The following is a 144179-nucleotide window of genomic DNA, read 5'->3' on the forward strand; positions in this document are numbered from 1 at the left end:
ACAAACACAACACACACACCTGCATACACCAGCTTCATCCTCAAAAAAGTCAGAATAATGCTCTGTTGATTAAGGGAGAATGCAATCAAATACATGCAACACCTGAAGAAATAAATTCAGAGTTTCTAATGTATTATTTTTTTGTTGTATAGGAAAGAAAAGTAACCTTGATCTGTGAATGCTAAAGTTTATTTCTGCATTTGGTTCTTCTGCAGTTAGATCTGCAGCAAACTAAATCCATGGCAAGCCTTTGCAGCTGAAAGAAATCAAGGATGCCCTTGATAGTATGAAGATGGAGAAAGTCAGGGGAGACATCAGGTAACAAACTTTTCTGCCGACAACGTTCAGTGGCTGGTTTCTTAATTGGATGCTTTTTCTTGCTAGGCCCCAGGCCCGAAGAAGAGGGGCCATCTACTTGGACATACATCCCCTTGCCCCTAGCTGGGACACATGAGGTCTTCTTCTTCTTCTTCTTCTTTGGTGATCAATCTTAGCAGAGTAAGATTGTCTTCCATGAACACGGTTTTAACAATGAGTCCGTAAGTGACTGTGGAGGCCCCTGGGTCAAGGAGATGTAACTTTACAATCTTTAGAAGGCATCTGAAAGCAGACTTGTATAGCTTTTTATATGTGTTGGAAGCCTTTCAGAGTGTAGAAACTTGTCCAGGGTGGGACATGGTTGCACCACATAAAAGATTTCCCTCTTGCAAGAATGCTTAAAGCTCATGTGTACAGCGCACATATGTGTGGATTTCTTGAGACACGTGTAACAGTTAACAAATTTTGAGCTGAACTGTGAGTGTGAGGGAATGGAAGAGCTAGTTTAATGGCACTTATTTATCTCCTAGAACAGGCATAGGCAAACTCAGCACTCCAGATTTTTTGGAACTACAACTCCCATCATCCCTGACCACTGGTCCTGTTAGCTAGGGATGATGGGAGTTGTAGTCCCAAAACATCTGGAGGGCTGAGTTTGCCTATGCCTGTCCTAGAACCACCAGATTTCTCCCAGCACCCCAATCCCACCCACACATAGGCCACCAACCCCAATCGGACAACATGAGAACCTGGGCCCATCAGGTCACCTGCAGAAAAAAGGCATGAAGGCATTTATTTTTTATTTTTTGGAACTGACCCTTCTCCTCCAAGAAATGACCGGGTTAAACTTTTTTGGAGTCTCCCAATGGTGAGAGTCAAAGTGCAAAGTTGTGAACAGTGGACAAACAGCAGTTCCCTTCAGGGAGAAGATGCAGATTACAGAACTCATAAGTATAATAGGAAACAGCTTTCTTTAATGATGGAAGATATCACTGTCTCTTTTGTCAGAAAGTGATTTCTAAAACTGGTTCTCTAGCATAAAAACAAGTCGTTGCACAGCATTCTGAAAAATCACCATGAATGGGGTTGAAGTGGAGAATCATCATATATTGTATCCACACTGTCTGGGACTTTGGGATATCAAGACCATTCGGGTGATGATAAATCTTCCCGTTTCCCTCTCTGTAGTAATCTGATCAATCCATGTGTGAAACACACCTGAGGGATAATGTAACCCTGGAATTCTGTACAGCACATTGTGTACTGTGGTAAGCTCTCAAAGCTCTCTTCTTCATATCGTTGAACCTCATGGACAACAGCACTGGTATAGGGCATCCTCACCTGATCTTCCATGCCAGGGACATGGTTGGCACCTCCCACCTCATCGATCTACTGTTGAACTTTTGTTGTAATAAAAAACAACATTGAGAGCTCTACTTCCAGATTTCTGAAACCACTACACATCTGACACAGTGAAAACCTTCAACATTCTCCAACTGGAAAGAAAAGTAAAACTCTTACTGACAGGAGCCCATCTTTTAACATTTCAATTTTGGCTTTTTAGTTTAGGAAAATATTTAACTGGAGGGCATCCTTGTGGATGTTTTAAAAACTTTGTGTGGCATGTACAACAGAGTCGAAACGTTATACACTCCCCTCACACAATACATTTTTATTGATTGATTGAATTTATATTCCCACTCTTCTTTGCCATGTATATGGTAGGATGCTCATATCTCTGTTATTTCCAAACCTAGTAAAGACCAAGCCAGCTGGGCAAATTATAAGCTAATTCTGTAATTAATGTAGATACCAAGGCACTAACAATAATTCTTGCCTGTAATTAATAGTAATTCAGCCTGCAATATTAACTTTAGAACACCAAAATCAGTTGGACTCCCCCCCCCCCAGACTGCGTTAAACAATAAAAGAGGCAATTTATTTTTGGTACACTGAAAAATGGATTTCTTCCTAAAGATATCTTCTGTAAAACAAAAACAAAATATATTGACATAGTATTTCATTTATTTAGGATCCTTATTATATTTCAAAATTACTGTCACAGCCTTAATTCATAATTCAGGTAATTTACTGTTTTGCAGTATCTGCTTCACACACACTTGTAAAGGTATTATCACTTGACATTCCATTCATTTTTGGAGCCTTATTTTACTTCTGTTCGTTTGCTGTGAATAATTGGCATTGAATAATTGGCAATGTGTGGCATTGAAAAGTGAGGATAGCAACATATTATCACCCATGCAACCTGCTAGCAACTACTAGCTGGGATGATGGGAGCTGATGTCCAACAATATCTGGATTAGCCTGTTCAATTTCTGCCTGGTCCAGGGGTGCTAACTATCTCAAACTTCCAAAAGGAAATTTTGGAGGGAAACACCAAATTACTGAAGAAAGCATATAACATTTTGTTATCTGGAGAGACTTTAGTTAAGATGGTAAAATTGACACAAATAAAATGGGTTCAGGATGTTGGGCATAATATACAGTTGGAGGAATGGGAAAATTATGGAAAACAAATTTAAAGTTTACAGATTGTATATTATTAAGAGAAAATTATTTGAAAATGATATATAGATGGTATATCACAACAGGAAAAAAATGCAAAAATGTATAAAACGGGATCTAAGATATGTTGGAGATGTAAAGAGAAAGATGGTCCTTTCTTTCATGTATGGTGGGAATGCAAGAAGGTTAAAGAATGATATATAATGAATTGAAAAAAATGTTGAAAAAACCCTATGTTAAAGAACTACAATCTTTCCTGCTCGGAATTTTAGATCATGATATAAGAGAGGGAAATTGGAGATTGTTTATGTATGCAACAACAGCAGCAAGAATTTTATTAGCACAAGTATGGAAAACAGAGAAAATGCCAACAAAGGAAGAATGGCAAGCCAAACTTGTGGACTTTGCAGTACTGGCTAAGCTGACAGAGAGGATACATGAGAGAGACAACATCGATTTCAAAAAGGAGTGGGAACCATTTATAAACTGTATAAAAAGACAGTATAAAGATTAGGACCCATTGGCAGGTTTTGACTAAACTTTCACAACTATATAAGAGGTAAAATCAGCAGGGTATAGAATTTGTTTAATAAATCAATACAGAAATACGGGGAAAGCCAAAGAGAGGGGAGGGGAGAAATATGGATATATAAATCGTTCAATTAAGATTTGTGGAAAATTTGTTTTTATAATTTGAAAATTCAATAAGAATTGTTTTTTTTAAAAAAAAGAAAATGAAAATGAAATCCACTCTCATCTCTATTAGTATTTAGGGCTGGGCAATATATTCATATAGCGTCCAAAACCAGTTTGAAGTCCATATTGTGCTGTCAGTTTCATAATTTTTGACCTGGCAATATATTGTGAATCATGGTGTGTGTGTGCACGTATGCATGCCATGCAAAATCACAATGTGGGGAAAACCATGAAGCCAGCCAATGCCTCTACATAGCTCCATCCTTATTTCAGACATTGTGATATATCGGTATATTGCAATATTTAGCTGGTGATATTTCGCAATGTTGATAACCAGATATTGCCTAGCCCTATTTGTAGTTAAACTAAAATCAAGAAGCCATGTATACTTGAGAGAATAGAGATCCCCCCAATTTAATCAGTAGAAGAGAGTGAATGTTTATAACAGTATACAGTAGTACCTCAGGTTACAAACGTTTGCCCCAGGATGAGAACAGAAATTGTGCAGTGGCGGCACAGAAGCAGCAGGAGGCCCCATTAGCAAAAGTGCTCCTCACGTTAAAAACGGTTTCGGGTTTAGGGCAGACCCCCGGAATGAATTAAATTTGTAACCCGAAGTACTACTGTATGAGGAAAGCTTTTTAAAACACACACACACTGCAATAGTTGATGATGTGGAACATTTTATTAAGTGCCAATGAGCCCATGAACAGTTGACTGGACATTAGGGATTGAAAAGTCAAAGCTATTCTCATTTGCCATGCTAAGAAAACTTTTAATACCTGATATCTAGGGCTATTACTGAGAGGTGTTGAATGAGTGAAGGAAGGCACCTCGCAGTACTCCTGTTCTACCTACTACAAATATTCTGGGAGCCACTGACCACATTCTTTCTGCTTATCTTTTGTTGCAAGATCACACTGAACGTCTGATGGCTTTCATTAAAGGAGAGACATTTTTAGCATTGAACTCCATAAACAAAGAGGCTAAATCCATATCTTTTGCAGCTCCAACCAGCTGGAAGGTGAAGTTCTGAAGCAGAGTACTGAAGAACAGGAAGAGCTCCATCTTCGCCAAGGCTTCCCCAATGCATGCCCGCTTCCCTGGCAAAGAAAAAGAAGGCAGAGCTAACCAGTTACCCAAAGATCTACACAGTGCGCAGGAAACCTAGGACTCAGCTCCATTAGTCAAAAAAACAACGTTTTGAATGCATTATAAACATGCAATACCAGATGACGACAGAGAGCAAAAAAAAATTTATACAATAAAATAATTTGTTATAACGATTTAATTTCTGACTTATTTTTAGCTTTATTTTTCCTGTGTGCAGATCCACTCCTAGTGAATTCATGTGATGTTGGTTTGGGGACTGGAAATACTGTTAGGTATCATTCATCAAGAAACAAGAAAAGTAGGAAGATAACTTTAAGGACGTTTTCTATGCGTTCTGGTCAAACATTCCATGCAGCTTCTATACTGAGGCCTCCGTATTGAGTTTTGGTTTTTGAACGTTTTAGAACTCGAATGGTCTTCCAGAATGGATTAAATTCGAAAAACAAGGTATCACTGTACTACTATTACTATTACTACTACTAATAATAATAATATAATGATTGGCCTGACGTATGGATGGGTGAGACATGAGATTCAGTTCACATTTAAAGCTCAGTCTATCAAATGCACCCTTTCTGAAACCATATGAGAACGGAAACACAACCAATCTTCAAAATTTTCACTTGTACAAATGTTCTGATGCAGTTCCCCAACCACAGAATGGGAGGAATTCAACTTCATGCTTTTCCAAACATTCCAGTTTATTTACCCTTTTCTAGCTCCACACTGCATGCACAGTGACTCCTGACCCAGATGTACTTTAATTTTATCCAAACAATATCATATGTTTTTGTGCCATCCCCTACTCACAGAAAATACCAGGGAGGGAAATATAGTTACAAGACTGGCACATCCAACCAGGGAATGACTTTATAGGTCTCTCATTTTACTTCAAATCACAGTGCCTTTGTGAGAAGAAGCCTATTAGAAGCTGGACGGAGGGCACTGCCTCCGTGTAAAAAGTGGTGCATGCCATCAGCTTACAACAGGGTGCCATGTAATCCTTCACGGAAATTGCAAAACATGGGGTAAAGGACCCCTGACAGTTAAGTCCAGTCATGGACGACTCTGGGGTTGCAGTGCTCATCTTCCTTTGCAGGCCGAGGGAGCCGGCATTTGCCTGCATACAGTCTTTCCGGATCATGTGGCCAACATGACAAAGCTGCTTCTGGTGAAACCAGATGTGATGGCCTGGGATTCGGATTCTGATGCTGATCCTTAGGAATCCCAGACTGCACAGGATCCCCTGCCTCCATAACCAGCTGAGCCGGGGCTGGGGCATGAGCCTGAAGGGTCCTCACCTGTGCTGGATCCTCAGGTGCAGGCACCAGCTGACTCTGCTCTGGCTCCTGAAGTGATGGAGGACCCATTGCCTGCAGGTGCTCCACTCTCAGCCCCGTCAGAGGAAGCTGAGGTTGCCTCTGGGTCCGGTAACCCTCCAGCCTCTCCTGAGCTGCAGAGGCTCAGGGCAGAGAGGCGGAGGGAACTAAGTTCCTGCAGGAGGAGTGCTCGCCTCCAGGCCAGGAGAGGCGAGTCACCAGAGGATCGGGGCCGCCCTATGCCTCAGGGCAGATAAAAGCCGGCCAGCCCAGTCCCAAGTTGTGGGGGCAACATTATTGGTAGCCAGTTCCTGCCTGAACCCTGTCCTGCTTTCCTGCCGGAGCTCCTGACCCGCCCTGACTCCCTGCTTGCAAGCCTGTTCCTGACTTCACCCGACTCCCTGCCCTGCTTCAGCTTTGATGGACTGCCTCCATATTGCACCTTCGACCTGGGACTGGAATCGGACCTCGCCTCTCGGTTGACCCATGGGACCAGCACACCAGAGCAGCGCACGTAAACACTGTTTACCTTCCTGCCACAGCGGTACCTATCTATCTACTTGAACTGGTGTGCTTTTGAAATGTTAGGTTGGCAGGAGCTGGGACCGAGCAATGGGAGCTCACCCCGTTGCGGGGATTCAAACCTTCTGATCAGCAAGCCCAAGAGGCTCAGTGGCTTAGACCACAGCGCAGCCATATCTCTTTCCTTACTCTGTCTCTTGAAAGAAAGTGGAAATGGCATTGTTTGCACATAAGTAACCATAGGCTCATATAGTTACCTGCTGAAAAGGCTATTAAGGCATCTTTCTTCTTGAACTGGCCTTTCTCATCCAAGAAATGTCCAGGATTGAACTGTTCTGGAGTCTCCCACTGGAGAGGGTCACGGTGCACAGATGTGAACAATGGAGTAACAGCAGTGCCCTTCAGGGATAAAAGATGGCAGATTTACATTATAGGTCTCAATTCATGACTATCTAGGAAATAGCCACACTATGATAAAATGATAAAATGGGGAAGCTAACTTAGAAGAATGGGCTTCCACTAGGGATGAGCGGATTTCCTCTGGTCTGCTCCTGTATTACTCCATAAGTACACACTTAGTGTATCAACTAAAATACACATTTATGTACCCATTTTAAATCTAAACCACCTTTCTGTGTGCTTCTGTGTGCATTTCCCCTCTAAAACATTGATTTTAGTACACATTTCTCCACAAGATACATTTTGTATGCATAGGTCTGTGAAAGACTAATTCTGTTGGTTCATTTTAAAATGTGAACCGAACAAACAAAATTCTCCTCTATCACTAGTTCCTTCAGCTCATTTGCTTAGGCCAACAAAATCACTACTGATCTCCACTACTGATCTCATCCCTGCCTCCATGAGGGCAGTCCAAGGCCATTTATATGATCAGTTCCTGAAACTGCTCCATTTCTTCTCCACAATTATCATGACAAAATGCTGGGCCATCATACCTTAGGGAAGGTGAACCCCCTGAATTTTGTATCACAAGACGTTGTATGGGGAGCGGCCTCATTACTTAATAGTGGGTATCGTAGAATCTCATGGATAACTGCATTGGTGAAAGGCATCCTCACACGATCTTCCATGCTAGGGGCACGGGTGGCACTCATCACCTCATCAATTTCCTGTTGGACTTTTGCTGTAATGAAAAAGAGATATTTCCTGGATTCAGATTCTGCTTCTCATCTGACAGAGTGAAAACCTTGGGCACTCTCCAACATCATGAAAACTCATGCCAACACAAATTCTCCTCTTGAGTGATTTCCACTCATTCCTCTGTGCCAGAGCCTTACCACCTTGTTGATCTCCTGCTGGACTTTTCCTGTAACAAATATCATTTGGAAAATGTGCTTCCAGAATCCTGAGGTCCCTCCTCTTCTGGCAGTGTTCCTACCCCTGGACATAAGTGCCATTTGAAGACACCATGGAGCCCTCAAAACCCTTTTTATTTTTTAACAATGAGGGGAGGTTCAGGCTGATGCAGAATGCTAATGGAAACCTCCTAGGTCCATGGGATGTCTTTTCATGTGTGATTACTAGTGGAGCCTATCATAGTCCCATCCGCTTTAAACTTCTCTGGGATATCTGAATACCTTGAATATGTGGCAACTTAGCCATCAGCATGAGGCCAGAGATCAAGAAAATGCTTGTGGTTCCTGTCCCAGCCAAAAAAAGGCCAAACGCTGTCATGACAAGGTTTTCAGTTCTGAAGGTGTCACTCGCAGACTTTTGTTCCTATGAGGCAGAGGGAAAGGGGGGGGGGGAGAGAGAGAAAAAAATTCACTATAAAGAAAGATGGCAAAATGGAGACACCTTAGCCTGTTTGAATGAGCATCATGGGTGAAATCCTGCACTCACCCCAAGAGGTGTTTAATCCAATCACATGTATTTAAAATAGAATTACTTTTGAAATATAAAGAAAAGCACTTGCATATCATTGCATTACAAACGTTGTGTTGTTTGATTACTGGGATGTTAGAGCTAACCAAGATTATATATATATCTGAAAATATATGGGATCAGAAATTATAGGAGTGATGGCAGTAAAAGAAAGAGTAACTGGTTATGTATTTTTGTTTGGGCAAAGTAGCTGTCCATGTTACTCATATAGGCTGTAAAGTGAGTGAACCAATTTTATTTTTATTGTAAGCACTTGCATTGTTTTGTACAACATTAAGCATAGACTTTAACACTGGGCACAGGATACCTCAGCCTAATGAAGAATGATAATAATTAAAAATGTCTTGCAAGGAGTGGCCAAGAGAAGTTGCTAGGGGAGGAGGCAAAGACAGAGGGGCACTCTGGTTGGCCTGGTATCCCTTCCCCACATGGACTAGGACATAACTGGGCACTCATACCGGTGCAAATAATTTTTTTGACCCACGTACCTTCTCAGACTTGATAAGAAAGCAGTCAATAAAGTCACGGATGTTCTGAGGATCCAGCGTCTGCCTGTGTAGCTTCACATTCTCACGGATGAAATCACACAACTCATCAGTATCAGAAAAAATCTTTTGGTGTCTTCCAGGAAAGCAGTCCAATATTTTGGGGGCAGCAGAGTACAGCTGAAATGAAGATGACACATACAGCCTTAAATATTGTGAATCCATCTTTTTATACTATGCCACAAAGATTCTGGCTGAAAAGTGATAAAGCAGTTGTTGTTTTTAATCACTTATTTTGGAAATCCAGCAGAAACTGTTGAGTTTCTGGTCCATTTTACCTCATTCCTAAGGGCTAGGGATGATGGGGCTTCCCTTGAAAATGACTCAGAAATGTCAACTGGTCCAAAATCCAGATTACTGGTTCGGGTTCTGTTTAAGTCTCACATAACCTCTGTTATAAAGCAGCTGCACATGTGGCCAGTTTGGCTCTGGGCCTAGTTCAAGGTGTTAATATTAGTTTTTAAAGCCCTAAATGACTCAGGCTCCAACTACCTGAAAGACAGCTTCCTTTCCTGCAGACTTCCTCAGGTGCTAAGAGTGGCAAAGGGGACCCTATTAGTTGTTGCACTGCCCTCAGAGGCTCATGGTCCAGAAAAAGGTATTGTCTGTGGCAACCCTTCAGTTGTGAAACTTCCTCTGCCTGGCATCTTCATTATACAGGTTTTGAGGAATGCTGAAGACATGCCTTTTCACTCTGGCTTTTGATTCCTGAGGTGTATATAAGTTGTTTTCAACTGTTTTTAACTTTGTGTTTCAGTTGTTGTAACCTGCCCTGGGACATTAGGGTGAAGGGCAGAACAACAAGAACAACGATATCCTGGGTAGCTTGTTTTAACTGATGATCTAGGCGTGGCTCCCCACGCTTAGCAACTCCTCCCACCAGGATACCTCTATAGATGTACAAATGTGCCTCAGTCTGTTCCAACACTCATTTTCACTTTCAACTGGAATTTCCCATTCTCCTGCAATTGGTGCATTTTGCACAAGTCTTTCTTCTATTTTGTCATCCGCTAATGTGGAAATGTCTGCCATTTTAAATGCATATCATATTGCACAATAGACAAACCTATCCCAGTAATCAACAATTATTTAAAATTAACAAAAAACGAAAGAAGTAAAGCTCCTGTTGGGACAGAAATTTATGTGGTTCCCTTTACTGATTGTGAAGTTTTATGAGGGCAGTAAATTTCAGGGGAGCAGTTTGCGATTCATAGCAAATGGCTCTTTCTTCAGTAGCTTGGGTACCATTTTCTTACATTAGGAAAAACCTGTATGCTGCATTGTTCTGGGGTGTTGTGGCGATGGAAACTGTAGGGTGTAGCCCCTGTTGGTGACTGCCATTTTTTGTGGTGGCAGCTATTTCTCTCTTGCAATGTTCCACAGTTATATTGTATCCAGAGGGAAATGGTAGTCAGGCAACTAAAGGGGGTGGGGAAGCAATGGCAAAGTAAAAGGGGGGCAGGAAAGGAAAGGGAGATCTGCTGCTATTAGTAAACAGCCCAGGTAAGTCTTCCAACTTTTCTGCTGCCTGCCCTGCTCAAGGGTCCAGTTTCTCCCCTGAAATCACTGGAACTTTGTGGTTGTGTCAATTTCTATCTCAACCCTGTCGAAGACATTTTCAGAACATTATTTTCATCTGATAGTTAGGCAGGCACACATTTGTGAACCCTTTGTGCCATTGTTCATGCTACAACAAGCTAGGTTTTGTTTTTCCTTTTCATGGTAGAGAGGAAAATGTTTGCAACACAGAAAGAACAACCTACCATTCCCAAGATAGCCTGAAATAAGTCAACTTGGTTCTCTATAATGCGTTGGTGCTTTAGGAAGGTCTTGTCTGCGTAGTCAAAGCGAGTCCCAAAGATGACTGATGAGATCACATTGGAAACAGCGGATGTGATTCTAGTTGTCGGATCAAAGCTCTGTCCTGTAGGAGGAACCGAAGACAGTCAGCAAGGCCTGATCAAAGTGGAGCCCACCATCTTCAGACCCCAATACAAAATTAACTCTAAAAACTGTTTAAACAGCTTGAGCCTGGTAGATTGCATTTCCATCAGTCCCAAGAACCAATAAAGAAATTAAAAGTAGTAGTAAAATGCTGTAATCAAGAGGGCTGTGCACAGCTCTACACCTGACACCGACCTGATGTGAGGCCTGAATCTGGGTCCACAAATTGGCTCTGACCCAATATTCAGGGCAACCTGGGCAGCACTCAAATTGTATCCAGTCCTAAGTCAATTCAGGGGGCTGTGCTAATTTTTATTTTTATTTTTAAACTCTAATTAAACATAATTTTTGGGAGGTGAGAGGCAGAAAAAAGAGGCACTGGGTTTCTTCTCTCCCCCCACCCACCCCCCGCCACCTACCCCATCCATAGTCCAAATAATGAATCCCGCCCCCTCATTTCTCTGTCATAACATTCCACTTAATTAACTCATTTGATGCCAATTCTGCTAGTATTGCCTGCAGCAGAGTTTCAGTTGGCTCACAAGGCCATGTTCACTAAATAAAAATAAAAATAAACGCAAGGAATGGAAATGTGTTGATGATTACATAGTACAAAGATGCTCCAACCAGAATCTATTGATGAGCATAGACTGAGCTCACAAAGTCAAGAATTATGATGTTGAAGATGGAATTTTGAATAAGTTAGTAAGTATAAACACATTAGTATTACAGTGGTACCTCAGGTTACATACGCTTCAGGTTACAGACGCTTCAGGTTACAGACTCCGCTAACCCAGAAATAGTGCTTCAGGTTAAGAACTTTGCTTCAGGATGAGAAGAGAAATTGTGCTCTGGTGGTGCAGCGGCAGCAGGAGGCCCCATTAGCTAAAGTGGTGCTTCAGGTTAAGAACAGTTTCAGGTTAAGTACGGACCTCCAGAACAAATTAAGTACTTAACCCGAGGTACCACTGTATTTGTAAATAGAATCAAAGAAGCCATGCATGGGGGGGAGGGGAGTCACAAGTGTTTATGGGGAAAGGGAAAGGTGTAACAATAGTTGATGGATATACAACTACAATGTTAAAGGCGAAGAATACGTGACGAGTTTTATTTATAGTATTTGAATATTCAAAGTTATGTGTCTTACCAATATCATTTGAATATGTAATGTATGTAAATAAATAATTAAATAAATAAATAAATATAAACCCAACAATTTTCACTGAAACAATTTGCACACAGTATAATCTTCAGTGTGCACACCTAAGAAGTGTAGGTAGACTGTCATAGGCATTACTGGATTAGTGGAAAATATTAAGCTGGAAGTTCAACACATGAGTTGGGGTTCACATGAGCGTGCAGAGAGCTGAAAGGACAAATGGGAAAAGCTTGCCTCTCTGCAGCCACTGAGCCCGACAGCCACATATTCTAACTATGTCAAAAGCTTACATACTATAGGTGCCCATTCCAATATACCGGTACAATTGAATAAATGCCCTCTCCTTGCCCTGGGATAGTGCTTTCTCGGTTTTATTTTTTAATGAGCTAGATGACCTTTTGTGACTGCCAGTGCCTCCACCAGGCAAACAGCTTCCTCCTGTACCCTTTCAGACATTGATCTCTTCCCCATTCCAAAGTCTCTCAGTGTCATAAGTGTGAATCTGCGCAGCTCTCTCCATTGCATGTCACTAGAGTTGTCTATCCCTGGAAAAAAAGAGGTGAAGGTCATTCCGTCAGTTCTTGACCCAACAGGAACCAGCAGGAAGTTTCTACATGAAAAGGTGGTTCTGGTGCTTTCCACTTTAAAATTATATCCCCATTTGTAGTTACAGTTCAGCAACCAGTTGTTCCCATTCTCTCAATTATCCTGATAAGGTAGGCCACAACAGCCCAGTCCCAGGTAAGATCCTCCCCCTATTGTGTGGACAGGTGGTCCCTCTCCCTACCTAGCCTGATCACCTTGGCAATGCCTCCCCAGGTGGGATTGGGCAACTGGCTGAGTTAGGTGGAGACCTCCAGGTATCCCACCTGGGGAAGATGAAGCCAAGCCTGTGGTAATGGTGCCACATAGGGTAGAGGGGGCTGTGCACGACCACGCAAAGGGCGCCCCCCATTTAATGTGGGGAGCGGTCATTATCTCAATTATCTTGATAAGGTAGGCCACAACAGCCAAGTCCCATGTTGGCTGCTGTTGGGGTGGGAAAGTGAAATCATGTCACCCATGTTCAGAATGGCATGCTTTGGCCCAGGAGAGACGTAGCAACATATACAGTTGCTATTTTCAGTTTGCAGACTCAATAAATGGGTGATGTTTTGAGTGGCAAGTTTATATTTATGAGTGTTTATGGGTGGGACAGTTTCCCTTGGGGGGCAGGAAAGCAGCTTCTTTGGGGGGAATTGATTTTCAAAAATGGTTCTTTGGAGAAGCGGGCCACAGCAAACAATAATGCCTTGCTTGATAGTGTTTGTCTTTCTTTCTTTCCTAGACATGATGCTTATTATCATGGTTATACAAATAGCAGCTACAGAGAAGTCTGAGCAAAACTGGGACCATGGAGGTTAGACTCTCTCTACATGCCACCATGGTAACAAAAATCACCTCTCTGAGGCTTCTAATTGCCTCTTAAAAGCTCTCATTGGTGCACATGGGGAACAAATTGCCCTGAAATGCATATACAGCTTTAGAAAGACACTTTTTGATGGCAAGTAGAGAGAGTCAAGCTTCTCCTTCCCATTGTCTATGGCCCCAAGATTTGCTGGCTATTTATGAACAAAATGTTAATGGTACTCACACAACTAGCTTGGCCTGAATTGGGGACTGCATTACAAATCAAAGTAGAGCTGAGCTATACATAAAAAATAAGAAGAAATAGCCTACCATGGCCTTTGGTCATTCGTTCACTGATGGGGCTACTAACACGCCCACCAAACTCTTCAGCATGATCCATCAGAGCATCTTTTACCACATCAAATCCACAAAGCACGACCATAGGTTTGGGTCCCATCCAGACAGTGAAGATAGGGCCATATTTCTCAACCAGCTGAAGACACAAAGACAGTGTTATTTAATGAGGCAGTGAAACTTCCACTGGAGTAATTATCTTAAGGAACAGTTGCAATATCTCTTAGGGCACCTGCAGCTTGTTTTGTGCGGGGTTTTGCAGGCATATGCTGCAACATGTCATTGATGCAGTAACAGTGCATTAGTGGCAGAATTCAGCTTTATTAGTTGTTCTGCAATACATCTCAGTATTATTACATTATTGCCATCTGGAAGGATACATTTATTTATTTCATAAAATTTACATCTATGCATTGTATATACTGGAGTGCAACAAAAGACACATACACCTGAACATTTGGGCTATTACTAGCTACAGTATTTCAACAGGAAGCTATGGCACGTGCACTGACTGGAACAAAACAGTGTGTCCACCTCAGGACTTTTGCAAGTTCAAACAGTATTCGAAATGGGATTGTGCATAACTACTCCAATGTCACCATGAGTACAGTACAAATAATCATGAATGCGCAATAAAAAGGACATTTGGATGGCTCCTGGGAGAATGGGCTGCTAGAACGCTGTTCTTCCTGAATGAGGAGGAACCACATTTAGAACTGCCTCCATAAAAGAAAGAGAGTCTTGTGAAAACTTATATTCAGCCCCACCAACTTCATCAGGTGTTTGATTCACTTTAACAGGTATGGCACTGCAATAGGTATCACACCATACATTTCAGTATGATCAACCACTGCTTCATATCTCTAAAGCATAACCATATAATTATGTCCAGGCCAATCAATGAATACAGAGCCATGCTTCTTGACATGCTGCCTGGTTCTGCTTCAGCTTGTTATTTATCACATGTGGGGACAACTGCCCTAAGTGATCTTCTAAAAATTATTTAGGTTACAGTGCAATACTGTTATGGAAGTATATTAGAATTTACTCCCATGTGACCTACCAACCACAATCAGGGTTTTAAAGTATGCACAGAGTCTCCATGAGTAGTGGAGAGCTTTTCACATGTTATAGGTATCATGCAGTGGAAGGGACAGGGCTTGGCAATGTGCCTACAATACCTTTGACCTGATGTGTTTACATATATACCCGAATGCAGCTAGCTTGCAACTTAATGGTTTCAGAATTCCATCTTGGAAACCACCCTGTGATCCTCAGATGATGAGCAGTATAGAAATTTAATAAATAAATAAATAAATAAATAAATAAATAAATAAATAAATAAATAAATAAATAAATATCTAATGTATATTGCTGCTGCTGTGCTTTTTCTAAATGAATATTGCTATTTATTGTGAGTCCTTCAGTTAGGGTGCCTCCAGACTGTCATTATTTTGCAAAAAGGATTCAAGCACATACCATAATTTTGGGTCTGTGCAGATAACATAATCCTAGTGCAATAAATCCACTTTAAAAAACGGGACTTTTTGCTGTTTTGAAAGTGATGGGGAAATACATTGAAAAGCATGGGATGAATAAATGACTATAAGCAACCTGCAAGCTAACCAGGATGAATGAAGAATGAATGAATGCTCATTATCATAGTACCACCCTGAAAGCAAATCAGAACAATTGTTCAATAAAGATATAACTTCTTTTTAAGTTTTGTGCAAGCAAATCAGAATGAATGATGAATGCTGAATAAACCAATGGTCTGGAGGGATCTTAAGTTGATTCAGGGAAGCTCTAAAAAGCATGCAAAATAGACACATGCCAACAGTAAAAGAAAAAAAACAAACCCTAGTAAAATCAAGTAATAAAAAATGCAAATAAAAATAAGGAAAGAGAAGGGAAACAGAAATCTGTGCCTTTATTATAAGGAAGAATGGAAAAGTATATAAGCAAAAGAGGGAACAATTAACCTTCTGTCCTTCCTCTGCTTCATTCCAGACAATGGTTGTTTATGCCATGCCACAGGGACAAGGGAACAAAGGAAAACCGCAACAAGAAATGGATTTACCTTTGAATAGTTTTTGCTCAGAGGCAGGACATCTTTCTGCAGCAGGTTCCCCAGGAAGAACCAGGGAGTGGGGCCTGGAGGTAGCTGACTTTTCTTCTTGTACATTTTTGAGGATGAAAAAATGAAGATGAAGAGAACCGAGAGAAGGAGCAGAGCTCCTGTTACAGCCACTTCCATCTTCCTCTGAGGCTCTTCTTTTGGTCAAATATATCCAGGAAACTACTTAAGAAAAACAAGGTGAAAACACAACTGCTTATTAGAACCCCAGCCAAACCCCAACTCCAACCTTCTCCAAATAATCTTAGTTCCTTTATTTCCAGTATGTGTTCCATTAGGAAAGGTGGTTTAATCATCCACATAAGCTCTAGACCTGGGCTGAAAATAGGTTAATTTCTATGCTCTTCAACATCAAGGTTGCGTACAGATATGTAACAGGTAACATGTAACAGATATGAAAGCTTATTTCCTTTAACACAACCATTAAACACAGTCGTACCTTGGAAGTCAAATGGAATCCGTTCCTGAAGTCCGTTCAACTTCCAAAATGTTTGAAAACCAAAATGTGGCTTCTAATTGGCTGCAGGCAGCTCCTGCAGCCAGTCATAAGCCATAGAAGCTGCGGAAGCCCCGTCAGACATTCAGCTTCCAAAAATAGTTCACAAACTAGAACACTCTCTTCCAGGTTTACGGCATTCAGGAGCCAAAATGTTCGAGAACTAAGCTATTCAAAAACCGAGGTCTGACTGTAATATATACTTTTAAACCATAATATCCACATTCAAACACAACCACCCGCCCAGCACCAACAACCTCACCCTTTTATCCATCCATGGGCATCCTAATACCAGTAAGGATGATAGGCCAGACCCCTCTGTGAGTAGATTCCTAGTCAGATCTGAGCTGGCATCTCCCGATTTCAACCAGCATCTAGAAGGAATTGCTCTACTTCGCAGCAAATAAATTCTGGAAATGCCACCAAGTTTTGACTGAAATCAAGTGAGCCACCCACCCACCCTGAAATGAAATATATAACTCTCCACTGCCTTATCTACCTTTGTCAAATGTAGTGCAGCAAATCATACGAAGACTGAATAAATTGGGAGAGCTTTCATGGCCAATGAACAAGCCGACCTGAAAGTCACATTGAGCTTGCCAGTCTGGATGAACAGGAAGTGTGTTACAACACAGATAGTGAAGCAATCACCCTTGTGAAAAGAAGCATTAGTTTAGATTGCATGGTACAAATAACCTATGTGCAATCGATATCTGCTATTGAAAACATTGTCAATATTTGGTGCGTTCATCTTTCATTTTTAGTCACGTTCAGTCACAAGTTTCTTACCTGATGCATCTTCCAGTTTGGACATAGGATATGGATGAAGGAAACAGGATATTTTTGTAGTAAGTTAATATATTTGAGAAATACTTATTGTCATGCCTGCCTCTAGAACATTTTCATATCAATTAAAAATTAGGGCTAAGCTTTCTTTGTGGAAAAACTCCTGAGTAATCTTATTGTGTGTTATGTTGCTATCTCAACAAAACATGTAACCAAACTTAGCAAAACGCTATGGTCCAACACACAGCCCAAGGGTCACATGTAGCCCTCGAGGTCCTTTTTGGTGGACTTTGGCAACATTTGATGCCTCCTCCCCCAGCGCTCAAATTCCTTCCCAAAGCCGGGCAAGCAAGGCGCAGGGTTTTAGGAAGGAGACATGAAGGCCGGCTCTGACAGGGTCCCAGAGTCCTCCTGTCTCCATCACAAAGCCTAGTTAGTGCTTTTCCAGCTTTGAGAAGGAAGTGAGGAGGCTCTAGAATGCTGCCAGAGCCTCACGCCTTGTCCTTCCCAAAGCCTAGCACCACGCTTAGGCAGCATGGCAGCATGAAGTTTGGTGGGGGTTGTCAAATTTTGGGCTCACTCACTCCTGCTGTGCAGCATGGCAATGAGTGACCCATAGGTGCTGTGTTGAAGTACTCTAGCAGCCCACTTGCAATCAAAATTTGGACCACCCTGAAATAGAACAACATCATCCATGAACAACAGATGGGTAGGGGAAGGACTTTTATCTTGCTGAGAAATTTAAATCAAATTGAAATTTAATCCAAGCCAGAGGAAGCAGAAGAAAGTTCAACTTTCCTCTCCTTCAAGGGGTCTTCCCCTCAAAGGTATTCAAATTCAGCTGCAGAAAACTTTTTATTGGCATCTATAGCATTAAGTAACAGGTAGAAATGTGCTCTGTTAGTTCTTCCATGCCTGTGGTGAGAAAACCTTTCAAGTAATTCAAACTTCATTAGGCGCATCTTTTCCTGCATTGTTTCGACGAATGGAGTGGGGGAGACAAGAAGCATATTTTGAGCAAAAAGCCCAAAAGGCGACTTCCTTCTCTCCACATTCTTCTGCTGCTACCCCACCCCTGACCCCAAGAAAGTAAACATGCTGATCTGGGCATCTTCTATATAATTATCTCTCACATTCTTGGTAGCTAAGCACAAGTCCCTGTGGCAACCCAGTTGTGTAAGAATAATCAGTCAAGAGAATAGACATATTCCTTTTGAGGGTGGGCGATAGCATTAAAAGTAATTTTTAAAGGCAGGAAGTAAAGACAGAAAGTACGGCATTTTACTTTTAAAAAAATGAATTGGAACAGTTGTGTGGCATGACAACATGACCCAGAAACAAAAGCACAATTCTAAAAAGCCTATGATGACAAGAAAATATATCAAGATAGACAGTCCTTACAGATCCTCCAAGTTTCCCTATTTTCCAGGGAGAGTCCTTAGGATGTCCCTATTTTCATCAGAGAAAAGTTGGGGGGTGTCAGGAAACTGCCATCGGAGCCAAGGGTGGCGGTGAGGCTCCAAAACGATGCTGGAGAGGGAACCAGCAAGGAGATAGAGGAAGCCTCCGCTGGGGAAGGAAATAGACGTGACGCCAGGGAGAAAGGGGAGTCTGAGGGAACTTCGGAGAGAAGGCTCCAGGACTCTTCCAGTGAAGCCAGCGGGGAGAGCTCTCCTCTGGGGACACCCACTCTGCGCAGAAAGGTTTCGCGCAGAGAAGGCAGGCGGCGATTGGGTGTGAAAGAACTTCTATGTTGGAAGAAATTCAGGAAACGCCCACTGACGGATTCTGCCAGTGATTGAGACAGTCACGGTGTACTGACTGTCCAGCCTGGGGAAAGTTTTAACCAAACTACTCAGATTGGAGCAGTTTGCACCTTACGCACAAGCAACCCCATACCCCATTACAGGGGGTATGGAGTTATGCAGCCCCTGGGTCATGGAGATGTGACTTTACAATCTTTAGAAGGCATCTGAAAGCAGACTTGTATAGTTTTATTATGTTTTTATATGTGTTGGAAGCCTCTCAGAGTGTAGATACTTGTCCAGGATGGGATACGGTTGCTCCACATAAAAGATTTCCTTCTTGCAAGAATGCTTAAAGCTCATGTGTAGATATGTGTGGATTTCTTGAGACACATGTAACAATTAACAAATTTTGAGCTGAAGTACGAGTGTGAGGGACTGGAAGAGCTAGTTTAATGGCACTTATTTATCTCCTAGAACAGGCATAGGCAAACTCGGCCCTCCATATTTTTTGGAACTACAACTCCCTTCATCCCTCACCACTGGTCCTCTTAACTAGGGATGATGGGAGTTGTAGTCCCAAAACACTGGAAGGCCACGTTTGCCTATGCCTGTCCTAGAACCACCAGATTTTTCCCAGCGCCCCAATCCCAACCACACATAGGCCACCAACCCCAACCTGGGCCACCAACCCCTACCTGGGCCCATCAGGTCACCTGCAGAAAAAGGCATGAAGGCATTTATTTTTTATTTTTTATTTTTGGAATTGACCCTTCTCCTCCAAGAAATGACCAGGTTAAACTTTTTTGGAGTCTCCCAATGGTGAGAGTCAAAGTGCAAAGTTGTGAGCAGTGGACAGCAGCTCCCTTCAGGGAGAAGATGAAGATTACAGTACACATAAATATAATAGGAAACAGCTTTCTTTCATGAAGAAAGAAATCACTGTCTCTTTTGTCAGAAAGTGATTTCTAAAACTGGTTCTCTAGCATAAAAACAAGTCATTGCACAGCATTCTGAAAAATCACCATGAATGGGGTTGAAGTGGAGAATCACCATATATTGTATCCACACTGTCTGGGACTTTGGGAGATCAAGGCCATTCACGTGATGATAAATCTTCCAATTTCCCTCTCTGTAGTAATCTGATAAATCCATGTGTGAAACACACCTGGGGGATAATGTAACCCTGGAATTCTGTACAGCAAATTGTGTCCTGTGGTAAGCTCTCAAGGCTCTCTTCTTCATATTGTTGAACCTCATGGACAACAGCATTGGTATAGGGCATCCTCACCCTATCTTCCATGCCAGGGACATGGTTGGCACCTCCCACCTCATCGATCTACTGTTGAACTTTTGTTGTAATAAAAAACAACATTGAGAGCTCTTTTTCCAGATTTCTGTTGTTTTTTTTTAAATGATATTTATTAAGTTTCACAAAATATAACAAACTTCAAAACAACAAATAACAAACATCAGAAATACAAACAATATCAAAAAACATAAAAAACAAAAACATACAAAAGATTCAACATAATAATAGCAAAAACATTAAAAGAAAACTCTGGTTCATTCTAATAGTCTTCAAAACCTTATTTTCCTTACTTCCTCCCGCCTCCCTTCTTGTATTCCACTTTAAAAGTTTTTTCAGCAAGCTCGTTCAAATTCGTTTTATCCTTTATCTTTCCCTTTATACTCTTCCTTATCCTACTCACTGGAACCCCATCATTTCATTTACACTGCCCTTAGCACTCATAGATTTTATAATGATTTTGTAGATAAACTTTGAACTTCTTCCAGTCTTCTTCCACCAACTCTTCTCCTTGATCTCGGATTCTGCCGGTCATTTCTGCCAATTCCATATAGTCTATTACTTGTGTCTGCCATTCTTCCAGGGTGGGTAGATCTTGTGTCTTCCAGTGTTTTGCGATGAGTATCCTTGCTGCTGCAGTAGCATACATAAAAAAGGTTCTATCCTTCTTTAACACCAATTGGCCGACCATGCCCAGGAGAAAGGCCTCTGGTTTCTTTAGGAAAGTATATTTAAATACCTTTTTCATTTCGTTATAAATCATCTCCCAGAAAGCCTTGATCCTTGGGCACGTCCACCAAAGGTGAAAGAATGTACCTTCAACCTCTTTACATTTCCAACATTTATTATCGGGCAAATGATAGATTTTTGCAAGCTTGACTGGGGTCATGTACCACCTATACATCATTTTCATAATATTCTCTCTTAAGGCATTACATGCCGTAAATTTCAAACCGGTGGTCCACAACCGTTCCCAGTCAGCGAACATAATATTATGACCAATATCTTGTGCCCATTTTATCATAGCAGATTTGACCGTTTCTTCCTCGGTATTCCATTTCAGCAGCAAGTTATACATTCTCGACAATACCTTAACCCTGGGTTCTAGTAATTCTGTTTCCAACTTCGATTTTTCCACCTGGAAGCCATTTTTCCTGTCCAAATTATAGGCCTCTCTTATTTGAAAGTAATGTAACCAGTCACGCACCTTGTCTTTAAGTTTCTCATAACTCTGCAATTTCCATTTATCTCCCTCCTGCTCCAAAATTTCGCAATATTTTGGCCATTTAGATTCCATATTAAGTTTTTTTAAGGCCTTAGCCTCCATTGGAGAGAGCCACCTTGGGGTTTTATTCTCCAAAAGATCTTTATATCTGACCCAAACATTAAACAGCGCTTTCCTGACAATATGGTTTTTGAACGACCTTTGTACTTTATCCTTGCCATACCACAAATATGCATGCCATCCAAAAGCATTATCGTACCCTTCCAAATCAAGAATGTCTGTGTTCTCAAGAAGTAGCCATTCCTTCAGCCAGCAAAAAGCTGCCGCCTCATAATATAGTTTAAAGTCCGGCAGGGCAAACCCCCCTCTCTCCTTCACATCAGTAAGAATTTTGTATTTAATTCTGGGCTTTTTGCCCTGCCAGACAAATCTAGAAATTTCTTTTTGCCACTTCTTGAAACAATCCATCTTGTCAATTATCTGTAACGATTGGAACAGAAACAATAGTCTTGGCAATACATTCATTTTAATAACTGCTATTCTACCCAGTAAGGATAATTTTAAATTTGTCCCTATTTCAAGATCTTTTTTCACTTCAGACCAACATTTTTCATAGTTATCCTTAAATAAATTAACATTCTTTGAAGTCATGTTCACCCCTAGGTATTTTGTTTTTTTCACCACCGTTAAACCTGTTTCTCTCTGAAACCTATCCTTCTCCATTTGTGTTAAGTTCTTCTCTAAAACCATAGTTTTTGATTTATTGAGTTTAAACCCTGCTACTTGACCAAACTCTTGTATTAATTCCAAAGCTCTTCTAGTACTAGGGATTGGCTCCTGTAATGTCAAAACTAGGTCATCTGCATAGGCTTTTAATTTATAATGTTTCACTCCGACCTGTATACCCTGAATCTGTTGGTCCCTTCTAATCATGTTCAGCAATATCTCCAGGACTGAAATAAAAAGTAGAGGGGAAATTGGGCAGCCTTGTCGTGTCCCTTTCTCTATCTTAACTTCTTCTGTAACCACATTATTCACAATTAACTTTGCCTTTTGTTCAGAATAAATCGCCCCTATACCGTTTCCAAACCTTTCTCCCACCCCCATCCCTTGCAAATTTTTCTTCATAAAACTCCAAGAGATATTATCAAAGGCTTTCTCAGCATCAATAAATATCAATACTGCTTTCGTATTGATATTAACTTGTAATTTTTCCAAAATATCAATTAAATTCCTTGTGTTATTTGACATATGTCTACCTGGAAGAAAGCCTGCTTGGTCTTTATGTATAATTCCTGCCAAAACTTTTTTCAGTCTTTTAGCTAAAATATCTGCAAAAATTTTATAATCCACATTAAGTAGGGAAATGGGGCGGTAGTTCTTAAGCTGTGTCTTTTCCGCTTCATTTTTCGGTATAAGAGTGATGTAAGCATCTTTCCACGACTCCGGCACTCTTTTCCCCTCCATAATTTCATTGCAAACCTCCATTAGTGGTTGAATTAAATAGTCTTTCATCACTTTATAATATTTGGAGGAAAGCCCGTCTGGGCCTGGAGACTTGCCGAGTTGCAAATTCTTTATGGCACCTTCAACCTCCTGTTCAGAAATTTTTCCATTCAATATTAGTTTGTTCTCTTGCGAAATATTTTGTAATCCATTTGTCTCTAAAAATTCGTCAATCTTGGTCTCATTCTGTGGCCCTTGTGCATACAGTTGTTTAAAGTATCTCTGGAAACAATCTTTAATCTCCTGTGGGTTTTGTACATTCCTTCCATTTACTTCAAGATTAGTCACAATGTTTAATTTTTGTCTTTTCTTCAGCTGCCATGCTAGCAGCTTTCCACACTTATTAGCTGATTCAAAGGTTCTTTGTCTCATTTGTTTAATCTTCCATTCTATGTCCTGATTAACCAGTTTCAAATATTGTGCCTGATATAATTTGATTTCTCGCAGGATCTCCTGTGACTTTGGTTTCGTCCTTAGCCTCTTCTCTCCATCTCCAATTTTCTCCAAAATCTTTCCTTTTCTTTCTTCTTGAAGTCTCCTCTTTAAAGTGTTTTGTTGAATCAAAAAACCTCTCATAACCTCCTTACTCGCGTCCCAGATTATTCTTTTTTCTACAGTTGTCTTCAGGTTTATTTCAAAATAATCTTTCATAGTTTTTTGGGCCTTCTTAATAATTTCACAGTCTCTGAATAAGGTGTCATTCATTCTCCATCTAAAGGAACCAATCGGTGTTAATTTCATGTCCATTTTCACAGGGTTATGGTCGGAGCAAGCTTTTGGGCAGATTTCCACTTTCCGTATCTTAGGTGCCATCCCTCTTGTAATCCAGATTTGGTCAATTCTTGTCCATGTCATATTGGCTTCAGAGAAGAAGGTCCCCTCTCTGCCTAGGGGATTTTTAGTTCTCCAAATATCAATCAAGTCCATATTGTCTGTCAATTCAAAGAAAGTCTTTGGTAGCCTTCCATCTTTTGTAACAACCTGTCTTTCAGATTTATCCATATTTGTTGACACAACTCCGTTCATATCTCCCATCAAAACAATGTTTTGGTCCATGTAATCAAGCAACGTCTCATGCAGTTTTTTATAAAAGTCTGATTTTCCCTCATTAGGTGCGTAGACTCCAATTATTAAAACTTTTTCTCCATGTATTTGTATTTCAATTGCAATAAATCGTCCCTGTTCATCTTTAAACAGAAATTTTGGTGCCAATTTCTCTTTTGCGTATATCACTACTCCTCTTTTTTTGACTTTATCCGATGAGATAAATTCTTGGCCTAGTCTCTTATTTATCAATAATTTCCTGTGGAGTCTGGTTATATGTGTTTCTTGTAGACAAATCAAATCCAATTGTTCCTTTTTTAATATATGAAAAATTCTCTTCCTCTTACTAGGGGAATTTAGGCCCCGGATATTCCAAGTTAGCATCTGCAGAGACATGTTGTAGTTATTATGACGTTCCTCCGACTGCTCCTAAAAGTTGTTCTTCCTCTGATGGTTGTGTCTCTTTCTCAAGTCGATCCAACCCCAGGGGGTGCCTGTCCAAGTCAGGTGGTCCCAATCCTAGTGCCTCCAGATCTTTTGTTCTTGCCTCCTTTCGTAGTTCTTCACCAAAATCTTTCAGGAAACTCACTTTATCTTCCTTTGATCTTATCTTAATTTTCTTTCCTTTGAATGTGAACGAGAGGCCTTGCGGAAATTCCCACCTGAACAAAATATTGTTCTTTCTTAGTAGCACGACCAAATCACTGTAGTTGGTTCTAAGATCTAATAGGTATTTTGGGATATCTTTAAAAATTTCAATTCTCTCACTTCCAATCTCAAGTGCTTTCTGGTAATGTAAGCGCAATATTTTGTCTCTTTCTTCTTTTGATCTTAACGAAATCAAGCAGTCCCTCGCCTTGTTCTTCCTTCTGACCCTTCCCAGTCGGAAGGCACTCACTATCTTAATTTCTTCAGGGTTCAAACCCCAGAAAGTCTCAAACTCCAGTGTGAGGAACTCTATCAATTCTCCTTCCTCTGTTTCCGGGACTGCTCTTATTCTCAAGTTGGCCTGCTTTTCCTTAAGTTCAATCAAAGAGAATTGTGCCTTGTAGTCATCCAATCTTCTATTAATTGGCGGTATTTTTTCCTCTACCGCCAAGATCCTCTCTTTCGCTTCCTCTGCTGTCTGTTTTGTCTCCTTAGATTCCTGCAGTAGCCTATCAATTGCCTGGGTATTGGAGTTCACTTTCTGCCCCACATCATTCACCTTTTGTCCAAGGTCTTTAATAGTTGAAGTGTTTAAGTCTATCTTGGTTGACAAATTTTGTAGAGCTGAGAGGATCTTATCCAATGTTGCAGAATCTGATCCTACTGGTCCTGCTCCTTTGGCTTCTTCTCTCTCTGTAACTTGTGGGACAGAAAGGCCTGTTAAAGATGGTCTTCTGTGATGTTGTTGTTGCTGTGTCAACAATTGCTGCTGTTGTCTGGTTTTATATTTTATAACTTTCTCTTGCGCCTTCTCCTGAGCCTTATCTTGTGGTTTGTCTTGATCCATTCCTACGGCTCAAGAAGTCAAGGTCACTTACACAGTTCCCACAGCTCCCAGGATTGTTCTCAACAATAATAAAAAGGCAGCTGCAATGGAAAATTCCCAGCTATAACACAAGTTGCCTCTGGGGGAGCAGAGTAGCAAAATGTCCCATGAATGACGACTATAGAACAATGTCTTAGTAGATATAATAGTGTTACTCAGAAAGCAACAGTTACAAGCTCAGATAGTCCCAAAATGTTACCAATCTTTTGCAGAGGTCTACTGTAATAGTTACAATGTCTATAAAACGGTGCATTCAAAGTGACCTTTCAATTACTTAAGGCAGACCGAAGTCAAGGATTAAGTGGTAGATTCAATCCCCCCCTTTCCTTTTTTTTGGGGGGGGTTCTTCTGTCAGGCAGTGAGATTTAGCTCTTTATAAGATTTCAAATTCTGTGGTTCCCAGCTCCGATGTCCCTTGCTTTAAGCTGTCTACAAGTCGGCAAAGCAGGCTTCCTTTTTCCAGATTTCTGAAACCACTACACATCTGACACAGTGAAAACCTTCAACATTCTCCAGCCGGAAGGAAAAATAAAACTCTTACTGACAGGAGCCCATCTTTTAACACTTTGATTTTGGTTTTTTAGTTTAGGAAAATATTTAACTGGAAGGCACCCTTATGGGAGTTTTAAAAACTTTGTGTGGCATGTAGAACAGAGTGGAAACTTTATGCACTCCCCTCATAAAGTTTTTTTATTGATTGATTGAATTTATATTCCCACTCTTCTTTGCCATGTATATGGTAGGATGCTCATATCTCTGTTATTTCCAAACCTGGTAAAGACCAAGCCAGCTGGGCAAATTATAAGCTAATTCTGTAATTAATGTAGATGCCAAGGTACTAACAATATTTCTTGCCTGTAATAGTAATTCAGTCTGCAATATTAACATTAGAACACCAAAATCAGTTGGACTTCCCCCCCCCCAAGGCTGCTTTAAGCAATAAAAGAATCAACACAGCTGCATTTTCTTTTCTCTTCATGCTAAAAAAAGTATCTGAAATATATATATATTTCTGAAGGCAATTTATTTTTGGTACACTGAAAAATTGATTTCTTCACGAATTTATGGATTGGATTAGAATTTAATTTCAATCTTTAAAATTTCTTAATCCCCCCAAAGAAATGGATATTATTGCATGTTTTTGCTGCATGTAGAAATGTAATAATAATAATAATAATAATAATAATAATAATAATAATAATAATAAACTACTGCTTTATTTTTTAGTTTTTCAGGCAAAACTAGATTTATTATTTTCCTAAAGATACCTTCTGTAAAACAAAAACAAAATATATTGACATACTATTTCATTTAGTTAGGATCCTTATTATATTTCAAAATTACTGTCATAGCCTTAATTCAGGATTATTTACTGTTTTTAGAGTCGCGTGGACTGCAAGAAGATCAAACCTATCCATTCTTAAGGAAATCAGCCCTGAGTGCTCACTGGAAGGACAGATCATGAAGCTGAGGCTCCAATACTTTGGCCACCTCATGAGAAGAGAAGACTCCCTGGAAAAGACCCTGATGTTGGGAGAGATTGAGGGCACAAGGAGAAGGGGACGACAGAGGACGAGATGGTTGGACAGTGTTCTCGAAGCTACCAGCATGAGTTTGACCAAACTGCGGGAGGCAGTGGAAGACAGGAGTGCCTGGCGTGCTCTGGTCCATGGGGTCACAAAGAGTCGGACACGACTAAACAACAAACTGTTTTGCAGTATCTGCTTCACACACTCTTGTAAAGGTATTATCACTTGACATTCCATTCATTTTTGCAGCCTTGTTTTACTTCTGTTCTGTTTACTGTGAATAATTCGCATTGAATAATGGGCAATGTGTGGCATTGAAAAGTGAGGATAGCAACACATTATCACCCATGCAACCTGCTAGCAACTACTAGCTGGGATGATGGGAGCTGATGTCTGAGAATATCTGGATTAGCCTGTTCAATTTCTGCCTTGTCCAGGGGTGCTAACTTTAATAAAATATGGGGGGGTAAGTCCTGCCCTGCATAATTGATCACAAGATGCGGCATATGCACCCCATTTGAATGGTAATATCTATCAACTTGGAGGGCAGCCTCCTCAAATATTTTACTGGGGGGCGGCTCCTATTGTAGCACCCTGCTTGTGGTTAACGCTTAGCTGGAATGAAATATTCAACGCAGCAATAGAGAAATTAAAATAATAATTTATTTGTCAGACAAATAAATGAGAGGCACAGTGGTATATGGTTATCAAGCTCTGGCCTGGCCTCTTGCCATTCTGGCCAGCACTTATATTTCTTTAATCCAGCCCCCTTGCTCCTCCTGTGGCTGCCTCTGTCCAATCAGCCTGGTTGAAATTCCTATTGGCTGTTTGCTAGAACCAATCACAAAAGATACACCCATTTCCTTCTGCCCTTTTATGGGAAACAAAAAGCTATATATTCTTCTATCTATAAATGACAAATAAGTAGTAATATATCTTACATGTGTCTCAACAAGGAACCTTAATTACCAGCTCACCTCGCCCTATTGCCCTCCAAAACAGATGGTTAATCTTAAATGTTTATCTTAAACAGATGTCAAGGATCATCAATGAAAGATCTCCTTCCTTTGGAGGTCTCTTAACAAAAGCTTGACAACCATATGTATGCTCTAATGATGTTTCCTGCTTGGCAGGGGGGGCTGGGCTGGTGGCTGATGGCCCCTGTGATCTCTTCCAACTATATGAAATAAGAATCCATCATTTCTTAACTTCTAATTCCTTTGCATAATTACATTTAAGCCAATATATTTAATACATAACATAAATAACCTTTTAAAAGGAAAAGAAATCTTAAAAGGATCTCAGTTTAAGAAAGAAACAACTTTAGAAAAAGACTTCCCAAAATACTCTCTTCCTTTCTGCCAGCTAGATGCTTTTCCATTGCTCTTGACCTTTGAACCTTAGGAAAATATGGCTCAAGTTTAATGGGAGGCACATGGTTTTATTTTACTATTTACCCACTCTTAATTATGTTTATCTCTGCTTTTTTTATCTTCTGTAATATGTAGGGTCAGTGTCCTCGCTCTCAGCCTGTAATTCCCTTTTTGACTTTGAGAATTGTTTTCTGCTATAAATCAGGGGGGCCCCTTGTCTAGGAGGAAAAACATTGCCAAGGTTCTTAGGCAGCTGCTCTTCTGCCTGGCATGAAACATTTGAAGATCTTTAAGCTCATTTTAAGATACAGGCCCTGATCAAAATATAAGCTTGATAAAAATGCAGGCTTATGATTAGATGCCTCACTATGGCCTGTTCCACCTAAGCTTGGAATATTTGGTTTTCCTCAGTACTGTTGGATTCAAATCTCTCAGTGTTTCCATTCTACCGGTATGCCCCACGGAGAGCCTCAAGGTCCATAAATAGCAACACCCTAGTGGTCCCGGGCCCTAAGGAAGTTAGATTGGCTTCAACCAGAGCCAGGGCCTTTTCAACTCTGGCTCCAGCCTGGTGGAACGCTCTGCCTCATGAGACCAGGGCCCTGCAGGATCTGATTTCTTTCCACAGGGCCTGTAAGACAGAGTTGTTCCGTCTGGCCTTTGGCTTGGAGCCAATTTGATTCCCTCCCTCTCTCTCTCTCTCTCTCTCTCTCTTTTTTTTCCTTCTCCTCCTGCGATGAGGCTACATTTTAATATTTTAATGTTCCATTATTTTAATGTTGTATTTTATTTTTGTTTTTAAGTTGTAATCATTCTTCTTGTTTTTATTATTGTTTGTAAGCTGCAGTGGCGTAGCGTGGGGGGTGCAGGGGGGGCCAGCCGCACCGGGCGCAACATCTGGGGGTTAGGGTTAGGGGGCGCAAATCCATGGGTTAGGGGGCGCAAATTACTTGCCTTGCCCCGGGTGCTGACAACCCACGCTACGCCACTGGTAAGCCGCTCTGAGCCCGGCCTTGGCTGGGGAGGGCGGGGTATAAATAAAAAATTATTATTATTATTATTATTATTACTTACTACAAATAGTTTTGGAGGCACTGACTTGATTCCTTCTGCTTAGTTTACCTCACTGGATCACTTAGAACGTCTAATGGCTTGCATTTGTAAGCATGCACTCTTCATTTTGTACTGCATATGAAAAGATGTTACGTCCATTTCTTTGAAATCTCCCACCAGCTGGAAGGTGAAGTTCTGGAGCAAAACAGCGAAGAACAGGAACAGTTCCATCCGAGCCAGGGCTTCTCCTGGGCATGCCCGTTTTCCTGGCAGAGAGAAAGAAGGCAGAGCCAATCAATAACCAAAGACCAAGATAGTGCACAGCAAATGCTAGAGTTTAAGAGTTTTTTTAAAAAAACAAAAAACCAAAGCAAGCATAACAAGAGCAGCAATAGGGCCAATTCTCAGTTGGTGTCTACAGCTCTCTGCTTGCACACTGTTATGTACATGAAAGGTCAAGGTGGTTCAGCAAGTAGGTGGTTCAGCAAGACTCGTGGGTGGCATTTCATTGTAGACATGTTATGTAGCATCAAAGTACAGCAGGATTTGGAAGACCTGCTTGATGCTAATCTGGAATAGGCATGTTTTAAAAGCTAATTAAGCCAGACCAACATTCTTTTTCAGTTAACAGCCTGGAGGTAATGAGTCATTGGGATGTGGGTGGCGCTGTGGGTTAAACCACAGAGCCTAGGACTTGCCTATCAAAAGGTCGGCATTTCGAATCCCCGCGATGGGGTGAGCTCCCGTTGCTCGGTCCCTGCTCCTGCCAACCTAGCAGTTCGAAAGCACAAAGTACAAGTAGATAAATAGGTACCTCTCTGGCGGGAAGGTAAACGGCGTTTCCATGTGCTGCTCCGGTTCACCAGAAGCAGCTTAGTCATGCTGGCCACATGACCCGGAAGCTGTACGCAGGCTCCCTCGGCCAATAAAGCAAGATGAGAGCTACAATCCCAGAGTCGGCCATGACTGGACCTAATGGTCAGGGGTCCCTTTACCTTTTAATGAGTCATTAGGGCAACAGAAGATCCAAGGAACTCAGTGTAAGACAGCAAATGTGTGGGACCTCTTCATACAGATAAAGCCAAGAACTTAGACAACATGTGACCTATTTCTTGGGTCTGTGTGTGTGAAATTGCTCTCATTTGAAAAGCAGAACCAAATCAGTTTTATGCAAATCTGTGTGAATTTGTGTGTAGAAACCCTTGCTCAATGGCTCCACAAATGCATATTAGCTCCAAAGCAAATATTAGGTTAACAGGAGAAATATCCTTGCCCTTCATTCCATCACTCCAATTCCAGCATTTATTTATCTCCTAGAACAGCAAACTTTTTCACTCTCCCTCAGACCTTGTGGGGAGCAGGACTATATCTGGGGGGGGGGGGTGAACGAATTCCTATGCCTCACAAATAACCCAGAGATGCATTTTAAATAAAAGGACACATTCTACTCATGTAAAAAATGCTGATTCCTGGACCATCTGTGGGCCAGATTTAGAAGGTGATTGGGCCAGATCGGGCCCCCAGGCCTTAGTTTGCCTACCCATGTCCTAAAACCATCAGTTTTCTCCCAGCGTCCCACTCCTACCCACACACCGGCCACCAGCCCCAACCCCACAACATGCAAATCAAGTCACCTGCAGAAAAAGGCATGAAGGCATTTCTTTTCCGGAACTGACCCTTCTCATCCAAGAAATGTCCAGGGTTAAACTTTTCTGGAGTCTCCCACTGGAGTGGGTCATAGTGCACAGTTGTGAGCATTGGAACCACAGTGGTGGACTTCAGGGAGAAGATAGACATTGCATTATTTGTTTTGGTTTCACAGTCATATAAGAAAGGACATTCTTTTCAGAAAGACAGTGATTGCTGAAGCAGTCTGTCTCACATAATTGCACAGCATTCTGAAAAATCACCAGAAATGGAGTAGGTGGGTGGAACTTACTATGACTTATCTCCACACTGCCTGGAACTATGGCAGATCAAGGCCCTTCATGTGATGCTAAATCCCTCCCTTTTCCTCCCCATAGTAAACTGATCATTTCATGTGTGAATCATACCTGTGGGATGATGTAGCCCCGGAACTCTGTACGACACGTCGTTGCACGTGGGAAGCCCTCAAGGCTCCCTTTTTCAAATCGTTGAGTCTCATGGATAATGGCATTTGTGAAGGGCATCCTCACCCAATCGTCCATGCCAGGGATGCGGTTGGCACCTACCACCTCATCAATCTCCTGTTGAACTTTCGCTGCAATTGAAAGCATTCAGAAGATGTACTTCCGGAACTCTGGAGCTGCTTTTCATCTGACACAGTGATATTTTCTCAAGCAATTTCTCTTCCAAAATGCAGGGAGCATCATCTGAATATTTGTGAATTATTCATATGATTTATGCTGTACTATATTTGTGATTTTCTACTATGTTCTATCATGCCATTATTATTAATTGTTTGTAAGTCACTTTGGGATTCATCTGAGTGGAAAGCTGCATGAAAATATAAAAAATTGTATGTCAAATCATCTTTCTCTTCTTAGAAACTAAGGCTAAAGTTAACCCCCATTCAAACCTCCTTGTCTGACATCTTTAGAGGTGTAGAAATACTTTTTTGTTCTGCAATGATCTTTATGAGTAAGTCTTACTGCCTCTGAACAGCTTTGCTGTTTTTTTATCATACAACTTCCAATTCTTCATTGATATATTCTTTACTTGTTTTTTACCATAACACTATTACTATATTAGTGAAATAGTGCATATTTTGCTGTTTCGTTGCATTTACTACAAGTGACCTTTGAAAGATTTTGTGTTGGATAGCAGAGCAAATCTGATCTTTTGGCCATTTAAGTACCTTGAATGTGTGGAAATTTGGCCATCACCAGGAGGCTGAAGACTAAGGCAGTGCTTGAGTTTGATGCCCCAGCAATAAAGAGTCCAAACACGCACTGGACAAGCTCTTCGGTGCTGTAGATATTCTCAGGATTGGTTTGCTTCTGTAAACAAGGCAGAAGGGGAAGGAGGGTGGAGAAATTGAAACATCTCATCCTATTTCACACAATAACCTTGGTGGTCTGGTCTGTCATGGCCTTGTCTTCTCAAGGCTATAAATGGAACGAACTTCAAACACAAGATGTACATTGTTTATTGCAATATAAAGATATTGTTGAATATAAAGACATCATTGAGAACCAGTGGGGGGGGGGGAGAAGAATTTCAGGCCACAATCTCATGTATGATTTCATTTTGGTCAACTGCGTTTCTGCTGCCGGGGTTGATGTCTAAATAAACTGGAGGAAAGATGTTTCCATCTGAGATTACTTTGGAGATGGACTTCAGCAGCCACCAAAGCCAAGACAGGGACAATGGTTCAGAATGAGGGAGTGCAACAACAATGAGGGACAGTTTCAAATTTACTACAAATGAGGGGCATCTCAGAAATGTAGGGGGGGAAAGTTGTGGATCTCCCTACCTTCTCTGACCTGATAAGGAAGCAATCAATATAGTCACGGAGATTCTGAGGATCCAGTGTCCTCCTGTGGGACTCCACCCTCTCACGAATGAAGGCCTTCATTTTTTCACAGTCTGCTAATATCTTCCTGTGCTGTCCAGGTAGGTAAGCCATTATTCCTGGGACCAAATTATAAATCTGGAACAGAAGCAATGGGGAAATGAGGAAATGAGATAAACTGCAATCATAAATGAGATAAATGAGAAATGAGATAAACTGTATTTGCCTCTCTCTCATTCAGAGGTTATTAAATTAATGTGGCTTTTGGAACTTCTCTGCTACTGCTGCTGTTGCTGCTTCTACTGCTACTACTACTAGTAGTAGTCATGTCCAACAAGCACATACAGAGACTTTTCAAGTTTCAGCTTCCTGCTGTGAGAGCTCTGCCACTCTTGTATCCAGAAATGAGACATCAGGTCACTTATCTCACTCCAATGGAAAAATAGGAGCCTTCTCTGATACTTTTGTCAGAGTGCAACATTTTTGCTTAAGGTTACAGCATTCAAACATGGCATTTTATATAAACTTACAACTTTAACAAAAATGTGATGATATTTTTGGCATTATTTGCATAAAAACATGCCACTGGGGTGAAGAACTGATTTGGATTGCAGTTTGTTATGTGGGAGAAAGACCTGTAACAGATCACACTGAGATGAACTGAACCACATTTTACATCCCTACTGGTCAATAGGAGTATAGCATCTAGATAGGAGTATAGCATCTAGATCAAGGGAAGTAATAGTGCCACTGTATTCTGCTCTGGTCAGACCTCACCTGGAGTACTGTGTCCAGTTCTGGGCACCACAGTTCAAGAAGGACACTGACAAACTGGAACGTGTCCAGAGGAGGGCAACCAAAATGATCAAAGGCCTGGAAACGATGCCTTATGAGGAACGGCTAAGGGAGCTGGGCATGTTTAGCCTGGAGAAGAGGAGGTTAAGGGGTGATATGATAGCCATGTTCAAATATATAAAAGGATGTCACATAGAGGAGGGAGAAAGGTTGTTTTCTGCTGCTCCAGAGAAGCGGACACGGAGCAATGGTTCCAAACTACAAGAAAAAAGATTCCACCTAAACATTAGGAAGAACTTCCTGACAGTAAGAGCTGTTTGACAGTGGAATTTGCTGCCAAGGAGTGTGGTGGGGTCTCCTTCTTTGGAGGTCTTTAAGCAGAGGCTTGACAACCATATGTCAGGAGTGCTCTGATGGTGTTTCCTGCTTGGCAGGGGGTTGGACTCGATGACCATTGTGGTCTCTTCCAACTCTATGATTCTATGATTCTATGGTCACATAAGTAAATTTGAGGAAGTATTCCTGTTTGAGTGCAGAAATAGTTATCAGCAGAAACACAGAGGTGGAAGAAAGACCCACAGGTTCAGCATGCAGAAGGAATGACATGCCTGCATTGATAAAGTACGGGTGTAACCCATGAAGTCCTGCACAATACGCAGGTTCTCCAGCAACACCGGATCTTTGTAGTCAAACCGATTCCCAAAGACAACTGAAGAGAGGACATTTGAAACAGCACATGTGAAGCTTCTTCTTGGGTCAAAGGCCTGCCCTGCAAGAAAAACAAGACATGGTGAGTGGGGCTTGGCAAGTTGGTAATAGTAGTAGTAGTAGTAGTAGTAGTAATAATACTAATAATAATAATAATAATAATAATAATAATATACCTCTTTCATCTGACTGGGTTGTCCCAGCCACTCTGGGGCGCTTTTTTTTGCCTTTATGGCAATACTGATATATTTTCCTTTTGATATCTCCCTGGAATTTAAGGGACTCGGGTGGCGCTGTGGTCTAAACCACAGAGCCTAGGGCTTGCTGATCAGAAGATTGGTGGTTTGAATCCCAGCAATGGGGTGAGCTCCCGTTGCTCGGTGTGACATTAACATATGAGAGTGCTGGAGGTGAAATAGTTAAACAGGTTACCTAATCAGAACCCAGGGGGGTAGAGTCAGAGGGACTATAAAATCAGCTCTGGGAGGGGCGAAGGGGGAGTTTGATGGGAGTTGGGTGGTTGGTTGGAGTGGGAGTGAATTGGGATAGAGTCAGACTTCCGGGTTAGCGCGATCTGGTTAATGGCGGATTCCCTCCGAGCTCCGGAGGGAATCGGCTCCGCTGGAGAAGGGTTCTACCGCGACGGCGACGCAGGGACCCTCAGAAACCGCAGGCGCGGAAGCCTGCGGACTTGGTGACTCGGGGGCACCTAAAGCGCCCACCCGACCCACGAAGAGCCTTTTTAAAGGCTGCGGAGAGGGTACGGGGAGCGGCGTGGTGCTGTGAGTGGACCGCTACTGCAGTGGAGCGAAGCCGCGAGCCATGGCCGGAGACCGCTGACTTTCTTCCCTGAAATTCGGACTTTAATTAATCCGTGAGTAGAATGGAATTTGGACTTTAAAATTTCTATCCTTGAATTCGGTACGATCGGGGGATGTGCTAAAGGGAAGTCCGCACCCCCCTGCTTACAGAAGATTTAAAGCAAGGATCGGAGAACTAAGGTGGAGAGTTTTTTCTTTTTGGTGTTTTTTAAAAGATAATATTTTTATGAATTTGACACAAGAAGATTTGTGCTGGAGAGTAAGACTGGAATTTTAGAAGTTTTTGTTTAAACCCCCCCAGACCCGGGAGTGTCCTGTATGTGAGCTGGAGAAAAAGGAACAAGGAGTTTGACAGCTGTCAAAGAGCTGTCAAACGGGCAGTGAAAGTTAAAAATCTTATTATTTAACACCTTTCTGGACTAAATTTGTTATATATGAATTAAAATGGTTGGGAACAAAGCAGTGAAATAACAAAGTAACGGACTGTTGGGAAAAGACTATTAAGTAACCAGAATCCCCCTAGGGGAAACATTGAAACACTACAATGGCTGCAGATGGAAAATTACAGGCAGAAATAGAAAGAATGTTTTTTCTTGTGGGAAAGTTGCAGGAGCAGACTACGGCTATGAGTAAACAACTTATAACCTTGAACTCTAAAATAATTGACTCTGCTGAATGCACAATGGACTTGACCGGGAAAAAATCTGCAGCTGAATTAGAAGAGATAACTTTGGAACAGGAGGAGAGGGAACAAGGGCCAGTACAGATGGAGAGTACCAACCACAAGCCTACATTGTCAAAACACAAAGAAGAAGACCTTTGGATTACAAACTTGCGAGAGATGCGAAAGAGGAGGGAGGAAGCCCCTGGAACACTTGGAATATTTGAATTTAAAAGAAATAAGAAATATGATTGGGGCTTCCTCTTTGAGCATGGATTGGCTGACCTTTCGCAGCAGCTGGTGTCAAGTACTTTGGATGGAAGAAAATCTGATGAAACTGAGCTAGAACTCCTTTGAGACCCGAGGACCAACAAAGAGGGCTACCAACAAAATCGGCAGAGAGAGACTGACAGAGATTTAAAGGCCTCAGATGTGAGGAATCCAGGCTAAAGACTGTTTTTGTGGACATGGGGACATTGGGAAGGGACAGAAACCAGGGCGGGGGGGGGGGAAAGAATTTTTAAAAATATGTTTATGACCTTTGTGTTTGATTATTCTGACCTATTTTTAAGATAAAAGGGAAATTCGTGGAAGGAATTCGAGTCGACCTTAGAAAAGGATTTAATGTTTATAAGGAAACTGGATAAGTAAAATTTGGCCAAGTAATAAGAATTAAGTATTTCTTTAAAAATATATATATATAATAATAATATGTAAAGGATGAGAGATATGAACTTGCTGAGCTAATTTAATTGAATTAGGATGTATGAAGGGGTGGGTGGGGGGAGGTCAAGAACTGGGGTTAGGAAAGTAAGGATGCGAAATTTTATATGTGTTGTCTTTGTCCGTGTGTGTGTGTCTGTGTTTATAAAATGTGAAAACCCAATAAAAATCTTATTAAAAAAAAATGAATTGGGATAGAGTCTGTGGGTAGGTTGAGTTAGTGTAGCGAAAAAAGCTGAGTCAGGAACAGTTAAGAGCTAGGAAGACAGGTAAAAATCTGAGAGCTGGTTTAGTGAGTGAGAGCAGGTAGTGGAAGTTATAGGTCTGGACAGGCACCCCATGATTGTAATTGACTGAGACCGTTTATGAAACCACACACTTGTTAAACTGCAATAAATAAACAGAAGTTTATGTTCCAATTTAACCCTGACTGGACTCAGTATTTTACCAGGTAGGGCCTGGGTGGTGGCAGCGAGAAATAAAGTGGTGGCACAGGGATCAATAGATGGTGAAACATCCGGGGACCCTTTGTGATCGCCACACTCGGTCCCTGTTCCTGCCAACCTAGCAGTTCGAAAGCATGTCAAAGTGCAAGTAGATAAATAGGTACTGCTCCAGCGGGAAGGTAAACGGCGTTTCCATGCGCTGCTCTGGTTCGCCAGAAGTAGCTTAGTCATGCTGGCCACGTGACCTGGAACCTGTACGCTGGGTCCCTTGGCCAATAAAGCGAGATGAGCGCCGCAACCCCAGAGTCGGTCACGACTGGACCTAACGGCCAGGGGTCCCTTTACCTTTACCTAAATTCCTTGTACATGACACCTTCTGATATTTATTATATTTAGTAATACAGAAGTACAGTTTAAGTGTGAGGATCATAGAATCATAGAAATGGGAAGCTGAGGGTCACCTAGCCCAACACCCTGCACTGCAGGAATCCCACTCACAGCTGTCCCTGCTTGGGCTCGAACCACCAACCTATGTGCATATATGTGAAATCTAATGTTTAAGTATTAAATGTTTTGTGATTTATTCTAATATGGTAAAGGAGTAAAGTTTATTTTAAAAAAGAGATAGATAGGTAAATAGATAAATATTTGATATGGCATTGTGGAAATGGAAGTCTTCTGGCCTGGTAATAAATTGGGTTTCCCCATCTCACTTCTGATTCCCTCCCTTTGCAATAGCAAGATCTTTTGTTTTGCTTTTATTATAAAGGGAGAAAACAGTAGGGTGAGAAAGATTGGTTGCAAACCATTTTGGGTACTGGTCTAGTTAGAAATCTGGATCAACACACAATGGTTGCATTTTGCAAGTGAGTGGTTTGCATTTCATATACGTAACTCCCAATTCAAGTGCTTATGCCCTGCATCAGCATGACAGATTCCACAAGGGCAGGGGGACAATGGGAGGAGAGAGAAAGAACTACCGTATTTTTCACCCCATAGGACGCACCGGCCCATAGGACGCACCAAGTTTTTTGGGGGGGAAATAAAGAAAAAAAAATTATTTCCCCCCCCCCAGGCGCTTGTGGGGCCGGCAGCGGGGAGAAGCGCTCTTCTCCTCGCCACCCGCCTACAGACCAGGTCCGGGGACAGCAGGAAGATGTGCTGCGCCTCCCCGCTGTCCCCGGAGCTTGCAGGGCAGGCAGCAGGGAGAAGCGCTCTTCTCCCCGCCGCCCGCCTGCAGACCAGGTCCGGGGACAGCGGGAAGACGCGCTGCGCCTCCCCGCTGTCCCCGGAGCTTGCGGGGCTGGCGGCGGGGAGAAGCACGCGTCTCCCCGCCGTCAGCCTCCAAACCACATCGGGAGACAGCGGGATGGCGGCGTTCCACCTCCCCGCTGTCCCCTGACCCCTCTCGCTCTCCAGGCTTCAGCGAAAGCCTGCATTCGCCCCATAGGACGCACACACATTTCCCCTTCATTTTTGGAGGGGAAAAAGTGTGTCCTATAGGGCGAAAAATACGGTACCTTCTTATTGTCTCAGCAACCAAGTAAGCAGGTGACAAAAATTCCCTAGCTTATTGTGAGGAATATGTGTGGTTGCTCACGAAGGTAACAGCCAGGACTCCCATCTGTCTTTTATAGGCTTTATTTTTTATTAAAGATTTTGTTGATTTACATAAGTATGCAATGTCTCTCTCTCGTGGTTTTTTCCCATGTAACATTTTTACAAATCATTTTCATTTGTTGAGACATTAGGAAGAAAAGGGGGAAACAGGTGAAGGGGGGAGAGATTGGTGAGAGTGGGGTCAGGTGGCAATGTTTCTATTTCACTTACTGTATGTAGGATTTGGTGTCAGCGTTGCTTGTGTGGGTTCTTTGCTGTTCGCTTGTGTTCCTTTGGTGGTGAGAGAGGTTGGGGTTGGCCTAGGGTGTGATTATTCATTTGTGGTTGGCTGTGGTGGTCTTTGTTTTCATGTGTGAGTGGGGTGGGTGGGTGTTTTGGATCAGGTTAGCCATATTGATTTGTATGCTGTTGGTGGATTATTGTCGTTGTCTTGTTGGGCTGTGAATGTGATAAAGGGGAGCCATACCGGGGTGAAGGTGTCTTCTTCTATTTGTCACCATGTCAGTTTCAGTTTATTGGTTAATTTTTCTAGTAAGGCTGTTTCCCATACTATTTGGTACCATTGGTCCATGCTTACTCCTGACAGGTCTCTCCAGTGTCTGGTTATGATGCTTCTGGCTGCTGAAAGTAGGTGGGTTATGAGTTCTTTGTGGTGTAAGTGGGCATTATTGTTTAGTAAAGCCAATTCTGGGGTGATTTCTAATACTTGCTTGGTTATTTTACTTATTTCTCGTACGGTTGATGTCCTGAATGGTTGGATTTGGGGGCACTCCCACCACATGTGGAGGTATGTGCCTGTGGAGGTGACCCTCTCCAGCATTTTGGTGAGGTTCCTGGGCATATTAGTGCTAATTTTCTTGGTGTTAGGTACCACCTGTAGGTGAGTTTCAGAGTGAGTTCTTTTATTTTTGTTGATATGGATTTAAAGAGGGGTTTAGTCCACATTTTGGTCCCTTGAGTGGGGTTAATCTCATAGCCTATGTCATCCTCCCATTTTTTTTGATTGGGTCTAGGGAATTCATGGGATTTTGTAGTAATATTTTGTATATTGCAGATACCATTCCTCTGCCGTGTCCCTTTGTTGTTAAAAAGAGCTTTTTAAAGGTCGTCAGTGGCCTAGTTGCTGCTGATTTTACTGCTGGATTGTTTAAGCAGGCATGTAATTGGTGATGTGTTAACCAGGGCATTTGGGTGTCTTCTAGTTTGTCTTGTATTTCTTGTGTTGATAAAGGTTTGTTATTTTCGTAGAAGTCTATTAGGCAATATAGGCCTTTGGTTTGCTAGGTTTTAATCTGGAGGTTTTGTGCTGCGTGGTGGAATAATGGGTGGTATGCCAGGGGAATTAGTGGGGATGGGGTTGGGGAGAGTTTGCCTATTACTGTTTTCCATGCCTTGAGCATGGTCTGTGTGTACCTGTTAAGTGTTGTGGGAATTTTCCTTAGTTTGTTTGGGAGGAGAGGGTATGCTGTGGTGCAGGTATTTTCAGTTGTGTCCCTCTCTAGGTGTATCCATTGTTTTGTCTCATCTTCTAGTATATATGGGATTATATGGCCTATTTGGTTGGCAGTATAATATCCTTCTATGTTGGGGATTCCCCATCCTCCTTCTGAGGTGGGGAGGTGCAGGTATTTGGGGCTTATTCTTGGGTTTTTGTGTGAGAAGATAAAGGAGTGTAGTTTTCCCTGCCATCTTTGAATTTGGGTTTGGGGGATCCAGATTGGGAAGGTTTGGAATAGGTAGGTTAGTTTTGGGAGGGTTTTACAGATTTTATTGAGTGCGGTCCAAAATCCATGTCTGCCTCAATCACTAGCAGATTCCGGAAGTGCCTTCTTCCTGTTTGCCTTCCAGCATATAAGCCCGGGAGAACCCCATCTCCGCCTCTTTTCCTTACGTGTAATTCCCTGGCGAAAACTATGCAATGGAAGAGGCACGTCCAACTCCCTGGAAGCAGTGTCGTGGCTCATCTCAGCCTGACTGAGCCTTTGCATCCTCCCCCCCCCCTTTCTCTCATCATCCGTTTCTCCTAAAGGCTCGCTTTCACCAGACTGATGAGGTGCAGCTGCTCAACAAAGGAGGAGGCTGTCTGTATGTTCCTGTCTCTCCCCCCTCCCTTGAAGGCAGACCCCTGACACTTAGCTTTAAAAACAAATTAATTATAGAACCACCCCCCCAAAAAAAAAAAGAATATAAAGCTTGCCCAATATTTAAAGAGAGAATTAAAATCGGAGAGGTCTGAAGTAAGAAGAGACAAATTACAATCACCAACAACAATCACAAAATAAAACCCCACTTCCTGCATTGAAGGATGGCTCAAGAGTACCTTGTGTGGCCACCAATTCTTCTACCAGGCAAAGGGCTTCCTCTTGTATCCTCTCAGACATTGTTTTCTTTCCCATCCCAAATTCCCGCAGGGTGGATAATGTGAACCTGCGCACCTCTCTCCATTTTGCCTCATTTCTGTTGACCATTCCTGAAAGGAAACAGGTGGAGAGCTCAATGTACAGAAACCAGCAGGAAGTTTCAATATGAGAGATGGTGCCTTCCTCCTTCGAGCTATATTCCCATTTGTAATTGCAAGCAGGGGTGGTTCCAGACAACTGGTTTATTCAGCATTCAGCCTGATTTGTTTGCGGTTTGCTTGCACTGAGATTATACAACTGGTGCACATTCATTGCTCTTTGCTTGCACAGCACAGACTTCCCACCGATCAATACTTATCTCACATTGTTTAGTGCATTTTCTGTCATAAACTGTGCTTACTGCATACCCTCCAACATTCAACACTAAAAGTCCAATTGTTTTAAAGTGGGTTTGCTGAGCTCGTAGGCCATAGCACTTAAATCCACTTAATTGCCCCAATCTGGATATAATGTGCCTGTATACTAATAAGTAGCACGGACAATGTAATCAATCAAAGTAAATAATATAACTCCTAACTCGAAGTTCCCCTGTATATTAGGTCACCAAGACTTCATACTGACTAATTATAGGGCCGTGCACTAGCCCTGGTGCTGGAGGAGAGAGATTTCTGTGCATTCACATCATGCCACATCTGCCATTAAATCCCTGTTATGGACAGAGGAGCAGGGACTAAAACATCTGCCAGCATTTAGATCTAGTTCTACCCAGGATTGGGTAAGGGAAACTTCCCTGAATAGGAAAAGCAGCTGGTTTGCATAAAGTTCCTTTTCAAACTTTTTCTTTTTCTTTGCCTGAGGCTGTGGGAAATTGGTAACTATCGCTTCTTTTGACATGTTATTAATTCCTAGTGTAGAAAGCCTTGAAACTGGGAATTGCATCTCAAATCAAAATGGAGTTTGATCAGGTGTTATTCATTGTTAGTACAAATCATGCCAAAACCTGGCCATTGCACCAGTGTTCACTGAACTACAGTCAAGATTCAAATCTGGTCAGCAGCATCTCAGTGCAGCAGGAATAAACCTTACAAAATAAAAATGAAAGACATCTGATTGCAAATTAAAGGAATTACTCAGTTTATTACTATACGAACATTAATGGTATTATCAAATGATATGAATCGGAATCATGAAAGTTTCTGGAACTTATATATTAACTAATAAGATATAATATTTCAAAATAAAGCAAGATACATATGACTGAATTTAAGCAAGTGGCTAGAATGTGTATATAAGATGAAAAGCTGCACTGACAAAGCAATCAATCTAATAATGTAACTCCTAACTCCCTCTAGTCCAGGCTTCCTCAAACTCGGCCCTCCAGATGTTTTGAAACAGACATGCAGTTTCCGTCGCCCAGCTTGCGCAAAGGGGTGAAACGTAAGGAGGGGAGGCGGAGATTTGGGGTGTCTAAGTTCTTATGTTGGGGGAGAAACCGGAAGGGGCCACTCCCGGAATCTGCAAGCGACTAAGACAAACATGAACTTTGGGGTTCTGCACTGTAAATAGTTTGCACCAATAAAACCTGTAAAAGACAGGTCGGAGTCCTGCCTGGTTACTCACGAGCAACCACCAGCAGCACCTGACTATATATCTTTATCTATAGTATTGAAATGTGGTATAGCGCCATCGTTTAATGGCAGGTTTCCCTCGGAGCTCCTGAGGGGAATCGGCTCCGCGGGTTCGGGTCCCTAGCTACGGCGAAGCGGGGACCCTAAAAAGTCACAGGCACGAAGCCTGTGAACCGGAGACTCGGTGGGCACCGTTTGCGCCCCCCCGAAGTTGCGAAAAAGCCTTTTTAAAGGCTTTGGAACGGCAGCGGGTGTGTGGCGTGGAGCTGAGAGTCGCTCATACCCAGCCTGCGGAGTGAAGCCGCGTCGCCATTGACGGAGAGCGCTGACTTCTTCTTCTGAATTGGAATTAAAGAATCTACTATCCGTGAGTAGGACAAAATCTAAGGACTAATTGGGAGCCAAAAATTTTGAATTTGGATACCGAAACGGAAAAGGTCTAAAAGGGAAGTCTACCTTTCCGATCTGCAGCAACATCAAAGCAAAGAACTACTAAGCTTTAACTTTAAAGTTCTTTTTGAAAACTAAATCATCGATCTAAGACTGGGACCCTTCCCCCCTCGAAGGCAGGAGTGGGGGGGAGATCGTATTTTAAATTGCTTCAAACTTCCTGCTTGTATAGAAGGGGAAAATTTATACCGCTGTGCTCTGACCCTGGAGCGGACTGCCGGAGAGGGTAGCTGGCTGCGGACTGTTACTACGTTAAGGCTACAAAGTTGCATTAAATTGTATTTTAAATTGTATTTTAAAAGGATACGCTCTTGCCAGATTTGATGGGACTTTGTTTCAATCTGTCAAAGACTAATATTGTGGCCATTTGAGTGCTTTTGTGAAACTTTGAAGGATTTGGGAACTGTTTTGAATGCTTTGGGAATATTTTCTCCATTTTAAAAATTGTAAAGAGAAGAATTGCTACATTCGCCCTCTGGAGGAACTTGGTTTAACTACAGTTGTAGAGTGGAATTCAACCAGCTGCTGGGAAAAGGGAGATATGAGTGTGAGAGTGACCTTGACTGTAAGATACGGTTATGGCAAGTGACCAAGATAAAGGAGAGCCTCAAGAAAAAGCACTGAGGTCTGGTAGACAATACGGAATTGAGCCTTTCATGAAAAGGAGGCCTTCTACATCTGGAGTTTCTGGGGCAGCAGCCACTCCACAAGAAAAGACAAAAGTTATGTCTGAGGAAGCACTTTCGAAACTGTTGGGGAAAATAAATGAATCTTTGGACCAGCTAAAAAAGCAAGGTGCAGAATTAAAAAAGCAAGGAGCTGAAACAAGTAAACAAGTTGCTGAATCCAGTAAACAGGTTGCTGAAACAAATAAAACTGTAGCAGAGATCTCAGGAAAAATAGACATTAATACTAAAAGTATAATTGAACTTGGAAATAAAGTGAATTCCAATACAGAATATATTGGAAAGTTACTAGAGGAAACATCCACCATTCGGAAGATAGCAGAGGAAGCAAAAGAGATTGCAATCGTAACTGACGAAAGACTCCCACCGGTTATCAAGAAGTTGGAGGACCATGATTTGGCGCTCTCGATGATTGAGATGCAGAGGAAGGAGAGGAATTTAAGGATTAGAGCAATACCCGAGAGCGAAGGAGACAACCTTGTGGACTATTTAACAAAAGAGTTTTTAGAGTTTTGGCGAAAGGATTTGGAGAAGGAAGAATTTAAGATAGAGAGTGCATTTAGACTTGGTACACGGCAAAGAAGGAATAAACCAAGAGATTGCTTGATAACGTTAAGATCAAAAGAAGAGAGGGACAAAATTTTGGATCTGCACTATCAGAGAACTTTACGAATTGAGGATTCCTTCGTGGAAATTTTTAAGGATATCCCAAAGCAAATTTTGGATGCTAGAAAACAGTTCCAGAACTTGGTGGTCCTACTGAAAAGGAATAACATACCATTCAGGTGGGAGTTTCCTCAAGGCCTATCTTTTAAATATAAGGGAAAGAAAAGGAAAATAAAGACAGTGGAAGACAAAGACAAGTTCTTACATCAACAAGAAGACGATCTCTGCAAGGGGGCGGATTTGGGACAAGATCACTCTGGAGGAGGAACTTTGGACAAAGACAATTTATTACAGAGACTGAAACCACCGACGGAAGAAGAAGAACTACTAGGAGCGACAGGAGGAGAAGATAAATAGATTGACCATGGCTCTACAACTTCTAAGTTGGAACTGTAACGGTCTAAACATTCCCCGGAAGAGAAAAAATGTTTTTCACATATTAAAAAAAGAGCAATTGGACTTGATCTGCCTACAAGAAACTCACGTGACGAGGTCACATAGGAAACTACTCATTAATAAAAAATTAGGACAAGAATTTATTTCATCAGACAAAGTTAAAAAAAGAGGAGTGGTAATATATGCAAAGGAAAAATTACAACCGAAATTAAAATTTAAAGATGAACAAGGAAGATATTTGGCAATTGAAATTCAAGATCAAGGAGAGAAATTTTTGATCGTGGGAATTTATGCACCAAACGAGGGGAAAGTTGAATTTTTTAAGAAGCTGCATGAGACACTGATGGACTATACGGACACAAATCTAATATTGATGGGAGATATGAATGGAGTAGTATCGACCAACATGGACAAATCTCAAAGACAGGTAGTTACAAAAGATGGAAGACTACCAAAAATCTTTTTTGAAATGACTGACAATATGGATCTAGTGGACATTTGGAGAACAACACACCCACTTGAAAGAGAGGGAACTTTCTATTCTGAAGCTAAAATGACATGGACTAGAATTGACCAAATATGGATTACTAGAGGAATGGCACCTAGGATAAAAAAAGTTGAAATCTGCCCAAAGACTTGCTCCGATCACAATGCAGTAAAGATGGTGATGAAGTTAACAACAACTGGTACCTTTAGATGGAGGATGAATGACACCCTATTTAGAGATGAAGAAGTTTGCAAAAAGGCACAGAAGACTTTGAAGGATTATTTTGAAATTAATATGAGGACCAATATAGAAAAAAGAATTATCTGGGACGCAAGCAAAGCAGTGATGAGAGGATTTTTGATACAACAGAATGCAATTAAAAAGAAAAGCCAGAATGAAAAAAAAGAGAAAATCTTGGAGAAAATAAAAGAGGGGGAAAGGAAATTGAGATCTAAGCCAAAATCACAGGATATTTTGAAAGAAATTAAACTATATCAGACACAATATATGGAGCTGATGAATCAAGAAATAGAGTGGAAAATTAAGCAAATGAGACAGAAGACTTTTGAATCGGCTGATAAATGTGGTAAACTGCTGGCTTGGCAAATAAGGAAGAGACAAAAATTGAACACAGTTACAAATTTAGAAGTGGATGGAAAGAGCATCTATAAACCAACAGAAATTAGGGATTGCTTCCAGAAATATTTTAGACAATTGTATAAACAAGGTCCTCAGAGTGATACGGATATAGAACAGTTTTTGGAGAAAAATGGACTGAAAAAGATCTCTCAGGAAAGTAAAGGGATTTTGAATCAGAAAATAACAGAGCAAGAAATAGAAGGTGCCATTCAAAATATGGCATTGGGCAAATCTCCAGGACCGGATGGATTGACTTCTAAATATTATAAGATTTTGAAAGAGTGGTTAATACAACCTTTGAAAGAAGTTTGTAACGAAATTTTGGAGGGAAAGAAGGCACCAGATACGTGGAAAGAAGCCTTTATCACACTTATACCAAAGACTGAGATAGAAAAGACTCAACTTAAAAACTACCGCCCAATCTCCCTATTAAATGTGGATTACAAAATTTTTGCTGATATTTTAGCGAAAAGGTTGAAAGTAGTTTTGATGGAGGAGATACATAGGGACCAAGCAGGCTTTCTTCCGAGAAGACATTTGTCAGATAATGTAAGGAACATAGTTGATATTTTGGAAAAACTGGAAGTGAATATTAATACTAAAGCTGTTTTGATATTTGTGGACGCTGAAAAAGCTTTTGATAATATTTCATGGAGTTTTATGATAAAAAATCTTCGGGGGATGGGGGTAGGTCAAGGGTTTGAAAATGGTATAAGTGCGATATATTCTGAACAAAAAGCAAAATTAATTGTAAATAATGTGGTTACAGAAGAAATTCCTATTGAAAAAGGGACACGTCAAGGATGCCCAATCTCTCCATTACTTTTTATATCGGTCCTGGAGTTTTTGCTGAATATGATCAGAAAGGACCAGTTGGTTAAAGGAATACAGGTCGGAGTTAAACAATATAAATTGAGAGCTTTTGCAGATGATTTAGTACTTACATTGCAAGAGCCTGAATCTAGTACTAAAAGAGTATTAGAACTAATTCAAGAATTTGGTCAAGTAGCAGGATTTAAACTAAACAAATCTAAAACGAAGGTTTTGGAGAAAAATCTAACAGTATTGGAGAAAGAAAAGTTTCAGAAGGAGACAGGGTTAACTGTGGTTAAGAAAGTGAAATATTTGGGTATAAATATGACATCTAAAAATTTGAATTTATTTAAAGATAATTACGAGAAAACTTGGACGGAAGTAAAAAAAGACTTAGAAATTTGGTCAAATATGAAGTTTTCCTTGTTGGGTCGAATTTCAGTTATAAAAATGAATGTACTGCCTAGAATGTTGTTTTTGTTCCAAACATTGCAAATAGTGGATAAGATGGATTGCTTTAAGAAATGGCAGAAAGATATTTCTAAGTTTGTCTGGCAGGGCAAGAAGCCTAGAATAAAATTTAAGATATTAACTGATGCGAAAGAAAGGGGCGGATTTGCCCTGCCAGACCTTAAATTGTATTATGAATCAGCAGCGTTTTGCTGGTTGAAAGAATGGCTACTTCTTGAGAATACTGATATTTTGGACTTAGAAGGTTATGACAATTTTTTTGGATGGCATGCATACCTGTGGTACGACAAGGTAAAAGTTCACAAGGGTTTCAAAAATCATATTGTCAGGAAAGCATTATATAATGTCTGGATTAGATATAAAGATTTGCTGGAAAGTAAAACTCCAAGGTGGTTGTCGCCAATGGAGGCAAAAGCCGTTAAAAAATTAAATATGGAGGTTAATTGGCCGAGATATTGGGAAATTTTGGAGCAAGAAGGAGACAGACTGAAATTGCAAAGTTTTGAGAAGTTAAAAGGGAAAGTGAGAGACTGGCTGCATTATTATCAGATAATGGAAGTCTTTAAACTAGACAGGAAAGTCGGCTTCCAGGTGGAAAAATCAAAATTAGAAACTGAACTGTTAGAATCTAGTACTAAGAACTTGTCAAAAATGTATAACTTGCTGTTGAAATGGAATACACAAGATGAAATGGTTAAATCTGCAATGATTAAATGGGCCCAGGATATTGGTCATGACATAATGTTTGCTGACTGGGAAAAGTTATGGACCACCGGGATTAAATTCACGGCATGTAGTGCCTTGAGAGAAAATATTATGAAAATGATTTATAGGTGGTACATGACCCCAGTCAAGCTTGCGAAAATCTATCATTCGCCCGAGAACAAATGTTGGAAATGTAAAGAAAGAGAAGGAACATTCTTTCACCTTTGGTGGACATGCCCAAGGATTAAGGCTTTCTGGGAACTGATCTATAATGAACTGAAAAAGGTACTTAGGTACACTTTTCCTAAGAAACCAGAGGCCTTTCTCCTGGGCATGGTCGGCCAAGTGGTTGTAAAGAAGGATAGAACTTTTTTTATGTATGCTACAACAGCAGCAAGAATTCTTATAGCAAAGTACTGGAAGACACAAGACCTACCCACCGTGGAAGAGTGGCAGATGAAAGTGATCGACTACATGGGCCTGGCAGAGATGACGAGCAGAATCCGCGACCAGGGAAAAGCAACGGCGGAAGAAGATTGGAAAAAATTTAAAGACTATTTAAAGAAATACTCTAAAATTAGTGAATGTTAGATTGATGTTGAATAAGAAAAATAGGGGTTAACAGCGATTATGATTAAGTGGAAGAAAATGAATGTTTTTATAATAAATCTGAAAGTAAGGGAGGGATTTGTTAATTAATTAATTTGACATGAGAATGCAGAAAGGGGAGGTATGAGGAAGTCGGGAGAGTAAGAAATATGAAATTAAGAGCAGGAAATTATACATGTTGCATTTTATTGTCTTTTGTTGTTTTGTTTTATTTGTTAAAAAAATATATGGAAAACTGAATAAAAATTATTAAAAAAAAAAAAAATGAAATGTGGTATATTTGCTAAACATTTTGCTATGTAATTATGAAGCTGTTACTGTTATTTTGCTATGTTACCATGAATTTTTTTGTAGTGTTTGAAATGTATTCTTTTGTTGTAAGCCATTTTGAGCGTGATTTATTTGTGGGAAAGCGGCATACAAATCAAATGATGAATGGATGAAAAGAGGCAGCTAGCAAAAAGAAGAAGAAAAGGGAGATAAAACATTAAAAGAACCATAGAATGCAATAATGCAAGAACCTTTTGCCTGATGTGGGGCTCAAACCCACGACCCTGAGGTTGAGTCTCATTCTCTACCAACTGAGCTATGAGCATGGAGCTGGACTTCCCCACAAAATATCCCTCTGATAATCTATCTGGAATAGGGGGGCAGGAGCAACTTGCGCCAATGCTATATCAGCAGTTCTTCACACAGGTCACTTTTTCACACACTCAAGCACTGCTTTGCCAAAACATCTTGTGCTATCAGTTGGTTTTTTGTTTTTTTGTTTGGCTGCATGGCTGTTGTTCTGTTACTCTTTTCACAATGCCAAGGTCTCCATTTGTGGCGACCACACAGGGTCCCTGGATGTTTGACAGTCTTTTGATCCCTGTGCCACCACTGTGCTCGCTTCCCTGCTGCCACCAACCCATTACTCTCGGGTACACACTGAGTCCAGACAGTTGTTAAAATTAAACCAAATAAACAAGTTTATTTTATAAGCATTAACAAGTTTATGGTTTCTCAGATAATTTTCTTGTCAGTTTCTTAACCTTAGTTTCTTTACCAGCCTATACCTTCCTAATACCTTCTGACTGATTATCTTGACTGTTTGACTCCACTTAGCAGATTCTCTCACTCTCTCACATCAGACTATCCCAACCCACAGACTTATCCTCCCTCTCTCTTCTCTAACTCGAGACTGACTTCTTAACAACTCTAACTCTAACTCCTTCCCTTGGGTTCCTATTGGTTAATCATTTTACACTTAGTTAACCCTTTCCTTATGAAGCCAGTATGATGTCACACACCTAGGAGGGCAAATGCCACACCATTCATCGAACCTAAAGCTACAAACATGTTCACAAAGATCTAAGCAGCTGATACAGAAGACACAAACATGGCATGATGTCATCCATTTTGATCCAGCATGGCTGCTCTACTTGTGTACCTGAAATATGGCATAACTGCTGAGCATAATAGACAGGGAAGTGTGGCAGGGCCTAGGTTAACAGAGGTAATCCAAAAATAAGCACAGAAATGCAATGCACCCCTTACCTCGATAGTTGTTCGCTCTGTCTATGAAGGGCATTGCAGGACGCCCACCAAATTCTTCAGCATGATTCACAAAAGCATCTTTCATTGTTTCATATCCACAAATCACAACGATGGGCTTTGGCCCAATCCAGACAGTAAAGATGGGGCCATATTTATCAATGAGCTGAAAGTAGAATCAAAGACAAGCAAGGTTCATTGGGCAATGCTTCCTTTGGACAGATGCCTCAGGGCAGGGGTGGAGAAACTGTGTCCCCTGGGCCAAACTTGGGCACAACATCTGGATCTTTCTTTTTTTAGGAAAAAGGTGAGTAAGAGGAGAGAAGACAACAGTGTGTAACAGTGTCATGGTGTGAAGGAAGCGGAGAGAGAGGTTTTGCTCCCTCTCCCATCACACAAGATCTCTTTCCTGGCCAGTCACCCAGTGATGCTAGTCACCCAGTGATGCTCTATGGTGGGAAATTCAAGAGAAACACAAGGAAATACAGTCATACCTTGGTTTTCAGACAGCTTAATTCTCAAACGTTTTGGCTCCCGAATACCGCAAACCCAGAAGTGACTGTTTCGGTTTGTGAACTATTTTTGGAAGCTGAATGTCTGATGGGGCTTCTGCAGCTTCTGATTGGCTGCAGGAGCTTCCTGCAACCAATCAGAAGTTGCACTTTGATCTCCGAACGTTTTGGAAGTCGAATGGACTCCTGGAAACGATTCCATCTGACATCCAAGGTATGACTGTACTTCTTAGACACAGCACAGAGTTTGGAATCCATGACTGCTAGATGTAATGATGAACAGTTTTAACAGCTGATAAGATATAGACACAGCTGGGACACCAGTTAAAGTTGGTAGTAGGCACTCAGTTCCACCAAGACAGATTTCCTCAAGCTTTAATATGGCCATCAACTGTAGCTTTACCCTCCATCAAAATTCATGGCTGTTATTCATTCATTCATTATTTTTTACTTTTTAAATTTCTATAGTGCTCTTATTCTTAGGATTATATCATCATATTATTATTATTAATTTTAATTTTAAAACACAGAAATACATAGCATAATAACAACAAAAACAATACCCACCCCCCAAGTTTAAAAGGTATAGATTGCTTAATTAGCCAAAGGCCTGGGTGACAATGAATATTTTTGCCTGGTGCCTCAAGATATGTAATGAAAGCACCAGGTGAGCTTCCTTGGATAGAGCATTGCACAAATGGTGAGCCACCACAGCAAAGGCCCATTCTCATGTTGTCACCCTATGGAGTTCTCACAGAGAAGGCACAAAAGAAGGGCCTCGGATGACAATCACAGGGTCCATGTTGGTTCATATGGATCCCCATACTCTCTACAGCTTTCTAGCATGGGAAAAGACAAAGAAGATGGGAACTTTCCTATCATAAGCTCCATTCTGTTAACCGAAGGCTTCTCAAAGCAGCAGACACAAGCAGACATACACAGACCAGACAAGGAAGAAATTAAATTTGTGTCCTCCTCTCTCTGTGTGTGTCCTACTATTCTAGGCAAAATCCTATTCATTACATGGCATTTATGGACAGGGAAACTCACCTTTGTATAGAACTTGTAGAGAGGCAGGACATCTTTCTGCAGGAGATTTCCCAGCAAGAGCCAGGGAGTGGGTCCTGGGGGTAGCTGGCTTTTCTTCTTGTACATTTTGAAGGAGGAGAAGAGTACAGCGAAGAACAGGTAGAGAAGGAGCAGAGCTCCTGCTCCAACCACCTCCATCTTTCACTGAGCTCTTCTTTAGGCCAGAAATCCAAGAAAATGCTTAAGAAAGTCAGGAAGGAAGCAATGCCGTCAGCTGGAGACCCAGCCAAACCTGTCTCTGGAATATCTCAAACATTCCAACCCTTTTTTTAATTCTTTTTCATGTGATTTTTAATTATTAGCAAGAGCTAGTTACTCATTAAAAGAATGTCACTCTGACCTGAACTCCAAGTTAACCCCCTAACCCTTGGAAATGTGAGGTGTCGTGCATGGAGGCTGTGCACTGATGCACATTTATTGTGAAATCAGTCAGGGAAAACATTTTCTTTTCTGATGCCAGTCAAAGTCAGCAATACTGAGCTGGACAGACCTTTAGTGCAGTTTCCATTTTTGTGACTTTATGTTCCTGCTCATTTTTATACAGGAGTTTAGTGTGTTGACATATCTACTGATCAGTTTGTGCTTCGTAGATGTGGCTCTCACCTGCTGACTGCATCTTAAGTAAGGCTTTCTTAGCTGCATTGCCCCATGTACAGGACTGACCCTAAGCCAAGATACTCGATTAGCAATTTATCTTCTTTCTTGCTGGGCATCTAGGTGCCCTGATCTTTCTGCAATTGTGTTTTTTCTCCACTGTGGGACTGGAGAAGTGTTTCCTTAATTTGGTGCAACCAGCATTTAGCCCAGGTAAGTGAGAATATTTAAGAAAAGGTTTCTGCAGTATCTGAGGCACTACTGGAATGAGGACACTCTTGAGTCACCTTCCATGGACTCTGCCTTTGAGGGGTGGGTCCTTGGAGTGCCTTTAGACTTGGCATGCTCATTGAGGTGAAAAATGGCTGAGAGTGTGAATGTCAGGTGAACATACCAGCGGAAGCAGATTTAGGGAAGTGCAACGGGTTTGGTGACACTGGGCACAGAGCTTCTGAGGTGCCACAGCTTTTATTTATAATGGACCCCGAGATGTGGGGGTGCCAAATTTTTGGCCCCTGAAATTTGAGACCCCAGGATCTGCCACTGACACCAGGGAGGGAGAATGCTTTCCAAACCTTGCTGAATTACCACAGCATGTGGTCATAAACATGCCCAGGAGGTGAGATGGATATGTTTTATTATCCCATTTTTGTATTGCATTAGGTTGTTATAAGGTGTACATTCTTTGTTTCTTCAGCTTGTAAACCGCCTTGAGTATTGTAAACTAGAAAGACACCACAGTGGGGTAATCCATTTTTTCTGCTTCCTGAAACACCACAAGAAATTACTGGGTCATCTGACCCATCATTCTGAAAGCACCATGACCAGATGCAACATAAGGCAGTGCCAGAATTCTTGTGCAGAAGAAGAATCCAGTTTGACACAAGTGAGAAAACCTTCACCTGGAAGTTTGGAATAGAATGAACCTTTCCCTTTTAGGTAGGATAGCAGCAATAAAATTGAATGTCTTACCAAAGATGTTGTTTTTATTTCAATCAATTCCGATAATAGGCAATGTTATATGCCTCAAGAAGTTACAAAAAGACATATCAAAATTTGTCTGGAGTGGTAAGAGGTCTAGGATAAAACATAAATTAATGATTGACTCAAAAGATAGAGGCGGCCTCTCACTCCCAGACTTTACATTGTATTATGAGGCGGCATGCATTGTTTCGTTGAAGGATTGGATAAAATTAAAAAGAGAAGAAATCCTCGGTTTACAAGGACATGATAACAAATTTGGCTGGCATGCGTATTTATGCTATGAAAAAGATAAAAAACATAAAGTGTTTCATAATCATATAATAAGGAAAGCACTGATAAAGGTATGGAATGAATACAAAGATTTCATAGAATCATAGAATCATAGAGTTGGAAGAGACCACAAGGGCCGAAACTAAAACCTAAGGTTCGAGATTGGTTGCATTACCATCAGATAAATGAGACGTTTAAACAGGACAGGAAAATAGGATTTCAGAAAGAGAAGTCAAAATTAGAAACAGAATTGTTGGAACCCAATACTAAGAATTTATCAAGAATGTATAACTTGCTGTTAAAATGGAATACACAGGATGAAACGGTGAAATCAGCTATGATTAAATGGGCACAAGACATAGGTCATGATATTATGTTTGCTGACTGGGAACAGTTATGGACCACCGGTATTAAATTTACTGCATGTAATGCTTTAAAAGAAAATATTATGAAAATGATCTACCGGTGGTACATGACCCCAGTCAAGCTTGCAAAAATTTATCATTTGCCTAATAATAAGTGTTGGAAATGTAATGAGACTGAAGGCACTTTCTACCACCTTTGGTGGACCTGCCCAAAGGTTAAAGCTTTCTGGGAAATGATCTATAATGAAATTAAGAAGGTCCTTAAGTGGACTTTTCCTAAGAAACCAGAGGCTTTCCTCTTGGGTATGGTGGGCCAAGTGGTGTTAAGGAAGGATAGGACATTCTTTATGTATGCCACTACAGCAGCAAGAATTCTACTGGCAAAGTATTGGAAGACGCAAGAACTACCTACTCTGGAAGAATGGCAAACAAAGGTGATTGACTTTATGGGACTGGCTGAGATGACGGGCAGAATCCGGGACCAGGGGAAAGAGACAGTGGAAGAGGACTGGAAGAACTTCAAGATATATCTTAAAAATAATTGTAAAATTGAGGAATGTTAAGATGTCAGGGGGTAAGAAGTAAAGAATTGCAGCAGTAAACAAAAAAATTTAAGAAATATTTTTGAAAAAGAACTAAGACAATGGACTTAAGGGTTGCTAAAGAATTTTAAACAAGGATGCAGGGATTGGGAGGTATGGGGAAGTCAAAGAAAAAAGGCTATGAACCGATGATTATGAAGTAATACTGTGTTACATTGTTCTTTATTTTATGTGTGGAAAATTAATAAAAATCATTATAAAAAAAAAAAAAGAAGACCCCCCCCAAAAAAAAAAAAAAAAAAAAAAAGGAAGAGACCACAAGGGCCATCGAGTCCAACCCCCTGCCAAGCAGGAAACACCATCAGAGCACTCCTGACATATAGTTGTCAAGCCTCTGCTTAAAGACCTCCAAAGAAGGAGACTCCACCACACTCCTTGGCAGCAAATTCCACTGTCGAACAGCTCTTACTGTCAGGAAGTTCTTCCTAATGTTTAGGTGGAATCTTCTTTCTTGTAGTTTGGAACCATTGCTCCGTGTCCGCTTCTCTGGAGCAGCAGAAAACAACCTTTCTCCCTCCTCTATGTGACATCCTTTTATATATTTGAACATGGCTATCATATCACCCCTTAACCTCCTCTTCTCCAGGCTAAACATGCCCAGCTCCCTTAGCCGTTCCTCATAAGGCATCATTTCCAGGCCTTTGACCATTTTGGTTGCCCTCCTCTGGACACGTTCCAGTTTGTCAGTGTCCTTCTTGAACTGTGGTGCCCAGAACTGGACACAGTACTCCAGGTGAGGTCTGACCAGAGCAGAATACAGTGGCACTATTACTTCCCTTGATCTAGATGCTATACTCCTATTGATGCAGCCCAGAATTGCATTGGCTTTTTTAGCTGCCGCGTCACAGAACCTTAGAACCTAAAATACCATGGTGGTTGTCTGCAGTTGAGGCAATAGCAACAAAACCATTTAATAAAAAAACAAAACTGGCCAACATATAGAGATTTGTTAATAGAAGAAGAGAAAGGTTTGAAATTAAAAAGTTATAAAAACATGAAAGATACTTTCCAAAGTTGGTTGCATCACAGACAAATTAATGAGCAGTTTAAAGAAGATAACAAAAGGGGGTTCAGCTGTACTATCTCAAAATTCCAAAAGGAAATTGTGGAGGGAAACACCAAATTAATGAAAAAAGCATATAACATTTTGTTATATGAAGAAACTTTAGATGAGATGGTAAAATCGACACAAATAAAATGGGCTGTTGGAGGCATGGGAAAGATTATGGAAAACAAATTTAAAGTTTACAGATTGTATATTATTAAGAGAAAATCATTTGAAAATGATATATAGATGGTATATCACACCGGAAAAAATTCAAATGCAAAGGATCTAAGATATGTTGGAGATGTAAAGAGAAAGATGGTCCTTTCTTTCATGTATGGTGGGAATGCAAGAAGGTTAAAGAATATTGGGAAATGATATATAATGAATTGAAAAAAGATGTTGAAAAAAACCTTTGTTAAAAAACCAGAATCTTTCCTGCGGAATTTTAGATCATGATATAAGAGAGGGAAATTGGAGATTGTTTATGTATGCAACAACAGCAGCAAGAATTTTATTAGCATAAGTATGGAAAACAGAGAAAATGCCAACAAAGGAAGAATGGCAAGCCAAACTTGTGGACTTTGCAGTACTGGCTAAGCTGACAGAGAGGATACATGAGAGAGACAACATCGATTTCAAAAAGGAGTGGGAACCATTTATAAACTGTATAAAAAGACAGTATAAAGATTAGGACCCATTGGCAGGTTTTGACTAAACTTTCACAACTATATAAGAGGTAAAATCAGCAGGGTATAGAATTTGTTTAATAAATCAATACGGAAATACGGGGAAAGCCAAAGAGGGAGGAGGGGAGAAATATGGATATATAAATTGTTCAATTGAGATTTGTGGAAAATTTGTTGTTATAATTTGAAAATTCAATAAAAAATATTTTTAAAAAATAAAATCAAATGAAATACAAATGAAATCCACTCTCATCCCTATTATTATTTAGGGCTAGGTGATACATTGATATAGCATCCAAAACCAGTTTAAAGTCCATATTGTGCTGTCAGTTTCATAATTTTTGACCTGGCAATATATTGTGAATCATGGTGTGTGTGTGTGCACGTACGCGTGCCATGAAAATCACAATGGGGGGAAAACAATGAAGCCAGCCAATGCCTCTACATAGTTCCATCCTTATTTCAGACATTGTGATATATCGGTATATTGCAATATTTAGCTGGTGATATTTCGCAATGTTGATAACCAGATATTGCCTAGCCCTATTTGTAGTTAAACTGAAATCAAGAAGCCATGTATACTTGAGAGAATAAAAATTGCATCATTTTAATCTGCAGAAGACAGCAAATGTTTATAACAGTATATGAGGAAAGCTTTTTTTAAAAAAAAAAAACAAAACCCCACACACTGCAATAGTTGATGATGCATAACTTTTTATTAAGTGCTACTGAGCACATGAACAGTTGACTGGACATTAGGGATTGAAAGGTCAAAGGCTCTTCTCGTTTGCCATGCTAAGAAAACTTTTAATACCTGATATCTGGGGCTATTACCCTTATGTGGAACTGAGAGGTGTTGAATGAGTGAAGGAAGGCACCTCGCAGTACTCCTGTTCTACCTACTACAAATATTCTGGGAGCCACTGACCACATTCTTTCTGCTTATCTTTTGTCACAAGGTCACATTGAACGTCTGATGGCTTTCATTAAAGGAGAGACATTTTTAGCTCTGAACTCCATAAACAAAGAGGCTAAATCCATATCTTTTGCAGCTCCAACCAGCTGGAAGGTGAAGTTCTGGAGCAGAGTACTGAAGAACAGGAAGAGCTCCATCCGCGCCAAGGCTTCCCCAACGCATGCCCGCTTCCCTGGCAAAGAAAAAGAAGACACAGCTAACCAGTTACCTAGGACTCTGCTCCATTAGTAAAAAAAAATACACGTTTTGAATGCGTTCTAAACATGCAATACCAGATGGTGGTGGAGAGCAAAAACCTTTTTCTATGAGCTTAAATCATTTGTTATAACGATTTAATTTCTGACTTATTTATAGCTTTATATTTCCTGTGTGCAGATCCACCCCTAGTGAATTCATGCAATATTGGTTTGGGGACTGGAAATACTAATGCACCCTCAAAAATGTACTGCAGCTAGAGTAAAGTATATTGAGTCACATTATGGGAAAAAGTGAGGAATACTGAATTCAAGACTAAAACTAAGAGTAAGACTAAGACTAATAATATAATGATTGGCCTGACGTAGGGATGGAGAGACATGAGATTCAGTTCACATTTAAAGCTCAGTCTATCAAATGCACCCTTTCTGAAACCATATGAGAACGGAAACACAACCAATCTTCAAAATTTTCACTTGTACAAATGTTCTGATGCAGTACTGCAACCACAGAATGGGAGGAATTCAACTTCATGTTTTCCAAAGATCCCAGTTTATTTATCCTTTTCTAGCTCCACACTGCACGCACAGTGACTCCTGACCCAGATGTACTTTATTTTTTTTCAAACAATATCATATGTTTTTGTGCCATCCCCTACTCACAGAAAATACCAGGGAAGGAAATATAATTACAAGACTGGCATGTCCAACCAGGGAATGACTTTGTAGGTCTCTCATTTTACTTCAAATCACAGTGCCTTTGTGAGAAGAAGCCTATTAGAAGCTGGACAGAGGGCACTGCCTCCTTTTAAAAAGTGGTGCATGCCATCAGCTTACAACAGGGTGCCATGTAATCCTTCAGGGAAATTGCAAAACATGGGGTCTGTTGACAGTTCAAAAAAATCCCAGCATCAATGGAAATGATGTTGTTTCACCTCCTTTCCAGAGATATTGTACAGAAGAATAAAAGGCTGGTCCTTTGTAAAGGTAAAGGACCCCTGACAGTTAAATCCAGTCACGGACGACTCTAGGGTTGTAGCACTCATCTTACTTTACAGGCCGAGGGAGCTGGCATTTGCCTGCATACAGTTTTTCTGGGTCATGTGGCCAGCATGACTAAGCCGCTCCTGGCAAAACCAGAGCAGTGCACGGAAACGCCATTTACCTTCCCGCCACAGTGGTACCTATCTATCTACTTGTGCTGGTGTGCTTTTGAACTGCTAGGTTGGCAGGAGCTGGGATCAAGCAATGGGAGCTCACCCCGTCGCGGGGATTCTAACCGCCGACTTCTGATCGGGAAGCACAAGAGGCTCGGTGGTTTAGACCACAGTGCAGCCATATCTCTTTCCTTACACTGTCTCTTGAAAGAAAATGGAAATGGCATTGTTTGCACATAAGTTACCACAGGCTCATATAGTTACCTGCTGAAAAGGCTATTAAGGCATCTTTCTTCTTGAACTGGCCTTTCTCATCCAAAAAATGTCCAGGATTGAACTGTTCTGGAGTCTCCCACTGGAGAGGGTCACGGTGCACAGTTGTGAACATTGGAGCAACAGCTGTGCCCTTCAGGGATAGAAGATGGCAGATTTACATTTTTGGTCTCAATTCATGACTATCTAGGAAATAGCCACACTATGATAAAATGATAAAATGGGGATGCTAACTTAGAAGAATGAGCTTCCACTAGGGATGAGCGGATTTCCTCTGGTCTGCTCCTGTATTAGTCCATAAGTACACACTGCCTTACATTCCACTCCAATCAATATGACCAGTAGAATTCCTTTTAAAAAAATATATATTCTACATCTTTTTGTATGCACTTTCCCCTAAAATACACATTTATGTACCCATTCTCAATCTAAAATATATTTTTGTGTGCTTCTGTGTGCATTTTCCTACTAAACCATTGATTTTAGTACACATTTTCCCCATAAAAGATACATTTTGTATGCATAGTTCTGTGAAATACTAATTCCGTTGGTTCATTTTAAAATGTGAATCAAACAAACAAAATTCTCCTCTATCACTAGTTCCTTCAGCTCATTTGCTCAGGCAAACAAAATCACTACTGATCTCCACTACTGATCTCCACTACTGATCTCATCCCTGCCTCCATGAGGGCAGTCCAGGGCCATTTATACAATCAGTTCCTAGAACTGCTCCATTTCTTCTCCACAATTCTCATGACAAAATGCTGGGCCATCATACCTTAGGGAAGGTGAACCCCCTGAATTTTGTATCACAAGACGTTGTACGGGGAATGGTCTCATTAATTGATGGTGGGTATCGTAGAATCTCATGGATAACTGCATTGGTGAAAGGCATCCTCACACGATCTTCCATGCTAGGGGCACGGGTGGCACCCATCGCCTCATCAATTTCCTGTTGGACTTTTGCTGTAATGAAAAAGACTCAAGAGATGTATTTCCTGGATTCAGATTCTGCTTCTCATCTGACAGAGTGAAAAACTTGGGCACTCTCTGACATCATGAAAACTCATGCCAACACATGATTTCCACTCATTCCTCTGTTCCAGAGCCTTACCACCTTGTTGATCTCCTGCTGGACTTTTCCTGTAACAAATATCATTTGGAAAATGTGCTTCCAGAATTCTGAGGCCCCATCTCTTCTGGCAATGTTCCTACCCCTGGACATAAGTGCCATTTGAAGACACCATGGAGCCCTCAAGACCCTTTTTATTTTTTAACAATGAGGGGAGGTTCAGGCTGATGCAGAATCCTAATGGAAACCTCCTAGTTCATAGGATGTCTTTTCATGTGTGATTACTAGTGGAGCCCATCATAGTCCCATCCGCTTTAAACTTCTCTGGGGTATCTGAATACCTTGAATATGTGGCAACCTAGCCATCACCATGAGGCCAGAGATCAAGGCAAAGCTTGTGGTTCCTGTCCCAGCCAAAAAAAGGCCAAACACTGTCATGACAAGGTTTTCAGTTCTGAAGGTGTCACTCGCAGACTTTTGTTCCTATGAGGCAGAGGGAAAGGGGGGGGGGGAGAGAGAAAAAATTTCACTATAAAGAAAGATGGCAAAATGGAGACACCTTAGCCCGTTCAAATGAGCATCATGGTTGAAATCCTGCACTCACCCCAAGAGGTGTTTAATACAATCACATGTATTTAAAATAGAATTATTTTTGAAATATAAAGAAAAGCACTTGCATATCATTGTATTACCAACGTTGTGTTGTTTGATTACTGGGATGTTAGAGCTAACCAAGATTATATACAGTGGTAACTCTGGTTAAGTACTTAATTCATTCTGGAGGTCTGTTCTTAACCTGAAACTGTTCTTAACCTGAAGCACCACTTTAGCTAATGGGGCCTCCTGCTGCTGCCGTGCTGCCGCCATGCGATTTCTGCTCTCATCCTGAAGCAAACTTCTTAACCCGAGGTACTATTTTTGAGTTTGTAACCTGAAGCATCTGTAACCCGAGGTACCACTGTATACCTGAAAATATATGGGATCAGAAATTATAGGAGTGATGGCAGTAAAAAAAAGAATAACTGGTTATGAATTTTTGTTTGGGCAAAGTAGCTGTCCATGGTACTCATGTAGGCTATAAACCGAGTGAACCAATTTTATTTTTATCGTAAGCACTTGCATTGTTTAGTACAACATTAAGCATAGACTTTAAAACTGGGCACAGGATACCTCAGCCTAATGAATAATGATAATAATTAAAAATGTCTTGCAAGGGGTGGCCGAGAGAAGTTGCTAGGGGAGGAGGCAAAGACAGAGGGGCACTCTGGTTGGCCTGGTATCCCTTCCCCACATGGAGTAGGACATAACTGGGCACCCATGCCAGTGCAAATAAATTTTTTGACCCACGTACCTTCTCAGACTTGATAAGGAAACAATCAATATAGTCACGGATGTTCTGAGGATCCAGCGTCTGCCTGTGTACTTTCACATTCTCATGGAAGAAAGCACACAACTCATCACAATCAGAAAAAATCTTTTGGTGCCTTCCAGGAAAGCAGTCCAATACTTTAGGGACAGCAGAGTACAGCTGAAATGAAGATGTGACACATACAGCCTTAAATATTGTGAATCCATCTTTTTATACTATGCCACAAAGATTCTGGCTGAAAAGTGATAAAGCAGTTGTTGTTTTTAATCACTTATTTTCGAAATCCAGCAGAAACTGTTGAGCTTCTGGTTCATTTTACCTCATTCCTAAGGATTAGGGATGATGGGCTTCCCTTGAAGACGACTCAGAAACATCAACTGGTCCAAAATCCAGATTACTGGTTCGGGTTCTGTTTAAGTTTCACATAACCTCTGTTTTTAAAAAGCTGCACACTTTGCCAATTTGTTTCTGGGCCCAATTCAATGTGTTAATATTAGTTTTTAAAGCCCTAAATGACTCAGGCTCCAACTACCTGAAAAAAATTATTTTTTTCCTTTCCTGCAGACTTCCTCAGGTGCTAAGAGTGGCAGAGGGGACCCTATGCCTCTATAGATGTACAAATGTGCCCTTGCAATGTTTACAGTTATACTGCATCCAGAGGGAAATGGTGGCCAGGCAAATGGGGGCGGGAGCAATGATAAAGTAAAAGGGGTAGGGTCAGGAAAGGAAAGGGAGATCTGCTGCTATTGGTGAACAGCCCTGGTAAGTTCTCCAACTTTTCTGCTGCCTGCCTTGCTCAAGGGTCCAGTTTCTCCCCTGAAATCACTGGAACTTTGTGATTGTGTCAATTTCCATCTCAACTCTGTCGAAGACATTTTCAGAACATTATTTTCATCTGATAGTTAGGCAGGCACACAATTCTGAGCCCTTTGTGCCATCGTTCATACTCCAACAAGCTAGGTTTTGGTTTTTTTTCTTTTCCTGATAGTGAGGAAAATGTTTGCAACTCAGAAGGAACAACCTACCAGTCCCAAGATAGTCCGAAAAAGGCCAACTTCATTCTCTATAATGCGTTGGTGCTTTAGGAAGGTCTTGTCTGTGTAGTCAAAGCGAGTCCCAAAGATGACTGATGAGATCACATTGGAAACAGCGGATGTGATTCTAGTTGTCGGATCAAAGCTCTGTCCTGTAGGAGGAACCGAAGACAGTCAGCAAGGCCTGATAAAAGTGGACCCCACCATCTTCAAACCCCAATACAAAATTAACTCTAAAAAGTGTTTAAACAGCTTGAGCCTGGTAGATTGCATTTCCATCAGTCCCAAGAACCAAATGTTAAAGAAATTAAAAGTAGTAAAGTGCATAGCTGTACCCCTGACACCTGAATCTACCTGACTCTGGGTCCACAAATTGGCTCTGACCCAATATTCAGGGCAACCTGGGCAACACTCAAATTGTATCTAGTCCTAAATCAATTTGGGGGGTTGTGTTAATTTTTATTTTAAAACTGCAATTAAACATAATTTTTGGGAGGTGAGGGGCAGAAAAAAGAGGCACTGGGTTTTCTTCTCTCCCCACCACCACCACCTACCCCATCCACAGTCCAAATAATCAACCCCCCCTTCATTTCTTTGCTGTAACATTCCACTTAATTAACTTATCTGATGCTGATTCTGCTAGCATTGCCTGCAACAGAGTTTAAGGTGGCCCACAAGGCCATGTTGACACTAAATAAAAATAAGTCCAACAACTTTCACTGAAACAATTTGCACACAGTGTGCACACCTAAGAAGTGTTGGTAGACTCTCTCTCATAGGCATTACTGGATTAGTGGAAAATATTACGGTGGAAGTACAACACATGAGTTGGGGTTCACCTGAATGTGGAGAGAGTTGAAAGGACAAATGGGACAAGCTTGCCTCTCTGCTGCCACTAGGCCTAACAGCCACATATTCTAACTATGCCATAAGCTAACATACTATAAGTGCCCATTCCTATATTCAGTCTAATAAATATCCTCTCCTTGCCCTGGGATAGTGCTTTCTCAGTTTTATTTTTTAATGGGCTAGATTACCTTTTGTGGCTGCCAATGCCTCCACCAGGCAAATAGCTTCCTCCTGCACCCTCTCAGACATTGATCTCTTCCCCATTCCAAAGTCTCTCAATGTCATAACCGTGAATCTGCGCAGCTCTCTCCATTGCATGTCACTAGAGTTGACTATCCCTGGGGGGGGAAGAGGTGAAGGTTATTCTGTCAGTTCTTGACCCAACAGGAACCAGAAGGAAGTTTCTACATGAAAAGGTAGTTCTGGTGCTTTCCACCTTAAAATTATATCCCCATTTGTAGTTACAATCCGGCAACTAATTGTTGCCCCCAAGAGCCCAGTCCCTTCTTGTGTAAGGGATTTTTGTTTCTTTGGTTGAATAAATAGGTATGTCCAGTGCCACATAAAAAAGTAAATAATGGATGGTAAGAGACATGGCATCACCCCCTTGCCTGCCTGTAGCCCACATTGTTGGCTGCAGTTGGGGTGGGAAGGTGAAATCATGTCACCCATGTTCAGAATGACATGCTATTGGCACTGGAGAGAGGTAGCAACGTATTCGGTTGCTATTTTCAGTTTGCAGACTCAATAAATGGGTGATGTTTCTTTATTTTTTTAACTGATTGCACAGAGGACAGCTTCCCTGGATCTTTTGGGGGGAATTGATTTTCAAAAATGGTTCTTTGGAGAAGCAAGCCACAGCAAAAAATAATGCCTTGCTTGATAGTGTTCGTCTTTCTTTTCTTTCTTTCCTAGACATGTTGCTAATTATCATGCACATTTTTGGGGACTGCATTACAAATCAAAGTAGAGCTAAACTATACATAAAAAATAAGAAGAAATAGCCTACCATGGCCTTTGGTCACTCGATCAATGATGGGGCTGTTAATACGCCCACCAAATGCTTCAGCATGATCCACCAGAGCATCTTTTACCACATCAAATCCACAAAGCACGACCATAGGTTTGGGTCCCATCCAGATTGTGAACATAGGGCCATATTTCTCAACCAACTGAAATGAAAGTGTTATTTAATTAGGCAATGAAGCTTCTTTTGGAGTAATTATCTTAAGGAATGGTTGCAATATCTCTTAGGGCACCTGCAGCTTGTTTTGTGTGGGGTTTTGCAGGCATATGCTGCAACATGTTACTGATGCAGTAACTGCACATTAGTGGCAGAATTCAGCTTTATTAGTTGTTCCCCAATACTTCCTCAGTGTTATTACATTATTGCCATCTGGAGGGATACTGTCAAGGTTCAAGAAATCCTATTTTTGTTCCTACTGGAACAAAACAGTGTGTCCACCTCAGGACTTTTGCAAGTGCAAACAGTATTTGAAATGGGATTGTGTATAACTACTCCAATGTCACCATGAGTACAGTACAAATAATCATGAATGCGCAATAAAAAGGACATTTGGATGGCTCCTGGGAGAATGGGCTGCTAGAACGCTGTTGTTCCTAAATAAGGTGAAACCACATCTTGAACTGCCTCTATAAAAGAAAGAGAATCTTGTGAAATAAATCTTATGTTCAGCCCCACCAACTTCATCAGGTATTTGATTCACTTTGCAAGACAGGTACATAAAGGAAAGAAATTTAGCTGCCCCTTTAACAGGTATGACACTGCAATAGATATCACATCATACATTTCAGTATGATCAACCACTGCTTCATATCTCTAAAGCATAACCATATAATTATGTCCAGGCCAATCAATGAACACGGGGCCATGCTTCTTGACATGCTGCCTGGTTCTGCTTCAGTTTGTTATTCATCACATTTGGTTAAAGGTAAAGGTACCCATGACCATTAGGTCCAGTAGCGGATGACTCTGGGGTTGCGGTGTTCATCTCGCTCTATAGGCAGAGGGAGTGGGAGTTGGTCCACAGACAGCTTCCAGGTCATGTGGCCAGCATGACTAAGCCACTTCTGGCGAACCAGAGCAGCACACCGAAACGCCGTTTACCTTCTCACTGGAGCGGTACTTATTTATCTACTTGCACTGGTGTGCTTTCGAACTGCTAGGTGGGCAGGAGCTGGGACCGAACAACAGGAGCCCACCCCGTTGTGGGGATTCGAACCACCTACCTTCTGATCGGCAAGCCCTAGGCTCAGTGGTTTAGACCACAGCGCCACCTGCGTCCCTCACATTTGGTTACAACTGCCCTAAGTGATCTTCTAACAATTATGTGGATTACAGTACAATACTGTTATGGATTACAGTACAATTATTTACTCCCATGTGACCTGCCAACCACAATCAGGGTTTTAAAGTATGCACAGAGTCTCCATGAGTAGTGGAGAACTTTTCACATGTTATAGGTATCATGCAGTGGAAGGGACAGGGCTTGGCAATGTGCCTACACTACCTTTGACCTGATGTGTTTACATATATACCCGAATGCAGCTAGCTTGCAACTTAATGGTTTCAAAATTCCATGTTGGAAACCACCCTGTGATCCTCAGATGATGAGCAGTATAGAAATTTAGTAAATAAATAAAATGAAATGAAGTAAAAATCTAATGTATATTACTGCTGCTGCTGTGCTTTTTTTAAATGAATACTGCTATTTCATTTAATGCCCTCTTCAGTTAGGGTGTCTCCAAACTGTCATTATTATTGCAAGATAAAATCTTGGGTCTATGCAGTTAACATAATCCTAGTGCAACAAATCCACTTTTTTAAAAAATGGACTTTTGCTTGTTGGAAAGTAATGGGGAAATGTAGTGAAAAGCATGGGGTGAATAAATGACCTGCAAGCTAACCAGAATGAATGAAGAATGAATGAATGCTCATTATCATAGATCCGGTCTGCAAGCAAATCAGAACAAATGTGTGAGATGTGTGTGTGTGTGTGTGTATTTTTCTGTCTATAAGACGCCCCCTATTTGGGGGGACTCCGATTTAAGGAAATGGGGGAAGATGTATACGTGTATAAGACGCCCCAAAATTTTTGACATTATTTTTTATGGTAACTTCTTTTTAAGCTTTGTGGGAGCAAATCAGAATGAATGCTGAATAGACCAATTGTCTGGAGGGATCTTAAGCTGATTCAGGGAAGCTCTAAAGAGCATGCAAAATAGACACATGCCAACAGTAAAAAAAACCTAGTAAAATCAAGTAATAAACAGTACAAATAAAAATAAGGAAAGAGAAAGGAAGCAGAAATCTGGGCCCCTTCAAAGCATGCCTTTATTATAAGGAAGAATGAGAAAGTATATAAGCAAAAGAGGGAACAATTAACCTTCTGTCCTTCCTCTGCTTCATTCCAGACAATGGTTGTTTATGCCGTGCCACAGGGACAAGGGAACAGAGAGAAACCGCAACAAGAAATGGATTTACCTTTGAATAGTTTTTGTTCAGAGGCATGACATCTTTCTGCAGCAGGTTCCCCAGGAAGAACCAGGGAGTGGGGCCTGGAGGTAGCTGGCTTTTCTCCTTGTACATTTTTAAGGAATAGAAAATGAAGATGAAGAAAACCCAGAGAAGGAGCAGAGCTCCTGTTACAGCCACTTCCATCTTCCTCTGAGGCTCTTCTTTTGGTCAAATATATCCAGGAAACTACTAAAGAAAGACAAGGTGAAAACACAGCTGCTTATTAGAGCCCCAGCCAAACCCCAACTCCAACCTTCTTAAAATAATCTTAGTTCCTTTATTTCCAGTATGTGTTCTATTAGGAAAGGTGGATTAATCAGCAACATAAGCTCTAGACCTGAGCTGAAAATAGGTTAATTTCTATGCTCTTCAACTTCAAGGCTAGGTACAGACTTACATGTTACTGACAACAATGTACATTTTCTTTAACACAACCACAAAATAATATTTTAAAACCATAATATCCATGTTCAAACACCACCACCCTCCCATCACTGACAACCTCACCTTTTTATCCATCTATGGGCATCCTAATACCAGTAAGGATGATAGGCCAGATCCCTCGGTGAGTAGATTCCTAGTCAGATCTGAACTGGCATCTCCCGATTTCAACCAGCATCTAGAAGTAATTGCTCTACTTCACAGAAAATAAATTCTGAATATGCCACCAAGTTTTGACTGAAATCAAGTGAGCCACCCACCCACTCTGAAAGGAAATATAATGACTTTCTATCTATGTTGTAACAGACTGTCCGGAAACTGTGTTACAACACGGATAGTGAAGCAATCACCCTTGTGAAAAGAAGCATTAATTTATACTGCATGGTACAAATAACCAATGTGCAATCAATATCTGATATTGAAAACACTGTTGATATTTGGTGCGTTCGTACTTCATTTTCAGTCACGTTCCCCTGCCCTCACCACCAGTAAACAAGTTTCTTACCCGATGCATTTCCTACCTTGGGCCTAAGATATGGAGGAAGGAAACAGAATATTTTTGTAGTAAGTTTATATATTTGAGAAATACTTATTGTCATGCCTGCCTCTAGAACATTTTTGTATCAATTAAAAATTAGGGCTAAGCTTTCTTTGTGGAAAAACTCCTGAGTAATCTTATTGCACCTTAAAATGTTGATGTTATCTCAACAAAACATGTAAATAAACTTAGCAAAACAGGGTGGTCCAAGGGTCAGAGGTAGCCCTCAAGGTCCTTTTTGGTGGCCCTTGGCAACATCTGACGCGCCCCCCCCAGCACTCAAATTCCTTCCCAAAGCCAGGTAAGCAAGGCACTGGGCTTTAGGAAGGAGGCATGAAGGCTGGCTCTGACAGGGTCCCAGAGTCCTCCTGTCTCCATCACAAAGCCTAGTTAGTGTTTTTCCAGCTTTGAGAAGGAAGTGAGGGGGTTCTAGAATGCTGCCAGAGCCTCATGCCTAGTGCCATGCTTAGGCAGCATGAGGGCTGGTGGGGGTTGTCAAATTTTGGGCTCACTCACCCCTTCTGTGCATCAAAGCAGTGAGTGGCCCACAGGTTCTATGTCAAAACACTCTTGCCACCCGTTTGGAATGAAAAGTTGGACCAGTCTGGCATAGAACAACATCACCCATGAATAACAGACTGATGGACATGAATTAAAACTAGAAGCATAGACACAGAAACAAGCCCACCGACCACTCACATAGATGATCCATTTCCATAACGAAGTGTGAAAGACTACATAAGTGTCAGATTAAGCTATACATGTGAAGATATTCATTTATATTGGGTGAAGAACCCATAGTCCTCCAGATGCAGCTGGACTTCAACTCCCATCATCCTATATCATTGTCCCTGCTGGCTGGGGGTTAAGGGTGGAATCCAATAACACTTGGGGGGTCACCACTTCCATGCCCCTGGTTCATGCAATGGTATGTGTAATGCTTTTGGGGGGTTGTGTGAGAGAGAGAGTTAATGGACAGGGGAAGAACATTTCTCTTGCTGTGAAATTGAAATGAAGTTGAAATTTAATCCAAGCCAGAGGAAGCAGGGGAAAGTTAAACTTTCCTCTCCTTCAAGGGTTCTTCCCCTCAAAGGTATTTACTGGCATCTACAGCATTAAGTAAAAGGTAGAAATGTGCTCTGTCAGTGCTTCCATGCCTGCGGTGAGAAAACCTTTCAGGTAATTCAAACTTCCTTAGGCACATCTTTTCCTGCAATGTTTTGGTGAATGGAGGTAGGGGAGAGAAGAAGCATATTCTTGAGCAAGAAACCCAAAAGATGCTTCCTGCCTTATGTAACAAAGTGGCAGAGAGGGGAAGTGGGGAAGAACAACCCCTGACCCCAAGCAAGTAAACCTGCTTACCTGGGCAACTTCTATATAATTATCTCTCACATTCTTGGTAGCTAAGCACAAGTCCCTGTGGCAACCCAATTGTGTAAGAGTAATCAAGCAAGAGAATAGATATATTCCTTTTGAGGGTGGGCAATAGCATTAAAAGTAAATTTTAAATCAAAGGCAGGAAGTAGAGACAGAACGTATCTTACTCTCATGAAATGAATTGGAACAGTTGTGTGGCATGACAACATGACCCAGAGACAAAAACACAATTCTAAAAAGTTTAGGGATGACAAGAAAATATTTCAAGATAGGCAGTCCTTACAGACCCTCCAAGTTTCCCTATTTTCCAGGAACAATCCTTAGGACGTCCCTATTTTCATCAGAGAAATGTTGGAGAGTATGGAGTTATGCGACCCCCGAGTGAAGGAGATGTAATTTTACAATCTTCAGAAGACATCTGAAAGTAGCCTTGTATAGCTTTATTATGTTTTTTTATATGTTGGAAGCCAGTCAACAACCCAGTCAGATAGATGGGGTATAAATATGATGATGGTGGTGGTGGTGGTGGTGATGGAGGGTATGGTCCTAACAATATTTATCGTTTTCCAAGGTGCATCAAAATCTTTACCATTTTATATGTCTATTTATTAGAATTATTTATTAGAATTAGAATTATTAGAATTATTTATTAATTATTTATTAGAATTATTTATTAGAAAAGGGACGCAGGTGGCGCTGTGGGTTAAAGCCTCAGCGCCTAGGGCTTGCCGATCGAAAGGTTGGCGGTTCGAATCCCTGCGGCGGGGTGCGCTCCCGCTGCTCGGTCCCAGCGCCTGCCAACCTAGCAGTTTGAAAGCACCTCCGGGTGCAAGTAGATAAATAGGGACCGCTTACCAGCGGGAAGGTAAACGGCGTTTCCGTGTGCAGCTCTGGCTCTGGCTCTGGCTCTGGCCAGAGCTGCGATGTCACGCTGGCCACGTGACCCGGAAGTGTCTCCGGACAGCGCTGGCCCCTGGCCTCTTAAGTGAGATGGGCGCACAACCCCAGAGTCTGTCAAGACTGGCCCGTACGGGCAGGGGTACCTTTACCTTTACCTTATTTATTAGAATGCACAAGATATGAAATATAAAACTTATGCATTTTAAGACTTTAAAGTGTGTGCAGAGTCAAATACAGAGCAACTGTAACACATCTCTTTACCAACGTATTCCTGTCTCAGGGATACTTTTAACAATCAACATTGACAGTGGTCTAGCAATCATCACAATGGCCTTCGGCAGTCAATGATACACCCAGAAGAGGAATTTATGTTGAGACATGGTGGTATGGTTTCAAATGTAGCATTCATATTTAGGTCCAACTTGGATGTATTCCTTAAACATCTTCAAATGTGCCACCAAAGCTTTGGCTCTACCTACCTTCTCAGATCTGAAAAGGAATCAGTCAATATAGTCATGGGGGTTTGGGGCATCCATTGTCTATGTGGGGAACTCCATTGTCTCATGGATGAAGGCACACAGTTTTTCACAATTTTTTGTCTTACAGGCAGGTAGTCCATTATTCTGGGAATGATGTACATCTGAAATTCAGATGATATGCACAGTCTTAGATATTTTGAATATTTTTAGTGCACCCCAAAAAAGTTCTGGCTGAATACCCCAAACAGTCATAGAGCAGCTTTTAAAATGACTGACAGTATATAGAAAATTGAGCAGGAACTTTGGAGCATCTGGTTCACGACACCTCACTTCTTAAGGGACGCTTATTATACGGCCTTTTGTAACTTGTTGTAACTGTTGATCTAGGCTTGGTTCCTCAGGTTAGCAACTCATCCCACTGAGATGTATGACTGTGCCGCAGTCTGTTCCAATATTCATTTGCACTCTCGCCCAGCATTTTCCATTCCACTATTATTGGTGTCTTTTGCACAAGTCTTCCTTTCCTTTTCATTGTCTGCTGATGAAAAATACATGTAATTTTAATGTATATTGCTGCACCTGCTAAACATGCATATCTTAGCCATCAACGGATATTTACAAATCAATTTCCTTCCCTGGGTGCACCCATTCAAAGATAATTCCTTTTCAAGTGATTCCCCCAACATCCCTAGATGCTACCCACCCCGTCTTCTTTGTCTCCTTCTTCCAGAAGCTGGAATACCAGATGTGCTTGACCAGGGGTGCCAACTTGAATGAAATATTGCAGTGGCCCAGGTAAGCCCCACCCCACATCATTGATCACATGACACAGTGTGCGCACATGATTTGCATGGCAATGCCCATCAACTTGGCAGGGGCCTGACCCCTGCAAATATTTTATTCTGGGGGCCAAAGCCCCCACAGCCCCTAGGAGTTGGCTTCTCCTATGTGTTGAATGGTTTATTTAAATACAGTGGTACCTCGGGTTACATACGCTTCAGGTTACAGACTCTGCTAACCCTGAAATAGTACCTCAGGTTAAGAACTTTGCTTCAGGATGAGAACAGAAATCGTGCTCTGGTGGTGCGGCGGCAGCAGGAGGCCCCATTAGCTAAAGTGGTGCTTCAAGTTAAGAACAGTTTCAGGTTAAGAACGGACCTCCGGAATGAATTAAGTACTTAACCCAAGGTACCACTGTATTAAGGTTCATTATTGTTTCACAAGATATGTATCTCTTTAAAGGCCAGAGTAAATATCATGACCTAGTTTTACAGCTGTGAAGCAGTATAGCAGGTGCTGTTAAGTTGTGTTAATTAAACTGTTTCAGCAATTGGGTGTAGTATATAAAGAGCAGCGTATACCTCTCTCAGTACTCTGGTGAATGGGTCATACTTCTAGATTTAATGTAAGAGGACTTTTTATTTTTGTAATTAAAGCCAAGCAAAAGATATTTTTGTGTTTCTTCATGGTTTCCTGAATGTGTGGTCTCTCCAGCATGCTTTCTGCAGTGCAATTAATCTGCTAAATATGCAACACTATGTGCTTGACTACAAATCCTGCTTGTGGCCTATTTTCATTCTCATCTGTTTGATACAGAACCTGGACCCTTTGCAAGACATGAATGGCAATGGAGAGAGTTTATAGGCTGACAACTGTATGCTGGAAATCATCCTACCAATAATTCCAGCAGTAAACACTGAATTTAGAATTGTATCTTAAAAGGAAATGGGAAACTGCTTGTTCTCAGCAGGAAATGACACTCTAGATCTTGGGTCTGAGTCCAAATGGCTCCCGTTTTTCTGACCCCATTTATTGTCTTTGGAAATTGGAGGTGATTTCCTTGAGGTTTATGAAGGATGATGAAATTCAGGAAAGCAGATAGCAATTCATAGCAGCAATCATTCTCTCTACTCCCACTCCCTTTCCAACACACCTTCATTTTTACAAGCACTGCTCTTTCTTCAATAGCTGAGGTACTATTTTCTTCAGCCAGAGAAACATGTATGCAGCATTGTTCTGGGGTGGAGAATGCTGGTTGACATGCACCCCATATTGGTGGCTGCAATTTTTTTTTAAGTGGCTCTTATTTTCTCTTCACAGTACTCAACAATCACACTGCACCCAGGGGAAATGATGGTCAGGCCCGGCCACTAAAAGAAATTGGGCATTCCGGGGGCCCACTAGGGGCGCATTGGAAGATGGCCAACAATAACATCTCTCCGGCCCGCACAAGGTAATTAAGAGGCTGTTATGGGAGTATGCAGCCTCCCTTGTTGCCCCAAGGGAATGGGGAACACTGCCCTTGCCTGCTGTGCCCATAAATCACCCCTGGATTCGAAAGAAGGGGGTGAGGGCACTAGGCAGAATGCCCTTGTGTGGACACCGGCTCTCCTGGACGCTGTCTCTGATCGCGCACTAGCTGCAGCAAATTGGAAATAAACAATTAGAAAGAAGCAAATGCACATATTTCAAGTGAAGAACGGGAGTGAAGACTGCTAATTGAAGGGACCTCTGTGAAAGAAGAGCAACGGGTTGGATTAACAGGAATATATCATGAAGAATACATCAAAGGCTGGTATGTCGGCAGCGGGACTGGGGGGGGACTTTTTTATTTTCTTCTATGTGATTAATCAATAACCCCTCCTCAAGATAGAACTGTCACCTAACTGATCCAAGCAGGATGATTAAAAACTGTGTGGAAATGAATTCTAACCAAAAGTTTGCTTTACGGAGATTGAGAAAAGAACAAGAGCTTTTGGAATGATGCAGCAATAAAAAACAGAGGCGCCATTTTGGCTGGTTTTGTCGAAAGATTTATGACCGGGAGGAGGAATGGACTTGTTTTCATACTGGATTCCTAGCGAACCTCCTCAAAGGACTGAGAAGGGAGCGACAGACCAGTGAAGATTAACGACGGCAAGAGTGTTTTTATTTATAGAAGCGATGATATACGGAAGCCATCTGATATGGCTCTTGGATGAATGGAAAAAACCCACACAGGATTATAATGTGTCTTAACCTGCTTGTGGAGACCATCAGAGGTCACAAAGAGAAAGGAAAAATATATGAAAAACAAAAAGAGATGTGGAAAACAATAAGAAAGGATTGGATAGAACTGTGAACATTATTTGGACAGATTTGTGGATTTGAAAGCAGCAGCAAGAAGATGATTGGATCCCCTTTGGAACTTGAAATATGGGTACCCCCAACAAAAAATTAAAATTCGGCTTTGTAATTTGGAATTTATGTGATTTGATTTGATTTGATTTGATTTGATTTGATTGGTCGGTTAATAAAAATTATTTAAAAAAAAAGAAATTGGGCATTCCTACTGCTGCCACCATTAGCTGTGGCAAATAAAAGGGGTAGGAGCAGCAAAATAAGACCTGGTGCTCATGGTGAACAACCCAACAATGTCTTTGTATCATTCATAATTGGAGGCCTGAATACATCTTTTAGTGGTTTTGGAGTCTCATAGCTACTGCAGCCATAAACAGAAATCACTGCTTTGGGGCGTGCTTATAACTTTGTGGAGCCAACTGCTGACCTCATCACATGTCAGCAATGTCTAGGCAACACGATGACCATGTACATACGCAATTGACAATCTTTATAGAATTCCTTCAAACCATAACAAGTACAAAATAAAATCTTAGTCTAAAGTCTCTGAAAATCTTTAAATGAAGCGAGGTACCAGACTTTGTGCGATGATAGACATTCTGTGAAGCTTTGTGTATTCTGCAAATATGATGTCCAACACTGAACAGTGATTCCGGATATTGACTACTGTTTCGTAGAATTCTTCATCAGCGTGGTGGGAGGATATAGAATTGCTTCATAAACTGAAAATAAAATTTTACAAACGATGACCTGCATGCACATATCACTTTACAAAAATTATAATACAAACAGCAATGAAAAAGAATACATACCCCATCTTATATCAAATGAATGTGTGTAAACGAAAATATCAAATGCTATGGAACAGTGCTCATGTAATAATGTAGTCACTGCTACTAACAATATTTTTTGAAAAACATATAAAGCCAACTCCAGGTGGTGCTAATAACGAGGAGGTTGAGTTTAAAGGTACAGTGCAAAGTAAAAGACAAAATACAAATAATCAAATGAAACAATTAAGGTCTAACTTGTTATGGTTTGAAGGTACTTGTTATGGCTCTCTTTGCAACACAGGGGTTTGTTTGACCTCATCGCAATGACAAGTCTGTTGAAATTTTACAGTCCATTCTGAAAATGGATGCTTTCTACAACAAATGTACTTGTGATTCGAGGACTGTCCCCCCACGCTTGGGGATAAGAAAGACACACAGACACAGTATTTAAGGTTAATGGGCTAGAAAAGGCCACAACTTTATTGATTACAGCATGTGAGAGGTATTGGCTTAGGCACTGGAGAAACCTCAAAGTTCGACTCCGCCCCTCAGGGAGGGGTGAGTCTAAAAGGGGTTAACCATCAGTAGGGGGGGGCCTGTTGATGCATTCTACAACAAATGTACTTTTGAACTACAATCCACAGCTGGAGCTTTGCATCAAGCCCTAAATCCACTGCTTTCACCCACAGGAATCACCCCATCTAAGTATCAGAAGAGCTATTGGCATGTCAGCATATATAATATGATGTAAGATCGTAACAGCCTTTTCCATAGCAAACGGTAGAATGGGCAGAATTCAAGCTCAAGTGCTTCTGTACTTTGACATACTCTGAGTATCGGGGGATGGAGGAAATGCTATTCATTAGCAATATTATTTCCCCTGAAAATCAGTGTCTGGACTGAATAAATATCACAGTAATCCAGAATGTGGAAGAAATTAACATTGCCAGTTGCTGCTGTTTAACAATATTTCCCCTTTCACTTCATCCTGCTGCAATGGAGTGCAGATGGAACTGAGTTTTAACTTGGAAATGTTTCAAGCAACTTTCCATGTGGTTTCCATTACATAAGAGCCTATTCCTTTTTCTAATTAAGCAAATTCCTTCTCCCTGCCCTGGGGGGCTGCTTTTGGGGTTGGGGGGGGGGGTTGGAGGGGAGATAAGCTAGACACAAGAGGAGCTTGCATGGTCACCATTTCCTCCAACAGGCAAAGAGCTTCCTCCTGCACTCTCTCAGATATTGATCTCTTCCACATCCCAAAGTACCAAAGGGTGGAAATAAAACAACTGGCCCTGCTCCCTCGATATTGCCTAACTTTTGGTGCACAAACCTGAAAGCAAAGAGGTAGAGATCATTTTTCCAGTTTTCATCATAAGAAGAATGAGCAGGATGTCTCTACAAGAGAGGGGCGTTCTGTCGCTTCCCAATTCAAATTATATTTCCCTTTGTACATGTACACACAAACACACACAAACACACACACACCGTTACCTCCTTCATCCTTTTTCCTCTTTCATATTTTTTTCAATACTCCCTACAGGAGTACAAATCTACAGGATGGATTGTGTTTTGGCTTGTGTTATTTTATTTATATTTATTATTTATTTAATAAAAATTATTTTTAAAAACCTGCAAAGTGGTTTACCCAAAACAAAAAACAAAAAAGCACCACAGCAGTAAAATAAGGAAAAATTGGCTGTGTGTAGGGGGCGGGGAGAAGGGCAAGGCCAGGCCTAATCTACTCAGCCTAGTCTCATTTTCTTCACATATGCAGACTTCCCAGGACCCAGGAAGCCCAGCGGAGGGTAAGGCAGTAGGGCGGTTCATAAAAAACTGTTTTAAAGAAAAAGCCTGCTCCAAAGGTCTTATCTTACTAAACTAGGGATTATATAGCTATATATGAAATTTCATGCATATCAGTTAATATATTGACCCTGCTCCACTGAATTGAAATTTCAGCCTTCATGACATAGGAAAACAGCTATTTTCGTGGAGGAGGGTCAAGATATTAACTGATAGGCATGAAATTTCATATATAGCTATATAATCCCTAGTGTAGTAAGATAAGACCTTCGGAGCAGGCATTTAAAAATAAATAAATTATGAACCGCCCTAGTAGGGCAGTAATTGTTCCTTGATAATTTGTCACCCCCCTCCATGATGGCACCTGGGGCAGCCCCCCCCCTTTCCTATGCCGCTGGTTGTTTGTTTATAAAACATCTCTTCTGAATTACTACAATAAATCTGGAACTTCGTGCTAAATACAACACATGGTAAGGTAAAGGGACACCTGACCATTAGATCCAGTCATGACCAACTCTGGGGTTGCAGCGCTCATCTCGCTTTATTGGCTGAGGGAGCCGGTGTACAGCTTCCGGGTCATGTGGCCAGCATGACTAAGTCGCTTCTGGTGAACCAGAGCAGCACACGGAAACGCCGTTTACCTTCCCGCCAGAGCGGTACCTATTTATCTACTTGCACTTTGATGTGCTTTCGAACTGCTAGGTTGGCAGGAGCAGGGACCGAGCAACGGGAGCTCACTCCGTTGCGGGGATTCAAACTGCCGACCTTCTAATCGGCAAGCCCTCTGTGGTTTACCCACAGCGCTACCCGCGTCCCTAATACTACTTAGGAATGAAGAATATGGTAAGGTACAATGGAATATTTGTGAGCTCCGCATTCTTTCTTTCTTTTTCTTTTTAAATATATATTTTATTAAAGATTTCTTGGTTCATAAAAGTATATGCAATGTCTCTTTTTTCAAGTTACATTTTTTTACAGATCAGTTTCAGGCAGCTGGGAAATTGAAGAGAGCGTTTAAAACAGGCTCTCCCCCCCCTTTCAGAGTCCCTCCCTGCTGTATTCAAGCAATGGCAGAAGTGGGGGTGGGGGTGGAGAAACAATGAACAAAAACTTTGGTTTTAAATGAAGGTAGGGGTTTAAGCATAGCAGGGATGGGTACAACACAGAAGATTATGCCAAAAAGCTGACACAACAGAGCCTTTACTAAATTCCTTCTCAATGTACTCAAACTTTCTTTTAAACTTCCACTCACTCCCCCCCCCCATTTTTAGAATTCTGCCTCGGTCAGAGGGATGTGCCAGTCTCCAGGCACCGGCTGAATTCCTTTTGACCTCCCTCCCGCGACTCCCGGCAGGAAAACAGATGAGGTCCGTATCAGCGATTTTTCCCAGACTGTGAGAAAAACACACCACTGCTTCTCCTCCTCCCTGCATATCCCCAGGGAGGGGAATCAGACAAACAGAAGTGTATTTACATGTCTTTATTTCTGTCTCTAGCAGCCATACAGATAAAGATGTCTGCACTCTCCGATCAACAGAGAGAAACTCTCAAACTCCACCCATGTACATCCTGTACAGGTCATATGTCACACACTGAGCTCACATCCTGTGCTCAATACGGAGAATGGACTGCCCCTTTATTGCCATGGTAACAGTCACAAACATCCTGTCTGGCTTTCCAGCCTCCAGCAGCTGACGTAGCTGCTGCTTCTTGCTTCTGCATTGCTTCTTTATGGTAACACCCATGTGCTACCCTCTGCTCACTCTACTCAAACCTCTGCCATTTTTAAAAATGGCTGCTTTCCCACTCTTGGTTTCTGTCAATCCCTGCTTTATTCAAACCTCTGCTTTTGTTTAAAATCACCATTTTCTTCTGTGTCATTCTACCGCCACTTGTTTAAAAAGCCATGCTTCCCACTTTTCCGGTGCCGCCTCCTCACGGTTCTCAGCCTCTGTTCATGTGAGAGAGATAAAGGATGAGGAGCCTCAAACAGTCCATAGTACTTTACTCAAACTTCTGCCATTGTTTTAAATTATCGCCTGTCCGTGTTCTTCCCTTCTTGCTTCCATGCCATGGCTGCTGCTGGTGTGCAACCTGCCTTCTCTTTTGCCCCACCCTGACTGCATGCAAATCCAAAATTGTGTTGCAGCACTACAAATCCTCCAATGCGGGCTGCATGGTGACAGCCGTACATTTTTATGTATATTGGGCATATATTAAATTAATCTAGCTCAGACACATAAAATGGGGGGAAGAGGAGGATAGTGTAAACCTTGAACTCCTGCATAGATAAGCAAGGTACAAATAAATGTCACACATAGTCATTTGTACCTATACAGTGGTACCTCGGGTTAAGTACTTAATTCGTTCTGGAGGTCCGTTCTTAACCCGAAACTGTTCTTAACCTGAAGCACCACTTTAGCTAATGGGGCCTCCTGCTGCCGCTGCACTGCCGGAGCACGATTTCTGTTCTCATCCTGAAGCAAAGTTCTTAACCTGAAGCACTATTTCTGGGTTAGCGGAGTCTGTAACCTGAAGCGTATGTAACCCGAGGTACCACTGTATATTCTCTTTCTAATAATACAAAAGATGGGGCTATCCTGAGAATCTGTTGGATTATTCAGGACAGACATAAGGAAATACTTCTTCACAGAGCACATAGTTAAACTCTGAAATTTGCTACCACAAGGCAAATGGATGTTAAACAAAATGTGTATTATTCAGTTTCTGTCTGCTAATGTTGAAAGTCTTAATATAGTATATGGAAAAGGGTAGCAATCAGTTGAGGCCCTTTCACCACAACAGCATAAAAATATCCATAAACATCATATACTAGTGTAAATGTGCACATACAAAAATATATTATATAAGGGGAAATTGCTTTTAGAAATTATTATATTGGCCAAAATTCATATTCCAATGCTGGTGAATTTTCATGAGAACCTAAAAAAGAAAGAAAGATGAAAACTGATGTGGAAATGGGGAGATCTGAACTCAGCATGGGAAACTGAGAAAAACTGGAATTGACAGATCAATATCAATTAACAGTGAAACCCTATGCAATGTAGATTCAGAAGCAAGTCCCATATAGCTTAATGCGACTTCCACCTAAGTTAAGTACGTACGAGATTGCAACCCAAAGCTGTAGCCTGAGACACACTTACTTGGGAGTAAGCCCCACTGAACTCAGTGGGACTTACTTCTGAATCTACACTGTATGGGAGTGATATTGCTGTCCCCTCTAACTAGTTCAGAGCAAGCAGAGGATGCATCATCAGATTTCTGCAGGCTTGCATCAGAGTCAAATCAAATTGCTTCCAATGATTTGCAATTAATGCAGTCAAGCGCTAGCCTTGTAATCAGAAATCTAGTTATTTGAACTAGAAAGGAAAAGCAAATGTACCAAGAAAATATAAGAATCCAAAAGATGCTAAGCTATAACGTAAAAACCAGCTTGCAACCATTGATTTAAAAAAATCAGATACAAGTGGTTTAAATAAGTAAATAAAAAAATAAGAAGGGAATCCCCATCCCTATATATTTACCTGCAGGCTGTTGAAGTCCTTTTGCATTCTGGGTGCCACCTTTGCCACCATGATTAAAAGACAGGCAGAGAAGATTGCATATGGGCTATTGCTTCCAGGGGAAAGATCCAAGAAGTTGAGAAGACAATCACTGGGTGGGAGAGACCCAAATGTGGCCCCAGAGAAGCTGGAGGGGAGCTTGGAGAGGGGGGGAGGCTTGGTCTTCGGGTTGTGACAGGGAAGCAAATAAGGGAAGAGCTGCAACATCTGCTGAGCATGCAGAAGGTCCCAGGTTCAGTCCCAAGCATCTCTAGACAGGGCTGGGAATATTCCTTGCTTCAAACCCCAGAAAGCCACTAGCAGCCTGTGTAGACCGCATTGAACTAGCCAGCCCAATGGTCTGACTGTATAAAGCTGCTACCTACCTTTCTTTCCTAAAATTCAGGGGGAAGTATTTTCTTGTCTTCTGCTGCCATCTCCTGGTATACCATAGAATAGATAGATAGATAGATAATTTATTACGGTCAAAGACCAGCTCACGTAACATAACAATAAAAACAGCATTCATAAAGATAAAATATACAATCGGAGCAGATTGCAACAATAGCTCATGAGTTAAAATGGAGATATATACCATAGAATGATAAACCACCAAATCTTGCTAAAGGAGAAAAAATGGGCACATCACATCTCCTGTTGCTGTCCTTGGATTGGACAGATAGTGGTGGTTGCTGCTAACTCTCTAACAGGGTTGGGTTAGCAAAACTTGGAAACTGGCATTTTATCATATGTGGTGGGATTGTAAGGTAATTAAAAAATTTTGGGAAATGATACATAACGAATTGAAGAAAATGTTCCATTTAACATTTGTTAAAAAACCTGAAGCATTTTTATTAGGGATTGTAGGCTATGATCTGTCAAAAAAGCTGAAAAACATCTTCATGTATGTGACAATGGCTGCAAGAGTTTTAATAGCACAAGTATGGAAGACTGAAGAAACCCCAACTAAAGAATCATGGCAAGAAAAATTGATGGACTATGCAGAACTAGCAAAACTGACATACAAGCTATGGGACAAGGATAACTGTGACTTTAAAGATGAATGGGAACCCTTTTTCAAAGTATTTGAAGACACAAGAAAGCAAACTGGACTCCTTGGCTGGTTTTGAATAAACATTCACAAACTTTTTATTGATAATTATTACCTAAATGGTTTAAGGATCTATACAACTGTGTAACATGCAGAAAACAGCATTTTTAGAGAAATCAAAGACTGGAACTGAGGGAAGTCGGGGGGTGGAGGTTCTGTGGGGGGAGGGAGGGGAGGGAGGAAAAAAGGGGGAAATAAGGATGATATATTTCTGGATAATATGTTTTGTTTTAATTTTGAATAAAAAAGTAATTAAAATAAACCTTGGAAACTGGCAGTTCTAAGTTGGTGTCCAATCATATCTCTTTCTCCGTAATGCATTCTAGTCCTGCTGAAGGACAAAACTACAGCTCTCAGCCTTCCCTACCTCACAGGGCAGCTGTGAAGATAAAAGGGGAAGGGGAAGACAATGTTGACAGTCTTGAGCTCCTGAGAGGAGAATCAAGAGACAAAGATACAATAAGCAACAAATATGTGCAGTTTCACAGCTCTTAGCAAAACACACACACACAAAACATTTGGACACCATTGATATTAAAGCAAAATCCCCGTGTTAAAAGTCTACAGCAGCTCTAAGATGTTTAATTATTTTATGGTTGTATCTGCAGATTCATTTTGCATATTATATTTTTGTTTTATGGTGACTGTATATAAATAAATCATCCCAATGATGACAAGCAGGCCAGTGGTGGTTCTGTGTGAGACATGGAAAATCAGGAGGGGGAGTCTATAGTATCACATTTTTTTCTCAGCAGAAAGGAAACCTCTTTTATTTCAAGGGTGCTACTTCTGAGTAAAATCCATAAATTGTTTTGTTTTGTTTAACCCTGTAAAGGCAGCACACCTAGGGAGTGAATGAAACAATGATCATGAGCAAAATGCTTTAACAGACATAACCCAGTATTCTGCTTTTTCTGCTTCCCTGGGTGGAGCCCCTCCCAAGTCTCAGGTGCAGATGGTCAACATTCCTTCCTCTGTTGCCATAGCAGCAGTGATTAAACATCCTTAGCAATGGTGCTACCTGCAGAGTACTGAAGCCATTGGAGCTGCCTTTGCCTTTTGTGCTCTAAGTTTCTTCAGAAATGCTCAACAGGCTTCCTTTTCCTTTTAATGAAAGCTTAGAGTCTGTGGGTCCTGCAGGCATTGGGCCTATAACAATCCAACCCCTTCTACAAATCTGTTTGCAGCCCTGGTTTGGGGGTATTTTAGGATAACTCTAGGCATCCACCTAATTACTTAGTGACCTTGGTGGGGGGCAGATGAGGAACAAGGACCCCAGGGATGTGACAATAATTGAGGGGCCCTGTGGTAATAATAAATATGAACTTTCTGTAAGTTTACCTTTTTAGTTCTAGCTGTTTTGAGAGTGTAGAACTTGCATTCTTTCATAACTGTAACCTGAAGTACCCACAAACTGCAACCTCTGCTACACTGAAGGCTTTGAAGATATCAAGAACAATTGATGCAGTTTCCAGTAGCAGCCATTCCCAACCTGATGCCCTCTTGCCATTTTGGACTACAATTCCCATCATTTCCCAGCCAGCAAAGGTGATGAAGAAGTAGTTCTGGTCTGAGACGGCTGACCAGCCAGCAAAATCCATTCTAGTCAGTGTGGTGGTGTAGAGGCAGCAGGCATCTCCCACCTTCTAGGACAGTTTTAGTATTATTTTATTATGCAATTTGCATTTTTACAAATGATTAAAAGTACACCCCCAGTGAAAATTCCTTTTTTAAAAAAGGAGCACTGTGATGATTCACACCTTTGAACCCATTCAGAGCTCACTTCTTTCAGGGAAGCTGTTCAGGAGTGACAGGCAAGGACACTGGCTGGGAAACAGAATACTTCCCACTGTTTCTCCCATCCAGCAGCCACAGTCTTATGTGCAAAGTAGTCATGCCACCCTCTGAACCCTGGGCTATTTGCACAAGTATATGCAGAGCTATCCTGTTAATTCTGCTTTACACGCTACGTGTAATTAGCACTTTTTTTAAAAGAAGCATTAAATATGTTAATTTGAGCAGGAAAAAGAGACACTATACTCATGAGAAAATGATAGGTACAAGATGTTCTAGAAAACCTTGGGTACAGCCAGCAACTTGCCCAGGAAAAGCAGCAGGAGAAATAATGTAACACTGCAGCTAGCAAAGATTTGCAGCCGAGATGGAGCCAATCGCTCATGTTTAGAGAAACAATAAAACAGCTCACAAAGCGCTACTTTGTATTTATATTGGGCATATGTGCAAGAGATACATCAGTTTTCCCCAATCTGGTGTCTTCCAGCTGTTTTAGACCTGCAATTCTCATTGGTTCCAACCAGCATGGCTGTAGCCCTATTCTTTAGTCATATGGCCTGATGGGAAAATAAAATATGGTGGAAGCCCTGGTAGACACTGGCGGAGGAAGAGGAGTGTGGGGGGAGCGTCCCGCCCCTGGGACGTGCACCCGCCCCGCCCCATCTGCTCTCCGCCCCCCCCCCCCCCCCTGGTGCCGGAGCATGAAGCTCCGCCACTGCTGGTAGATATTCTGGTGGATGTACCAGCAGAACGTTCAACGAGTTCAGCTGCTGTGCCAGCAAATGAGCTGGCAAAACACCTGAGAAAGAATGGAGCTGTAAGCAGGACAAGAATTAGCACCAGAGCAAAACCATGCCATTGTTGATGGTGCAACTTTTATTATTATTATTCATTTCATTTTTATATATTTTAAAGAAAAAAATCTCAAAGAGGTTTGCAACAAATGAAAATGCCAAATCAAAGAACCCACAGTAAAACAATACTGAAGAAAGTCAGATATGAAGCACAGGCAATGACTGTTTCACACATGTTCAGTATGTGCGTGACCATGCATGTGCACATCTCCACAACCAGGAAATGGCTGGTGAAATGGGGGAGGGGAGAGGGAATGGTAATGGGAACAGGGTGGAGCGGTGGAAGGCCCAAGGCATAGGACACCAAGGGGAAAAAATAGAAGAAAAGAAGAGGAAGGAAGGAAAAAGAAGAGAAATATAAGGGACTTCCAAATTTCCATCTGTCAGTTACATAAAAGAAATTATTCACACTAGAATGACATCAAACTGATCTACTTTCTGTTAGGCAATATTCTCCCAATCTTCTGACCCAAATGTCTCAAATTAATTCATTTTCCTTTTCACCCCAAAAGTCCAAAAGCGGTTCTCTAATTATTGTTATTTAAAAATGTCGGCAATAGTTTTTTTATCCATCTAAATGTATCCTTCAGTTTCCAATGCAGTTTAAGTAATTCTTCAAACAGTAAGAAGGAGAGAGAGAAATTCTAAAAGCTGAGGGTGTTTGATTTATGCAGCTGAGCCTGCACCTCATCCAAGACCATCTTGGCTGTTTCTTAGTGCCGACCCAGGTCATGATGCCTGAGTTTTCACAACTGTCACCTGCCATGAACCACCATTGGCAGCAGATATGTTCTCAGCTTATGAAAATATTTTATTCTCTTGTTAATTCTGATTATTTCTGCTGTTAAGACAGTGGGGTTTTTTTAAAAAAAAATAAAGTTTTTCATAATACAAAAAGAGAAAATAAACTAATCTAAATTCTTTTATTCTATGGTTCTGTTCTCTGAATTTTTGAAGCACCTTCACTTGGTTCCAATAAATTTTGACAATGTCACCTAGCTACAGTGGATATGTTCCACCAGTAGTGGTTACCAATGGCTGTTGCCCATAATGACTGTGTTCTCCCTCAACCACTGGAGGCAGGATGCCTCTGCATGCCGGTAGTTGCTGTCACTCTCAGGTCCTGCTTCTAATTAGCCACTGCAAGAACAGGCTGCTGGGTGTAGATGGGCCTTTGAGAGAAATCCTTTATGTGGAAAAAACACACAATATTTTTTGTTTTTCGGCGGGGCTGGACTCTACCTTTTATTATTTAAATTGTCGTGTGGCAATCACTGCTGGTATACTAATGACTTTACATTTCCTCCCTTATCTGTACAATAGATAAGATGTTATCCTGCCCATTTCACAGCTGAGGTTGAAGCAGCGATTTCTTTGCTCGGCTGACAATGTGCGTTTTGGAGTCGGACGTTGGCAGAAGCCGGCCGGAAACAGAATCCCCTGGAGGAGCGCGCTTTCCGAGGACACAATCCCCGGGCTTTATAAAAAGCGTCTTGAGCAATCCCGGCCTATAGGGATAGACAGATGCCCAGATGTGTCCGTAGAGGGCGAGAGGCGGTGATCTGAGTGCTCAATCAGAATAAGTTAGCCAGAACCAGGTCCAAGTCGCCCATATAAGCCGGGGAGCTTCCTTTGCGCTCCCGCTTCCATGATGGTTGCCGACTAGGGCAGCTACCATCCATGCCCCCCGTGGCCGAACCAGGAACATTTTTTTGTGCGCGCGGGGTGGGGGCTTTCAATCCAGCCAGCTCTATCTTGAATTACAGAAACGCGGGCAAATGAGGATGAATAACTGGGTGGTGGTGGTGAGACTCACCGGTTTTTCGCAGCAGCACCATCACCACTAGTGAGCAGAGCCTCTCATTTCTGGCTCTTTTCGGGTTGAAAGAGCTCCCCACGCCGAGCAGGAATGGATGCTCGGCGCTGCTGTTGCTGCCTCCTTTCCCCTCCGCAGCCCCACTGCGCGGCCGCGGCAAGGTGCTCCGCAGCGCCCCCAGCCGGCTCAAGTGGGAAAGCGGCGGCCAGGAGGCGGAGACTCCAGTTCCCAGCGCCCCAGGCCGGGCAGCCGCAGTCCGAGCCGCCGCTTCTCTTCCAGCCTTGTCAGCAGCGCAGCGCGTCGGGATCGCCGCTGAGCTCGGAGAGGGAGAGAGGGAAAAGAGAAAGACGACCAGCTCAGCATGGCCGGCCGGGCGTGGGTCGGGCGGCTGCGCTGAGCACCCGGGGCCGGGCGTGCTCGCTCGGCGGCTGCGCTTAGCCAGAAAGGGAGAAAGTGACGCTCCTGCTGCTGCTGCTGCTGCTGCGCCCCCGAAGGATGCAGGAGGCGGCGATGGTGCTGGCCGGGGGCTGCCCCCCTCCTTCCCCGCCGCCGCCGCCGCTGCTGCTGCTGCAGTGCTAGAGTCCTCGTCTCCCTCCCCCTCCTCCTCCTCCTCCTCCTCCACCTTCTACCTTGAAGAAGAAGGGCCATGTAACCGCCTCCTCCCGCCTCCCCCTGCCCGGGATAGCCACCGATCTCCCCAGCTCTCCCTCTCCTCCTCCTCTTTCCCGAGCCCGTCGCGGCGCTCTCTGGCCAAGGGCGCAACCATGAAGAAGCAATTCAACCGCATGCGGCAGCTCGCCAACCAGACCGTGGGCAGGTAAGGGAGGAAAGTGGTTTGGGGCTGGGGGTCCAAGGTAAAAGCACATCGCCTCGGCTTACAACGCCCCTTTCTGCCCCAGCAGACGCTGGTGCGCCATGGAGCGGTGCGCGGGAGGGTGGTGGGTTAGGTACCGAGTGCAAATCATCCCCCGCCCCGTCTCTAAACTCGGTTTGTTTGGAGGGCTGTTTTGGTGAAGCTGCCTCCATTACATGTTTTGGTTTCTATATTCCTTCGGTCACAGCTTATGCATTCCCCTCCTCCCAATTTCCTATGGTTCTTCCCGCCTCTCTCTCTCTCTCGTTTACACACCCGCTGAGAGGCTGCTGTGGTTATATTGGGAAAGAGATCTTCATCCTTTGACTGCTAGCCTATGCTTAGAAAATGGAAGGGCTTCTTTCTGCTACCCCAAAGCCCTTACCTGAGGCTTCAAGGTGCTTCCTATGCTGCCTGGCCTCTGCTGGGTTTGTTCCCCAAGTAGTTTTATTCAGGAAGCTCTTGCGGTATGAAAACTCTGCCAGTCCCCCTCTACTTGTATAGGTTTTCTCAGATCCAGCTGCTGACAGGCAGGAGAGACAGGTAAGCAAGCTAACAGAAACCACTGGAAGGCATAAAAAGTCTGGCAAGGGGCAGTAATGGCATTTAGCAGACTTTGCCTTCTGAGTTAAGACTGTGGTCCTAACCTCACTTAGCTGGGAGTAAGCCCTATTGGTTACAGCTGGACTTAGTTCTGAGTAGACATGGTTAGGCTTGCAGCCTCAAGCTGGCAGAAAAATCTCCCTGGAGAGTCTATAGCTATGGGGTGTCCTTTTCACCTCAGTTATTGCTTATCTCAGAATTTCTCTCTCTCTCTGCTCACCTCAGGATTTATTGCTGTTTATGCTAGCGAGAATCAGCTGTTATTGGTTGGGGAGCTGGCCTAGCTGGCTTTCGCTCAGCAGCTGGCTTTTGAAGGAAGGAAGGGCCGGTGAGCCCTGCTCCTGCATGATAAGGGAGACTTGCTTTTGGATATTGCAAATCTGAGCATCTTTCTTCTGCCCTTGCTGTGGCGGCCAGGATCAGTCTGGACCTGTGAGAGTGCTGTGCAGGCTCTGATATGCTGGCTGGGCCTTCTGTTCACAGCATTTGCTTGCTTTAATGGGAATGCTTGCTGCAAAACCTTTTGAGAATTATACCATGTCTAGATAGAGGTTCTCTACCCCCCTCCCCAATCTTATTCCTGAATTATGTCCCGTTTTTTGGATAGAGGTATGAGGCAGATGGAAGGGTCAGTGGGAGAGGGAGGAGCTATGTGGCTTTCATGGAATGCTATAACACAGGGGGCAAAAATTGTCTGGGGAGAAATCTCGCTGTGCTTTGCAACCTATTTGTTTGATATCTTTTCTTCTCCTGACAGCCTTAATGGGGGGAACAGGGGATGCGCTGAGCAGCTCTTCCAGTGTTATGCCTGCGGACTGTCCAGATGGGCAGTGCATCATTCATTCGCGCCAATCTATCCAGCTGACATGTGTCCATCTTTGCATCGCTTCCTCTAGCAGCTGTGAGCACTGGCTTTCCCTACAGCCTCCGGGGATAGCTAGCCAAATGGGTCTGCCTCTATCTATGGCTTGCAGTATTAGGGAAGTTTTTATTCTTCATTTCTCCGGATATTGCAGCCTGGCCCTGTGCTACGGCTCCATTGCTAGCATGCCTTTCTGGTAGTTGACTCAGTCCTTGTTGAGAAATCCGATCACGTCAAACTTGGGTTTAATTGTGGTAGCAGAGGTGGCCCTGCTGTGCAGGCTGCTTTTGATAAGTGTGGTGAAAAAGCTCTTCTGCACAGGCAACAACAATCCCACCCCCAATTTAGTGGTCCATTTCGAATCCCCAGGGAAAAAAATGACTCTGCCTCTGAAACAATGAGATTGCCTTTCTCGGCAATCAGTTGGTGTAAGAAACCAAATGCCTTATTGGTCAGTGACTTGGCTGTGAAAGCAGGCGGCTAGGCTGTTTAGCCGAGGGCATGTGTGCTACTTGATGGGGAGACGGCTTAAGGCATTGGTTCTGCTGTTGCAAAGCCTGTCAATGGGACTGTGGAGCCAACAGGCATAATAGCAGCCAATTTGCTGAACAAATGACCTACATTAGACATTGTAGTGGGAGGTGGCTTGGTTGGGGAGGAAACCGATGGGCATAGATGTAATTGTACGATGTGCAAAGGTAATGTGACAGGAGTCATGTGATGGGTTGAAGCTCTATCTCTTTTGCTTGTTGTCTGAATAATGGTACCACTTCGACCAGCAATAAAAAAAGGGGGGGCATCCATTGTGAGCCAGAAGGATGCACCTAGTTTTCATGTTAGTTGCATATAATAACATTTGTGTGCACGCAGTTGGTGATCTCAGGTCTAGATGTATTATGCATTTGTGTAGAGTCCTTTGTCTAACTTTCAGCATGAATAGCTGCTTTTAGATAAGCAGCAATTAATTGTCCTGATCCAGCTTATCCACATGAGCCATGCATATTTTGGCTGTCCCCAGTGTGACAACCTCTCTTTGATTTTGGGTGGGGGCGGTGGCCGGGGGGAGGGCAGTTGAGAAGAACAGATATTTGACAGACCTGCTGAAACTTCCAGCCAGCTGATGTGACCAAAAGGTTCTGTTATTGACTATCCCTGGGTTTCAAAACCATGACTCAGATCTTTAAAATCACATAATAGGTTTAGAACCAGTGAGATTATATAAATCCTAGTTCACTTTTGTGCATTTTCCCATTTGTGGGAAACAAAATTGCTCTTTCTGGGAGATTTTCTGCTGTCAGTGTTAACTTCCACTCCTTCTGTTCCTATTTCTATTAGTAAGCTGTTATTTCTGATTAAGTGTCTGTCAGTTCTTAGTCACTTTGGTGCCATTCACTATAGTTAAACAGGATGCCTCATAGACAATATCCCTTATCTTGTTTTGAGTATGTTTGTGTGCACATGTGGTAACAGATCTTGGGCATTGGCTATGTTGGAGCCTGGCCACATGACAGCATTGCATGCATAGAGACTGCACTGTCCCTCAGTTACTTTGTTTGGAGTCTGTGAGTTTTATATTTATTTTCCATGGAAATAGGATGTATGATAGATAACCTTATGGCCTTTGTTCTGCTTGGGATTCAAAGATATTGAGAAAGAATTGCCGTTGAGTTCACAAGGCAACTTGGCTTGTGTTGGAGACAGTGAGAGAATTTCAGGTTCAGGTTCATTTTGCTACCTTTCTACTCAAGGCAGTTTACAAGCTGAAGAAACAACAACATATACTGTACAACAAAGATCATACATCATATAACAATGCAATCCAATACAAATAAGCCATAATAAGATATGACTTTAAAATAAACAATTTATATTAATTAATGTAATATTCAACAATCCATTAGCATATAATAATACACAACAGCGTTAACTCTCAAAATATCAGCAAACAATAATTAAGCAGAAATTCACTCTCAACAATTACATTGAATAATTACTAAACTACAATCAATAAAAATAACAGCAAGTCACAATACCAAATACATAAAATGCATTACACAATACAATACATTTAAAAAACATTGACTTGAGCAACTATTATGAAATTATTTTTGAGAGGCTGAGATGTTTTGTGGTTGTTAGAACACTAGTTTGAATTAGGTGGTCATTAGATGGATAAACCATGTTAGTTTTGCTCTCTGTAATACAGAACAAGGGATAATAAAATCATAGAATTATAAAGTTGGAGGGGATCACAAGGGTCATCTAGTCCAAGCCCTTCAATGCAGGAATCTTTTACCCAGCGTGGAGCTCATGCTCTACCAACTGAGTTATCCCTTCACTTGGCAAACTTCTGTTGCACTGTATATATAAAGGAAATTTGGTTCCACTCATAATGGTTGGATGGGAGGTTGCTGGAGCCAGCGATTGCAGACCTAGAAGGGAACAGTTGTGGGGAGGATGTCATTAGAGGCCTCGGTCCTGCAAAAAGTGTCCATCTTCAAATTATATTCAGACTTTGGTGTTCAAGGCGGCAGTATATACAGGCTCTTTTTCATTAAGGCTCTGAAGTGCAGGCAGAAAATGCAGCAGAAAGTGGAATTGCTTATGGCTTCCTATTGTACTCTTTTCCATCTCTGTGCATGTCCTCAGTGGCAAACGGAATGGGTTCTTTCCATTTCTCTACTGCATTCTGATGCCTCCTATGGAAAATGAGGTTGCTGGGTGCTGCCCATGATGACAATAAGCTAGAGAGGAAAGGGCTTCCCCTTGCACCTCTTTATTTACATAGTGCGGTGGCCTTTGTTCCCAGGAAGCACTGAGAGGATAGGGAGCCTGGCCTTCTAGATGTTCTTCACCCCAGCCAGCATAGCCAGTGATGAAGGATGATGGGAGCTATAGGTCAAACAGTATCTTGAGAGCCATAGATTCCCCATCTCCGATGTAGGGTGTGGGTGTGGTTTATGGAGTCTCCTTAGATCTTGCATGACTGCCATTGCCTGGTGACAGTTCATCCTTTCCTCACTTTCTCGGTTGGGGGGGTGTTCATCCATCTTATTTTCCTTTATATTCAAATTTCAGGATAAAATGAGGGAGGAGACACAAGGGTGTGACAACAGCACATCTTGCGGGCCTCTGGTACCACTGAGAAGATCTCCTTTCCCCTTACTTCGCCTCCATGTATTACCTGCTTCAGGAAAGCCTCCAACACCATATGCTGTAACACATGCTCTAGCTGTGCACTGAGTGGACATCTCCACTGAGCTGTGAAATAAAGGAAGCACTGGGTGATTATTATTTTTCCTTTGCATTCTAACCAGCTTGGATCTGAGGCTTCTGCTTCCTTGACCATCACAAAAATCTATAAGAACTATGGCCCATGCCTAGCATCCTCTTCTCACAGTGGTTGACCGGATGCTTATGGAAAGCCAGCAAGCAGGATTCATGCGCAAGAACACTCTGCCTTCCTGTGGCTTCCAGCAACTGGTATTAAGAAGCATTGCAAATAGCCATCGATAGCCGTCTCTTTCATCATACCAGGTTGCCAAGGGAACCTTCCTTTAACAAGGATGAGCCAAGGAGCCATGGTTATCTTTCTCTCAGTTAGACAGAAAGACAGACAGACAGACAGACAGACACACACACACACACACACAATTTCCTGGATTGGCATAGTAGATACTGTTTTTCCCCCTCTTGCATTTCCTTAGAACTTCCTTCTTTGATTGGACAGATTAAGGCTGTCACTTGCTCTGCAAAAAAGAGATGGAGAGATGAAGGCAAAGGAGACCATGTTAAGTTAATTTGCATCCTTTCAGCTATGTGTGTTCCAACCCTCTCCCCTTCCACAAGTTCATCCTTCTGGAAGGATGGTGTTCCTCCCTCCCTCCCTCTGCCAGAGTATAAGAGCAGTAATGGCTAATCTGCATTGCAATCTCTGCCTCTGCCTGTCAGATCTTGACCTTTTCTGTATAAAACAGAGGTGAAAAGCATAATAAACAACTTACAGGCAATTTACTGTGGATAGCTTTTCTATCAAACTCCTTTTTTTTAGTGGTATGAAGCTGGTTTCAATCCAGATGCAGCAGAAACCCTGGTTAGTCTTAGTGGGTGAGGTGCGTGTTTGCTTTGGAGAAGAACTGGGACAAAAGCAGTCCCACAGACCACAGTTAATTCCTTATTGGGCTCTTTCATATGAGCGTACAGAATTCAGGTTGGAGTATTTGTCCACTTAGTCCTGTAGTGTCTACTCTGACTAGCAGAGTTTAGCTTCTCAAGAAAGATGTTTCACATCACCTGATCCTTCTAACTGGAGAGGCCATGCATGCAAAATGTGTGCTCCGTGACTGAACTATGGTCCCTGCTCCTTTTTTAACATTTGCATTAGCCTTCTGAACAGGGTTATGGAAGTGGATCCAGCCAGCGGGCCAGATTATTGAGTTCCCCCACCCTTGGCAGGCTGTTTTGATTGCTGGGTGGAGCCTAATGACCTGTCAGTCATAGTGATGCCAGGTGATCCATGCCACAAACCAAGCCCAGCCAAGCGAGCCTGGAAGTTACCACCAATCAGCTAACTGGCACAATCTTCAAGCTCTACTACCTGCAGGGGTCAGCTATACTATTGAGTTCCAGAACTTTATGGCATAGCCAATCCCAGCTGCCTTGCTCTGGCCACTGACAGCTACACTGGCAACCTCACCTCCACTTGCCCCATATCTGCCATCATACATATGGGTGGGTGTGCTTTGAGGAAAGTGGCCTCACAAGCCAAACAGAGACTTGTGCCAGCCCTAATTAGACCCATGGGTCCCAGTTCCCACTGGCACGCTATAGAGTTTGTATGCCTCTGGCTAGCATATGTTGGGGGATTAACAAATAGCTGTATCAATCTCAGTATCATTCCCCATTTATGAATTTCTCAGTAGCATCTGTCTGGCCTTTGTGGACTCACAGCACGCTGAGGCACATGGACCATTGATCTGACCCAACATGGCAATTCTTAATGTCTATGACATTGCCCTGTTCATCTCTTGTAGCAACCTTAGAAAATAACAATTTTTAAATGGCACAAATTTTCATGGACCACAGGCTACTTCTTTGGATGCATGGCTGTTTTCCTGGATTACAGGTACACACATAATTCTTTGTAAGGCTGGATGGGAGAGGAATAATAAATGGTGAGGTCAGAAGGAAATGGAATGCAGGAATTACCAACAATGATAATTGCATTATTAATGGTAGCTTCTCTCTCTCTCTCTCTCTCTCTCTCTCTCTCTCTCTCTCTCTCACACACACACACACACACACACACGATAACATAGACATCCTGGCATTGATAAGCTGATTAACACATGCAGCATGGCTAGAATGGATTGTGTCAATGACACAATCCAATTATTGGATGCCTTCTGAGGTCTGTCACTTGTGGTGGTGCATTGAAAACAGGTGTGGGCAATAAGCATGGTTGGCTGGAGGTTCAGGAAGAGAGCAATATTCTCACTCCCTCTATCCCTCTCTCTCCTGCTCCCCTCTCCCCTTGAAGCACACCATATGCAGGTTTAAAGCCTACACCACTATGACTCTAAGCAAAGATTAGATTCCACTGAAACTTGGGAAGCGTTTCGTCTTCCTCGATTCCTACATTTTTCTGTTTCATTTACTAAGACTCCAGGCAATAAAATGCTGAAACTGTATGCTAAAGGAACACCAAAAGGAGATGTAGATGACAGAGGAAATGGGCTATTAGGGGATGGTTCAGATGGTTGGAAAGGAGCTTTGTGCAGCAGAGAAGCTCCCTCCACTCCTTTAAGCAGGTGGTTGCCCAAAGACCATCAAATACATTACGTGGTAACATTCCTGCATGCACCAACTATATTCTTGAAGAGCTTTCAGCCATGATGGTGGTTCACATGCAGAGTGTCCTGTGTGTTTGGAGCAGGGACTGAGATACTAGGCACCAGCACTGGGCAGAAATGTTTTGTGCATGCACAACACTTAGGTGTAGGAGAAATCATGAAAACCTCATGTAGGTTTTTGTGTGTGCCACATACAGCTCTTGCACCATGTATGTATAAATGCATGCTGAAGAGCCACAGCTAGTCACAAACTCCTAAATGCATGAATGTGCATTGGATTAGATGCATGTTTATGCAGCTTGTGCAATGATCTACCACGTGACTTTCCTGTTGCTGTTATTTCCTCCTTTTTATATGCTTGAAGCAGTCCAGCCCCTCAGTTGCTTCCAAAGTACAACTTTCCAGCTTAAGTGTTAGGGCTTGTTGCTGCCCTCGGCTCCTTTGGGAGGAAAGGCAGGAAATAGACTGAATAAGTAATTGGCAAGATAGAGCTGGGTTTGAGTTTTTAAACCCTAAGCTACTACTTGGGGTTTGTAACCAATAAGAAGCAGGCCATTCAGGAATTCAAAATTGGTCATGAAATGATATAATATGTGTGAAATGATATGCATGCCCTTACCCCAAACAGCATACATTTGATTACTTCCATTTGTCTGGCTCTTAAGGCTTTCTGCTTGCAGCAATGCATTTTAAAAGCAAAAATAGTCAATTAAAAAGCAATAAATAAATGACCAGTTAAAACATACATCACCATCCTTTGTCAAACCTTTGCCAGTTGGCTTAACTCCTGCTGTCGAAAGCTGTCTCCTAATATCAAAGTCTTGCAATGTGTTCAGAAGATGCACAGACTCAATCTTAGCCAAATCTCCGGGGAGGGGGGGGAGTTATGGAACAGCTTCTGTTAGAAAACCTTTCCCCCCTACAATGGAGTACAGGAATATAGGAAGCTGCCTTCTACCAAGAACTGATCCATCTAGCTCAGTACTGACTGGCAGTGCCCCTACAGGATTTCAGACAGAAGTCATTCTCTGCAGTTTGCCTGGCCAAAAAACTCACACCCAGAATGTATGCGAAGGGTCATTATGGGTCACAGTCTGTAATGGCAGCATTCATGTGAATTCCTATAGGGTTAGGGTCTCTTCTGTTTCTTAATTTTATAGGGTGTGGTGTTGCCCTAAATGGTGTTTTTTTAATACCATAAAGCAGAATTTAATTAGTGATCCCATTGATGACCTTCTTTCACATGCACTTTGGGAGGACTTGGGATGCTGCAAAGGACATTTAGCTCCCTCAAAAAGAATTCAATATTTTGACTGATTCTGGTGATGTAGGTCAGTCAGTGTGTGTGTCCTGGTCTGCCTCATGCCATCTGAGCAGGTCAATGTTTAGCAGAAATCACAAGGAGCATTTTCTTAATTTTGTTATGACTTCACTGTTTGTTTAATATTACACTTTTCCTCTAGTGAGCACCAGTAGCCCCTTTTATCTTCACAGCAACCCTACCAGGTAGGTCATTCTCAGAGATAGTGGTAGTTTGCCCGAGACTGTCCAGAGAAGCTCTATGATTTTCTCTCTCCATTAGTATCCTCATTAGTGCTGCCAGATCTTCTTGTTTTCATACTCCAGAAAATAAAATTCATGCTCCTAATGGCAGCTGAGCAGCTGAAAAGCTCCTCATGAGATGAGAAAGGAAACCCTGGAGCAAAATTTAACTGTTCCACAGGTTGAGCCTGCATTACACAGGTTCCCAAGGTCATCTGGGTGTAAAAAGGGCACACCATAATAACCTTCAGCCCAGACTTCCAAACAGAGGCTCTGTGTCACTTAGGGCTGCTTGTGCAACTTGCCAGAGCGATTGTGCATCTATGTGCACACAGGCAAAGTTATGAGAGCTTGTTTTGAAGCTGGGCTTGACTGTATTTTCCCGGGTAACTTTTTACAGACAGCATGCGAGTTCTGGTACTGGACACAATTTGAATATGTGCTGCTACACATAGTGGTGGGTGGCGGTTGGAGGGGGGAGAGAGAATGAATCATTTACCTACTGAACAGATTAATTTGGAGGCTATGTATTTTCTATAAAGCATTGCTGCCTCAATTGCACTGCTTTCTTTCTTCCTCGTACTCTGGTATCTCCTTTAGCTGAGATTCCTGCATTGCAGGGAGTTGGAGCCCTCAGAATCCATTCCAACTCTATAATTCTGTGATTCTATGATTAAGACTCCCTCCCCCCCCCCTTATTTATCTATTAGGAAAAGTGTTCTGATCATACCAATTTCATCGTCGGAGATGGCTGGAATCGGCTTTGTCTAACAAGGAGGAAGTATAAATTAATTCAGCCAGATCCTCTTCCATATTGCAACTTGCTTGTGAATTTCTCAAATTATGAGCATTTATTAGAGTAATTAGTCTTGGGGAATAAGTAGTTGGGCTTTTTCCAGCTGTGAGAATCAGTATAAATGTGTTTGAGAAGTAAGGGCTTCTTCTTATATAGTCCCCCTTTTTTTCAAAATGAAGATGACAAATCTAATGATCAAATATTAATGGCTAAATGTGATGAGGATTTTGCTTTTGGATTTGAATATAAGACACACAAGCACTTTCTGCCTGCCTTGGGGAAATGGGAAACACAGTTGCAGTAAGCATGTACAAATTAGCAGCTGTTTTAGAGTATGTAGACAGGGAGTAAACAAGAACCCCTCAGGGATACTTCCAGGCAAAGAGCTTTTCCCAGAAATTGCAGCAGGGAAACCTGCCCTAACTTTGGAGGGAACTCCTGCAGTTCATTCGCAATTCTGACAGCTATCTGAATCAGCTTCTCCCTGTCTCCATCCTCCATCTGTTGACCCCTGATATTTTAGGACTCCAGCTCCCATTAGTTGTAGCCAGAATGGCCTGTGGTCAGAGATGATGAGAGTCCAACCACATCTGGAAGGCACCAGGTTGGGGAAGAGGTATGGAGTGGTGAGAGGTCAAGTCCATTGCCGCTTGGTAGCTGTCTTCCAAGGAACTAGATCAACCTTGTCCAATCTGGTGCCCTCCAGATACTTTGGATCATCCCTGATCATTGGCCAATCCGGCTGGTCCAAAACATCTAGGAAGCATCAAGCTGGGAAAGACTCAACTGCATGGATCAACGGCCTCCATTAGCCCTTTTCATGTGCTGTTGCAGACAGCGCATCTGCCACAGCTTTGAGGAAGACTAAAGAAACAGGCAACCGCTACACAACACATCAAGTCAACAGCTTATTGGAACATGAGGCTGGTCCATACTTTGTATCTGAGTCTGCGGTTGCACAGTAGAGGTGTTTTGTGACATGCCAAGCAAGGCTCTTTGCCAAGGAGCCTGCGATGTGTGGACTGAGTATAGAAAAGGTTCTGCAAGGAACCTGATTTCATAGCACCTACATGTTGCACCAAATGAGGACAACTTGCAGCCCTTGGCCATTAGCTGCAGAGCCCACCAAGCCCCAGGAGAGACATTTCCAATCCCCTGCTGCCCAGCTTATCAGCCATCAGCTGGGTGCTGAGGAGAACATTACTGTTCCTGTGCTGTGGGCCCAGCAATCTCTGCTGCCCAGGGATTGCTGAGGAATGAAGGTTTCATACTCCCCCCCGCCACACACACACATCAACCCTGATACAGCCTAAGTGAGGGGGGCAGAGAAGGGAAGATATATGTTGAAAGGGGAAGGTGAATAGTACTAGACACAACCACTGCTGCATGTGGTTCTTGGGAACAAAAAGCCTGCCTCAAAATCCAGCAAGCAGAGGATGGAGAGGAAATGTTGGCCAGATAGGGGTGGGTGGCTGATGTGGCCAGAGAACAAACAGGGGTCAGAACTGTGATTTGCTCATCCTCCCTGCTGACCAGGAGAGCACACTTCAATGTGACTAGCCCCAGTTCTCAATTTAATGTCATCCGATTGGCACAGAGTGAAGTTCAGGACCCTTCCACCCACCCTGGGTAATGCCGTGTGCCAGGGCAGCTTTGCTCCCTTCGACTCTCCCCACCCCCACCCACCTCCTCTTTCTTTTTCGTCTGTGCAAGCAAGTTCATTCCATTCATCACATGAGCAGCACTGCAGATATTAATTTAATGTCACACGTGGCTGGGAAAAAAAAAAAAGGCTCTAGACCCACAGGAGTTTCCTTGGCAAATGCGGCATACATCGAAGAGTGGAGAGGCGCTCCTTTAAATAAATCATCCACTTCAATAATTGATGTGAGGAAACCATGGTGAAAACTTTGTGCAGGGAGCTGGGGGCAGAGAGGAGAGGCCTGCAAATGGGCCTTTCTTTATGATGACAATAACAGAAGCAGGTGGGACCTGGTTCATATTAGTAGGGCTGTGTTGAGAAGATGCAAGTTCAGCCCTTTGGGAGGTCCATACTTCTGGGGAGATATTGGATATGGTTAATGATGATATAAATGAGTTTTCTGAGAAGCTGTTAATTTAATGCTTCCTTCCCCAGAGGCAGGTTAAAGGCTTTTGGACCCGACGTCTGAAATGAGAATAGCTAGCTCCCTCGTATGGGTGGGGGAATTGAGATCCATTTTGTTTGCATTGGTTCTGTGTCTTTCCTTGAGAATGAAGTTTTTAATAAATAAATAAAAACTGCCAGAAGTATGACAGCAAGAGTCCCACTAGTGATAACCAAGTGTACTTGCACTTACAGAAATTAATAATGTCCATGCTGGTATATATAATGCCAGTGGCAGTCATCTTATTCTTATTATTTATAGAACACCATCAAAGTGCATAGTGTTCTACAGAGCAAGACAAACAAAAAGGGAGATTGTTACCCAAAGTAGCTTGCAGTCTAAAGATTGACGGTGAGGGAGACAATAAACAGGGAAGGGAGAGGGAGGGAGGCAAGGTGGAGGAGACCAGAATAAGGAGGGATGGATGTGAATGGAGGCACAGGGTGGAATCCAACATGGCACTGAGGCCAAAGTTCTGTCAGCACAACGATTTTATTAGGAGGAGGACTCATTAGTAGAAGACATGTGCATGAGCCTCTGCTTTTTCAGCGGAGGACTAGGGGCTTATCAGTTGAAGTATTCAATGGAAAAGGTGAGGTTTGAGAAGGGAATTTGAAGGAAGGTGGAGGCAAGAGGTTGTTCAGCAGCAGAGGTGTTCTGGGAATGAGTTCCTGGCTAGACAGGACCAAGTTGGGCTGCCCTCAGGTGCACAAGTATCTTACTGTCAAGGGATCAAGCCAATGCTTTTCCTTGGGCAGCTTGCCCAAGGGGAAGGCATTGCCCCGGCCTAGAGCAGTGCTCCATAGTGAGGCTTTAAGGGTGTGCAGAGATGATATGTGTGAGCTTCTATTACTGAGCACAGGGATGCAGGTGGCGCTGTGGGTTAAAGCCTCAGCGCCTAGGACTTGCCGATCGAAAGGTCGGCGGTTCGAATCCCTGCGGCGGGGTGCGCTCCCGCTGCTCGGTCCCAGCGCCTGCCAACCTAGCAGTTCGAAAGCACCTCCGGGTACAAGTAGATAAATAGGGACCGCTTACCAGCGGGAAGGTAAACGGTGTTTCCGTGTGCGGCTCTGGCTCGCCAGAGCAGCGATGTCACGCTGGCCACGTGACCCGGAAGTGTCTCCGGACAGCGCTGGCCCCTGGCCTCTTAAGTGAGATGGGCGCACAACCCCAGAGTCTGTTAAGACTGGCCCGTACGGGCAGGGGTACCTTTACCTTTACCTTTACCTATTACTGAGCATATTGCAGCAACTTAGGTGCGGGGAAGTCCCTGGGTAAACTGGTTGCCTGAGACACCTAATGTGCAAGGGATGCCCTGTACTTCACAGTATCAGAATTCCTTTGATGACAGCCCCTTGTTGACATGTGATGTTTGAAGACTGCAGTAGAAGGACTTTTATCTCTTGCTGACTTGGCACTTCCCTCTTTGATTCTGTGAAAAGCAGGAGGAGAGTGTTATGAGGTCCAGTCGTACCTTGGAAGTCGAACGGAATCTGTTCTGGAAGTCCGTTCAACTTCAAAAATCTTAGGAACCCAAAGCGTGGCTTCTGATTGGCTGCAGGAAGTTCCTGCAGCCAATCAGAGGCTGTGGAAGCCCCGTTGGACATTCGGCTTCCAAAAATAGTTTGCAAACCGGAACAGTCACTTCTGAGTTTGTGGCATTCGGGAGCCAAAACGTTTGGGAACTAAGCTGTTCCAAAACCAAGGTACAACTGTACTTTGGAAAAGTGATGTGGCAGGGAAGGATTTGTGCCAATGCCATTCCAGCCCCGTGATTATGGCTTCAGCAGAGTTGCACCAGTGATCACCTCAGCCTTTTCTCTGGATCTCTGGCTTGTTGCTTAGGTCCTTGTTTCAGCTTCAGCCTGAAGCAGTCATTTGCTGCACATCCCATGGAGTTCTTGTGAAGCAGCGTGGAATCTATCTTGCTACCTCAGGAAAATTGCCTTCTCTCTTCCTGTGGACATTTTTCAGGGCACACTGAGTTGAGTATGTGCCATATGCCAGGCATTGGGCTGGCACAAGTAGAAACAGAGCATAGCACTTTGAGGAAAGATTTTTGTGAATTCTGTTCCTCTTGAACCTTATAAGAGGAAACAATATACCTCTAAGGACATGCAGATATGCCTCTGTTGGTGGGTGTGGGAACCTCACGCCTAGGTGCTGAATGTGGCCCTCAATATCTCTCTGCTTGGCCCTCAGAGATCTCCCCAGACATGTGCCCTCCCTAGACCACACCCCTCACAACTGCTGCTCTGCAATTTCCTTAAGTGCTTCTGCCTAGCTAGAATATGGTTGTGAACTGTGATTAAGCCTCTTTGTTTGCCTGGATGGAGAGACGTGAGTGTATTTATGTGAGAAAACTCCAGCTTTTGTATGGCTGGAGTCTAGACTACTGTGCAAAAGTAAGAATCACATCTGGTGCTGTTCCCCCTGTTTTTTGCATTGGGACCCACCTACCACTTGCATGTGGCCCCCAGAAGGCAATGTGGCCCTCAGGCTGAAAAAGGTGCCCCAGCCCTGGTCTCAGACCAGTTGCTGCCTGACATAAGTAGCATGCAGGCCTGGAAGCCTGTCTTTGCCCTGTTGCCTCTTGTTACATTTTATTTATTTCTTGGATAACCCCTCCTTGTTTCCCATTATTCCATCCTTTGTTGCTTTCTTGCACATTTTGTAACATGCACTGAGATTGCAAGGGAGTCTCTGGGGAATTGAGTAATGCATTAATGAGCTAACAGATTTTCCAGAAGATGCCTGAAAAGTGAGCCCACAATTGGCAAATCCACTTAGGGTGAAGTGCAAGCTGCCCCACTTTTCCCAGCATGTCCTGGGGAGAACAGCTGGCGCTCTCATTTCTGGAGCTGGAGCTTTTTCTTTCTTTCTTTCTTTCTAGTATTTCTTAACAGAGAGTGGATGTGCTTCTTGAGCCCCAGGGAATGTCATGTTCCAGAAACAAAAGAGTGTGTTTTGCATTCTTTCCATCTATTCGGTGCCTGCCTGAAATTTGCCCCCTCATCTGCTCAGCTTTTCAAGCTCTGCCTTCCTCTTGTATCCAAAGGCTGCTGTGAGTGTTTTGAGGCAATGTCAACAATTATCCAAAACAATGGATTTATTTCCAAAGCATTTTGGGCACCCAGCAATCTTAATTTCCTTACCTGGAGTCTATGTGGGACTTTGGACTAGACAGTGGTTTTTGATTGGCTGATTGGCATGCACTGCACTTTACATATCTTTAACCAACTCTGCCCCGAGGACCTGGTGACTATATCAGAATCTAAACCAGGTCTATAGTACAGAATGGAATGAACCATGCTGAATGTAAAACTGCCCAGCAATGCCTGTAGCCTGGACAGTAAAAGCTGGCCCATATAGAAAGATGCTAAAGTGCTTTGACTCAATTCTGAGAAAACAGAGTAGTTGCCAAGAACAGAAACATAAAAAGCTTCCTTATGCCAGGTGAAACTATTGGTCCATCTAGGTCAGAGTATTATCTATGCTGACTTGCATTTCTCTATGGGTTTCAGGCAGGGTTCTTTCTCAGCCACAGCTGGAGATGCTGGGACTTTCTACATGCAAAGTATTTGCTCTAAATCCCCCAGAATGCTGTTCTGTTTGGTTTCATCTCAGTGTCTTGATAAGAAAATTAGGTAGAGATGAGAAGGTACACTTAGACTACAGTCCTTCACACATTGTAAAGTTAAAGGGACCCCTGACCATTAGGTCCAGTCGTGACCGACTCTGGGGTTGGCCGCGGGAGCTGGCGTACAGCTTCCGGGTCATGTGGCCAGCATGACTAAACCGTTTCTGGCGAACCAGAGCAGCACATGGAAACACCATTTACTTCCCGCCAGAGCGGTACCTATTTATCTACTTGCACTTTGGCGTGCTTTCAAACTGCTAGGTTGGCAGGAGCAGAGACCAAGCAACGGGAGCTCACCCTGTCGCGGGGATTTGAACCGCCAACCTTCTGATCGACAAGTCCTAGGCTCTGTGGTTTAACCCACAGCGCCACCCGCGTCCCTCTTCACACATTGAAGGAGTAGTAAAACCAGTGGCCTGCTCAATGGCTTTAGCCTTGAATTTTGGGAGGGAGGAGAAGCAACAGCAGCAATGAAACACCAGGGACTGAGCTGTCCTCAGCCAGTTCTGCTTGCCTGTAACAATGAGAACTACAGATCATGCCCAGAATTCCAGCAAACTCTTCTCTCTGGTTCAAATTAGCAGCTGAAGCTCATCCAATTAGATTCCTCCCCGCCCCCAAAGTACCAGGCAGATGTGTTCTTACAATAGGACATTTCCAGCCTTTCCTAGTTGCTAGCCCTTATGGCTGCAGAAGGGCTAGAAATCCTACTGAAATCCCAGAAGCCAGAGAGAATCCACAATTAATCCCAGAATCCACAATTAAAAACCCAACAATCAATTTCTGAAGAAATGATGCAAAATGAGGGAGCACATAGTTTAGTTTATTTATAGAGGTTGCACAATTTGGGGTTTTCTTGGGGCAGAATTTGAATGGCTGTGGCACAGAATTATAATTTTTGTTCAGCATGGAATATACATGGTCTTGCCTGTTCAGGAGTTTGGGCAGCATAAAGCTTAGAGATGGAGGAGCAATGCTCCTAGAATTTTCTTTTTGGAAAAAAAATCCTTCCTGATCCTGTTCTGCATAAAAAATTTAATGTACCGCTACATCCAGCTACATCCCTGTCAGAGCTTTGCTGGCAATGTGCATGCAGAGTTGCAGCCGCTGGGGACGAAAGCAGCAATTTATGACTGCGATGTATATTTCATGTGGCTTTAGTGCTTTTCCTAGTAAGAGCTACACTACACAAGGAAAAACTTGAGTGCTAAAACATTTTCTTGTGTCAGAGGAGCAGGCTTCAGCCAGCCAATCTGAGCCAGAAATCCCTACAATGTTTATTCAATACTCTAGCTGTTGTGTTTACTACTCAGTTTTAGAAATCAGAAATGTCAGAGCCGCCATCTTCACTGCCTTGCCCAGCAGTGGCTTTCCCTCATTGTTTCGGGGGTTAAATGCTTTTGTAATGACAACTAAAAAAATAAATAAAATGGGTCTGCTAGGGAGGATTATCCTTGCCCCTGGTGGCTTGTTACTGCTCCAAAGATGGATGAGTGTTGCAGTCTTTCACTGTAATATGTATCCCAGCTTGTGGGATGGGGAACAAGAATCTTTGCCTTCTTCCTTCTATTGTTGCCTCGTAATTTTATTCCTCTAAATGTCACAGGAACTTCCTCTTCTGTTACAGCCCTCAGCATTTGTCCACTGGAAAATGATAAATATTAATCAGAGAATTATAGAGTTGGAAGCAATCCCAAGGGTCATCTACTGAAGTTTGGGTGAGTGGAAGGGAGCTCAGGAAAAGCTGCAATATTTTGTTCTAATGAGGGTTCTCTCAGGCTGCAATCCTAGACAGGCTCACTTGGGATAAAGTTTTATTGGACATGCTGGGACTTGCAGAGGATTGTACCAGGTGTGGAGAATTTGTGGCACTCTGGATATTGGTCTACGACTGCCCTTGTGGCTGACCACAAGTGATGCTGGCTGGGACTGAGGGGAGTTGTGGCCTTCCAAATGCTGTTGTACTGCAAGTTCCCCATCCCTTCTCAGTACCAATGATGACTTCTGCAGGTGGAGTTCAGAAGAGAGAACAAAGTCTGGAACACTGGTGTTCTTGGGAACTGGTTTCCTCAAATAAGCTTTGGTTGCAGAGTTAACCAGCACTTGCATATGAATATTGCATTTAGCTGTATTTGGTCCCCAACTGAGAGTCCAGAGGGAAGTTTATTTGTTTTAACCTGCTGCTGTTTTGTTTTTGTTTTTTTGTTTTAAAAAAACCTATTGTTATGGCATTAGCAGATACAAACACATGCCAGGAGGCTGTGGAACTTTAAAACCACAATATGCAGTACGATGTGTTAACGGTATAAGTGGAAAAACACACATAAGACACCAGGAAGCACCCAGCCAATGAGCCACCCAAAAGAGAGACAATGTCTCAAGATGCTGATGAGTTTTTATTATTAGTTAAATGGCCTTCTACAGAGGCTTTCTACCAGAGACAGTATATGTATAATATATTTATCTGTCTCTGATAGAGAGCCACTGCAGAAGGTCTTTTGGCTGAAATGCCTAGGGCTATTAATAGAAATTGATTGGTGTCTGGAGACACTGTCTCTCTTTTTAGCATAACTGTATATAAGTTCTGTGTCTGCTTTCCTGCTGCCCTGGAACCTCTGCCCTTGTTAAAACTGTGCTTGCCTGTTAATGGGTTTGTGACTGCAATGAAGCCATTGGGGGGTCAGCTGCATATCCATCGTTTGCCTTTCTTTCTTAGGCTTCTCCATCAGGGGTTTCCAAACTGTAGCCCACGAGCTTCACTTAGGTCGTCTGCAGCACATCTGTGGATTTGGCATTGAATATTCATATTGATTTTTAATAGGCATTTTTGTTGCTTCTTCTGATGATTGTACTACATTTGGAATTCTGTGGAATTCAATCTGTTACAGTGATGAAATACAATATGTAAGTAATAAAAGAAGCAATAAAAGTACAATTAATAATCATGCAGCAGCTACAGCAGGTAAGAAAATGATTATGTACACCAAGCAAGTTTCAAGAGCCCTATGGGCAAAAAAATAAACAAATTTGGGAACCACTGTTTTACAGAGTCTGTGGCCTTGACCTAAGAATGTTTATGCATTATACTTATATCCTACCTTTTCTGGGAGAGGCTAAGATAGTAGTGATTGGACAAAGGTTACCTCAGCTCCATGGCTGACTGGGGATTTCAACCTGAATCTCCCCAGTCCTAGCCTCTCTCATGACTGGCTCTATGGTTATACCTCATTCTGTGCCAAGGATCCTCCATTCAATCATTCTCACTATTTTCCCTCCATGCTAAGTTGCCACCAGCTAACAAAACAGCTGCCTAGTCTTCCTTCCCATATGCCCAGCAGTGTGTGTTGGGTGCACACTAGTGACTAACATACCAAAAGGGTAGGCCATCCTAGTTTTATGCTTGGGTCCTCTGTTGTAGTAGTGTGGTGACCATCCTGGAGCATATTCTTCCTTGGAAGTTCATATAAGGCTGCATGGCTTATTTGCTATTGCTCAATATATTTTGCACCTGGTCTCTTTTCTTACCAGCTGAACTGCTGATAAATTGAGCAAACCTGAGCAAATGGCTCAGCTTCTCAGTTTCCTTCTTAAGCTGTTTTCTCTCTTCTCTGCTCAGCCTCCCCCCCCTTGCCTCTTCAAAGTATGTAGCTCCCCTCAAATTGGGAGTGTTTGGCTAAGAACATTTAGCTGAGCTCTGTGTCCTTAGATTTATTCTCTCCCATCCTCGACTGAAGAAACATAATCTTCCTCCATGCTGTTCTGTCCCCAGTCTTTACCAAGTCATCAACTGCCTGCCTCCTCTTCTCCCCACCCACTGCCTTAAGGTCATGAACCTTTTCATTCCTGAAATATTTGATTTTAAGTCTTTAGATTTTAAATATCTCATGAGAATCTGTGAGGGGGAGGGATTACGGAGCAGACGAAGGATGATTCAGCTCAACAATGTAGCTGTGGTAGGGTTTTACTGCTCTCGTGTGGTGTCTAGAATTCAAGAGTTGCCATGGCATTTCTGATTCTCAGAACCATGGGGAACTGCTCTGGTAGGCCTGAACTCTGTGACTTACTTTGAGCAATTGCCCTCTCTTAAAGTCTCATCTTAAAGCACCATTTGTGTAGTTTTGACCCTGACTAGCCTCTTGGCTCTATACCATTATACCCAGTTCCTCCCGCGGTTTGGTCAGACTCATGTTCGTAGCGTCGAAGACACTATCCAAACATCTCATCCTCTGTCGTCCCCTTCTCCTTGTGCCCTCCATCTTTCCCAACATCAGGGTCTTTTCCAGGGAGTCTTCTCTTCTCATGAGGTGGCCAAAGTATTGGAGCCTCAGCTTCATGATCTGTCCTTCCAGGAGTTTAGTTTCTTCTTAAGCAGAAGAAAGCGTGGACCCTGGACCCTGAGAGGGCAGCAGGCAGAACTTTCTACTTTATGGACCAGGAAAGTACAGAGGGCTAGGATTCAAGTGTTTGTTTCAGGTGTGGCTCCCTGCATTGCCCTAACCTCTCCTCTCCTCCAGTACTTTAAACTGCAGTCAACCTTTCAGCTTAATGGATACTGTGGAAAGAACCATGGACTTCTCTGTGACCATTTCCCTCACCATCTCATCAGGGAGCAAGCAACAGGCCACTTACCTCCTTTTGGCTTAACTGTAGGGTTCTACCATTGTTGGGCTTATGTATGATGCTGCACTCTCTGCTGCCAGCATTCATTAGAAGCATGAGGACTGTGTGCATATGCAGTATTTTCTGTCACAGCAGGTTAAGAGTGTCTGCATGTGTGATTTGTTTGTTTAAATACTATTTTCTTGCATACCTCTATGGGTATGCTGGTAGGAAGGATTTGATTGAATGCTTCCTCCTGTTTTCTCACACTGGGCATCTGCACGTGGGACATCCCATTTGAAAATAGGATGTCCCCACTTGCTCCATGGCAGCTGGGATTCTCCCACCACCCACCTAGAATATGTATCCAGCCCATTTAGAGTAGAGAACAAAGATCTTCCCGAACTGAGAAGCCACTTGGTCACATGGAACATGCTCAGCTTCTTTGTTTTCTTACCATGGGGAAAACAGAGCAGATGAGAGTAGGAGATGAGATGAAAAGCAAAGGCGGCATGGGGGCGGGAATGAGCCTCTCCAACAAGGAGAGAACATTCTCCCTACTAAGCCACCTACAAATATAGCTCTTAATAGAAAAGGCAGCTCATTTGGAAATGCTGTTTTAGCCACACGTTTGCTGCATGTGCCATTGCCGAGTCTGGATCTGCTGTATCTGGCTCAGGAACCTCTTTTTTTTTTAAAGAAAGAGAGAGAGAGAGAGAGAGAGAGAGAGAGAGAGAGAGAGAGAAAGAAAGAAAGAAAGAAAGAAAGAAAGAAAGAAAGAAAGAAAGAAAGAAAGAACTAAACCGTAATTTGTTTGTGAACAGCAACCAGCAAACACTTAGAAAACTGGTCTTAGTGACTGTACAGTACTTACCATGATTTAATTGTCTTTGAATGAAATCTCATTGTTAAAGGAGGACTCCAAAGATGACCAATCTAACGAGCTATGTTATAACTGTACCATGGTTAAGATCTAATCAAATGTGTGCAGGGGAGAGTCATGCTTTTAAATGAACTGTTGTCTGTTGAAAGCTAAACAAAACAATCTACAAAGCTGGTTAAAAATGGAGAGTAGAAGAGAATCATGCTGAGTTGGTGCAGTCTTAATTGAAGTAATAATAATAATAATTAGTGTGCATCAGAACTGGATGAATCATGAAGCAAGGCAGCTCAGGTGAAGCAGGATCTGCATGAGTCAAAATGGGGGTTGGGGCCAAAGCACTTCATGGTGCCTCAGTAATCCAGACATCAAAAATTGCTGCAAACAAGCTCTGCTGAAAGCAAAAGTAATGTGTCTCACCTTATTACAATGCCAGGGTAGTGAGATGGAGGAACTGAGAGCAATCACTAGAGTGGTGGCAGGCCAGAGAACAAGCTCCATTGTGACTGACAGATCAAGCTCATAATCCAGCAGTGGGGAACCTCTGCCCCACAAACCTAATTAGGCCCACCAGCCTCCCATTTCAACTTCCAGATATGATGTCAGGTGTGGGGCAGGTAAAGATGGGGTTTCTTGCCAAAAGCAGGATTTTCAGGCCCCACCAATCAGCTGATCTTCAGTGCCTGCAAAGTCCTGTGCCATTGCAAGCACTGCCAATCTACTGATTGTTGCCGTCTGCAAAGCCCTGCAGTTTGCAAGCATCACCAAGCAAATGATCACTAGAACATGCAAAGTGCTGTGCTTTTTGCACAGGTACTTTGAATTCAAACTGCATGGACTAAGGAAAGCAAGTCACCTGTCATTGTGATGTCAGGTGACTGACAGTAGGCGTGACCTTGCCTGCAACTTTCATTGGATTCCACCAATTATTATTTTTTAAATCTATAGATGTTTATGTAAAAATAAAAATATAAATAAATATAATGTAAAGGGTGCCCAACACAAATATTCCGTTATTTGACAGGCTCTGGCAGTTCGAAAGCATGTCAAAGTGCAAGTAGATAAATAGGTACCACTCCGGTGGGAAGGTAAACGGCATTTCCGTGCGCTGCTCTGGTTCACCAGAAGCGGCTTAGTCATGCTGGCCACATGACCAGGAAGCTGTACGCCGGCTCCCTCAGCCAATAAAGTGAGATGAACACCGCAACCCCAGAGTCGGCCACGACTCAACCTAATGGTCAGGGGTCCCTTTACCTTTACCTTTATCCACTCTTCAGGGGCAAGTATGCCTGCAAATTTTGGCTACTTTGTCAAAAGTAAGGATATTAGGTAAAGGTAAAGGTACCCCTGCCCGTAGGGGCCAGTCTTGACAGACTCTGGGGTTGTGCGCCCATCTCACTTAAGAGGCCAGGGGCCAGCGCTGTCTGGAGACACTTCCGGGTCACGTGGCCAGCGTGACATCGCTGCTCTGGCCAGAGCCAGAGCCGCACACGGAAACGCCGTTTACCTTCCCGCTGGTAAGCGGTCCCTATTTATCTACTTGCACCCGGAGGTGCTTTCGAACTGCTAGGTTGGCAGGCGCTGGGACCGAACGACGGGAGCGCACCCCGCCGCGGGGATTCGAACCGCCGACCTTTCGATCGGCAAGTCCTAGGCGCTGAGGCTTTAACCCACAGCGCCACCTGCGTCCCTTAAGGATATTACCACTATTTAAAAAAATCAGTAGTAAATTGGGAAGAAGAACAATGCATACTTGAACAGACACTGAGACAAGTTAGGCAGTGTACAAGAGCAGAGGTAGGCCATTTTCTAAAATGCCAGATGGGTCTCTGAACCAAATCTTGTGGTTGATGCACGCCTCTAATAATAATTCTTAAAAGCTCAACAAATTTCAAATACAGCTGTTCTCGGAGTTTTTTGAGCTGTAACTTTCTGATGATTTTCTTTGAAATTGGAGGAGGGAGGCACAAGGAAGCTATTGCTCCTGTGGATGGTTTTAATTGGAACACACTGGGCATTTTATGACTTCAGTTTTCCAAGAATAAGCTGCCTAGTACCAGCTTGTGACTCACGCATCCTCCCCTCTTTCTTGCACTTGCACACATTTCACCAAATTGCTGCTGCCTCTCCACTTTGAAGGAACAGGGGAAGAATGTGTGGAGTAGGCATTTAAGGAAGATGATGGGAAAGGGAAGGTAGAAGCCAGTTTTTAGTTAACAGGTGATTGAGTGCCATGTAACTAAGCCTGTACTGGGGTGAGGAACCCGTGGCTCATCCAATGTCTCTGGGCTGTCTCCCATCATTAGTTATTACCATGTTGGTTGAAGCTGATGGGAGTGGGAGTCAAATAGTCCAGGTTCCCCATCCCTGGCATTTGCAAACTAGAGCAGCCTCCAAAGCAATCTCCTTCCCCACTGTCTGGGAGAGGTGAGCACAAAAGAAAGCACCATGTGTGCTTCCCCAGCCTTTTCTTTTCTACTCCAGCTAAACAGCCCTTCATAACCAATATGGTGTGCAAAGAGTTCTCAGTCCAACAGTGATGTTATAGTAATGTCTGCAGTGTCTTGAGGATGTGTTTAGTCTTCTTTGAAAAATGTCCTTTCAAGAGCTGTAGCCCATAGCTATTCCCCACTCATGTGCAGAGAGCGATTTTATTTTCCCCCATCATGATGCAGCTGTAGTGACAACTTGTCGGACCAGCTTAGCATCACTTTGGAAGTGCTATGACATCCTCTCCTGCTCTCAGATGCATTCTTCCCTCCAGGCACAAGAGCATATCGAGAATGATATATCTAAGGAGCACCGCCTGGCTTGGTTTCCTGGCCCCCACTCCCATTATCATCATGGCAGACCGTGGTTGGAAGTGACACGGCTTTGCATTTGTAGAATGTCAGGGTTCTTAGGATGGATGTAGCAAACTCCCTCCACCCACCCACCCACTGTCAGAGTGAGAAACCACCCACCACCTTTCCAGAGGGCAGGAGCAAACTTTTGTTTCTTAATAATGCCACACAATTCTCCTCCAGCCTGTACTTTCAGAAAGCTGTCAGTATGCAGGCCTGTTGCTAGTGGGTGTTGTCAGCCTTCTGCCTATTCTGTCCAATGACATCTTGGAAGCAGATTTCTAGTGGTGGACAACAGAATGAGTTCCATTCCCATATGGCTTGCAGTGCCCAGATGGCTTTTCTGAGGAGTTGCTTCAGCTACTCATACAAATGTGGTTTCAGGGACAAATTTCAAAATTATGGCACCCAATGAAATGTAAAATCCTGCTATCTGTCTCAAACCCGAGGGTGTGGGGCATCACCAAAGAGATCCCATTTTATGCCGTGCTAGGATTGCATCTATAACAGCGTTTGAAATTCTCCAGGCGGCAGGTGCATTTTGCACCTGGCTATTAGCCGCTTGCAACCAAGTGAAGCTGCCCAGGTGCTAGGATGGCGCCCGATGTCTCCACCATCTGGAGGTGCATGCCTGAGGAACCTTGGATCTTGACTGTTTTCACACTGTAGCAACATAGCCTGTAGATTTCTTTTCATAATATTATATCTGCACAGTCAGAATGAATTTCAGGAACCAAATTGAAGCCATTGAAAAATATGACTTTTGAGCTGCCTGGCCTCCAAATGGCAACTAGGTATAATAATAATAATAATAATAATAATAATAATAATAATAATAATAATTTATTTATTTATACCCCACCCATCTGGCTGGGTTTCCATTTTGGCAACTGTAACTCTGGTTTAAGGAGGCATTTGGTACCTAGCTTAGCGACTCACTAAGCTAATATATCTGAGTTTCTAACACTAATCTGTAATAGCGAAAGTTTCCAAAATGTGTGTCATGATCTCAGTGAAAATTGTAGAGGGGAAGGAATTGGGTACCTGTGATGACATCCTGTAGTGGAAGAACCAGTCCAAACTTTTCCTTAATCCAAACATTTTGCAGTTTGGCACTAGCTTTGAGGTGGTTTGAAGCACAGAGAAAAAGAAACCACCCAATTCTCATTCACCACTCTCTCCTTGGGAACTTCCATTCCTGGACTCAGATACTCCAAAGGCTCTGCACTTGAATCTGTTGCCAGGATCAGTGAATGGCCTTTGAATGTGTGACAAAATTGTCTGCTTCCTTAGCTGTTCTATTAACCAGTGAATGGTTGATCGAGAGATTGCCTGCCTATTTCCTGATCATCTTCTTTTGGATTTGACACAGGGCTCCCTGTTGTGACTTTGGGGGAGGTGTGGCAACAAGGTCTTCAAAGCCCTCTCACCCCAAAAGGAATCTTGTACCTGTATGTGGCTTTGAAGTGCAGCAGCCCATGTCTAATGACTTCCCTATTCCTCTGACACTGAATGTTCCATTACCTCATCAACACACTGGAGATAATTGGCAGGTTGTGAGGAATCTATTGCCTCTCTAATTGGACCCATACCTTTTATGAATGTACAGGGCAAGGCTGATTCCATCTCTGAGGATAGCGTGAGTCGGTGTACCAACCTGACCCATATATTGACATCTGGTTTGTGTAGCCCTCTCAGTTCTTTGCCGGCAGCAGTTTCCACACAGGCTACGACAGGCTTCCGGCCATGTCATTTTGCCACAAGTGTATTGCCAATATGTGCCAGATTCAGCTCAGATCCCTGTTTGACATATGCCACCACAAATGTCGCTTTTTGAGTCCAGCTTGTGGCTGCAGCATACCAATGTCTTGTTGGGTCTGGCGTGGTTGGAAATCCACATGGACTGACTGAAAACCTGCTCTTAGATACCGAAATTGTGAATTGGCCCATAGGGAATGGAAAGTAAGAGCAACTTTTTATAGCTGGAAAGGGAATTCTCAATGGACACAGCTGAAATAGAACAAAAAATACCCTGCACTTAAATAGAATTCAGTATTTAATATTTACTGGCTGTGGGGGCAATGTGGGGTAGGGAGGAAAAGTTAGTGCTTCAGAATTTAGATGGAAAGTTTGCTTGGCAAGCATGCAAATGCTTCCAGCACTGATTCATTTTTTAAAAAAATTCCCCGTGCCAAATAAACTTAGGGATCACTTCCCACTTCTAGATAACATGAATATGCACAATATATGAGAAAGATGCACCTTTCCCCCAGGAAGAACATGCAGCCTGTTTCTGGAAGTTAGTTAGTTTGTATGGGATAGATCAGGCATCCCCAACCTTTGGCCCTCCAGATGTTTTGGACTACAATTCCCATCATCCCTGACCATTGTTCCTGTTAGCTAGGGATCATGGGAGTTGTAGGCCAAAACATCTGGAGGGCCACAGGCTGGGGATGCCTGGGATAGATCTAACTCTACAATGTGAATATCACCACTTCCTAGGCACAGGCCTTTTTCTTGCCACCTCCTTGGGGGAGAGCAGAGAGAGAGAATCTGAAGAGGCTTAGAACTGTGTCTTGTTATATGACTTTTAATAATGCTCCCCTCCCCTTTAACGTGCTTTTAAAAAACGGTGTGAATTTGTTCTAATGTATCACGTATCCAGGGAAACAGCCATTTATAGCTTGATCCATAGTCCCTGGAAATCTGGTTGCTGAATTTCAAGTGATCTAGTGGATATGTGATTTTCTTTCCTGTGTTCATACCCATTCTTAGCAATGCTGTGGCTCTGCCATATTTGCTCTAGAGCAGCCTTCCCCAACCTGGTGCCCTCCAGATGCTTTGGACTACCAGTGGTAGGAGTTTTGGTCTAAAACATCTGGAAGGAACCCCATTGAGGAAGGCTACTCTAGAGAAACAACATCTGGGCTCTTCAAGCAAGGGGGCACATGCACTGCCTCTGCCGTGTTTGAAAACAGTGGGACTGAATATATATGAAATGGGGTGGAGTGGTTTAATTATGCAGATTAGGGGAAAATAAAATAAAAAATATGTTGGGTTATATTTGTGTGCCTGCATGGCACACCTGACTCTCAAATGTTTTTTAATAGCCCATGTTACCTTACAAGCCTCCCCCTCTGTCTCTATGCTGTTCATGTCTAACCTTCTTCTGTCTAATCTCTGTCTACTTTGATCTGCCCTTGGCAATCAAGACATTGCAAGTTTTTACCAATGTCCAGTCAAACAGCCGTGCAGAATTCCACACTTATAAACCAGCAGTCTCTAGAATGATTCCAAGTGGAATAAGCATAAGTAAAGTCCATCTATGTTGCCATTTCAACATTTGACCTTCTCACATACTTACATGTCTTTATTTATGGCAGAGCCTGATGTTTCAAAGGGAAAAAGGGGCCATTAAACCAGTTTCAGAATTTAAGGATGAGAAACCCTTCCTGACCCCAACCAAGACAGTTTAAAGCCTTTTATTCATCCAGTTCTGTTTAGATACTATTTCATGTGTATCTCAAATTTTATATTCCTTACCTTCACATCCCTAATAACAGGGGAATTGTCTTTTGATCTTGATCCTTAATATATGAATGAGTTAGCAAAATGTCCATCATTGTCACCAAGGTAAATGGAAGCAAAAAGAGCGCCTGCAAATTGCAGGGCCCCCTGGATTCATTTGCTTTCATCTGTGGTGGTGTCAATCAGTGGAAGCTGGACCACCAAGTGTCAGGGGCAGCAGAGGGCAAGCTTTTCTCCCTGTGCAGTTGTATCTTATGTGCAGCCTTTCCCTTTTTCCTGTGGGAGAGGATGGAGGCCAAATTACAAATACAGTGGTACCTCTGGTTATGTACTTAATTCGTTCCGGAGGTCCATTCTTAACCTGAAACTGTTCTTAACCTGAAGCACCACTTTAGCTAATGGGGCCTCCTGCTGCTGCTGCTGCTGCACCACTGCCACGGGATTTCTGTTCTCATCCTGAAGCAAACTTCTTAACCTGAGGTACTATTTCTGGGATAGCGGAGTTGGTAACCTGAAGCGTATGTAACCTGAAGCATATGTAACCCGAGGTACCACTGTATATGCAATCAGCTAAGGAGTCTGCTCAATGACAGTTAATCACAGAAAGACTATACCTGCCCCCTGAACACTCCAGTTGGCTTGGGAGCTCATATTTGGCCCAGCCTTCAATGGTCTTGCAAAGTGCATTCTACTTTTTGGCAGATAGGAGCCATTGAGACTCAAGCCTACACTTCTCTTTATAGCCTGCTCCCTCGTTCCATTTCTCAGCTACTGTAGATGTCAGGGAAATGCATTAACTGCCTCTCTTTGAGACACAGATTACTACAAGTACGCCTCCTCAGGTTCTATGAAAAGTAAGGTACAAACATAAGGGAAAATATTAATAGCCATTATTGTACCCATTCTTCCCTTTAGCTGAAAGAGGTATGTTTGATCAAGCCTTTCTTGTAACCTGAGTTCTTCACTTTTAAGGTTGTTCTAGCTTCTGTTCTTTGTATTTTGTTCCAGTTCATCTTTCTTTTCGGTTCATCATCGGTGCTCAAAAATGTTGTGCCAAACTTTTGCATGTGCATACTTGTGTGCCATTTAGCAGCACCCAGTTCTAACTTGGCTGACACTGCATTTCATTGCTTCCCTCTTAAAGTGAAACCCACTCGGGATTAGGAACAGAAAATGGGCAAATGCAGAATTATTTGGCTCTAGGGTAATTCATCACTGCTTCCCCTCTTTCCTCTGAACAAAAGAGAAGCCAGGAAGCATTAAAGGAGCTTATTTCTGGGTGTCTAGTTCAGCCGAAACTTTCACACTGAGGAAACTTACCCAGCCTGTCTCAATGCAGAAGCTGCTCCCCATCTGTCACCAGCATTGTCAGCACTGCTGGAGAAGGAAAACACTTCAGTTCATTGACAGCTGGAGCTGTGACACGAGTGATTTGGCGGCAGCACAGCTGACAGGGAGCTGTGTTTTGCAAGGGCGAGCAAAGAGTTGCAAGATGGTAAGCTACCATCTTGCAGAACCCATATACCTCTTAAGCACAAGCCTTCCCTAAAGAATCATGGGAACTGTAGTTATGGGTGCTGGGTATTATAGCTCTGTGGGGTGAACTACAGTTCCCAGGATTCTTTGCGGGAGCCGTGTACTTTACATGTATGATGTGGCTGTGACTCTTTTTATGTTTCTGATGGAAGCAACTAATGGAACCAAATGACCATGATTCTTAGGACCTGAGACACATGGCTCTTGGGAGGTGTTCCCCCCCCCCCCCACAATCCCTTGCCTACACTGGCTCCATGCTTGTTGTAAATAGTCTGGTTGTTTCAACAGGTCTTTCTGAGCAGAAGCTGCAGTGTCTAGGGAGTCACAAATTTTGACAGACCTTGGTACCCCCCCAAAATTGATGCCACAGCCTACCCCTGCTCAGTCCAGCAAAAAGGGAATGGCTTTTATTTATTCATATATTTCTAGTATTTCTTACCTGGGTTTTGTTTGACATCACCCTGTACTCAAGTCCTTAGTGATAGAGTGAGCGTTTGCCCTTTTTCCTAGCTCTGAACTGAGGAGAGGTCTCGGCTTTGTTGTGCCAAGTCTCAGAAACAATCAGCAGCAGGAAAAGAGAAGAAGAAGAAACCTCACTGATCTTTCAGGTGTCTCCAGGGCTTAACACACATTCAGGGAGCCTGTGCTCCATGTTCAGCAGGAGATGGGTAATTCTTACTGATGCTGCACATGCCAGGTAAAATGATGTGAAGGGCATTTGTAGACCCTTGGCACTACAGTGTTAGGTTCTGCTGCAAACCTGAGCTAACACAGATGGCAAGTCACAGCAAATTTATGCTGATAAATTTAAACGGCATAATTTCTTCTAATCACAGAACTTTGGTTTCTTTTTGAAATTATGATACATTTAGAGGTATAGTTAACATGAATAAAACCTATATAAATTGTAGCATTATCTAACATGTTCTGCTTACCATTGGAAAACTGGGCAATTCAGCTTGCTATGTACCTGGTTGTAGTTTTTTTATATATTTGCTTTAAATCAGTAACCATCGTCTTGCAAATCAAATGACAGTCTTGAAATTAAGGATGATTTCTGCTGAAAGTGGTTGGGATTGCATCATAGTCCCAATGGCTATGGCAGCATTTTTCAATGGAGACTCGTTAAAGAAACTCGGTTTCTAAAATCCAAGCTGGATTTAATGTCCAAAGCTGCTTCTTTTTGTCAAAGTCAAATGCTTAACAACAACATCTATGCCCAAGAAGAAACCCACCCTAGTAGATACTAATTTAGAAGGGTCCAGTGCAAAGGTCCAGATGTAGCAAATGAGTTATTTGCCTTGGGATTGAGCAGGATGTCTAGGGGTAAGCCTTTTGACCATTTAGGTGTTCATAGGAGTTTATAAATGTCCTCAGGCATCCAATTTCAGTTTGCTTCTGGTCTAAGATAAGAAAGAGGCTGATAATCCCACTTTCTAAGTGTGTTACATGTTGGGAGATTTGTGTTGAACCTTTTGACCAGTCTTGGAGATGGAAGAGGCAAACTCCATGCCTGATTTCTAACATGGATCAGAAGTGGGGGGCACACCTGTCTACAAATTGCTCTGACCAGGAAGCCTATACCCAGAGGTGTGGTGGGAAAGCATTTTGCACATGCTCAAGTGTATGCTTATCTCACCTCTTTCAGAGGTGAGCACTCACTCTGGAAATCGGTTTTGAAATACACTGGTTCAGGTTATGCCTTGTTCACACATCTTGGAAAGGGAGGTGTTACAAAGACGCTCCCTAGCTTCCACCACCCAACCCCCTGCAAGGTAGGACCACTGAGAGGAGCCCTTTGTGTAGTTCACACGTGGGGGAGAACCACCACCACCTGCATTCTGATACCTCAGTCTGAACATACAGAAATATGAATTTCAAATATACGGCCGTTCGGTAGCTTTAGGCAGAAGAGTGAGCATGGGTGAGATCTTGCAAGTCAAGGCCTCATACTTGACTTTGTGTTTCTAATTTAGGTATTTCATTAAAGAGTTAGCATAAAGCAAGACAGAAATTATAGGCTGCAATGAATAAATATAAGCAATATATTCTGCTAACTCAAGGTCAGGAAACCTATGGTCTTCCAGATGTTTCTGGGCATAGACTCCCTTCGTTTCTGACCACTGGCCAAGCTGGTTTGGGCTGGTGTGAGTTATAGTCCAATAACATTTGGAGGGCCACAATCCCCAACCCTGACTGTTAGGCTCCAACTGACTGGTCACTTGCTTCCTCCTGGCCCAGAGTGCCACATAAAATTTGCTAGCCCTTTGCTAGCCATTGGAAGTTTGCTTGTTCCCTGCCAGAACAGAACCTGTGCCACTGGCATGAAGAACTGTGCTACACTGGAACTGATTTTAGGGTTTGTCCAGCCTCAATATGTTAGACCACAAGACTGTCTCACTTGCTGCCCTACAGAGGTTGCTGCACTCCAACTCCCATTGGCCCCAGTCAACATGACTTATAAGCAGGGGTGATGGGAGCTGTAGCCCAGAAACATCTAGAGGGCTGCATATTAGCCACTCCTGGTTCCACAGGTATGCAGGATGGCCAGACTTAGCACGTTTTGAGCCCGTGGAAAAAGTTATTGGGAGGTGCAAAGGGAAACCATCTACTCCTTGTTTACCAACAGGATGGAACCAAGGGGAAAGTATCCAGGTGTTTAAGGTGTGTGATAAGATTCAGAAGGAGAAGATTTGGGTTTTGCCTTGTTTCAGGTGGAAAGGAAAGGAGATCTTTGACTGTTTGAAGAATCAAAACATCCGTATCAGGATGAGATTATCAGGAAAGTTGCAGATGATGACCCCAGAACTACTGCAATACAGTGTTTTGCATCACTCTGGGTAGATTTACATATAAATGACATATGAATTATAAATTGCATATAAATGCATGTGTATGTAGTCTTCCTCTGTTCTGCAGTGATGGCCTGGAGCCTGCAACGGTAGAATCTGTAGTGGTATATTGGACCACATCTGCTCATTAGGTGACTCACAGTTAGGGAACATCAGAAGATAATTCTAGAGCTGTGTTTAATGAACTAATGAAATTCGCACAGACACATGGAGAGGGGGAGAGTATGTTTTTTTAAAAAACAAAAAACCTAACAACATAGACCGCAGCCTAGCAACAGCATGATGCACCAATAGAGAAACTGGAACAGTCAATTCCTCTGGGGGAAAACAAATGTGTTTCCAGTTTGATTTCCTTTGAAAACTGCACAAAGGAAATAAGCAAGGAACTGTTCCTTCCACTCTTCCTGATTTGTTATAGAAGCAGATAAATGTTGTCTGTAAATACAGCGTGCAAGCTAATTCAGGAAGCCCCTTCTGTGCAGAATGATAAATGCCCATACAGCCACTATCCTTGCCTCTTGTGATCTGGACTTGTTTGTAGAAAGCATGTCCCAGAAGGAAGCAGTATGGAATTACACTCCCCTGACTGCATGGGCATAGCAAGGTTGTACTGCAGTGGCCTCTTGTGGCACTTTTTTTCCCCCTTGGCAAAAGCAAGGAGAGGAGCTGGATCTCCTTAGGAAGGTGAGGCCTAGGCACATCTGGTAATGGAAGGCCTTGGGTCAGTCAGTCTGTCGGTAGGTGGCAGTAGAGAGATTCCTTTAGTATAGTATGGTGGAACCAATTTATTTGTAGGTCTCTGTATCTTAGTTCTCTGGTTTAAAATCTGTTGTCAGGAAACCATGTGGGAGAAATACTCATTGTGCTATTGGCTCTTCTTTCCCATGTTGTACAAAGCTCCATCCTCTACAAAAGCACATGTGTCACTTCCAATTCATCTACCATGGCTATGGGGGAGGGAAGTAATATATCAACACTCTGACCTTCCAGCCAGATGGCATCTGTCCATGCCTGTGTGTTGTTCTGGTTATTGCCAACACCTGTTTCCTGTCTCCCACCCAAACTGGAGACTGATGACCATTCAGGGGTTGAAAAGGCAGCAATGGCTTCAGCAGAAGCTGAGGGCCCTCTAAGTATCAAGTAGGCAAAGGGAAGCATGAATATGGAAGTTGCCTGGTGGGTGATTCCTGGCCAAGTGACTTACCTCAAGGACTTTGTGCACATGTCATATTCTCAAAGGGCCTGTGATGGGCTTTGCCCAGAAAGACACTCCTTTAGTAGGGTACTCTGTTTGAAGAGTGGCAAAAGGATAAAATGGCTGCTAGCAATTAATTAAGTGTGTATGTGTAATTTATATGCTGCTTTTCAGGGCAAAGCTGACAAGAATAAAAACTACAACTCTTCCCACCAGCCACTGGCATTCAGAAGCATACTACCTCCAGCTGTGGAGGTAGAAGATAGCCATTGTGGCCAATAGCTTTTGATAGCCTCGCCCTCCACAAATTTGTCTAATCATCTTTTAAAGTCATCCAGGCTGGTAGCCATCTCAACCTTTCACGGGAGTGAATTCTGTAACTTAACTTTGCCCTGTGTGAAGAAATTCTCTCATTTATCTGGCCTTAATCTTCATTGGATGACCTGAGTTCTGAGTACAGTATATATACCTCTCTAATTTCTCCTTTTACTCACCTTTTCTCTAAATTAACCCCCCTCCCACTGCTGCCAAAGGTTATACCCTTGCCTCATTGGGGAGTTGATCCCACCCTTGGTAATTTTGGTTTTCCTCTGCCTTCTGAAAGGAGTGAGGCACACTGTCTTGCAACAACTTTGTAGATTATCTACCTGATACTGCAGCTGCTGCATTGCTTCTGTTTGCTCTGTATAAACTGATTTTATTTTTTTTTGCATTGTTTACTCTCGCTAACATCCTGTCTGATATTTGAACCCTCTACTTTGCTCATTTTCCTTCGCATGAGCAACCACAGTGCAGGTAGATGGCAGCATATGTCTGTTTTTATACTCCTTCCCTTGTGCAGCATGAGATATCAGCATGGTAAACAGGCCTCCCCCCTGTGCTAGCTCACCTACAGGTAGAAGGCCAACTCAGAATGACACCCTTGGGGAAATGCTCTCTGTACAATCTGTAGGGGAGCCTCTACTGCTTCTCCGTCTCTGGCATTGTGTGGATTTTTAGGCCTTTCCTGTCCCATTTTCTTCTTCGACGGAGCATAATTTGGAAGTGTGTGAATGTTTTTGATTCTTATCAATTCCATATGCAATGTGCCATCATTGTACCTCTAGCTGTCCTTTCCCGCTGCACTCAAGCTGTCCCTGCAGACTGCTGGAGTGTAGTCACATTTCCTTCATGCCTTCTTGGTTGCTGTGTGCTCATTTTGCATCCTGGCCACTCTGCTTTAGAGGAAATAGGAGAGAGAGAGAGACTGATTTGATGCCATGTCTTACTACTTCTTTAGAGCCTGGGGATCTGGGTATGCAGTACAGGCATGATAGGAGCACATTGTAAGCATGTAGTTATCCAGACTTAGTGGGGTCCTTGATGGGACCAATGACAAACTCTCTGCCCAACTGACCATGTGGGGGGGAGGGACTGGGGGAGTGAAGAAAGGAGCGCTCAATGAGCTTTTGATATTCCTGGCTTCTTTTTGTTATGGATTTGGCAGCTCTCCCCACCTCTCTTCCTCTCCATCCCTCTCTCTCATCCCTGCACCTGAAGTGACTGACTTACGGAAATTATGCTTGTGCGCAATTCTGACTGTGATTGCAAAACCAAGAGGTATGTAATGTGCAGCAATTATTTGAGAGATTGGAGACCTTCCGCTTATTTTTTTGAGATGAGTGATGGGATATTTCATTTCCTTTTACCTTGCCTGAACTATTATTCCCTTTGTCCCTTTCCATTATGTCTATTCCTGAGACCAGCCATGGCATTCCATGAAACCTGCCTTTGCTTGAGCTTGATAGTATTGGGGTGGGGGACAGGATAGTTCCCTTCATTCTCAGCTCCTCCCCACCCCTTCCTCCTGGGAGCACCATTACTTTCTGCCACTAGAAATCCCTGTGCTCTCCATGTCTGTCATGTTCTGTTCTTCAGCAGATGTTTTTGCCCACACAGTCTGGCTTAGGGTGAGGAGAGCAGATTGCTGGCACACACTCATCGAAGCCATAAAGATGCAGCATCAATGTTTTCTTATCCTCATTTCCTTCTTAATGCTAAGTAACTGGATCCATGAGAGGAGCACTAGGAAGTTGATACAGCAAACCCTTTACTATTTGCCAACAGTATATTATGGATGCTCAAGCCTCTCTGAAGGTTTTAGCCAATCCTTTTTAATTGATGTGTGCCATGGAATCTGAATGCCCTGTGGCTGCTCCCAAGCTGAGGCTGATTCCTAGTATCTACAAGTGGTGATTCCTTTGGGTGAGTTATCTGTTCTGTTCTGGTCCTTCGGAGAAGCCCATGGAGCAAGTCAGGTCAGTTGTCTCAGCACCATGGAGAGCTCCGAGTGAGCAACTTGCACTGATAAAGATTGAAAGCGAACTGCGAGTTTTTGAGACAATTTTTCCAACCTGACACTCTCCTATGTTCTTTGGAGAACTAGAGTCTTTTAAGAGTATTAACCCTCAGGCCTGAAGGTGGGCACTTCTCCAGCATACACTACCCACACCATTGAGCTAGTAGGATAATGTGAGATGCATTCAGTTCCTTAAGCCTGCAGGAAGGCACCCATGGCGCTTTGGTTCTATGGGCCATTGTGCTGTGGCATCAGGTTCGTTGGACTCCTGTCTGCCAAACTCTGGTTCAGTGGTGCCCTGCTCACCAGCATCAAGCTCAGAGCCAGAAGCCTGCCTGACTCCTTTCTCAATGACACTATAGCTACAGACTTTGTTTTCTGGTCACTGTTGGACTCCATGGTCATGACATGATGCAGCCAACTTTGTATTTAATCCCCATTTTCTCTTTTCCCCACTTCTACCCACCACACTGCAGCATCCAACTGTACTTCCATGTTTTCATTCAGCTGATGTATACACAAATGCAGAATTTACAGAAACATAACTGGTTGGGTGTGGATTCCTCTCGTCATTCAATAACTTTCCAATGAGTGTTCATCAGTCTCTAGCATTTGGATGCTGGAAAAGTTTGAGAATGGATAATTCAGTAACCTGTCGACTCTGCAACAATGTGTGCTTTGTGTTGTGCTGTTCTTCATTAAATAAAATGGTTGTGCTTTAATCATGCAAAACCTACTAAAGTCGAACATTAGCCTTCATTAAATAAAATGGTTGTACTTTGATCATGCAAAACCTGCTGAAGTCAGACATTCACCTTGCACATTCCTGGTATATGTGGGACCATTGACAACTTGATATTTGACTGAGATTCTTTTAAACGGAATGCCTTCTGGTAGACTATGGGCAGGGGAAATCTGTTACTTTTTGTCAGCCTCCAGTTGGGTTCAGATCATTTGTCCAATTTCCAACAGTTTGGGGATTGTTTCAAACCCACCAGTTTTCGTGAGATCACCAGCTGTACCTCAAACTAGGAGTTTGTAAAGGTGTGTGTGGCTTGTTCATGGGAGAGCAGCAGTTTTGGGGAGGAATCCAGCTTGCCAGAAGCCGTGTGTGGGAAGAGATGCTTATTTTGTTCTTGGAGAAGAACACCTACCTGCAGTAGAGTGGTAATTCTTTATTTAAGGAACCTTGTAATGCAGCACTACCCTTATCATACTTTAGCATATCATTTTGTCATTTCTGGCTAAGTCAGGCTTTGTAGGTAAAGTTCTATGCTATTTTTGTTACTTGTTTTTCTGATTTCATGTTCTATTTTGTGTTCCTTTTTTAAGCTCTTTATTTACATGGCAGGGATTTTGCTGAAGTTCTTGCTTTACATGGAACATTGAGCAGAATTCAGTTTTGTGATATTTCAAGCACTCCATCTACATAAACCTTTCAGCTTGGCAGATAGAACAACCCCCTTTCCTTTGTGCTGTTCTGAAAATTCTCCTGATGCCCAACCAAGCCAATTGTGGGAGCATGGGTGAGGAAAAAGAAGGGCAAAAGCCCCAATGTATGAGCAGAAGCCCTTGGTGATGTTGGAAAACCTTGATGTTAAAAATAAGGAAATAGTGCGTTCCTGGTATTCCTCATTTGTTGTTACCATTTATCTCTACCTTCTTGGATAGAAAAATGTGTTGGGGTGATAGCCACTATCATGGATTAAGCAACCTGATTAGCCTTTTCACGTCTAAAAAGTCACTCAAGGACTGGTCCAAATTTGATCTTGGCAGGATCATTGCTTGAGACCATAATAAAGGCTGTCCTCAAATACCTCCTTGTGAGGATGGCACAAAAGGCATAAGTTGCTCTCAAGACTTGGGAGAAAGTCCACTTCACTGGTTGGGAGAATGAATAGGGTGCTAGAATGAGGGACATTGAGTATGCTTTCACTGTACTAAACTATAGAGCAGCATTCAACAGCCTCTGGTGAAAATTGTTTTGGTCTGAAATAGCTGTCTGATGTAGTGCTGTGCTGCAAGTTCCTCAAGGACTAAGTGTGAAGAGTGAAAATGACATCAAAAATGTGCCAGTGGGGACTCAAAAAAATAATAATCTACATACGTAGAAAGAAAGACATCCCAATTTCCACAACGCTAACTCATCTCTGGCTTCTGAATTGTGGCAAGTGTACCAGAGAGCCATGCTGAACTTGCTTTCACGTCAGTTGTGTTACGCTCAATAACATTTTCTTCCAAGCAACTGTTCTGCTTATGTCTGGTACCATAAGAGGTTGTTAGAAGCAGCCAGTCCCAGGAGGAAACAGATAAGCTCTTCAATATTTATGGGGCAAAGATATATTCAGTAATCCCACGGGGAAGGCACAAAATAGTGGGAAGAGTGTGTGTGTGTTTGTTTTAACCTTTCCAGTGAGTGGAAGCGTCATTGTGGAGGAGGCTGTATGCTACTTTTCTTCCTCCATTTTTTATTGTTTTCTCTCTCTGCCCCTGTTTGTGGAGCGTGTAGAACAGCTCATTTTCTTAAGCCGTCTGGGGAGCTTCTTGCTAAGCCTATTTCTCGCTTTCTTTCCAGCTGGCACTTAGAACATGCTGTTAAAAGTAAGCCAACTTGCACAGAAGCACGTTGGCTGGCTGTCCTTAGCTGCTTCAGAATTTGACCATTGTTCCATCCTCCATTCTTATTGCTGCCAATGCTTGGCTACGGTGCCTTGCTACCTTCCTTCCTTTAAAGAAAAGGAAAAAACCAAGTTACAATTTTATTTGCTCAGGTTGACATGTGCAATTTGGGAACCACAGCTCAGTAATGATGGGAGATTATCTTCATTGCTAGAGTGTTTGCTTTCTGATTAAGACAGAACTTGTTTGAGGATAGCAAGGCAAAGCCAAGGTTTGTTATTCTGTTGAAAATGTAATCCCACTCCCCCATAATTTCTTGCATACTGCTCATAATATTACAGAGTGCCCTATTATGAAAAGGAAAGGGCTCTAGCTTTTAAACCCAGAGGTGGAGAACCAGAATCCAAAACCTAGAGGGCCACAGGTTCTGCATACCTGTTTTGAGTAACTGCTACATCTGTATTTCCTTACTGCAGAGAACTCTTGAGTGGAGCACACGAGGTATCCAGATTTCTGCCGAAAGCAGGGAGTTCCAAGGCATAAGACACTAAAAGATCAACCCAGCAAATGAATGTAGAGGAAGAGGGCATCCACAAATGATGTAACCATGCAGGCAACTTGGTGTGGGAATTGCCATTACTTTGGGCACATTGTTGTATGCGGACAGGAGTAACCGAGAGAGTGAGAGGAGGCATGAAGTCGGATATTCGCTCATGCAAGGAATGGTGTTGGTTCATACTGGCTGGTTTTACTCCTCCATTGCCTTTTATGAAAGGGGGAATTGCTGTGCAGCAGCTGCTGCAGATCGCTCTCCAAAGTCTTCTGCTCCTTTTATTTGGCTTGCAGGCTCATAAACCTCATTGTGCTCTACAAGGCACAAACTGTAAATAAATAAAGAATATCACTGCCTTTTTGTCCAGACCTGAAAGGCTGTATTTCCTGAGAAACCAGCTGGAAAAGGCTGCAGGCCCAATAAATTAAAGAAATATAAGAGAAGTTCTCGTGGAATCTGTCTGTTTAGCAACTTCCTTCTGATTCAGGGGCAACCCAGCCCAGCCCAGCATTATACCGTCTGCTGAACTCATGGTATGCAGGTTTATGAGCTACGTCACAATGAACGGTGGGTCCTCTTGAAAAACCAGGGAGAGCTATTTATCACATTGATTACGTGGAATGCTGTTGGGTGTGAGGAGAGACCTCAGCTGACATCCATCATATGAAAACAATGCAAAAGGGCATAAGTACTTTGTTGTGTGGTTGTTGTTGGTGGTGGTGGTCATTGTTTATTGGTTTCTAGTTTTGCCGCCTTCTTGCTAAATTTTAAAGTGTGACATTTGGGAGCAGCTGAATGAGGAACCTTTAACTTGGCTCTTGATGAATGAACTGCAATGTCATTATGCAGAGTCTCTCTAGGAGTCTCCCAGGTGCTCCCTCCAGGTCCAGAGGCAGTTGTTATGCTCTGCATATCAGTTGCTGGGGGAGCAGCAGTGGGAGGAAGGCAGCTAGTGCCTTTTATGTCCAGCTTGTTGGCATCTGACTGGCCGCTTTGTAAAATAGGATGCTGGACTCGATGAAACTTTTTGGTCTGATCAGTGAGGTTCTTATTTTCTTGCCAAGTGTCATAGAATCATAGAATCATAGAGTTGGAAGAGACCACAAGGGCCATCGAGTCCAACCCCCCTGCCAAGCAGGAAACACCATCAGAGCACTCCTGACATATGGTTGTCAAGCCTCTGCTTAAAGACCTCCAAAGAAGGAGACTCCACCACACTCCTTGGCAGCAAATTCCACTGTCAAACAGCTCTTACTGTCAGGAAGTTCTTCCTAATGTTTAGGTGGAATCTTCTTTCTTGTAGTTTGGAACCATTGCTCCGTGTCCGCTTCTCTGGAGCAGCAGAAAACAACCTTTCTCCCTCCTCTATGTGACATCCTTTTATATATTTGAACATGGCTATCATATCACCCCTTAACCTCCTCTTCTCCAGGCTAAACATGCCCAGCTCCCTTAGCCGTTCCTCATAAGGCATCGTTTCCAGGCCTTTGACCATTTTGGTTGCCCTCCTCTGGACACGTTCCAGTTTGTCAGTGTCCTTCTTGAACTGTGGTGCCCAGAACTGTCACCTGTGTTTGGAAGATCTGAGAATCGGTTGGCATGCTGTAGCTGAGCTGTGGAGGCTTCTTTAATTGCTCCTTTTGGTAGCTTTTATCCTATGTTAAGCAGTTGCTCTGTGGGGTTTGTCATCTAAAAGACTGACCATCCAATCAAGCGAGAAGCTTTCTTCCATACAAACTTGCATCCTCTCACAGTCCTCAGTTCCTGCTGGAAGAAATGCCTTAATAGTGTCCCTTCTCCTCACATTTTGTTAATTGTTTCGTCTGAGATAGCGAGGTATAATCCTTTAGAACTGCCTCAGAGATATATAACCACAGTGTTGATTGTAATAGCTTTCTTGGTAATATGAATGGTTCATGAGAGTGGATGGGGAATGGATTATTTTGAACCATTTCAGAGGTTTCTAGGCATAATAGCAGCAGTAACACTGCATAGTTTGATCTAATTCCCATCAGCCTTACTCATGCACATTTATTCTCCAGGGCAGAATCACATAAATACTTAAAGCACCCACAGCACATGCCTATAAAGATCTTTCTTTAAACCCTTCAGTGAATCACACTCCAAAGCTCCTTGTTGCTGATCACTTGCTTTTTCCTGATATTTAACCCATATTCCCTCTTTGGATGATTGGGCCAATTTTTTCTCCTTCCCTCCATCCAAGTAGCTCTTCATTTTGAATACTGCTGGCATTCCTGCACAGAATCCTTGTGCCATTTTTTTTTTAGGCTAAACACATGCTCAGTGACATGCCTTCTGCACCTGTTCTCATCCTTGCAAGATTTCAGTACTGTATTTTTGAACTGAGGTGTATAGAACTTGCTACTTGCTCTAGTAATTCTTGTGAGTGCTAAGCAGCAGTAATGAATGCCCAGTACAGTAACAGCTCATGGAGAGATGGGAATCTTTGGCCTTATGGAGGATGAGGTGATCAATGGCTGCTAGCCACAATGGCTATGTTCTACCACCACTATCCGAGGCTGCATGCCTCTGAATGCCAGTTGCTGTGAATTATAAGCGAAGATCCTGCCTGTTGATTTCCCAAAGGCAGTGGTTGTCCACCGTGAGAGTGGGATGCTGGGCTAAATGGACATTTGGCCTGATCCAGGAAGACTCTTCTTGTGTTCTTAGGTCCTCATAGCCCTGTAAATATGCCTCCTACTTACGTGCTAGGAAATAAGTTCCTCTGTGCATTACTATATGGCTCTTCCTACATAGACTTATTCTGCATCATTGCTACATTCCCTGAGGCTGCATCTCTCCCTTCTTCCCTACCTGCCCCCTGCGTCTTGCAGCCTCCTGTGTGTACAACTATTGGAAGGGTAGAGGGTTAGCCCAGGCTAGTTGTTCAGCTAGGCCATTTTTTAAAAAATGCAGATAATGCAGGAAGTGGGGTCTTGGGGACCACCAAAAATGTGATCATGATGTGGTGGCATCAAAGTATCATAGCAGAAAGTTGATAGGAACAATTCACATAATACTTGAAAATTAAGATTTGGAAAATTGGGGAAGTGGTCTTTAAGGGGGACACAAAAAACCTATGGGGGGGCAGATGTGACTCATGGCTTAGGCATCCCTGATTTACCTATGCTCTGTTCAGAGCATAACAGACGTTTCCTTGCATCAGAGCTAGAAGTTACAAGGCTTTGGCTTCTGCTCATTTGTCTAAAAGACAACACAGAAAGTGTAAGTACTTCAGAAGCTTAGTGAAAAGCTTGTGGCACATTTGAGAGGTACTTAGTGGTGCTTCTGTGTTGTGTGTGATCTGTGATTAGAAAGATAAAAGCCACAGGGTAGGGAGAGTGGTCTTTTGTAATACCATCCTCGGCAGCAGTCTTGTGTATTAGTGGCAATTTGGCTGGCCACAGGTGCATCTTCTGCATGCTTTAAATTGCTGCATGCATTGCTTAGCACAGAGCCCCTTCCATGAGGGAATGGAAAGGGATATAGAGAAGTGTGAGCTATTCCTCCTTCTGATCTTTCTCCCATCGAGGGTGACCTTACTTGCTCTGTCAACAAGCCAGCAGGGATTGAAGAGCTTTTGTTTTCATACAAGTTCAGGAAATCCTGGCTGATGACTCTGGCTTGGTTCACATTACCATGACCCCGGTGGAGTTATTCTATCCCAATATATTCTACACCAATATATTATAATGATGGTAATGGTAATGTGGCTCATCATTGATATGAAACCATTGGGGGGAGTTTTAGGGGGATTTGGGACGAAGTGTCATTGATGTGCTGATGACACCCAACTCTTAATTACCCTTTCCATAAATTGTGAGTGCTGCTGGCAGAAGTTTTAAACCGATGTCCTGAGTTGGTATTGAGCTGGTTGAAAGCAAATAAGCTGAAAAGCAACTCAGATATGACTGAGGCACTGTTTGCGGGTGGTCCAACTTTCATAAGGGCAGATATTCAAAGAGTCCTAGGTGGGCTGGATCACCCCTTGCAGCTTGTAGGATGATACTAAATCCAGGTCTCACTTCGGATGTCCTGGTAGCATCTGTGGCATGAAGTGCTTTTCACTAGTTTAGGTTGGCTCCTTGCCAATGGAACCAACCACCTTTATTCAGGTTACTGCGATGCATGGTGTGTGGGGCTGCTTTAGAAAACCATTCAGAAACCTCAGCTGTTCCAGCACACAGTTAACAGCTTGCCTGGTTGCTGTAAGATGGCAAATGGAACATTTGTTGTCTGTACTTGAGTCATCTTTTAAGAGCAGGCTAACTAAAACACTGCTGAGGCATATCATAGCAAGAGGACACTCTGACCGCACAGGTCATCTTGGAGGGAAAAGCATTCTGCTGGTGACAGTGTATAGGCAGAATAAACATAATGTTGTGCAGTCTTCTTAATAAGTTATCAGTGGACTGAGCATGGTGCAGTGCCAAGGTAATGGTGACATGCTGAAGTCACAGTGACTCTGTGGTCATGTTAATAAATTATATAAAAAAAATTATCTGCATAGTGAGGGTGAAACCATAATTTATAAGCGACATGGATGGAGGAATTGAGGGAGTGCTTCTCAAATTTGCAGATGACACTAACCTGGGAGGGGTAGCTAATGCCACAGAAGACCTAACTGGGATTTAAAATGGCCTTAACAGATTGGAGAGTTGGGCCCAAACTAACAAAATGAATTTCAATAGGGACAAATGTAAGGTTCTGCACTTAGGCAGGAAGAATGAGGTGCACAACTACAAGATGGGGAACACTTGGCTTACTAGCAGTACATATGAAAAGGATCTAGTGGTCTTAGTGGACCAAAGTTTAACATAAGTCAACAGTGTGATGCAGCAGCAAAAAAAGCTAATGCTATTCTAGGCTGCAGCAACAGAAGTATGGTGTCCAGATCAAGGGAAGTAATAGTACCACTCTATTCTGCCTTGGTCAGGCCACTCCTGGAATGCTGTGTCAAATTCTGGGCACCACCATTTAAGAAGGATGTTGACAAGCTGGAATGTGTGCAGAGGAGGGCAACCAAGATGATCAAGGGTCTGGAAACTAAGCTTTATAAGGAAAAGTTGAGGGAGCTGGGTATGTTTAGCCTGGAAAAAAGGAGACTGAGAAGAGCTATGTTAGCCATCTTCAAATATCTCAAGGACTGTCACATGGAAGAGGAAGCATGCTTGTTTTCTCCTGCTCTGGAGGTTACGACTCAACGGCCAATGGCTTCAAGTTGCAAGAAAGGAGATTCCAACTAAACATTTGGAAAAACTTTCTGACAGTAAGAGCTCTTCAGCAGTGGAACAGACTCCCACGAGAGGTGATGGACTCTCCTTCCTTGGAGGTTTTTAAGCAGAGGTTGGATGGCCACCTGTCATGGATGCTTTAGCTGAGATTCCTGCGTTGCAGGGGGATGGACTAGAGGACCATTCCAATTCTATGATTCTATTGATACAGCTAGCTACTTGTCTAGACATTCTGCCTCACAATACAGTATCAGCATGTAAGACCTGGGTGTGTCAAGATAGATTATCTGGAGGAGGGAAGATGCGATGCTTGCACTGTTACCTTCTGGGAGAGTCATTTATCTTGCTAACTGTATTGCATTGCAGATCAATTTCACAAACAAATTTTACTGCTTGGCATAGTGTCAGCTATGTTCCACATGACCTTATTAGCACCTTCATTTCATACTGGTAACTCTTTCACTAGTTTCAGTTGTGAGAGGGGAGACATTCACATTAGTGTGTGGGAGCAAAAACAAGAGAGCCTTGTGACACCTTAAAGACTAACCCATTTATTATGGCATAATATTTCACGGACTACATTCCCCTACATGAGTTACGTGAAATGTTATTGTCTGTGTGCGCATGCACATGCTCACACACATGCATATATGGTTGGCAGCAGCGATTGTAATCAGTGAAATCCAGTCAGAGGGAAGTGTGCATGTGCATTACGTGAACTGCAACCCCTTCCTCGGTTCTGTCTGCTTAGGCAGCCCACCCTATCTCTGAACAGCCGGTGCTGATGCAACCTTTTTGAGATACATTAATATGTGGTGATGATGTCATTCTGCAAACATGGTCCCCATCTGCATGGGCATCACTGTGAATGCTAATTGTGTTGGCTTGTTAAGCACAAAGTCACAAGGAAGCAAAGCATGAACAGTTCTGGGTTCATGCGGCTGCCTTATTAGCTGCAAGGCTGCGAGCGCTCAGCATTTAACGTGATCAAGTTTCTCTTTTTATATAAGTGTTCTTGTTAGGGATGCATGACGGACTCTGTGTCTGCTGGCAAGCTTTCTAGCCACAGTTTCCAATAGGAAGCTATGCAGAAGGAACTGAGATTGAAGCACAGCCTATAGAGCAGTGATGACCAGATTTGACCCTCCAGCTGTTTTGGGACTACAATTCCTATCATCCCTGACCACTGGTCCTGTTAGCTAGGGGTGATGGGAGTTGTAGTCCCAAAACAGCTGGAGGGCCAAGTTTGGCCATCACTGATCTAGAGTAACATGCTAACGTGTGTGTGTGTGTGTGTGTGTGTGTGTGTTTTCCAGTGGAGAAGGATTTCTGTTGTGTGACTCAGGGTGATGCTGGGAAAACTCTTAAGACACAAAGGCTACCTGGGCTCTGACTTGATTCACACACACATTTGTTGCTTGATGACTGCAACCTCAAATCTTGGCTTGCATATATGAATGAGCCATCGCAGATAAAATGCTTCATGGAACTTTCACGTTCCGTCACCTCGCTTTACCTTGAGCACAATGTATTTGGTTTACAGTCTCCTCATTTCACCCTCTGAACTTCTGCAGAAGCATGCCTTGTTGATGAAATTCACCCTCTGAACTTCTGCAGAAGCATGCCTTGTTGATGAAATTCAGATGAAATTCTAGAAATTTTCTGATTCATTAAATCTCTGCACTCTGCCCCCCTCTGCCAAGTACCGTACTTTCCCATGTATAACACGCCCCCGTGTATAAGACGCACCCTATCTGGGGCGACTCCAAATTAAGAAAATGGAGGGAGATTGCCGGGAGTTGTTGAGGTTTTTTTAGGGGGGATTGCTGAAAATTGCTCACCTGACTGTCCTACACTGCCACTTGCATGCGTCACGAAAGCCACCGATCGTCTGTCCCCTCACCGGCAGATGCCAACCATCGCCTGCCCAATTGACGCAGAGACACACAATCAAGAACAGCCCTTGCCGCAGCCACCAATAACATGCCCGATAGCCGCTGACAATCTCTGGCTTGTGGAAGCAACCAATCCCACATCCCCCCTATGCACTATCCATGTATAATACAACCCCAAATTTTAAACATCCTATTTTTATTTTAAAAACCCCTCGTCTTATACACAGAAAAGTATGGTAAATAGAGCAATCCTTTGCTGTGTGATATATCGGAATCATGCATCTTTTTTTTTTTTGAAGTGCTAATAATTGGCTCTTATCCTGGGGTACTAGTGGCTAATGTAACCAATTGGTTGAGGCAGTGGGAGGAGGAAGGGGGTAGAAAGTTCATCTGATAGATGTGAATTTGGCAAACATCAATATATAGCACTTCTATTTGAAGAAAGGGAGCCTACACATCACAGCTGTTAGAGACAGAACTGACATAAGGTGTTTAGAAAGCTTTCAGATGGGTAAAGGATCTTCAGTGAAATATGAGTTTTGAAGCCTTTAGATTTTATGGTTTCGCTATGAAGATCAAACTGCTGTAAAGCTAAAGGAGAAAGATCTGTTTGGGAGGAAAGTACGATGGGTATACGTGGTCTAGAGACAAAAAAAAGATGAAGAGTGAAGAATAGCAGAGTGGGTGGTTACTAAAAAGAGATGAAGGTTCAACTATTATGTAGATACCAAAGGAAGGGAAAAGAAATAAGGTGGGAGTAGCTATAAATTTAAGGGATGCGGGTGGCGCTGTGGTCTAAACCACAGAGCCTAGGGCTTGCCAATTGGAAGGTCAGCGGTTCAAATCCCCGTGACGGGGTGAACTCCCTTTGTTCGGTCCCAGCTCCTGCCAACCTAGCAGTTCGAAAGTACGTCATAGTGCGAGTTAGATAAATAGGTACCGCTCCGGCGGGAAGGCCCCTTCATGGATCACTGCCTTGCCGTGGCGAAGGGGCTTGAAGAACTCAGAGAAGCTATGAACTATGCCGAGCAGGGCACCCAAGATGAACAGGTCATAGTGGAGAGTTTTGACCAAACGTGATCCACCTGGAGGAGGAACCGGCAAGCCACTCCAGTATCCCTGCCAAGAAAACTCCATGGACAAAGACAACAGGCATATAAAAGTTATGACGCTGGAAGATGAGCCCCTCAGGTCGGAAGGCGTCCAACATGCTACTGGGGAAGAGCGGAGGGCAAGTACAAGTAGATCCAGAGCTGATGAAGCGCCTGGGCCAAAGCCGAAAGGACGCTCAGTTGCGGATATGCCTGGAAGCGAAAGGAAAGTCCAATGCTGTAAAGAAAAATATTGCATAGGAACCTGGAATGTAAGAACCATGAACATGGGTAAGTTGGAGGTGGTCAAAAATGAGATGGCAAGAATAAATATTGACATCCTGGGCATCAGTGAACTAAAATGGACGGGAATGGGTGAATTCAGTTCGGATGACCATCATATTTACTACTGTGGGCAAGAAACCCGTAAAAGAAATGGAGTGGCCCTCATAGTCAACAAAAGAGTGGCAAAAGCTGTACTGGGATGCAATCTCAAAAATGATAGAATGATCTCGATACGAATCCAAGGCAGACCTTTTAACATCACAGTAATCCAAGTTTATGCACCAACTACTGGTGCTGAAGAAACTGAAATTGACCAATTCTATGAAGACTTACAACACCTTATAGAAGTGACACCAAAGAAGGATGTTCTTCTCATTATAGGGGATTGGAATGCTAAAGTAGGGAGTCAAGAGATAAAAGGAACAACTGGCAAGTTTGGCCTTGGAGATCAAAACGAAGCAGGGCAAAGGCTAATAGAGTTCTGTCAAGAGAACAAGCTGGTCATCACAAACACGCTTTTCCAACAACACAAGAGACGACTCTACACATGGACATCACCAGATGGGCAGCATCGAAATCAGATTGATTATATTCTCTGCAGCCAAAGATGGAGAAGCTCTATACAGTCAGCAAAAACAAGACCTGGAGCTGACTGTGGCTCAGATCATCAGCTTCTTATAGCAAAATTCAAGCTTAAACTGAAGAAAGTAGGAAAAACCACTGAGCCGGTAAGATACAATCCAAGTCAAATCCCTTATGAATACACAGTGGAAGTGAGGAACAGGTTTAAGGATTTAGATTTGGTGGACAGAGTGCCTGAAGTACTATGGATGGAGGCTCGTAACATTATACAGGAGGCAGCAACAAAAACCATCCCAATGAAAAGGAAATGCAAGAAAGCAAAGTGGCTGTCCAATGAGGCCTTACAAATAGCGGGGGAGAGAAGGCAAGCAAAATGCAAGGGAGATCGTGAAACATACAGGAAATTGAATGCAGATTTCCAAAGAATAGCAAGGAGAGACAAGAAGACCTTCTTAAACAAGCAATGCAAAGAAATAGAGGAAAGCAATAGAATGGGAAGAACCAGAGATCTGTTCAAGAAAATTGGAGATATGAAAGGAACATTTCATACAAAGATTTCCATAATAAAGGACAAAAGTGGAAAGGACCTAACAGAAGCAGAAGACATCAGGAAGAGGTGGGCAAGAATACACAGAGGAATTATACCAGAAAGAAACGGATGTCTCATATACCCCAGGTAGTGTGGTTGCTGACCTTGAGCCAGACATCCTGGAGAGTGAAGTCAAATGGGCCTTAGAAAGCACTGCAAATAACAAGGCCAGTGGAAGTGATGGTATTCCAGCTGAACTATTTAAAATTTTAAAAGATGATGCTGTTAAGGTGCTACACTCAATATGCCAGCAAGTTTGGAAAACTCAGCAGTGGCCAGAAGATTGGAGAAGATCAGTCTACATCCCAATCCCAAAGAAGGGCAGTGCCAAAGAATGCTCCAACTATCGCACAATTGCACTAATTTCTCACGCTAGCAAGGTTATGCTTAAAATTCTACAAGGAAGGCTCAAGCAGTATGTGGACCGAGAACTCCCAGAAGTGCAAGCTGGATTTAGAAGAGGCAGAGGAACCAGAGACCAAATTGCAAACATGCGCTGGATTATGGAGAAAGCTAGAGAGTTCCAGAAAGACATTTACTTCTGCTTCATTGACTATGCAAAAGCCTTTGACTGTGTCGACCATGGCAAACTATGGCAAGTTCTTAAAGAAATGGGAGTGCCTGATCACCTCATCTGTCTCCTGAGAAATCTCTATGTGGGACAAGAAGCTACAGTTAGAACTGGATATGGAACAACTGACTGGTTCAAAATTGGGAAAGGAGTACGACAAGGCTGCATTTTGTCTCCCTGCTTATTTAACTTATATGCAGAATTCATCATGCGAAAGGCTGGGCTGGATGAATCCCTAGCCGGAATTAAGATTGCCGGAAGAAATATCAACAACCTCAGATATGCAGATGACACAACCTTGATGGCAGAAAGTGAGGAGGAATTAAAGAACCTTTTATTGAAGGTGAAAGAGGAGAGTGCAAAATATGGTCTGAAGCTCAACATCAAAAAAACGAAGATCATGGCTACTGGTCCCATCACCTCCTTGCAAATAGAAGGGGAAGAAATGGAGGCAGTGAGAGATTTTACTTTCTTGGGCTCCATGATCACTGCAGATGGTGACAGCAGCCACGAAATTAAAAGACGCCTGCTTCTTGGGTGAAGGGCAATGACAGGCCTAGACAGCATCTTGAGAAGTAGAGACATCACCTTGCCAACAAAGGTCCGTATAGTTAAAGCTATGGTTTTCCCAGTAGTGATGTATGGAAGTGAGAGCTGGACCATAAAGAAGGCTGATCGCCGAAGAATTGATGCTTTTGAATTATGGTGCTGGAGGAGACTCTCGAGAGTCCCATGGACTGCAAGAAGATCAAACCTCTCCATTCTGAAGGAAATCAGCCCTGAGTGCTCACTGGAAGGACAGATTGTGAAGCTGAGGCTCCAGTACTTTGGCCACCTCATGAGAAGAGAAGACTCCCTGGAGAAGACCCTGATGTTGGGAAAGATGGAGGGCACAAGGAGAAGGGGGCGACAGAGGACGAGATGGTTGGATAGTGTTTTTGAGGTTACCAGCATGAGTCTGACCAAGCTGCGGGGGGCAGTGGAGGACAGGAGTGCCTGGCGTTCTCTGGTCCATGGGGTCACGAAGAGTCGGACACGACTAAACGACTAAACAACAACAACAACCGGCGGGAAGGTAAACGGCGTTTCCGTGTGCTGCTCTGGTTCACCAGAAGCGGCTTAGTCATGCTGGCCACATGACCCAGAAGCTGTCTGCTGACAAACGCCGGCTCCCTCGGCCTGCAAAGTGAGATGAGTGTGCAATCCCAGAGTCGTCTGCGACAGGACCAAACAGTCAGGGGTACCTTTACCTTTACCTAGCTATAAATTAGATATTAGCTAAAACCATCCTGAAGGACAATGGGTTGAGAAGGTTATGGCTTAGATTGGGTAGCACAAGGATGATGTTGGTTTTAGCATTTTGTTAAGGGAACGGCTTGAGGTATATGCCCGAGTCAGGGATGCTAGGCTGATTTATGTACAAGTACAACAAAAAGCCTAGGGACGCAGGTGGCGCTGTGGGTTAAAGCCTCAGCGCCTAGGACTTGCCGATCGAAAGGTCGGCGGTTCGAATCCCTGCGGCGGGGTGCGCTCCCGCTGCTCGGTCCCAGCGCCTGCCAACCTAGCAGTTCGAAAGCACCTCCGGGTGCAAATAGATAAATAGGGACCGCTTACCAGCGGGAAGGTAAACGGCGTTTCCGTGTGCGGCTCTGGCTCGCCAGATGCAGCTTTGTCACGCTGGCCACGTGACCCGGAAGTGTCTCCGGACAGCGCTGGCCCCTGGCCTCTTGAGTGAGATGGGCGCACAACCCCAGAGTCTGTCAAGACTGGCCCGTATGGGCAGGGGTACCTTTACCTTTACCTTTTACAACAAAAAGCCGCACTTAGCTGCGGTTTGCCACATAGCAGTTTTATTTACATTTGAGGAATGCATTATACACAAGGCAAAGGAGTACAAACGTTCGATCAGTGTACTATTATATTGAAAAGGGTCGTTTCTGTGTTAGGAACTCATTGGTTCCCCCTCCCTTTTAAAGCAAGTTTCATGGATCTATAATGTAGCCATATTTACCATTATGGTCACCTGTCTTGAAAAGGATACTGTGCTGGAGAAAGTGCTGAAAGGGGATATTCAAATGACCTGGGGGAGAAGGCAGAATGTATTAATTATGAACAACGGTTTAGGAATTTGGGAGGGTGGGGGGTTTTAATTTTAATTTGGTGGGTGGAGAATATGACTCCAGAATGTAGGAAGAGCCTTGCTAGATCAGACTCAAGGCTCATCTACTTGGGCATGCTGTTTTCACTAACAAAGATTAAGTGGTTATAGTACACCATTATGTCTAAAATTCGACCTGGGAGAAGAGACGGTGGAAGAAGACTGGAAGAAATTTAAGACTTACTTACAAAAATATTGTAAATTGTATGAATGTTAAGAAGGATGCTAGAGTACAAACAACTAGGCACCATTAAGCTAGATGAAGTGAATTATGAAGATAAGTTAAATTCAAGGAAAGATAAATTTTTGGAAGTTTCAGGTTATATTTAATTTTTTAAGATTTGAATAAAGGATATCTAAAATTAGAGATATAACATTGGAAAATTAGATAATAAGAATAGAAAGAAGGGGATAAATTTGCTGGATAAAAATTATATAGACAGGAACGCAGGAGCGGGAGATGTGAGGGAGTCCAAAGAAGTTAAGGAAACTATGTTAGAAGATGTGTTATATTGTATTCTTTATTGGTATTGTAATCAAAATAAAACTGTTAATAAATATTTATTAAAAAAAAAAATTCACTCAAGGCAGCTTACACAATAACAGATAAAAAATACAATTCCATTTATGACGAAGTAGAATACATTTTTTTAAAACCACACCCCATCAAATAAGAACATTAATGAAACCATTAATAAACAGACAACCAGCTCAAAGATAAAACTCACCCCCCCACACAAAGGTTTCTCTGTCTTGAATTACATTTTCATTCTTTTCTCTCTCTCTTTAGGGCTGAAAAAACAGAAGTCCTAAATGAAGATCTCTTGCAGGTACAGTGTTTATCTTTCTGACATCTTCTGCAATCATTTGATATTGTACACTACTCCATGCGCAAAATACAAAACTAAACTTTGCAGGGGCTATCCTCTAATAGGAAATGAAATCAGCATGTATAACAAAATTGGATGTATGAGAAATCTATCCATCAAGTCTCCACAATGAACGTTGGAGGATTGTGGAATGCAGTCTCACTGGCAGCCTCTGAAGGTCAAAAAATTTCTCTTGCTTACACCAAGGACCAAGTAGATCCAGTTTCAGAGAAGCCTCAAGCTGCTGCACCTCCATATTGACTCAGAAAGTAGCATGAATGGGGGGTGTTTGATCTCTTTCAGAATTCTATAGTAGCATATATATGTAGAGAGGATAAATATAATATGTGCCTCGTCAGCAGAACAGTTGCCTTTTGTTCACTTGTGTTCCTTTGGTGGTGAGAGAGGTTGGGGTTGGCCTAGGGTGTGGTTGTTCATTTGTGATTGGCTGTGTTGAACTTTGTTTTTGTGTGTGAGTGGGGTGGGTGGGCGTTTTAGAGTGAACAGCAAAGAACCTACACAAGGAACGCTGACACTAAACCCTACATATAGTAAGTAAAATAGTAACACCGTCGCCCAACCCCACCCCCACCCATCTTTTCCCCCCTCCACCTCTTTCCCCCTTTTCTTCCCAAAGTCTCAACAAATGAAACTGATTTGTAAAAATGTTACATGGGGGGGGGGAATACGAGAGAGACATTGCAAACACTTTTGTAAAACAAGAAAATCTTTAATAAAATAAAAACTAACCTTCCCCCCCCCCAAAAAAAAACAACAACAGTTGCCTTTTGTGGCTATCTTTCAAACAGGTGGTCAATGACTTTTTATAGGGCAGGTAGTCTCTAGTGACTCTTCATTTTTAATAAGGAAAGTTTGGGGCAACTTCTGAATTTAACTTTTCACTGAAGTCAAGGATATTTTATGCTAAAAGTTGGCTTGCAATTGATCACTGGAGACATTGCATACAGCTCAACAATCCCAAGTCTAAGTTACTAAATAAAAATGCAGAATCTCTTTGAAATGTGAAACTTGAGAACCTAAACGTGAAAACCTAATACCTTTCACATTTCAAAGGGATTCTGCATTTTTATTTAGTATCTTTGACTTGGACTGTTGAGCTGTATGCAATGTCTCCAGTCAGCAAGTGAGAACCGAAGAGCCAGCTTCCAGTTCCTGGACGTGAGCATCTGCCAGTTTATTTTTTTATTTTTAAAGTCTCAGTAGCAGCCTCTGACATCTTCTCTTTCCAGGCCCCCATATCAATCCTGGGAGAACTAAAGGGGTCCCACTACCATTTTTGCTAGAGTGCATGCCGGATGAGCTGTCCGTGCCTATTTTCAGAAGATATGGCATCTCCCCTTATGAGATCAGCCAGATAATTATGCCATTTTCCAAAACTGACTAGTCTCTGGAAGCCAGTCACTTACAGGAGGTATTTCAACAGTGGCTTCAGGTAGCTAGCTACATTCTTCATTTGAACATTCACTTTTGGGTTGCCTCCATAATTCCAAGCCTTTATTTTGCAGTTGTCCTTTTAGCATCTCATTATGTTGCTTCCTTTCTTAGTACAGACACAGTTACTTATCCACCATATCTCCATTCATTCCTAAAATAGGAATCACAACATTTTATTCTACTTAAGTTCCAGCTTTTGTTTCAGGATATTAAATTAAAATCAGCGCTAAAACAGTTGTTTCTCCCCTCTTGAACTTTTAACCGCAGTGGTTTGCCTGTAAATTAATGGGATTAGAATGGGTAAACACACTTATTTTTGGATTACTAATGCACTTCCATAGCTAGAGAGTGGTGTTTGGGCTTGGTAAACCAAACATGGTACAAACCAAACATTGTACTAAGTGCATCATTCCTGAATGCTGAAGTAACATAGGAAGTGACTGAGGATGCCAAAGTTCAGATTTCGCTGGCATCTTGAGTGCCATTTCCTGCATTTCTGAGGATGCTCAAGTAATCAAGGAAGACTGGGAAGTATAGTTTTCTAGAATACTCAGACACTCAAAAGTGCCCCTTGAGCATTTTGGAAAACTATATTTCTTGGAGATCCTTTTGCCTGGGATATAGTTTCCAGATTGCCTGGCATCTCTGCTATCACAGCTTATGGGCCTGGTTTTTATTTTATGTTACTTGTAACTTTTTAATTTAAACTCTAGTGAAATCCTATCCAACTCAGAGTACCCTTCTTTGTAACTTCATTTCGGAGCCTGATTCAGAGTGCTCACTTTGACATTTGAGTTCTTTCATGACTTGGGGCCACAGAGACTGAATAACCATCTCTTCCCATATGCACCTAAACGTGCCCTGTGGTCATCAATGTGGGCTCTTCACCAGGTTTTCCTGCTAGTTGGAATATTGTGTAGTAGCAACAGGAAACAGGTCCTCCTCAGCAATGACCTCACATTTAGAGAATGCCTGCCTTGTGGCATCAGGCAACTAGCTTTTCAGTCTCACAGATTTTATTAAACCCTCTGTTATGTGGTCTTTTAATGTGCCTGTTTTACTTTCTGGAGGCTTTTAAGGTCTGTAGTACCTGCTGCTTGGTATAATCTTTTAGCTTTTTGCCCTGTGTTTACAAGGATGGTTATCTTGGTGTTGTCTATTGAATGTATTCTTTTTGAATTGCATTATCTTAATTCACTTTAAATACTTGTGTACTTTGCCCTGAAAATGATAGTTGTTGGGTGGCTAAGAAAAGAGCCAGGAAGTAAATAAATTCTGAAGTCTGATAATGTTAATCAACTATTTATTGTGTCATTTGTTCCTTAATTGTCCAGCGTGTTAAAATTGGCTGCTGATGAATGGAGTATGCAAGTGGACACTTTAAGGGGACCCAGAGGGCAGGGCCTATGTGAACTGAATTGGTTCTCTCTCTATGTCCAGATAGCTGAGAGTTGTTGGCGAGCACCTCTGATGTGATGCCTTCTTGTTGTGTTCCTCCCCAGGTGGAGAAGCGTTTGGAGTTGGTGAAGCAGGTCTCCCACAGCACACACAAGAAACTGACAGCGTGTCTTCAGGGTCAGCAGGGATCGGATTCTGATAAGCGCTCGGTGAGAGATTCCAGCACCCACCAGACAACAGAGCTGGGTTCATGTCTCTACGTGTTTCACATGGAGAAGAGGCAGGAGGGAGGGAATCAAGCTGAGAAGACAGCACAGCTAGCTTTCCTCCCCTCCTGTGTGTAAATTGTATGTGAGCGCAAGAGTTAGTAAAACAGGGGTTCATGGGGTTTTTTTAATAAACAAATAATATTGTTTGGAAATAGTATCATTTTCTGGGAATGAAGTGGGCTCAAACTGTGATGTGATGGATTTAAAAACAAACCCTAAATTCATACAGCAGTTGCTTTTGTTGCAGAAGAAATTGCCTTTGACATCGCTAGCCCAATGCTTGATGGAAGGTTCTGCTATTCTAGGGGACGACTCCCTGCTTGGGTAAGATTCTTCCCATTCAAAATACCCACCTATTGGGCAAGATACCACTCTCTCTCTCTCTCTTTTTTAATCTGTTCCAGTCACAAAAATGTTCCTCAGCTGAAAGGCCACTTCAGTAGGAAACATGTTGGTGGATTTATTTAAAATATTTATACCCTGCCCTTTCCTTTATAAAACATTTAAGGCAGCTCACAAACAAGAACTGTAAAATGCATTAAAAATAAAAGGATCGCAAGTCTAGCGTTGTAATGAAAAATCCTTTTGCCTGAACCAATTTGAATAGCTTTTTGCTACTTTTCAATTACCACCCCCTTTTCCAACCAACCTTATTCAGGTTGGGTCTCCTCAGTCTTATTACATGTGCTTTAAACATTTAGAGATACCCTTTCACGTAAAATAGCAAGGCGGTTTATAGCATAAATCAATACAAAAGACAATAGAAAGATACTAGGTGTTGCCTCTGCCATGGCACCTTCGCAGGATGCAGCAATAAGTTGTCGTTTCACACCAGCCTGTTTTATTACAAATAAACCAAAGCATGTTAGTGGAATGACACAGAACCATTTTGTGCCTCAGATGATATAGAAGCCTCTTGGCCTGCTGCCTTACAAAGCCTGCATGATTAGTGCTTCAGATCCTCTGTCTGCCACACATCATCTGTCTCAGGCCCATGACCATCTCTGTACCTCTCTCTGTCTGTCTCTCTTGTTCGCCTTTCCATCTCTGTTGCTTGCCGTACCACTTCAGTGCGATTGTCTGTTTTCATGCCCTGCAGGAAGATGCTGAAGTTATGTGGGGAAGCAGAGGACAAGCTTTCTCAAGAGCTCATCCACTTTGAGCTGGAAGTTGAGCGGGATGTGATTGAGCCTCTCTTTGTATTGGCTGAGGTGAGAAAAAACACAAGCGGTGGCAGTTAATAGCTGCAATGAGCACTGTTTGGGGTTGTTCTGATGTGTTGGTATAAGTCAGGCATAGGCAAACTCCGGTCCTCCAGATGTTTGGGACTACAATTCCCATGATCCCTAGCTAACAGGACCAGTGGTCAGGGATGATGGGAATTGTAGTCACAAACATCTGGAGGGCCAGAGCTTGCCTATGCCTGGTATAAGTGATATGACCTCTAAAGTACGGGGGACTTGTGGCACATCAGACAGGAACTTTTAACTCCCTTCAGCCCCTGCCAGCATGGCCAGTGATCAGGGATTATGGGAGTTCAAGCCCAGCAAGTTCCCTTACCTCTGCTCTAACAAGAAGGGCCTCTGAAGCAAGGGGGGCAATTCTGAAGAAGATTCAAGAAGGATAAGAACCACATCTGCATTGAAGAACTTCTGGTATTTGGCCCATTGGAAGTTGGGTGCAGTCAGGGAGCAGGACAGTGCCAGCTCAACAAGTTCCCGTTAGGTGAAAAGACTGAGCAGCTAGTAAAGCTCATGGGCAGGTAGAAAGACTTGAGTTTGGCTCTGTGAAAAAAACTCAAGCTATGGGTTATTAAGCAGCAAGGCTGGGAGGGGTTGTGAAGCAGAAACAGGATTATGCAGGGCCAGGAAGTAAGGTGAGAGTAAAAGAGAGGCAACTCTGGGAGCCAAGAACAAAATTTTCTCCAGGTTTTAAAATATGTGTGTGTTGCAAGGAATATTTAAAAATCATGTCAGATTTTGAATGCTGCCCTCTCTAGGTAAATGCATCCCAGCCTACTTTAAATTAACTGAAGGGATTTCTTTTAAAAAAGCATTGTGAACTTTCTCCTCACAGCGTGGCCTTTGAATCCTGGTATTTTACACCAAAACATGATAGCCACTTTAAGTTGCTCCATGTGGTTAGCCTTTCTGTTTGTCTTTTGCTGCTCCCTATATTGTCAGAGGAGGGTGTGTGTTCTTGTTTTGCTGTTACAAGTTCACACGCACAAGACCAAACAAGGAAATACTCACTTTGCAGAAATGAAGCTAGACTATTTTTTAATGAGAGGTTGAGTGTATTCCAGAGGTGCTCCTTGTTCTTGTGGGTCTACTTTCAAATCAGGGATTTTGGAGCTGAGGGGAGAATAGATACATGCACCACTGGCTAATTAGGATAGGGACACCACAGTCATCACCTTCGTTTTTTTCTTTCCTCCTGTCATATTTCTTTAAAGGGGATGGGCTAAAAGTATTTTTCAGATCTAGATTGAGATAGCTGCCAAGCACTGCTGCCTGTTTCTTTTCCAATTTTCTGCTTTTAACACCAGTCAGAGAGCATTGACGGCAAGTTGTTCTGGGGGCAGTATGTGGCTTCTTGTCATCTGGGAACTGTCTATCAGTGGTATATGCCCCCAGCTGCTGGTGTTGACTCTTGACTCTGAATCAGATGTAAAATCCTGAGAATTCACTTTGACCTTGCTTGGATTCAGTTACAGGAATGTTTATTGCAGTTCTCTGCAGAAAATACCCATGTTACTATCATTTGTTTTTAGGTAGAAATCCCCAATATCCAAAAACAGAGGAAACACTTAGCGAAATTAGTTCTGGACATGGATTCGTCAAGGACAAGGTAAGAGGCATGTTAGCTTTTTGTCTGCCCATCCTTAAAGTACCATGTCCCTTGCTTCATGTTTCTTCATGTTAAAAATTCATGCATTTTTTAAAAAAAATTATAAATACTATCGTTTAATGTACATAACAATAATAAAAAGCCATATCAAGTTCCAGTGGGTTGAGCAGCAAATCACAGATAAATGCACTAGTTTTGTTCATTCAATTTATGTGTTGCTTTCTATGAATGAAGGTGTCTTGAAGCAACTTTA

At 42.6% G+C, this 144179-nt stretch overlaps 4 protein-coding genes across 15 annotated transcripts in view; 1 reads left to right on the plus strand and 3 right to left on the minus strand.

Annotated features, from left to right (window-relative positions):
* Positions 1 to 4346: 4346 nt before the first annotated feature.
* On the minus strand, positions 4347 to 52075 carry LOC307209803 (cytochrome P450 2C20-like). The gene is made up of 14 exons (XM_079965167.1): positions 51803 to 52075; positions 50244 to 50406; positions 41115 to 41264; positions 34391 to 34584; positions 17791 to 17878; positions 15868 to 16061; positions 13764 to 13926; positions 12440 to 12589; positions 10705 to 10865; positions 8885 to 9061; positions 8090 to 8231; positions 7448 to 7635; positions 6752 to 6893; positions 4347 to 4643 (listed from the first exon to the last, which is right to left on the minus strand). Exons 1-14 carry the CDS (start codon positions 51977 to 51979, stop codon positions 4456 to 4458), a joined length of 2277 nt encoding a protein of 758 aa, XP_079821293.1. The 5' UTR covers positions 51980 to 52075; the 3' UTR covers positions 4347 to 4455.
* Positions 29545 to 33272, minus strand: LOC307210370 (cytochrome P450 2C28-like). Its single transcript, XM_079966234.1, has 5 exons — positions 32982 to 33272; positions 32364 to 32505; positions 31579 to 31766; positions 31159 to 31300; positions 29545 to 29790 (listed from the first exon to the last, which is right to left on the minus strand). Exons 1-5 carry the CDS (start codon positions 33255 to 33257, stop codon positions 29603 to 29605), a joined length of 936 nt encoding a protein of 311 aa, XP_079822360.1. The 5' UTR covers positions 33258 to 33272; the 3' UTR covers positions 29545 to 29602.
* A 5012-nt stretch (positions 52076 to 57087) lies between the features above and the next one.
* Positions 57088 to 80002, minus strand: LOC307210326 (cytochrome P450 2B4-like). Of its 3 annotated transcripts, XM_079966121.1 has the most exons (12): positions 74287 to 74484; positions 70864 to 71122; positions 70588 to 70748; positions 66820 to 67041; positions 64324 to 64486; positions 63503 to 63652; positions 62457 to 62617; positions 61414 to 61590; positions 60404 to 60545; positions 59769 to 59956; positions 58982 to 59123; positions 57088 to 57538 (listed from the first exon to the last, which is right to left on the minus strand). In XM_079966121.1, the coding sequence occupies exons 4-12, from the start codon at positions 66994 to 66996 to the stop codon at positions 57351 to 57353; spliced, it is 1488 nt and encodes a 495-aa protein (XP_079822247.1). In that variant the 5' UTR covers positions 66997 to 67041; positions 70588 to 70748; positions 70864 to 71122; positions 74287 to 74484; the 3' UTR covers positions 57088 to 57350. The 3 variants fall into 3 exon arrangements, with proteins under 3 accessions (XP_079822247.1, XP_079822248.1, XP_079822246.1); XM_079966122.1 differs by lacking the exons at positions 70588 to 70748; positions 70864 to 71122; positions 74287 to 74484 and adding exons at positions 67360 to 67471; positions 79829 to 80002; XM_079966120.1 differs by lacking the exons at positions 70588 to 70748; positions 70864 to 71122; positions 74287 to 74484 and adding exons at positions 67360 to 67558; positions 79829 to 80002.
* A 5618-nt stretch (positions 80003 to 85620) lies between these two features.
* Positions 85621 to 144179, plus strand: part of ARHGAP44 (Rho GTPase activating protein 44) — an 89983-nt gene continuing 31424 nt past the window's right edge. For 3 of the 10 annotated variants that reach the window (XM_079965953.1, XM_079965954.1, XM_079965951.1), the window contains exons 1-6: positions 85621 to 86238; positions 137876 to 137915; positions 140912 to 141016; positions 141324 to 141400; positions 142176 to 142287; positions 143850 to 143926. In XM_079965953.1, coding sequence (XP_079822079.1) covers positions 86186 to 86238; positions 137876 to 137915; positions 140912 to 141016; positions 141324 to 141400; positions 142176 to 142287; positions 143850 to 143926 — 464 coding nt within the window. In that variant the 5' untranslated portion in view covers positions 85621 to 86185. Of the gene's footprint in view, positions 86239 to 137875; positions 137916 to 140911; positions 141017 to 141323; positions 141401 to 142175; positions 142288 to 143849; positions 143927 to 144179 lie in introns of those variants that run through there. The other 7 variants (XM_079965947.1, XM_079965952.1, XM_079965949.1 and 4 more) reach the window with 6 other exon arrangements.

Source organism: Podarcis cretensis (assembly GCF_951804945.1).
Source record: "Podarcis cretensis genome assembly, chromosome: 2".
In the NCBI taxonomy this organism is placed as follows: Eukaryota; Metazoa; Chordata; class Lepidosauria; order Squamata; family Lacertidae; genus Podarcis; species Podarcis cretensis.

Excerpts from the sequence above, each read along its gene's own strand:
- LOC307210370 (XM_079966234.1), bottom strand. The coding sequence starts at position 33,257 with ATGAGAGAGAGGCAAATACAGTTTATCTCATTTCTCATTTATCTCATT. Across the intron at positions 32,506-32,981 it reads TCCTTATCAGGTCAGAGAAG|AAGCAAACCAATCCTGAGAA; the intron begins GTAGGGAGATCC and ends CCTTGTTTACAG. Across the intron at positions 29,791-31,158 it reads CTTCATGCCTTTTTCTGCAG|GAAAACGGGCATGCCCAGGA; the intron begins GTGACTTGATTT and ends TCTCTCTGCCAG.
- LOC307210326 (XM_079966122.1), bottom strand. The coding sequence starts at position 66,996 with ATGGAAGTGGCTGTAACAGGAGCTCTGCTCCTTCTCTGGGTTTTCTTC. Across the intron at positions 63,653-64,323 it reads TCGAGTGACCAAAGGCCATG|GGATAGTCAACTCTAGTGAC; the intron begins GTAGGCTATTTC and ends TTCCCCCCCCAG. Across the intron at positions 60,546-61,413 it reads TCCTTATCAAGTCTGAGAAG|GAACAAAAGTCTGCGAGTGA; the intron begins GTACGTGGGTCA and ends TCTGCCTCATAG.
- LOC307209803 (XM_079965167.1), bottom strand. The coding sequence starts at position 51,979 with ATGGAGGTGGTTGGAGCAGGAGCTCTGCTCCTTCTCTACCTGTTCTTC. Across the intron at positions 10,866-12,439 it reads GGCACTGGCAGTCACAAAAG|GACAGAGCTTTGATCCGACA; the intron begins GTCATCTAGCTC and ends TTCCTCCTACAG. Across the intron at positions 4,644-6,751 it reads CTTAATAGCCTTTTCAGCAG|GGAAGCGGGCATGCATTGGG; the intron begins GTAACTATATGA and ends TTTCTTTGCCAG.